At 40.5% G+C, this 136,486-nt stretch overlaps 4 protein-coding genes across 7 annotated transcripts in view; 2 read left to right on the plus strand and 2 right to left on the minus strand.

Annotated features, from left to right (window-relative positions):
- Nucleotides 1-631: 631 nt before the first annotated feature.
- Nucleotides 632-5,602, minus strand: sowahca (sosondowah ankyrin repeat domain family Ca). Its single transcript, XM_028591602.1, has 5 exons — nucleotides 5,406-5,602; nucleotides 4,960-5,312; nucleotides 4,086-4,474; nucleotides 2,731-3,120; nucleotides 632-2,146 (listed from the first exon to the last, which is right to left on the minus strand). Exons 1-5 carry the CDS (start codon nucleotides 5,528-5,530, stop codon nucleotides 1,682-1,684), a joined length of 1,722 nt encoding a protein of 573 aa, XP_028447403.1. The 5' UTR covers nucleotides 5,531-5,602; the 3' UTR covers nucleotides 632-1,681.
- A 565-nt stretch (nucleotides 5,603-6,167) lies between these two features.
- Nucleotides 6,168-19,723, plus strand: septin10 (septin 10). Its single transcript, XM_028590832.1, has 10 exons — nucleotides 6,168-6,539; nucleotides 8,778-8,892; nucleotides 9,876-10,071; nucleotides 10,652-10,838; nucleotides 13,732-13,893; nucleotides 14,365-14,461; nucleotides 14,828-14,996; nucleotides 15,209-15,341; nucleotides 15,908-16,086; nucleotides 18,072-19,723. Exons 1-10 carry the CDS (start codon nucleotides 6,510-6,512, stop codon nucleotides 18,085-18,087), a joined length of 1,284 nt encoding a protein of 427 aa, XP_028446633.1. The 5' UTR covers nucleotides 6,168-6,509; the 3' UTR covers nucleotides 18,088-19,723.
- Nucleotides 19,724-24,907: 5,184 nt separating this feature from the next.
- LOC114564636 (E3 ubiquitin-protein ligase SH3RF3) lies at nucleotides 24,908-113,897 on the minus strand. 4 transcript variants are annotated; one of them, XM_028592098.1, is made up of 10 exons: nucleotides 113,149-113,897; nucleotides 60,712-60,987; nucleotides 56,231-56,326; nucleotides 48,264-48,572; nucleotides 47,225-47,340; nucleotides 43,901-44,071; nucleotides 37,450-37,724; nucleotides 35,043-35,368; nucleotides 27,709-28,079; nucleotides 24,908-27,381 (listed from the first exon to the last, which is right to left on the minus strand). In XM_028592098.1, exons 1-10 carry the CDS (start codon nucleotides 113,554-113,556, stop codon nucleotides 27,213-27,215), a joined length of 2,517 nt encoding a protein of 838 aa, XP_028447899.1. In that variant the 5' UTR covers nucleotides 113,557-113,897; the 3' UTR covers nucleotides 24,908-27,212. The 4 variants fall into 4 exon arrangements, with proteins under 4 accessions (XP_028447899.1, XP_028447898.1, XP_028447900.1 ...); XM_028592097.1 differs by having other exon boundaries at nucleotides 27,709-28,082; XM_028592099.1 differs by lacking the exon at nucleotides 56,231-56,326 and having other exon boundaries at nucleotides 27,709-28,082.
- A 7,229-nt stretch (nucleotides 113,898-121,126) lies between these two features.
- The window catches only part of edar (ectodysplasin A receptor), a 38,843-nt gene continuing 23,483 nt past the window's right edge, over nucleotides 121,127-136,486 (plus strand). Inside the window, exons 1-2 of the mRNA XM_028591746.1 lie at nucleotides 121,127-121,390; nucleotides 135,401-135,470. Coding sequence (XP_028447547.1) covers nucleotides 135,420-135,470 — 51 coding nt within the window. The 5' untranslated portion in view covers nucleotides 121,127-121,390; nucleotides 135,401-135,419. The remainder of the gene's footprint in view (nucleotides 121,391-135,400; nucleotides 135,471-136,486) is intronic.

Raw genomic sequence — 136,486 nt, forward strand, 5'->3', positions numbered from 1 at the left:
ACTCTTTATCCACAGATGACGCAGACATGATTAATGAACAAATGATTGAGTACATGCAAGGTTAGAGCAATACAGGCAATGTATTAAATAGAAAGAGGCCCATACTGCTTAAACTCCCTCACAAAGAAGCAATGTAACAACAAGTGACCAGACTCAGAGGATTTGAGGTACATTATAGTCAGTAGTTCTTCCTGTGCTTTCACCCTGTGGAACAGTCCTACTGTGTCACTGATAAGTAAAGGATCTAACTAAAGCCATGGCAGCCTTTGTTGTTTTGACTATTGATCAACTGAAAGGGAAGGTATAGGGACAAATTAATGGCGCTTTTCCATTACATGGTACCTGCTCGCCTTTTTTGGTTTTCCATTATGAAAAAAGTACCTGGTACCTGCCAACAGGTACTTTTTTTTAGTACCACCTCAGTCGAGGTTCCAAGCGAGCTGAGGCGATACCAAAAGGTGACGTGAAAGCGACAGAGGGTGGTGTCCTGAACAAATCCGCCATTTTTAAATAGTTTAGCCAGCTGTGTGTTTGTTTTTGCTGCCTCCAGCTTCATTTGAAACAAAATGTGTCTTCTGGCTGTGGCAACAACAACACACCTTCGACGTTCTGTGTGTGTGTCGCGTTAGGTCACAGCAGTGATGACCAGCCACGCTGAGGCGGTACTAAAATCTGCAATGGAAAACGGACGCACAGTGCGTCGAGTCAAGGAGAGTAGAGACGAGGCGAGTCAAGCAGGTACCATGTAATGGAAAAGCGCCATTATAAAGACTGTGAAAATGTGTAACAATTTGATCACCTTCTTATGTTGTGTATACAATATGAACTTACTGTCTATGTATGACATGGGACCAATAACAGCTGTCATGGTTTTAGTTAGAGCAGTTTCCTCCCATAATCAAACTATCTTCAAAGTGACAAGTGCAAACATGACATAACTGTACGTGGTTCTACATACAAGAATCTTTGAATACTAAAATCTGGTACTTAAAAATAATAATTCACATTACAGAAATGTATTTTTAAAAAACAGCACCACCCAGTCAAAGGAGGTTGAAATATATAAAATTAGTTCTATGAATATATTACTTTACTCTGCAAAACAAAAACAAGATTTTGGAGAACTGTGTGGAATCAAACCTAAGTGCTGTTCTCAAATCCCTCACCACTGTGAGTCAAATCTAAAGTGAAAACCAGACAAAAATCCAGCCTGTTGTTTTTGCATTTGTGTGACCATTGTTCTAGTGTGGAGAATCTAATAAAAAATAAAAAACCTGTGTAATGTTTCCTACCTGCTCTAAAAACAGAGCCTAAGAACATTATAGAAAAACCCACTAAAACAAAAAAGTTCAAAATCAATTCACAGAGCAGTAGTTCAGTTTTAACTCAATGAAGTGTTGTAGCAAATAATATGCTACATGAACTGTGACCCGCCCTCAGTGATAAGCCTAATAACTGCAATTGGAACAAAAATAAATTTGATTTTTAGAGAAACTTTTAGAGAAAATTGGTGGTTATCAAATCCTATAATAATAAAACCTCAAAATCAGTGTGACACTATATATTAGACTGTGTGCTGTTAATTTTGGTCATAAAAATGTCTGACCTGTCAGCTTATAAAAGGCGAGTAAACTGCATTTTGTAAATCAACACATGGTTTATACCTCAGAGTTGGGTTACTTTATCCAAAGAGGTTGGACAGTGGTCGGGTTCGGAGAGGGCTCATGGGGAGCTCCTCTCCTCTTCCCACCTCGCCAGCGTCCCTAAAGGAGGCGCTGTGGATGATCTGGGCTCGGTGGCGTCCTCGGTGCAGCCGGGCGTTCAGCCGGCTCAGAGACGACTTCCTCTGCAAGCCCCCCTTGGTCCTCCCGGTCACGACCCCGTCCTCTGCTGCCTCGGCGGGTGGGTTCAGGAGTCGCAGTGGGTTCAGATTGCCCTGGAGGACTCTGGGAAATCGCCAGCCGCGCCCTCCGCTACTGCCGCTGTTTATGTTTTCGTTGTCTGTCTCAGGACCGGGTGAGGTGACCACTCCCTCCTCCTGCAGGTCAGCAGCCAGCGGTGGCGACAGGTACTGGATGGCTCGCCTCCCGCTGTAGTCTCGAGCCTCAGGGTCTGCCTCCCAGTCAGACAGCAGCACACGGACCACCTGTCAATCACAGCACATTTAATACACACAGTGGAGGGGAAATATCAAGATACTGAAATCGTGTTACTTGTCATATATGTCCTGGTGCCTTATTGGTAAGATTTCTGATAGCAATACTGTACATCTGTAAATTACATCATATGAAAGTGTGTCTCATCAATTATCAAGCATGTCAACATTATGATACTAGTTGTCCGCTCTGCTGCCATCTTGTCTGTCTTGATTTATTTTATTATTATAAATTATTATTATTATTATTATTATTTATTTATTATGTTGTGTATATGAATTTTAAAAGATTACATATTACTTTAACCTATTTTTAGACTACCTTTTTATTGTTTGTCATCCCACGCTTAACTAACGAATAAATGAAAACACACATCTTATCAACTCATTCTGTGTAAAACAGTGGATACAAATGAAGTTAATATTTTTTCTAGATCATTCACTCTGTTTTGAAGAGGAACTTTAATGACTCTAGCTGGGGCAGGCAGAGCACATACAATCATCTGCTGCTTTACTGAGCACAAGTTAATACATTACACCCCACTACCACCACCACCACCAGCTACACAACCCACCTGTGTGTGTCCATGCATAGCTGCCAGGTGTAGCGGTGTGTATCCAGCACTTGATCTCACATTTACATTCACAGGTATAGTGTTCTCCTTGGCGAAGGCCAGCAGCTGGGAGAGCAGCTCAGCTTTGCCTTGCTTAGCCGCCCAGTGGAGGCAGGTAAAACCAGTCACAAAGTCTCTCTTGGCTACCAGGCTAGGTTCGACAGCGAGCAAGGGCTGCAGGCTTTCCCACAGGCCATCTGAGGCGCACAGCATCCACTCATGTTCCAGCGGGTCCAGGGTCACTGAGGCACAGTCCTCATCAGTGGCTGACGAGAGGAGCGATGCCGAATCTCCATCGCTCCTCACTGAGTCCCAGAGGCGTGAACCACGGTTGATCAGAGACCTCCGAACCTGCAAAGGGAAGAACATAGGAATGAAAGAGGTGCATACACTTTTTTGTTTTCTATTACCTTTAAAATACAGTATTTGTTTAGCTTTGTACCACTGCAGAATGCTTTATGGTGATATAAAGATGCCAATACCCTGCTAAAATGGTTCTTCAAAAGGACCTCAACGGCAATGTAAAAAACAGTTTCACAAAGCTTAAAATGTTCCACATTTAAAGAACCACATGCAAACATTATTGTTATTTGTGGAAGACCAGCTAAACAAAAGTAGACCAGATACCAGGGTACTGACTGAGCACCACTGTTCATCACAGTAAAGTATCAAACTGATGTTAACTGACATCTTTGACAGTAAATATTCAGTCAATTTTGTTGGTTAATGCCTTATAATGATTACTAAAAGGAGGTCATAGGTCAACCTGAGAGAGTTAAGGCAAGCTAGATTACATCACTGTGTCTCTTAGTTACATACAACACAAAAAACTGCTGCTGTGTAGTCACACTTCATGAATATTGCATTTCTGGTTACACCCCAAATGGTGTTTTCTGCCAGCTGTAAAAGGCTTAGCTCTTAGTCATGATGCAAGTTACACAGCAGCAAAGGCGGGGGAGCCTGCTTAATTTCATCTATGGACAACTGTGTGCCATACAGGTTTTGGAGCACACCCAAAGGTGAAACACCTGATGCTACAGTACTGCTTTACGTGTGGCCAAACATGTAACATGGTCCAAACTTTGAAACAATCAGAAGCAGTGCAGCAGAATTTTTCTATTATATCTGAATCAGTGTTTTTTACAGGTTGAAACCCATTTTTGTAAAAAACACTTTCTCACACGCTTAAATTGTTACTTGTTTTAACGGTTATGCCCTGTAGAGAACTTTGTAAAGCTGTCATAGATATAAAAGTATGACCTATAATAATAATCTACGTGGAAGCCTTTTCATGCCAGAGAAACATAGTATCCTACCTGAGGAGAACTACTCATCATCAGCTCTATGAAGTTCCTGCGACTTCCCTTGGGTGTGTTGATATCTCCAAGATGTTCCAGTCCTTCAAATGCGCTGTCTTCAGATAGACAGCTGGTCAGCAAGGCCCGCTGGGACCCTTTGGACACCCTGCGGGCCCCTCTCACCTGCTGGTTGTGGGACCCTGCAGGGTGAGCCTTGTCCAAATCTGCCATCCCAATGACTGGGGCCGACTCCCGCCTTCTCCTCTCCCTCAGCTTCACCTCCCCTCCTCCACCAGAGGTAGGAGTCACTGTACTGGTCTTATTATTCTGGAAGGAGGCTGCAGGTTGCTCATTGCCATTCGATGGTGTGTCATTGTCCATGCTGGCGGCCAAAAAGCTGGATGGTCCTGTGGAACCATTGGACATGTTTTGTTGTTATTGTCATCCAGCTCTGACATTGTATGGAGTGGTACAATCTTAACCTGAATAGACTCTAAAACAACCTTTCCATTGTAATCCCCACAGGTATGCCTAAGGCTAGTCTAGTCATTACCCTTATTTATTATTATTATTATTTTTATTATTATTATTATTATTATTATTATTGTAGACTTGTTGTGATTTTTTGGCAAGATAGCGGTCAAAATTAAAGATCCTGATCATTGGATTATGACAACTTCAGTCTAAGCTACATAACCTATGTATTGGCCTTCAAACACAATGGAGAGCCAATGCTTTGGGACAATACAAGTCACGTAAATAAATAAACAAGTACAACGTTATTGTTTTAGCCAAATATTGGCTGCATACAGGTTATATAGAGAAACAGGATTTTGCGTTGAACATTACAAATAAATCACTGGCATCAGCACAAAGTGCGTATAACCCTCACCTGTTTGGTCTCCGTTGTCAGGGTTGCCGTTTACATAGTTGTTGTCCAGTGTCTCCTGGATATTACCGTTGCACTCCACGTGATCGTGGCCGCCTGTGTCCGTACGCATCACCGACTCCGCGCTGCCTTCAGCGTTTAAACAAACAAATTTCACGCCGTTTTCCACCTTTACAAAACCCACGTTGTCCACGATGCATTTTAGCGCCTCGCGATCCACCCCTTCCTTTGACTGGTCATTTTGCCCCGAAACTGATAGGAAATGATCGATCAGCTCCATCTGTTGGACCCTCCCTCCTCTCTCCATCAGGAACTCCTGCACGGCTTGCTCCGTGCACTGGGACGCCATCGCCATCCTGAAGGACCCAAACAGAGCGCAACGATAGCTGTGGATAAGTTACACAGGGACGTTTCAAAATGACTGCATGTTCACGCAACTGTCAAAATACTTAGGTCGGTGACGAGGTGTGACAGCATCTTCTTCTTCTCCTCTCCTCCATGGGGAGTGTCGAGCTATGGCAGATAGGGGTCGCACCAGTCTGTGGGTCGCACGCAACTGAAGCAGAAACACCATGCAATCGTTTAGCTACCGCTGCAAAAAATCGTGGTGCGTTCCCGTGCTCCTTGTAAACGTAACTGCTAGTACAATCTACCATGTAGTACAAGCTATTTTATACAGTCTGTGAGTAAAAGCAGTCAGATTATTTAAGAATGTGGTTTTATTTTAAGGGTCGACTGAGCAGTGATGGTGTGAGAAAGAAGTGGTAGTATAATTCGAACCTGTATTGGATGACTAGCTAGCTATGACTGTTGATAGTCCACATCAACACCATAGACTTTAACACACGTGAACACATACGAGACCAATTCGCCAAAGTCCATGGCAACCAAAATGTAGGCTAAACAAAGTGAAAATGTAGGTTACAGAATGTTTAGCTAACACAGAATGCGAAGTTATTATAGCAATCAGCAAATTCTACTCTAAAAGACAGCATGTTCTTCAAATGTTACTCATCAGGCCTACCAATTTACTTTAAAAAAAATGTTAAAATGATCATAGTTCCTTTTGAATTATCTGACATCAAATCTCATATCCATCTAAAAAATCCAGCTGTTGGATGTAGATGTTAGGCTGCATTTGGCTTTACGATTTTTCTGACAGTCTGCAACATGCCATGAGAGCGACTTCAAAAAGTTGCGCTGTACCATTATACATAGAAGGGGTGGATGGGTGTATTGCTGCAGTAAATCATCATTGTTTGGCCACATTTTCTGATAATTGTCGTGTATTTTACTCCTCAACAGAGTTTAATGTTTGAATTTTCGTGACAGTTTGCCTTTATTTGTAGAATATAGTTTTAAAGCAAATTTACAAACTATAGGTCTAACCTCATTCTTATCTTGTATTGAGTAGTCTAGTCTGCCTAGTTGTCGACAGTAAACGCAGTGAGGCGGTCCTGATCAGAGTTCTTAAAAAAAAAAAGAAAAAAGAAGTCGGTCTTTAGTTAGTTTTGTCCAATTATTTCAGAATTTATTAACTTCTGGCTAAGCTCATGGCTTCTACGGATGTTGCTCGGCAGCCGGTTAGTATTTTTTTTATATGTGGTTGACAAGTTACAGTGTTCCTGGCAGTTGAGCAGGGAGTGTCCGGGGCTATCATTAAGTTAGCCACCGCTAGCCCGATAACGTTACCTACTTTCTGTTAAAGTTATTGAAAACATGGCTGTTCAAAGTAACTTACACACAGTGTAGAAAACAAAAACAACATCTGCCCCTCACGTCGACATACATCCAGAACCCAAAGTGTAACTTTTCGACTTTAATATTCAACTTTTCAACAGGGATTCCGTGTTTCATCTTCACCAAAATACTCGGCGGGGTGAGCTATCCTGGCTAACACTGCGCAGTCAAAAGTTTACAAAAATAGAGTGTTTGCCTCACGGTTAAAGGGCAAGTCCATTACCTTGTGTATTGTTTTTGAGGCATTTATATCAGTATTGTTCCGTATGTGTTCAAATCCAAGCATGAATGTGCTACAGCTACTAGCACAAAATTACAAAAGTGTTACTGGTAAGCTTTGTAACGTTAGCTCGATGAGCGCCACTAAATCGCTACATTTTTGAATGAAAGTTGGCGTTCACGTAGTTATTCTAACCAAGACCTCTAAAATAAACACGTTGTCGACACCTGTGTGAACGTGTTGGTGTTCTCACATAGACAACATAGTTTAAATTGATCAAACGATTCAGGTTAATCATGAGGAATTTCCCTACGTCATCAAATTGTACCTGATCATAACCAGGCAGGGCTCGAGAGTGCGACCAAAATTTATAAGGGTGCGACTAAGATTTTTCCTAGGTCGCACCGGTGCACCTAACGTCTTCGCATCCGCTGCCTCTCCACTAACGAAGTGATGTCGTTTCTATCGATATGGTTTAATGTTGCGGTAAATGACCAATTCCTTCTGGAAAGCCGTGCCTGTGTTTGGATCTCTCCTCCGCGCAGCCCGGCCCCCATTCACTCACACACGGCAACATGGAGAGACACAGCGCCGCCCGTCCAAACTCCCGACATTTGTCTACAGTTTTAATTGTTATTAACACAGCTGTATATTGTTAAGTATGAGAGGGAAACCTGTATTAGTACCAGTGTTTCCGCTGGTAATACTGTGTTACTGCGGCCGCCACGGCGAAACACACATTAGAAGTTATTAAATGCAACTAACTTCAATTGGTTGAGTAATAGCGTGTAAGACGGAGCCTGCTGGATCATAGTTCATAAAAATGCAGCACAGTGACGATACATACATTTCATAGCCTACACAAGACGGGTGTAACGCTGCTAATGAGTCAGCCGTCACTCTCTGAGTAGCCTAGCATATGCGTCAGTCCATCGCACTCCCTCGGTCTTTCGGTCGTTCTTTTTTTTTTTTTCTTTTCTAAAGATTTCGGCCTTTATTTTGATAGGAAAGCTGAAGACATGAAAGGGGAGAGGGAGGGGGGTGACATGTAGGAAAGGGCCGCAGGTCGGAGTCAAACTTCTATATTTACCAACTGAGCTATCCGGGCGTCCTCTTTCTCTTTTAATCAGTCTGTTATTGTTGTTGAAAGCTTATGAAGGAGCTTTCTCAGATATATATTTTTTATATATATCCTAGGCTATTTATTTTAGATAACTTTCATTTACATGTGTTGCAGCTGTATATTTTCAAACTGGTAAAGGAAACCCTGTCTTTGATTTTTATTTTAATAACTGTTTTAATAAAAGAGCTTGTGAAAAGTAGCTTTGACTTAAAACTGAACATTTAGCCCACTTTGTAAAAAAAAAAATACAGAGCTATATATCGTGTATTGCCATTCAGCGTTACGGCGATGCAAGGAAAAATTTGGGTGCACCTAAATTTTGTGCTGGTGCACCTAAATAAAAAAAGTTAGGCGCACCAGTGCAACCAAGGCAAAAAGTTAGTGTGGAGCCCTGCCAGGTGAATTCTAAAAGGCGCAGACCTCTCCAATCGCATTCCATCAGCTCCGCAAAACTTTTACAACTTTTATTTTACAAATACTAGTTCTGCTATCGCCTATGATACGGTATCGATTGGTTAACAAATCATGCCAAAATCTTCATTATTGTGCATCCTTACAACAACATTTAAATGTGTGAAGCTGGAGGGTCTTGGCTTGCGAGTGAAAAATGCCTAATAGTTGATATTTTATCTATCCTGCCGTAATAATCACACTTTTCCGGGCCATAATTTTTCTCACTTGAGGAGAAAATGGCTCAAGCATCTTGAGAATGATCTGTCTGTGCAATTTCTTCCTCAGGGTCAAGGAGTCCGGCCCCTGTCCCTGGCAGGCCATGTGGGCTTTGACAGCCTCCCAGATCAGCTTGTCAACAAGTCCATCTGCCAGGGCTTCTGTTTTAATATTCTCTGCATTGGTACGTTGTCATACACGCACATACACATACATAAACACTACACACTTACGCACCCTTACCGAAACACTGACACACACGGGATGCTACTACTTGAATACATTCTTTACTCACTCATGCAAACATACACATTATTTTACTTGATCACCTCAATTCACTGCCATTGCCATAGGCGTAGATTTTGGTGGGGACGGTGGGTACGCGTCCCCACCACATTTCGTCATGAGTAATTTGTGCCCACCACTTTTTTTTTAAAACCTCGAGCTCAATTTAGTTAAAAAAAATAAAGTTCATAACACATAGGCCTATAATTCGTGAGCGACAGATAACCAACAAATCCACAAAAAGCTCGATCCCCACAGGACAGGACAGACACAGCCGCTCTGCTGCGGACCTTACAGGACATATGAGAACCGTGGGGAGTCAACCCACAGCCGCTCCGCTGCCCTGCTGAAAATGTGAAGCAGAAACGCTTAATGTCAGATAACATCCATAATAATAGGACTTTCGGTTAGATTTTTTGACAGTTATCAGTGGTTATTTTTGAATACATTTTTATTAATTTACAAGTTATCTGATACATTAGACAGCGTCTTTCAAAACATGACCTGCGCAAAAGACAAACAAAAAAACTGAATATCATTGTACCCAGCACTTCTGGAAATGCACTTCCAAATGCGTCTCTGTCCCCAGCACATCCAAACCAAACTGACGCCCATGGCCATTGCTTAGGTCTGGCTGATATTCTAGCTCCTTTCCTCATACTCCTTAGCTACAGTGCCTTTTGATTAGGGGTGGACAACATGGCCCTAAAGTAATGTCATGATATTTCACGGTATTTCCCGCGATATTGATATTCTTGTTCATATGACAAAATACTGAAAAAAAAAAATATATATTATTGATTCCAAGAACATATAATTGTTTGTGGTTGATTCTATTTTGTTGTACTATTATAATTGTGTCACATCTTTTTCTGGCTCTAGGTGAGACTGGTATCGGAAAGTCTACCCTGATGGACACTCTGTTCAATACGAACTTTGAGAATTTAGAGTCATCCCACTTTGAGCCTCAAGTGAAGCTGCATGCTCAAACCTATGACCTACAGGAGAGCAACGTCCGACTACGCCTTACCGTGGTCAACACCGTAGGCTTCGGAGACCAAATGAACAAACAAGAGAGGTGGGAGGAGGAGTGTGTGTGCGAGTGTGTTATTGGCAGTGAAGAAGAGTTACAGGCTCAAAGTTTTCAAGTGGGTTTGAGTGATGATGAGGTAGGGCTGGGCAATATATCGATATTATATCGATATCGTGACATGAGACTAGATATCGTCTTAGATTTTGGATATTGTAATATCGTGATATGACATAAGTGTTGTCTTTTACTGGTTTTAAAGGCTGCATTACAGTAAAGTGATGTACTTTTCTCAACTTACCAGACTGTCCTAGCTGTTCTATTATTTTCCTTTTCCCCACTTAGACATTATGTCCACATTACTGATGATTATTTATCTAAAATCTAATATTTTGTGAAAGCACCAATTGTCAACCCTAGAATATCGCTGCAATATTGATATTGAGGTATTTGGTCAAGAATATCGTGATATCAGATTTTCTCCCTATCGCCCAGCCCTATGATGAGGTAGTGAATGTAATTAAAAACAAGTTTCTATTTTAAATGTACTGTCATTGTGAACTAATCTGTGTTAACCACTCATGAAACTCAAATGTCTAATCGCCCCTTTCTTGTGTCTTTCTTGTAGCTATCAGCCAGTGGTGGACTATATCGACAGGCAGTTTGAGAGTTATCTACAGGAGGAGCTAAAAATCAAACGCTCTCTTCACAACTACCATGACTCGCGAGTCCACGCTTGCCTTTACTTCATCTCTCCCTCAGGTCATTCACTTAAATCCCTGGACCTGGTCACGATGAAAAAGCTAGACAGCAAGGTAGTGTGAATTATTGAAGGTACTCCATATACCAGACAATGTTTGGAATTTCTAGGGGAATATCAGGCAATTTTATTTTAAAAAGTTGTTAATTTTACTGAAATTGTACAGGTTGTTTCACATAGTAATTGTAGTACCGGTAGATTGTGACGGTTACCATAAAGGTATCCTGAAGATGGTTGTCTTCAGTGTGGTTCAGACTGTTAAATGTCCCATGGGATGAAAATTTCACTTTATGAGTTTTTTTAACATTAATATGAGTTCCCCCAGCCTGCCTATGGTCCCCCAGTGGCTAGAAATGGTGATAGGTGTAAACCGAGCCCTGGGTATCCTGCTCTGCCTTTGAGAAAATGAAAGCTCAGATGGGCCAATCTGGAATCTTGCTCCTTATGAGGTCATAAGGAGCAAGGTTACCTCCCCTTTCTCTGCTTTGGCCACCCAGAGAATTGAGAGAGAGAGAGAGAGAGAGAGAGAGAGAGAGAGAGAGAGAGAGAGAGAGAGAGAGAGAGAGAGAGAGAGAGAGAGAGAGAGAGAGAGAGAGAGAGAGAGAGAGAGAGAGAGAGAGAGAGAGAGAGAGAGAGAGAGAGAGAGAGAGAGAGAGAGAGAGAGAGATTCAAATGAGCAAAGTGGCAGTTGGTCAAGGCCTCACCCGAACAGTCCACCTTCCCCCTCTCTCTCCTCCTCAATAGCTACAGACAATGGCACATCCTAAGGAAAGGTCATTGTGGGACTGGCTCTAGTGGCTGTAATTCTGCACCAAGGCTAAATTCCGGGAAAGAGACTTCAGATACAGTATTAGGGGACCACTAAGGTCTATATAAAAGCATCCAAAGAGCACCATGTCATGGGACCTTTAACCTTTTTAGGATAACTTTTTATTCGACAAAGCTCAAAATGGCAGCTGAATTAACTCGCTATAACCCATCGCACTAGGTGGAAAAAAAAAGATGTTAAACGCAGAAATACGTTTAACTCCAGGGAGATGCTGCTACAATGATCTTGGACTGACTTCTGTTGACGTCGATATTTTAAAATGGACCTGTCAATTCTTTTGGTTGCCATAGAACCCTGGCTTGTATATTGTGAAGAAGACATTATATGTCATTATACAACAAGCTTTTTTTTAGGTTTCTTTTTGTCAATGGGAACATTCAAATGCAAAGTATTATAGTCAGTAAGTACTGTATTAGAGACTGTGCTGTGGTTGTTTCTAGACTTTTCCCTCTCAGTATTTCAATGTCTGACTGTTGGGAGAGGTTCACTATCCAACTGACTAAACCCCTCCCTTCACTCTTGAAGTGGTCAGAAACTTTCCCATGCTCTCTGTGTGTAGTGACTTTGTGTTTTTTGTGCGATTTCACTGCTCCGGAGTGTCAGTAACCCTGGATTTGCGTGTGAATGGAGGAGAAAAAGCAGTGGAATGCTGTAATCACCTCACGCATACACACTCGAGTTGTCCTTTTGTGTCACTGTACAGATACACACAGAGACATTTGTTGAATCTGCAGCACAGACAGACAGACAGACAGTTAGTCAGTCACTCAGACAGCTGTTGGAACAGATCTCCTAACATTGTTTTGTTTTCTCTGCTGGGATCAGTGTGTATTCTGTTTATGCGTATGGGTGTGTGGTCTGGCCCAGAAGCTTGTCTAGTGACAACAACTCATTCCAAGCCTCTCTTTTGTACGACACGGCGACGGACAGACGGGCAGGAGTGGAATGTGGGATGACAGAGTGGGCTGCTGGGCCAGAAATAACCTCACTAAACCTGCTTTATCTAACACTTATCTAAAAGCAGTTTGAAAAGTATTTTAGATGAAGTAATAAAAACAAAGACTGTTGGAATAGTTCACGTTTTTGTTGACTTGCACTCTGCCAGAGACAGACTAATGTAGGCCTTTTCAGTGTGTCTACATGTAGTTTCCTGCTTCGTCAGTGAGATTAGCTTGTTGTTTTAGCTCTATTACTAACTGTCTATGGCCTCGGGAGAAGCTCTTCACAAAGTTCGCAGAAGTTACTGTTACTAAGTTGGTATTAACAAACTTTTTTTTTTGTAGAAAACTACAGAAAAATGAACGATTAATATAATTACCACCACACCATACTACTGGCAAAGTGCGTTAGACCTTGATATATCTATATTTTTGGTATTGGTGATATTAGTGATATCATGATATTCTTGACCAAATACCTTGATATCGATATTGCGGCGATATTCTAGGTTTGACAATTGGTGCTCTAACAAAATATCTTCACACTTAGATTTTAGACAAATAATCATCAGTAATGTGGATGTAATGTCTAAGTGGGGAGAAAGCAAATAATAGAACAGCTAGTTCAGTCTGGTAAGTTCAGAAAAGTACATCACTTTACTGTAATGCAGCCTTTAAAACCAGTAAAAGACAACACTTATGTCATATCACGATATTACAATATCCAAAATCTAAGACCCTAGTCTCATATCATGATATCGATATAATATCAATATATTGCCCAGCCCTAACTATGACCTATCATAAGCTGCAGAAATGATGCTGTTAACTGTGATAAGACCTAAGTTGTAATAAACTTTAACTGCTGAGTAGGAAACCCAGTGGTCTCCTCGTCTTGTCCCTTGCTGCTCTAGAAGCATTTTTAAAGCAGATTGAGTCACTTAAAGCTACTACCTGTAGAATTTGAAATGCAGTTATCTTGGTGCCCTCTGTGGGAACATTTATTTTCCTGCCATATTTCTTTTTATCTCATGCCTCATTTGTATTTTTAAGAAGTTATACATATAAAAGTAGGTGTATGTTCTTCTTACAGATTGCATGCTGAAGGTCTAGTTCTGAAATATTTAATAATGATTGCTAAGGAAGAAGTTATCTTGTACATGTTTCCCATCTGACTGTAGGTTAACATCATCCCTGTGATCGCCAAAGCCGACACCATCAGTAAGAGCGAGCTACATAAATTCAAGATTAAAATCATGAGTGAGCTGGTCAGCAATGGCGTCCAAATCTATCAGTTCCCCCTGGATGACGAGACCGTCGCTAAGGTCAACACTACTATGAATGTAAGAAAACGCACACATTACACCTTCAACTAGAGTGCTATCTTAGGGCCAGAACTTTTCACGACAAATGTACATAGTTACTGTTAAGTAGCTGTGTATTTTACGTTGAAAACTCTGTTTTTGAGGTTTGTTTGTCTGGATTTTTTACTTCAGTTATCACAGTCTGACAGACCTAGAGTATATTCCCATAGGGTTGCAGTTTTATTTTCAGAATTGAACATGCATTTTTTTTTGTAGCATCGGCAAGGTTTTAAAAAATATAATTTAAACTGTGTGTGTGTGTTGAAGGAGTTGGCGTAGACCGATGTTGAGACTTAATAAGTAATAGAATGTACTTAAACTATGTACTTTTTTAAACTTAATTTGTGTAACAGGTTCAAGCTTTATTAGTAGTAGTATTGTGGATCCAGCCATGTTATATCTTTGGTTGCGGTTAGTTCAAATGTATAACAAAATAAACTCTTTTCGTAGGGTCATTTGCCTTTTGCTGTAGTAGGCAGCACAGAGGAAGTCTCCGTTGGCAATAAGATGGTGAAGGCTCGTCAGTATCCCTGGGGTGTAGTACAAGGTAAGATGGATCATTGTTTGTTTGTGTGTGTTTTCCTACACAGCTGTGCTTGTATTGCCAAATATCTTGCTGTTAATTGCCGGATCGCAGTTGTCTTTCAGACCTACATGTCACCCCCTCACAATCATGTTCACACTTGTCCCAAGTAGAAATGAGTAATTTGAAATTAGCACTTTGCTGCCAGTCAAACATACAGTAAAGAAATATCAGTTGGTTTCAGTGTGTCTTCTCATGGTCTAAAGGCTTTCTAACCTGATATAAAAAAAACATCTGGAGGACATTTATAACAATTGAAATGTACAGTATTTTAATATCAGCTGGATGGCTAACCCTTGTATATGTCTCGTATCTATCGATGTGTTTCAGTGGAGAACGAGAGTCACTGTGACTTTGTGAAGCTGAGGGAGATGCTGATCTGTGTAAACATGGAGGACCTGAGAGAGCAGACACACACGCGCCACTATGAGCTGTACCGGCGCTGCAAGCTGGAAGAAATGGGATTTAAAGACACCGACCCAGAATGCAAACCCGTCAGGTGTGTGTGTGTGTGTGTGTGTGTGTGTGTGTGTGTGTGTGTGTGTGTGTGTGTGTGTGTGTGTGTGTGTGTGTGTGTGTGTGTGTGTGTGTGTGTGTGTGTGTGTGTGTGTGTGTGTGTGTGTGTGTGTGTGTGTGTGTGTGTGTGTGTGTGTGTACATGATGCAAAATGTATATCTGACATGACTGACAACTTGATGTGTGTGTGCGTAGCTTGCAGCAGACTTATGAGGCCAAGCGCCAGGAGTTCCTGGTGGAGCTGCAGAAGAGAGAGGACGAGATGAGGCAGATGTTTGTGCAGAGGGTGAAGGAGAAGGAGTCTGAGCTGAAGGAGGCTGAGAGAGATGTAAGTTATTCACATGGAGCTCTTCACTAGCAGCATATTCATTAACCTTAACAGCACAGATGTTGAACGGTGGCGACTTTGTTTAAATTAGTCCATGACAGTCAGACAGTTGAAAAACAAAGTACTGTCTTTTGTAAACCTCTGCAACATCTATAACATTTTACACACTAGTACACTGTTGGGTACTGCCTGTATTTTTACCCTCGGAAGTTGTAATTTGTTTGCATATTTATTACTTTTTTTGAATGAATAAATACATTAGTTTTTCGCTCCTATGAATCACGAATAAACCAAATATAATTAACGTTTCTTCTTTTTCTGGATAAAATCGAAGCAAGAGCATTTGTTTGGTCCAGGGAAAGTCAATCTTGTAACAATTTCACATCTAATTTGGTTTTAGTGTGACAGAGAAAAGCCTCATTATGAGGAAACTAATTTCTCGCATAATTCATTTTATTTTGCTACATAGGCAGATCTCTCTTATTTTTGCTCGTTCTTCTTGACACTATCAACAATGCAGGCGTCCCTGTAACTCGGCTCTGTTCTCTCTCTCTGTGTGTTTTTAGCTGCAAGGTCGTTTTGAGCAGCTGAAGCGTCTCCACGCGGACGAGAAAGCAGCTCTGGAGGAGAAGAAGAGACTCCTGGACGAGGACCAGAGTTCCTTCGGCAAGAGACGAGCTGCCGCCCAGCTCCTGCAGGCCCAGAGCCTCACCGCCAACGGCAAGAAGGACAAGGACCGCAAGAAGTAAGAGGCTAATGTTTCATGGAGATATTCCAGATCCATAGCTTTACACATCTGTAGGCAGCGAGGGTCAAATTACATACAATTTTTAGGCATTGGTGACTGGTTGGTGACGATGGCTTCAGTACTCAGAGTTTAATATAATACAGGACACGTTGCCACCTGCTGGTAATATTTATTTGGGGCAACAAATTTTGATGACTAATGAGTGCATTTCAGATTTGTCTACATGAGTGCACTGACTGACTCTGATGCATATTGTGGAGGATTTTGTGCCCCTAGATAGTAAATTGAGTTTGACACCTCTCCCTGCCCCCCCCCCCTTGAGTTAAAGGACAAATCAAGCGCAAAATGAACCTAGGGGTTAATAACACGTGTACCGAGTCGACCCTCATTATGCTACATTGGAAGGGTAGTGCTATTTTGAGCCTTGTAAGTGGTATAGAAATAGCGATTTCTTTTTACTTTACCTGTGCCCCAACAACTAGCTTTATAAGCTAATTAGCGGTTAGCGCTAAAACTGGTCACATTCGATTAGCATGAAAACAGATCCCAGAGAACGGTCGACTCGGTACACACGTTATTAACCCCTAGGTTCATTTTACGCCAGAATTGTTCTTTTAACTACTCCCATTTGTTCATTAAATCAGTCTTTTTGCAATATTTCAATCTTAATAAAATATTGAAATATGAGCGTGAATATTTTGGAGTCATTAACACAAAGACGGAAGAACAACTTCAATCTAGAAAACGAATGCATGAAGTGGAAAACAGGCCACCACTATTTAAGGTGGTGAACACGGGCCTGTACATGTTTCTTATTGAGCAGGGGGAATTTAGATTTCATTCACCGTTAACCCCCAGAGTTAGACAAGTCCATACATACCCTTCTCATCTCGCATCTGTATGGAGGCCCAGACCGAGGGAGGTTGGCGGTTGTGTGGTGCTTCTTCCATTTCCTGATAACTGCACCCGACAGTTGATCTTTTCTCTCCAAGTTGTCATCCCAGCCTTGTGCAGGATGTCCAGAAAGCTCTTTGGTCTTGCCCATGGTAGTGATGTTGGATGCTGGTTGTTTGGGTGTTCACAGGTGCTTTTATACAGGCACAGAACATGCAGGTGAATGGTTTAAAGTAATCCTAACTGCTTGTCCAGAATATAAGTTTGACAAATACTTGTTTTCCTCAACATGTTTCAATTTTAATAAATGTATGATGTGATTTTCTGGAATTTTTTTGGGATTCTGTCTTTCACTGTTAGAATGTACATATGATTAAAAAAATTTTTATTCTTTGTAAGTGGGCAAAACATGAGACAGGGGCAAATCTTTTTAACTGTAAACAAACCGGGAACTATATTCTCAGGCCGGAAGAATATAGCACTTGGGTGGAGTGATATGGCATTCGATTAGCAAAAACAGATCCCCTGAGAATATAGTTTCGGTTTGTTCATTTGTTCATTAAAGTCTTTTGCAATATTTGTGTCTAAAATGTTACATTGAATATTTTTGTAACACGCGGAAGAACAACTTCAATCTAGAAAACAAATCACAACATGAAAACTTAGGAACATGTTGGTGTTATTTTGTCACTGTTTTGTCACAATTTGGAGCAGTAGGCTAGTTGGAACCAGTTACCTGCAGGATCTGTGATTTAGGCTAAGATAATGCTGGAACCGTAACAGAGACACAGCCGTCTTCTAACTGTAAACAAACGGGAACGCACGAAGAGATGAGAAGGGTATGAGAATATAGTTCGGTTTGTTTACTTTAGGAACACGGGTGGAACCAGTTACCTGCAGGATCTGGTGAATAAGCTGGAAATCAGACCCAATAAGTTGGCGGGTTACGGTGTTCCTTTAAGTCACTTACAGACAAATTATGTAATAAAGCCAGTATAGTCAATTCAGTAATATGGTGTGAGATATGTTCCTATATTGAATTAGCTGTAAAATTGGATTCTCAACTCCCGTCTTGTTCTCTCTTCCAGTTCTGGCTTCATGTGAAGACGTTTGGGGATCTGAAGTACACTCCAGTATGACCAGTACAACCAGTGACCTTCTGGCCACATCCTTCCAGCCCTTTGTGGCCAGTCTCAAACACTAACCAGGAAAACCGCACACAGACCAGCAGTGTGTGCGAGTGTGAGTTTGTGCCAAAGTTTAATGACTATGTATCCATGAATCCTGTGTAAACTTTCCTCAATGGCATATTTTTTACCTTCTTAGTAGGTTTTATACCTCTCTGTAATCTTTTATATTTATCCTTTCATTTTTATATAATACCCTTTTTATTTTTCATATACCTCCCCCTTTACAGTAAATAAAAGAATTGGATACATACCAAGTAACACTATATTAAAATGGACCTCCTCACTTACATCTAATCTGCCTGCCATCTTTAATGTTTTGTAATGCAGTCTTATGGCTTCGCTAATGAGAAAAACATCTGTAACATGCTTGTAATTTATTACAAAGCCCTTTTCAGACACGCACCTCATGAGGAGCTTTACGTTTTGGTCTCAATGTCCAAATAAATGCCACATTAGAGGCGAGCGTGTCTAATAAAGCCTCAGAGATAAACAATCACTTTATTATTATTATTATTTCCACTCGCAGCTGTTCTCCAGCAGTGAGGATGAATATATTGTGAGCATTGCAGCTCTCTGTGTAATCGTCCTGTCATGTTTAAATAGAGCCCTAACAGAATAATTACTCCACTGAGACCTTTTTGATGTTTAACAGATATGTATTTAAATCCAGCAATGCAACAGAATCCACGTCTGAAAAGGGCTTAAGTGATCATTTCTGAAAGCTGATGTAGTGCATTCATCATCAAGAGTTGTCAAAATCCCGATCACAGGGCATTATAATTCTTTATCCTTATTATGTCAGATTTATTTTTCTTGAACTATGAGCACACCAGCATTACAAAAATCTGCACGACCCCAATGACTCCTATTGCTGTTCCAAAGGGACTTCTGTTGTCCAATCCCAGTTTTACAGTTTCCGAGGAGGCTGAGGCTTAGTTGTGGAACTAGGTACATGTAACAGCATATATTTATATATACAGTATAAATATACACACACACACACACACAGTGTTTTACTTGCTCCCTTATTTTTCTTACTGTCACAAAGCGTTAATGTGCAATGCAGTCTGTCTGAAAAGCGCTGACTCGTGGAAAAAAATGCATCATGTCGAGTCAGTGTTTGTTGAGGAAGTACGGGAAGAGAGGGAAGATGCATTTGTGATTTTTTTTTTATTTTATTTTTTTTAATATAAATCATTTCTTTATTCACTTCTGTCTGGAGTCCCGATGAGACAGGGTTTCACACCTCGGAGCATTTTACAGAATAGAGTAAACCACAACAATAAAGTGTGATTTCTAAAAACCAACATTTACTCACAAACACTGCCACTTTAGAGTTTACACTAGTGCTTAATATGTTAGTGCCTTATCTGTGTGAAGCTTAATTAGAAATCCACTTAAGTTATACATCCAGGGTAACCCACCGATGTCTGATGGAGTAAAGCTTGTAAGACACATTTGTACTACACACTATTTAAGGAATAAACAGTGTTATTTGGGAGCTTTTCTTCTTTCTAAATAAATCTTTGTATTTTTGTCATGATACACTATGCTTGTCTGTTTTTCATCTCACAATATGGCATCTTGTGACGGCTACATTGTCTTTTATTAATAGGAAAAAAGCTCATGTTCCACTTTATTTAATAAAAAAAAAAGACATTTCAATCCATTGTCATGTTGGACAGTTGGAGTGCAGTGCATTGCTTCAGGTTCTATTTAAAAATAAATAGAAAATAAATGAAAAATGTTCAATCACATGACCAGCTCGTACTCAGAGGTCAAGGACTAAGGGGTCGGACCCATAGACAGTATATAATGGACCAATAGACCCCGTTGCTCTGGACGGAGACCAGTGAAGACTATTAGAAGCACTTTTCCGGTGATGGCCAGCTTTACTGCGCAGCCTCCAACTGACAGAGACAACGTAAATGTGACGTGAGCAACGTGTCTGAAAGTTGTAAGTCTTCTGGTAGCTGTGCCAAGAGAAATCTCAATCATTCCCAATCTTACAGAGACGGAGAGTGTAGATATATGTAAGGAGATAACATGGGCACAGGCTAATTATTGCTAACTAACATGCTAGTTAACATTAGTAATTAAAACTAAACAGCTAATGTAAGTCGAAACTGCCTGCGAGCTTCTCCTGTACTATACGGTAATTCCTCTACTGTGCGACAGTAAGTCACTTGGTTATGACACAATCGTTAGCCTATTTTTACAAAAACGTCTGCTACGGAGCTATAACGTGAGGTACAAGGTAATGGAGCCTTTTATACATTGTCGTGTTTCTTTAGAAATAATGGACAAATAGAGTCTTTAAACGCTTTAGATGTAAAGTTATTCGCAGTCAAGTGACGTAAAAAAAAAAAATGGCGGTCAGTGTAATGCTAACAAGAGGTGATCGTTTCGTAGCAACAAAATGGCGCCATCGGAGGTTCGCGTTCTGAAGCGAAGCTTACCCCCTTGGTCGGACCAGAAGAATTTTAGAATGGTTTCAATTTTAGTGTTTGTCATCTACTCTCCAATCTGGACCTTTTGGTTTCCAATAATGCAGAAAACCAAAGGAGAACATTTGTCCATTACGTTACTGGAAAGTCCGCCATATATTTTCGCCAGCCAACGTTGGCTAGTAACGTTAATAGTAACTAGCAAGAGTGTACTAGCTAGTTAGCTAGATGTTGAATCACAACATCAGCTTAACATCAACAAGTCTAACGTTAGACAGAAAATATAATTATCCTCCTGAACAAAATTATTACCAACTCACATTTCCTTTCTTTCTTTTTTTCCCCATGAGAAAGAAATCACTTAAACTAAGCTGCTGCTGTCTTTTCATCTTAACGTCGACGACCTGTCGCCAGACTCCCGCTTCCCAAACAGTCTGAGCCGTTGCCGACTATGGCCGCGCCAAGACCCGCCCTTCAATAGCATTCACACACTACTATTGGCCAGGCGTCCATGCTTACATGTACAGGTCCTATGCTCCGACCAATCCCCTAACCCTAACCCCAACCAATCGAGCTGCTTGAGGGGGCGGGCCGGTGAAAAGACGCTGTGTTGCGCTTTCAAAATAAAAGCATGCGAGTTAAAGATTTCAAAATAATTTTTTTTTACATTTTTTCCTCATTGGTCAAATTTTTGGGTGGGACAAATGCGACTGTCTCCAATATTGGAGGGGACACGTCCCCCCCGTCCCCCCCGGTTCCTACGCCCTTGGAGAACAAGTAACTGAGGCATTTTCAGACTGACATGAGACCCACAGACCTCCTGTCTTATTCTCTCCACCCCTGTGGTTCATCATAAAAGAAATGTCTACTGTAGAGACGTCTACATCCCCCCTGTTTTTCAGAAGGTAAGAGGATAGAGGAGTGTCTAACTCTGGCTCTTTTGCCCTTCATGTGACTCACAGCTGGCACACAGACAGGTAGACAGACAGGTCTGGCGTAAAGCAGAGGAATGCTGATCAATTCCCTGCAGGGGCCTGCAGCACCTAGGGTTGGGAAGAGGACGCCCCAAAGAGATTTGACCAGGGCAAGTGTGTGTGTGTGTGTGCGCATGCGCGCATGTGTGCAGTCACCTTTAGTTACTCTGGGTGGGAAAACCTGCCAGAGGTGAAAACTATCTCTGTTCTGCAGAAGTCTGTAAAAATGTAAATTTGTGGCTGGCCTTAAATATAGCACTTTGAGTTGATGTGTTAGCGTGCAAGTTTCTCTATGTGCACTTACACCCAAGATAGCTGTCGTAGCCCTGCGCTCGCTCACGTACACGTACCCTTGTCACCTTTTGCTAGTCACTCTAAATGCAAATGGAGGTGATCATTGTAGACAGGCCCGGCTGCCGGAGAGATGAGGTTGTCATTTAAGGGGAGTGCCGGCGACGCTCCGAAATTACCAATTACACACCTCGTCCATGCCACTGTTGGCTTGAGAACACAAGAGAGAAAGAAGGGAGAAGATGGAGGGAATTATGCAAAGACAGAAAGAGTATCGGCTTTATTTTTTGAAATATCCTTTACTAGCATGTCTGTAATGATACGGAGAGTAATACACTCTGTCAGACGGCTGTACCTGGAGTGTTGCTCATGAGGCTTTAGAAGTGCATAATGAGCACATTGTGAGAGCAGATCATTCTAATTAGAGCAGGATATAATATGATTCTCAGGATGAATCCTCCAAAGGGCAACTGTAAAATCCTAATGGATAGTAGGCCTACAGGTCATGTTTTTGTCATGCTAGAGTACACAAGCGTGTATATTGCTTCCTATCTGCCTGTGTTTTCTGTATTCTAAAGCTGCAGGCATTCTAAAGAAGACACTGGAAATCAAGTTTTAAAACAAAAGGCATTTATTGCGAAAAATGCACTTGACATGAAAAACAATCAAATCAACCACGGGTCATCGGTACAAGACGATGTATAATGATCACATGGTAGAGAGCGCTGCATGGCCAGCGCAGAGCATGACTTCAATGGCACAAAAGGCCTATAAATATTCTGCACAATATAGAATAATATATATACTTTCTTTTTTTTCCCCCTAGCTGTAGCGCTGTTTTTCAACCCCAGTCAGTCCTGATGAGGCGTGAGCGTCCACGCCGCACCAAACCTTTTCATAATATTCCTTTTTTTATGTAAAGAGCTACATACAGAGGCCCCGTTCCCTCGCACGCACACACACACACACACACACACACACACACACTTAAACACACAAGTATCCATAGGAACAAATATGGCCGACATCTAATTCAAGATGGCAGAGTGAGTTCTCAGGCTTCCTGGGGAGTGGACAGTCATTTGTTATCAAGTCCAATAAAAAAAATGGTAGGCCCATGTGCAATGTTTTGTTCTGTGTTCATGTCCAATGGAAAATTAAATGACCACTGCTGTTGATGGCTTGTTCACAATTTTCCAAGTCGTCACCATGAGTTCTCAAGTGGTATTTACAACCAGGTCAAAAGACAAGCTTACATCACGTAAATCAGACACAAACGACAAGAAAACATTTGTGAAACCAGCAGTTTCAGGTGTTCTCTGTAAAGTGACCACTTTTTTTTTTTTTTTTTTTTTTATTCCTGATGTTTTGACTGTTGTAAACTCTTCTCCTCCTCACAGCATCAATCTCGTGAAAACAAAATAAGACCGTCGAGATCATTGGATCCCAGACATAAATGAGGACTTGTGCTTAAGTTTGACTCAGTAGAAATTAGAGTCCTCGTAGAAACAGATGAGGGGAACCTCGCTCGGGGTCTGTGCACAGCTGTTGTGGAATCTGCTGGTTTTTTTGTCATCGAGTCAAACGAAGCAGAGCTGCGAGAAAAACAACTGGCAGGCTCATCGTACTCGTAACAAAGTAAGGAAGAGACCAAAATACGGATTGGTCTGCCTGATGTAACTACTTTGTGTGTGTGTGTGTGTGCGTGTGGGCTTGTTTAACTATATTCGTGGGGTCCAAAAACCAGGAGTCCAGTATACTTGTGGGGTCCTGACAGCTTTGTGGGACCAAAATGCTGGAGCCCACATGTTTAAAAGGCTGTTAGGTTAGGCATTCAGTTGTGATAGTTAAGGTTAGGGTAAGGGGCTAGGGAATGCATTATGTCAATGACGGGTCCCCACAAAGATAGTGCCACAAACCTGTGTGCGTGTGTGTGCATTTGTAGGCACTAGGATTTGACTGACAGGTTTTGAAGGCCAATGCAGATACTTTTGGACTGAAGCTTCCAATAACAAATTCTTCTGCTGAAATTTGACATTTAGTTTTCATGGCAAAAAAAAACTGGCATTTTTACTTGGCTGAACCAAAAAGCCTCACAAAAAGCCTAGCTGCGTACACTCGCGTGGAACAGGATTAGATAAACAGACAAAAATGATCATTTAAACAGTAAAAACGGAAAGAATCAAAGCGACTGCTTCATATCCGTGATTCTAAGTAGAAAACCGATATTTGTCAGACTAGCCCTAGTCTTTTACTGTGTGTGTGTGTGTGTGTGTGTGTTTGAGTATGTGACCAAGACAAATCTTAATCTAAATCGCAGAGGGTTTTTGGTTTCATCTGTTGCTCCAGACGCACAGGATTACCCATGCTGCACTGCCAGCAGCCAGGAGAGGATCACAGACCATGCTCTAATCACTTTGTAAAGTGTATTTCCGTTTCATGGTTTTGCTCACTTTCCTTCACAGGTTAAGGGATCGGGGTCGAGTTCTAACACAACCTTTACAGGTACAAACTGCCAAACTCAATGACAGGCCACCTCCACTTCAAATAAAAGAAAAACATAAAAACATTCAGTTTAGAGTGCTCACATTATGCTCATTTTCAGGTTCATAATTGTATTTAGAGGTTGTGGCAGAATAGGTTTATGTGGTTTAATTTTCAGAAAATACTATATATTTGTTGTACTGCAGCTCCTCTTTTCACCCTGTGTGCTGAGCTCTCTGTTTTAGCTACAGAGTGAGACATCTCACTTCTGTTCCATCTTAGTTGGGAGTCGCACATGCTCAGTAAGCACTGCTAGCTAGTCAGTTGCAGAGTATGAGGGATTGCCACGCTAGCAGCTAGGCGAGCATTATAACGTGTGTTACAAAGTGACGCACGTTTGTCACGGAAGTAAAGGCTGGACTACAACAGAGCTGTTTGGATCAGTTTGTGAACAGTGTTTTCTGTTGGAGATGGTAAGTCCCTTTGGGGTGGACTTTGGGCTTTTTCACTTTGTAAACCTATAACATGCACAAAAAAAGATATATAACACAATAAAGGAAAGGGGAAAAAGCGTAATATGAGCACTTTAACATTTTTTTTTTTGCAATATAAAATTGCTAACCCTCTTTTTCTGTTTCACTAAGAAGTATTACACGTAAAAGATTTACATTGGCCAAAATAATGTAACAACATTTTCAGACCATTAAACTTGTGAGAGAAAACCTGTGGCATTGAACTGCATTTTTGAGTCAGATTCCGTGTTGTTTTCTGTAAGTCTGTGGAGAGCTTGTAGCAAAGTTTCATGTCTGGGTTTTTAATTCTGCACTCACATCATATGGGCATAAAACATTTCAAAAAGTAGAATTTTGTATTTGTAGTGTTTTCCGTATGACAAAATGCAGTTCACCACCCAGAAGATTCAAGTGTGCTTAGCCAATTACAGACTCTCACCTGGTTGTGACCCAATTAAAGCCAATTAGACATCTGTGTGCTCAGCCAATGAGTGAGCTTCGCCGGTGTGCACATGGCTAGTTGTTTGTGCTTCACTCTGGCCTAGTTAAAAAAAAACAACAACAAAAAAAAGACAGCAGGAAAACCATTTAGTTAACTCTGTTCTTTCACTAATACATGGCCAGTATTACTCTCTTACACACACACACACACACACACACACACACACACACACACACACACACAGTTAGCGAGTCAAGCTCTGAGTTTCGCTGTGCTTCTATCTCCAGAAACAGGGAAACAAGGTAGATGGTTGTGGCTGGATGTAAACTATACAAGCCCGGATTTCACACACTCAGGACGTAGAAATTCACAAAGCAGACTGACTGTACACTCACTGAAGCCGTACAAAAATACTTGTTAAGTGTCAATAAGATCAGAGGAAAAGTTGTTGTCAAAGGTTGGCAGTTGTGTGACGAGACTCTTGCGTCCCTGCCTTCTGACTTCAGGTGTTCTGCCCTCCCCCCCGGTACATTCTCCCGTGAGCATCGAATCCACACACACATTTGGTTTCACAATATTGCTGCAGTCAGACAAAAACTCTCAACAGTAGCTCAGAAAAGGCTGAGGAAGAGGGATTATTGTTAGCAAGAATATATATTTCTTTCTGATCTCTGCATTACTGACTATATATTCTTTCATGGTTAAAAGGATGTGACAAGTAGCAACGGAAATCCCGTTTGTCAAATAAATAATAACTGAGTGTAAAATACTGTATATGTAGATATATTGGCAGATTGTGTAGAACATTACCAAGTGCATTCTTTGTCTCTATAATCCCACTTAAAAGATCCCAAAACAAATGAGCTGAAATAGTTTAAAGAGTTTTGGTGTAACTTTTTTGTTTCTTCCTACATTCAGCAAGCCACTTTATTCACTTTAACCCAGTTGTGTGTGTGTGTGTGTGTGTGTGTGTGTGTGTGTGTGAAAAACAAATGGCTGTATAAATGTATGTAAGATGTATAAATAGAAGAATGATTAACCTTAGTCGTGTTTTACTTTTTGCACCTTTAGTTTTGTGACAGATCATCACAGCATGACTAGTTTGGGACAACACCAAACGTCTATTTCAACATATATAGAAAAACATAATAATGCTACATGCACTGTTATAAACATATATTGGGTTGGTAAGAAACATATGTGCTTGTTGTCACAAACTAGACACGGAGATGTGTTTACAATGATCCTGGACTGGACACGCACTTCCCTCATCACCTGGCGATAAATCTGCACTTTTCAAACGAGGAAAGCACCCAAATTTAAGTTCTGAGGTCTCAGAGGAAAGCAAAGTTAATGCTTTTTGTGCCTGGGTTTGCTGGTGGATGGTGCCGAGGAGGAGAACTGGGAAGCAGGGCTTGTCCTTCTGTGCTCTTTGAGTCTGTGTGCCTTCAGTAGTCAACATCACGGGTCCAGACAACCGATGTCTGATCCAACAGTTGCCCTGATTCCTGTGTGGCTGGTCAAAGTGGGGGCTAGCTTTCCTCTGTGTGTGTGTGTGTGTGTGTGTGTGTGTGTGTGTGTGTGTGTGTGTGTGTGAATTAGTTGGACTGATATGGGTTTCTGAAGACATATATTATTGATGTTTTGTGCCAGGATTTATTAAGTTTTAATTTCATTAAATCAATGTTTCTTGACAGATTCCACTTCTAGAGAAAGCATTCTGACTATCATCAAAGCAACTTTCTTTTTGCAGTGTCCGTCTTCAATCCAAAAGTATAATTCTTAGAAACCAATTTCAGTCCATTCTTCATATGTATGTAAGCTTGTGTGTGTGTGTGTGTGTGTGTGTTTTGTAACTCAGAAAGAGGAACAGTGTTTTGTTCTTCATTTCAGAAGCTCTCGACGAAGCTGCTGGGAAATAGGCCGGTCTGTCCCGTCCTCTGCAGGGTGCCTTTGTACCAGCCGTCCTCCCTCTTCTTGTGCACAAACACCACGTCGCCTTCCCGCAGCTCGATCTCCGCCTCGCTCTGGGGCGGGTAGGGCACCACCACACGATACCTGCCACACACAGAGACAGTTTTAACACACATAACCCTGTGGGCGACATCACATGCTGATTTAATCAGTGCAGGTACAGAGTGGGAGTATCAATATGTTCCCTAATATAGACAGCAGTGTGATTTTTCTTTTTTGGAAAAACGAAAATATCAACCCTGGGATTCTCTGGGATCCTGACCCATCAATATGTTCCCTACCTCGCTAATACCTGGCTTATAGGCTTCCAGCTGAAAACTGTCACCTTGATTAAGGTTATTAACAATATTAGGAACAGGATTATTATAACAATGTACGTGTGCGGGTGTGTGTGTGTGTGTGTGTGCACACCTCTCTCTGGACAGGGGTTTGGGTTCAGGCCGGAGGACCATCAGAGCGTTGCTAGCGCGCGTCGCGGGGGGCGACAGGGGGAAGTTGGTGTCCAGGGAGCCGGACTTCCTGTGCAGAGGCTCCAGTCCAATGGCCCCCGCCATCTCACTCTCGATCGGACAGGAGCCGGCTCGCCCCTGCGACGCCATCGGACAGGAACCTGAGCGGGCGTGGTGGTGATGGTGGTGAGGATGGTGGGCAGGGTCGGTGGCCACGGCGCCGTGGCCAGATAGCGAGGGGTCATGGGTGGGCGGGGACGAGGGAGGCGAGCAAGGTTTCTTTTTGGCTGCCACACCCGACAAGAGCTTTAATAAACCTCCTGCTTTCCTCTCCTTCTGAGGGATGGCCGGAGTGAAGAGCAGGAGGGAGATAAAAAGAAGAGATGGAGAGAAAGGGAGGAACAAACAAACACAGAGGCCGGTAAGATGCACAGGAATAAAGCCTTGAACAGTCACTTTGGAAAGTGACAAGATGGTAATGAAAACGGTGTCTGTGTAAACAATACCTTTTCTCGTCTCTACATGAAGAGACCACAGACCACAAATGTACACACTACACAAAAAAAATCAAAAAAATATTTCCTTATGTCAGGGCTTATTTTTTGGTAATAAAAGCATCAGAGGGCAGACCAGGTGAGCTGTTCTCCTTTCAATATTCATATGGACAAAGTCTCATGAATTCTGATTGACCGAGACATTAAAATGTCTTTTATATCTTCTGCTTTGGTGCCGTTTATGTTGAAAGGACACAGCATACATTGCAACCCCCCCTGATTTTTGTGCAGCGTCTGACTGTGATTACATGGTACCTTCCTGTAAAACCACAAATTGTTGTCAAAGAAATGTTTCTTTGTGTCTGTATTCATAAAAGAAACAAGATACAAACAAGCATACGTTGTCCATCCAGTCAGACTCTGTGATACCAGAACAACCAAACAGCTTTGTTTCGTCTGCTGCTTGTCCTGATTTTACCGTCTTAGTGATGACAACATGGATCAATACTGAGCATGCCTGAGCATAATTACATTGTTCTTTGTAGATGCATGAAGCCTCCGTATCAGCTCTGTCTCCGCCTTTTAGCCATCTGTTTCTTTTATACATGGGCTGCTGGATCAAGCAACATTTTTTTCTTTTTTTTACATTCAAAAAACGCTGTCTATTCAAGGCTGTGATGGACAGTTGGCATGGCAACGGTATGGAATGGATTTACAAAAAAAGCAAAAGGAAAACTCACACAAATTGAGACAAATTTGTGATATTGGGCTATAGAAATAAAATTGACTTGAAAACAGAGGTGTTGATGGTCCAAATGTATAGCTGAAATCATGTGTAACTTAATCCAAACCAGAGCAATAGTGACAAAAATGATCGCTTCTCAGTAGCAGTATGGGAAAACATCTGCAAACACGCTATATGCAGAATTTTTACTGCGTTACCACAGCGCACACCTTGCCAGAGTCAATGGGACAGAGACCAAAATACTAGAGATGTGACCAACAGCTAAGTCCGTATGCTGCATGAATGGCTGCTCAGTAATTTGCACGTGATTGAAACTGAACAGTACATTCAATTGACTCCACACTCCAAAGTGTCATTACAGAAACGGCGGCAGCAATAGCAGAGGATGCAAATGGCACTGGAACAAACGTGTTAGTGTGAACCTGTGCTGCAAAGTCTGGAACACACAAATAGCTAGTTCAGGCAGTCAACTTGAGCTGCACTGCTGTACACACACATGACATGCCCCACTCCCTGTATCATTTACCAAACACACCCCCTTAATTTGGCGGTCTATTTACGCTGCACAATTCAGCATCTCTGCCTTGTCAATGCTGTTGCTGCCCTGCACCTGTATCGCTGCCTGCTTTCAGCCCCAGCATCCATCTGCAGGCTCTGGCCAGAAGCTACTGTATCATCACTAGAGATGGTCCGATACCATTTTTTGCTTCCCGATACCGATTCCGATACCTGAACTTGCGTATCGGCCGATACCGAGTACCGATCCGATACCAGCGTGTCATATATTTTAACAACTAGATACTACTATCCCTGTATGGATGTGATATGATTTCTATCTTTGTTGTCGGTCTGGCTCAGGTTAAACTCTTTGTGAAACATGAACACAACGCAAAACAAGGAATGCCCCAGAACGTTCTTTTATAGATATAACGAAAAAGAACAGAAATAAACTAACGTAGATTTTCTTTAGGACTTTATTATGCGTATCGGATCGGTGCATAACCTCCAGTACTTCCCGATACCGATACCAGCATTTTAGGCGGTATGGGAGCCGATATCGATATCGTCTCTAATCCAAGACCATCTCTAATCATCACTTCCCAATATCTCATGGAAACCCAAACTGCGGAGAGTGATGAATCTGGCCGCCAAACACGATGTTCTGCTTTTATATTTCCATTTCAAACGTGAGCTGTCTGACTGAACCAAATTATGATGAACTAAAAACTTAATAATTACCAGTTTCAGTCTAACTTATGACATCTGTGTTAAGTGTTTAACATCAGATACCTCCAGAGCATGTCTTAGTGTGAATCACAGTTTCTCACATTGTGAGTGCAATCCTTGTTACCTTGATCATTAATGATTTCTCTCTCGTTACAAAGAACACTTCTTTAATATATTTGAAATTTTTGATATATAGCTATCACTTATTTTGTCGCTCATCTGTCACATCATATCTGTAAGCCTTTGCAGATGGCTCCGTAATACAGTCAACTACTGAAGCAGGCTTAAAGCAAACCTGTGACTGCTGTAAAAAGAAGTTGTCAGAAGACATGGAGAGGATCAAAGTGATAATCTGTCAGAGAAAAAGCCAGACCTCAGGAAAACGGAAAACACAACACTTCAGGAAGTTTTCTGAAAGAAATGACCCAGCCAGTACACCTACTTTGCTTTTGGGTTGCAACTAACAATTGATTAATCCATTTATTATTATTTTTTTCAATCAATTAATTGCAAAAAATAGTGGCAAATGCCCACCATAAGTTCTGAAAGCTTAAGTTAGCATTGTAAAATGGCTTGTGTTGTCTGACTAACAGTCCAAAAATATAATCAATAATATAAAAGAGAGAAGAGCAGCATATACTCATGTTTGAGGCTTAAAGCTGCAAATATTTGGTATTTTTACTCAATAAAGATAAACAATTACTCGATTTTTCTGTGGATCAATTTATTGATTAAGGTCTCTAAAGGTTTGCAAAATCGGGGCCTGCTTCATAATCTAAAAGTTCTTGTAATACATCCATAAATCTAAACTATAAAAAATAGGGCCAAACAGGAGAACCTTTGACTTTGACAATTTGGTAGAAATATTACAACCCACAGAGTGATATACTAAACAGACTGAATATCAGAACTAAATTCAATCATTGAACCTCTAACAATGAAACTCATACATTTACACTGACAAAGTACACAGTCACCAAATCTTTGGTATAAGTGACAAAAACGTCACAATATCTGATCAAAGAATTCAATAACAATTCATAGTCGTAATGACCAGTCTTAAAGAGATGGGACAGAGCATAACAAAGTGCTTACAAAGCGAGACAGGCTGTATAAACGCTTTGACTCAGCAGACCCACTATAGAAAACAAACAGCAATCCTGGCTCTTGCACTCCAAATACCGATCCTTTCCCTAAATACCAACAACTGATTCCTTCTCACAGGATTAGGAATGTGAAGCCTTTTTGTTTAACTATTCCCCCCAAAACATACATTACTTTTACATAAATCTAATGATGCTCACTGTCTGCAGTGTAAATATAAAATGTCCCACTGCTTTGGCAACATAGATTTCCTTCCTGTCATGCAAATAAAGCTTGTTTGAATTTTACTCTGGGAGAGGGAGGAGAAGGTGGAGAGAAAAATAAAGATGAATAGAAGGGGAGAAAACGGTGAGATACAGAGGAAGAAAGGAATGGAAGAGGGTGGACTCAGAGAGGGAAAGAGGTAGAGGGGAGGACAGAAAGAAGGAGAGGAAAGAAAAAAAGTGGAAAGACAGAACAGAGGGATGTACAGAGAGAGAGGAAAGGAAGGAGGGAGGGAGGTGGGACTGAAAGCTGCAGAAAAAAAGTGAATAATTACTCCCTCTCCTCTTTCATCTGCAGGCTTAAAGGCTTAATCTGCCTGTGAGTGTGTGTGTGTGTGTGTGTGTTTGTGTGTGTGTGTGTTGTGTGTGTGTGTGTGTGTGTGTGTGCGCTCATTTATGTGTGTGTCTGTGTACACAAGGGAGTCAAACTGCTGCTGTTGTTCCAAAATCAACCACCAGATGACAGCATACACTCACACTTTAAGTCTAATTTAGTTTTGGAGGAGTGCCTTACGCTACAGCACACTGGCAGGATGCTGGAACTGAACGGAGCCTGTAGTGTTTTCTTTCTTCCTCTCTTGTTCCTTTTACATGCCGGTACTTAAATAAACAGTATTTACATTATGCCGGTGTGTGTTTTTGTGTAAAGTTTGTGTGTGAGAAATGGCACACACTAACATAGATACATTTAAAAACCAGTCACATCTAGGAAGAATAAGGTGCTGATGTTGAGTTCATTGTCAAAAGCAGGTTATGAACTAAAGCTTTCAGAGTAGACGCAGGGGTGTTAAGATTGCTCTGGGTTTCTGTCCACCCCCCCAAAGCTAATTACTTATCATTTACTCACCCACGCTCAACGCTCTCTAAATGCGTTTGAGGTAAATATGTGAAATAAAAAAAATGGATCATGGGATCTCCATATTGCTTGGTGTAATTGTTCTAATCTAAGCTCAAAGCCTTAGATACTGTTGAATATACAGTTAAACATAGTTTTTCAAGACATTTTTAGACTTTTTCTGGACCTTCTGAAATCCTGCAGGCACTTCCTACAGCCTTTTCAGTTGGCAGCTGCCCTGTGGGCGCAGACTTTTTGGAAACGGTCTACTAACACATCTCAATGTCCAACATGATATGTGTCTGTAACGCTGGCTGCGCTCTAGACAGTGTGTCGAACAGAGATTATCCTAACTGTGTCTGCCAGACAGTTATCATAGCTGCTTTATCAGTTCCTCTGTGACAAAGACAGACTCTGTGCGACCTGATCGCCACACTGACTTCAAACCTGATGTTTCGGCTCTGCCAAGCACAAAACGTTAGAGTAAGCGCTGTGAACGAGGGGTTAGGCTGAACATCTTTATCAAGGGATACTATGATGATATAATATTTTGGCGTGAGACTAAAACAGTATCTTTAAATGTGATCTATTGAGTTATCCTGCTTAAAAACTGAGATGCAAACAGCATTTATATCATAACTGGATTCTACAAATAAAGCAAATCCATATTGAGAGGTTGTTTTGGTAGCATCGCAGCTCATTTAGGCTGGGTGAGGCAGTTCATCACTTAGGATTCATAGACAGCATTCCAAAACAAACTAGAATGATTTTTTAGGCTGACATTTCATTTAGGAATAACAAAAAAAACTACATATTTTGTACTTTTGATAAGATGGGGGGGGGGCATTTTTTTATATCAGAATGACAGATACAACTATCTTGTTCCAACTTTATTAGATATATTCAGCATATCAGTAATAATCCTGAATCCATTTCAAGCTATCTTTGAGTGTGACGATGTAAACAAGGCCGCTGCCTGCTGTTCCATAGTCAATGAGCTGTTTGTCAGCTAGCCATAGATTAGCTGTCCCAGACAGAGGAGCCAACAGTTAAACAAATGGAGCTGAGACAGAAGCAAGCATTCGGTGCCATCCTTCACTGTCAGTGTAGCCCGATTTAACATCCACAGCTTTAACACCGCAGATTTCACAACATATAGGATGGCATTCAGCATTTGTGCCAGCTGCCTGGGGGAATGACAATTACTGCGGTATATACAGACACGCTAACCCTAACCCAATACACAAAGCCATGTGAAATCTGGAAGACAAAACACTTTTTTTTTTTCACCTGATGTGGTGTTAAAGGTAATTAAAACGTGTGGAGAGTTTTAGCTATAGGATGACAAAATGTCTGCAATTAAAGAAAGTGGCACCATGTATTTTTTCTTCTCACAGTAATTATATGTGTACTAGTATAGCTGAGTGGTTTGAAGCAAGAGAGATTGTGTTCTCTTAATGTAGACTCACACTGACTCAATATTTGTTTTTGCCATATTGAATTCCAGTTACCTGACTCTGGATATTTCATTTAATAATGACTGTAGATTTAGAGCTGAAAAAATTAACTTGATTACCGTAATCAATCAGTTCGATTGACAAAAAATGTACCTGTGACTATTATGACAATCGATCAATCACTTATATCCTTATATCATTTTCTAAGTAACAATACGAAATGTTCGATAGTTTTAGCTTCTAAGTTACGAGGAGCTGCTGTTTTATGTGGTAGTCAATCAATACTTTCTGGGTTTTGGAGTGTTCATCAGACAAAATAAGCTATTTGAAGACATCAGGTTGGGCTTTAAAGAACTGTAATTGGCATTTTCTCACATTCTATAGACTAAATGATTAATCCATTCATCAAGAAAATTATGTATTTTATAATGCCTGTGTATTTATATACACTATTTTATCTCACAAGGCATTTCTGTTGTATGTAATTTACTACTGTGTCTTGTTGTACCACTGTACTGTCTTCTTGGCTATTTTTAAAGTGTGTGAAGCACTATTGCCCAAACAAAACTTTCTCTTGGAGACAATAAAGTATCTATCTTATCTTATAATAAGACTAAACGATGATGAAAATCATCATTAGCTGCAGACCTAGTCAGAAGGCGTTGCTCTTATTTCATTGAAATGAAAAATGAATTGCATGCAAAAAATGTTGAACCAATCAGTATTCAAAGACTTATTTCATGATCAAGAGTTGTGATTTTCGTTTTTGAGGAACCCGTTTTCACATAATCTGTCCTGTCTTGATGTACTTAGGCAAGTGATTTCTTTAAATTCCTTCTGGGAGACAAGTGTGAAGTTACTGCATTCAGCTCTTAATTATGGATGAGGTGGAAATAATAGAAGTTGCATTGTAGAAGCAAGACATCCAATTATTCTATTAGAGAAAAAGTGCTTGTTGCTCTCGTTTCTCAAAACACAATAAATCTTTTGTATGGAAATCTGGTTAATTAAGGCAACTAATGGTTGAGTATCAGTATCTATTTCCACAGAGGATTTTTCACAGTATGACGCTTAAAGATTGGTACAAAAAGACACATCTTAAAACAAGCCAATGAAAATTGACTCTAAGCTAAAATGTGCTTTTGGAGTTGTTCTTGAGGATGAGCCTCACCTTCTCTGCTTTGGGTGCGAGGACGCCCTGGGTGGGGCTGTGGGAGGGGCCCGACGATGATGGCTGCAAGGGACTGGCTGGGTCCCCGTTGAGAAGCACCGCTGACACGTTGGGAGGCGTGAGGCAGGAGAGAGGGGAGGAGAGGGGGAGGAGGGGCCTCGAGGCAGGGGAAGAGAGGGGTGAGGGCCCTAAGCTGGGTCCTGGAGACACCATGGAGAGAGGACGACCCGATTGGCCAGGGCAGCGTGAGGGGGAGGAACTCTGAGGACGAAGGGGGGAGAGGGCCACTGTGGAGCGCTCTGGGCTTCCAGCAGGAGGACTGTGGACTAAAACAGACAAAAACACATGTGTGTTATTATAATTGTGAGAAACTTTCAATGAGTGCAGTCATCACTAATCCTGAGAGGGAGCATGCCAATTTTTTGGGAAAGATATGGTATCAAAATAATCTGTGTCTTTGGTATCCCAAAGGATCCCTGGTTCTTGCAAGATATAGCCGCAATATTGCGTGATTTTGTGCCAATGTTGGATTACAGTAACGTCTAAAAGGTATACTGGGTAATGCAAAATGCAATTACATGCTTAGGAGGTTTAAGCATAACAGCAAAGGCTGCTGTAGTCTATCCCCACATGCATTGGGTGGAATGCAGAGAAACCACCTTTCTAGAAATGTGAATGTATACTGTGAATAATTTAAGATTTAGTTGAGGCCCTAATTCTGAACGTGCCCCTTGTAGAAATAGAAGAACTGGCTGAGATGTTCTGAGTTTTGGAGCACTTTTCTCCAGCCTTTGACTTGTATGAGGTCATTTTGTGCTACACACACACACACACACACACACACACACACACACACACACACACACACACACACACACACAGCCACCTGCTCTTCTCTCTGCAGTACTCAGGCAGAAATCCATAGAGAGGCGTGCTGGTCATGTGATGAAACCACTAAACGCCAGAACTATGCACATACTTTATTGTGTAATGGAGACCAGATGTGTGTACGTGTGTCTGTTTGTGTGTATGTGAGAGGGAGAGAAAAACAGAGGGAGAAAAGGAAAGAGGTGGACGGAGAGAGACATGAAGTTCTGTCATTACGCCTCCATAAAACAAAATGCACAGTGATGTCATTCAGCTGTGTTTAGGAGTCCGTGTTCACTTGCGTGTGTATGTATGTGGGAGTGCACATGTCTCTGTGTGTGTGTGTGTGTGTGTGTGTGTGTGTGTGTGTGTGTGTTATTCTTGGCAGTGTTCTCACAGTGTGTACTCTTGAGCCTCCCAAAAGAAACGGTCACCATTATTTTCTCAGAGGGAGAAAGAAAACACACAAAGAGAAAGAGAGAAAGGGGTTCTGGAGAGATGAATAGACAGAACAAGAGAGAACAAGACTGATATGATCTAGACCTTAGTAATGTCTTTGTGTTGTGTGCAGACTATATGTGCACAGCACATACAGTATGTTCTTGTAACTGTTCTGCAATAGTGGCTTATGTTCAGTGATGATTCAGTGGGTTCATATAGTGCAGAGGAAAGTAAGAGTGAGAGATGTGTGCATGACGTTTGCTTCCAACAACAGTATCATAGGGGTTCACATATATCTTTTCAATGCAAAGTTGTTCTCAGCAAGATGGTTCTGAACTGTGATTTCTGCTGTCATCTCAACGCAAGAATACACCAGCCCACTGAGTTCTCTCTGTGTGGAGTTTCTTCTCTATTCTGTGTGTTTTTTTCCCAACAGTCAATGACTAACAACATTGGAGGAACTAGAGGTTAAAGAGGCTGCTGATAGCATATGTCAGCAACTTTTTATATGGTGCAGAGGCTACTTGAATTAATGACTGATCAATATTCTATTATTCTGTAATCAGGGGATAAAATGCTCTGCTCCTTTAAGCCTGTAGGCTGGTAAGCAGTCTTAGTATTGCACTGCGGGATATTGCAGAGCATGACATACCAGAGACAGACACATCTTCATGTGAGTAAATACGTTCTTTTCACTTGCTTCACATTTCTCTGGAGGATACAAGATTTGCCTCTCCTTTCACATGGTGTCATATTGGGAGGCTTTAATGTGGCTGCTTCTGTTGCAGAATAGCAGGCTGTTTGTTTTTACAAGTGTAGCTCAACTTGTTTAACAAGTTCTCAATTATTTCTATCTTGAGTGCCACTTTGAACGAGAAGATTATGAATCGTTTATTTACTATGGTGGGGCTGTGTTATTTTGTTAATTCATGATAATCAGTGAACGTGTGATTGGGATAGATTAATAAACAGGAACAAAACTGAAAACAGATGCTTCTGAATGATTAATGAATCCAGTGCTATACGATTAAAACCCATTATGTGTATTTCTAACATTGTGTGTGTGTGTGTATATGTGTGTGTGTTTGTTACTGCTTACCCAGCTGCATTGAGGTGCGTGCCTGGTTAACCGTATGCTGATTGGAGCGCAGGCAGTTCTTCAGCTGGGCGGCGGCAGTTTGCGGAGAGGAGGCGGGACTTGCAGCGTTAACAGAGTTTGCTAGTGGGGTGGAGGGACGGGACGAAGAGGGCCCCGGGGACCCTGGGGACCCTGGAGACGAAGGGGCGGAGATTTTACTACACCCACTTCCTCCTCCTCCACCTACTGGACTGGACAAAGACGAGCCCCGAGAAGCACCAACTCCAAACGGGGCCCTGCAGAGGAGAGAGGGGTGAGGGGTGAGGGAGAGCATCTCATTGAATGTTTCAGTTGTTTAAAGTGACTATATGTAACTTTTAAATGGTTCTGTTAAATGTTAAATTTTCCATCCAGCAAACGAGACTAACAGTGAAAAGAACGCTATTTTTATATAGTTTTTATTAATGCCTCTGCCCGGGTCCGATTTTTCCCGCAAAGTTACAAAATGATTTACAGCAGGTAGAGGTCGCTACAGAGCACACATTCTGAAGGGTCACAGATTTCGGCATAAAACTGGAAAAGCCTGTGTTATTATATCCAGCCAGGTAAAGGGTAGCAGGCGATTTCTTTATATAGGCCTAATTGTATTTTCGAAATGATCTGCTGTAGTTATGGCTGATACTGGGGCAGGACCATCACAGAAAAGAAGGAAATTAAATGAAGAACAACTAAAAGCTAGGAAAAGTGAAAGACAACGGGTGAAATCGAGTCACACTTGGTTGGGCTTTCAACAGATGGAGACAATTACGGGATTGTAAATGATTCAAAACCGACCCTGAATAGGCCCTCAGCTATGTAATGTCTTTGAGCAATGTGATTACGTCAGTAGCCAACATTAAATTACGCTCCCCTTCCATTTAGCACGGACGTTTTATTCCTTCTAGTCCGTGTTTGTGTTGGCCTACTATTTTATTTTCCCTTGTCCCCCAGTACTTGTGTAAAGTGTCCTTGGGTTGCGCTATAATCTAAGTTATTACTACGCTGGTTGCTACCACAAACTCTTAATGCTTTGGCTTGTGACACAGTGACAGTGATAACGTCACCAGGTTTAGCTCACTATACATTCAAAGTAGGATAACTTACCGTATGCAACACTCGAAATGCAACGATGCATCTGTAACGTATTCTTTTATTGTAAATTAATGATTTTCTGTCCGAGCAAAACATTCATCGCAACTATAGGACCTCCCCGTAACGCTAACTCCTAGACCTTTACGACAGCAAGTGTGATAAAAACACTACCGCTTTTGTCCATAGGGCCCGATGAAATCAACACAAAATGAAAGTTACAAATAGCCACTTTAAAGTACAAGTTATATGTTAACAAAAAGGATATTGCTTTAGAAACAGGGGTCTTTCTGTGATACCAAGTCATGCTTTTTTGTTTAGCCATGCTACCACTGTCACTCTATGGATGGCAATGTCTGTTTGTCTTCTCCACCACTTTGGTCCAGAGTGAACTATTAGATGTATTGCCATGAAATTTGGTGCTGACACTCATGTGCAAATAAGGGTAAATTGTAATAACTTTGTTGAACTTCTGACCTTTCATCTAGTGTAATCAAGAGTTCAAATTTTGAAACTTTCCTAAACTAAATTCCTGCAACACTAATGACATTTTCATCAGCCTCAGCTGCACTTTGTGTTAAGTGCTAATTAGCAAATGCTAGCATGACAAGCTAGATTATACTTAAATTACATTTGTGAACACTGTAACGACTATACTCACTTGTGGTTTTAGCATGCTAATGTTAGCATTCAGCTTAAAGCAAAGCTGTGCCTGAGTACAGCCTCACAGAGCCGCTAGCATGGCTTTTGTTTAGTACAAATTTTAATAGCCAGAGTTCTGTCCATAATAGCAGAGCAGGAGGGGCAAACAGCACTATTATCCTCTGTCAAAGTGAGTGATTTCAGTGCTACTATCTAATGATCAGACCGACTTAATGTCCTATTGTAACATATATGGAGCTGCAGAGTGTCTCTCTGCAGAGTACTGAATGGCAGAACAGTGAGCTGAACATTATTGACTCGGCGGTATTCACACTCTTATGGCCGCCTATCGACTTCCCGTCACACACATACAGAATTATGGCTTTCTGTATGTGTGTACTGCATGTGTGTGTGTGTGTGTGTACCAATAGAAACAGCAAAGTTATTCACAGATTCTTTGATTTGAGATGCTCTATGGACAACACATGTACTGCTTATTGTGTGTGTTGGGTTTAACACACAGGCTTGTAAAAGCCCATAGAGATGAGAGATCAATAACCTTTAGGACTTTAAACAATTTTTTAAGAGGAGACCATCGTCCTTTACACCAAAACTGCATTTGTGCCAGAGTGGAAAATCCTCATGAAGCAGCATGTATGCTGTTGTGACACATTCAAAATCTCAAATGAATCCAGGATAAATATAATCCAAACACATTCATGAATTATTACATGGAATCAGATTAAATCAAATACTGTATGTTTAGCAATGATTATAAATCCCACAACAAATATGTTAATATTCAAACTGCATTTCAAAAAGAATGGCAAGCCTTTGTGCAGCCTGTATTGGTCTAACTCTACAATGTACTGTACTGTACATGTGTGTGTGTGTGTGTGTGTGTGTGTGTGTGTGTGTGTGCCAAGCATGAGGCCCACAAAGCTCTCCTGTCCTGCCCTGGATCTCCCACCCTTAAAACCACCTTTACTGTTGCAAGAACCGAAACCCAGCGAGCCTTCCGGACTATGGAGGACACCTGGTGGGTGCAAAAGGCGCAGGAATCCAGAACCTGGCAGACTGCAATAACACTCAAGGCTTTTACGATGCCATAAAAGCATTGTACGGCCCCAGGAAGCAGGCCATTGCCCCAGTTCGATCAGCTGACGGGTCCATGCTCTTTAAGGCCCGCCACGAGATTCTTGCCCGTTGGGCCAATCATTTCGAGAGTCTCTTCAACCACACCAACCCTGTCGACCCACATATTCTGGATTATCTCCCAGACCTGCCACCAATCACATGCTTGGACACTCCTCCACTTTACTCAGAACTCCGGCAAGCTATTGCTGGGATGAAGAACAACAAAAGCGTTGGACCCTATGGAATCCCTGCAGAGGTTTTCAAACATGGAGGATACACCCTCATGCGTCGCCTGCACCTCCTGATCCAAAACTTCTGGGAACATGGGACCCTCCCACAGGACTGGAAGGACGCAATCATCGTGGTCATTTACAAACAGAAAGGAGACAGAGCAGTCTGCGGCAACAGCCGTGGGATATCTCTCCTCTCCGTCGCAGGGAAAGTACTGGCCAAGGTCATGCTTAGCAGACTGGTTGAGCACATCTCGGAAGCTGTGCTTCCGGAAACACAGTGTGGCTTCCGGAAGACCAGATCCACGACAGACATGGTTTTTGTCTTGAGGCAGTTGCAGGAGAAGAGCCGAGAACATTACAAAGACCTCTACGTAGCCTTCATCGACCTCAGCAAAGCTTTCGACTCCATCAACCGTGAACTGCTCTGGAAACACCTCTCCAAACTTGGGGTACCACCTAAGTTTCTCCACATCTTACAGCACTTCCATGACGGGATGCAAGCCAGAGTGCTCACGGGAGAACTCCAGTCAGAGTTTTTTGAAGTAAACGTTGGGGTGAAGCAAGGTTGTGTCTTGGCTCTGGTGCTCTTTAACATCCTCCTCTCTGCCATCACCTGCCTCTTCCACGGTGTCATGGGACATGACGACGGCGTCCACGTGGAATACCGACTTGACGGAAGTCTTTTCAACATCCGTTGGCTCCAGGCCCACACAAAGACAAAGACTCGCCAAATCTGTGAGCTTCAGTATGCTGATGACTGTGCCGTCTTAGCTCACAGCCCGGACTCTATGCAGCACGCTCTTAACACAATATCCAGTCTGTACCAATCCTTTGGCCTACAGGTAAACACTCAAAAAACCGAGGTCATGTCCCATCTCACTATCCCCGCCCCCACACCCCCCAGTTTTCACATAAATGGTGTTCCACTTAAAACAGTGGACCACTTTACTTACCTCGGCTCCACTTTGTCCTCATGTTGCTCCCTTGGCTCAGAAGTACACACCCGGATAAATAAAGCCTCATCATCTTTCGGTCGCCTACGCAGCAGGGTTTTTGGAAACCGTAACCTGAAGATCAGTACCAAGGTGGCTGTTTACAACGCGTTATGTCTCTCCACTCTGCTTTATGGGGAAGAGTCTTGGACCCCAAACCGCCAGCACATTACCAACCTAGAGGCCTTCCATATCCGCTGCCTACAGAAGATCCTCAGCTTGTCCTGGGAAGATCGAATCCCCCATACAGACATTCTCAGCAACACTGACTCAATTTGTATGGAAGCAGCAGTGGCCAAAAAACATCTGCGCTGGATAGGGCACACCATACGCATGCCCGAACACCGCCTGCCCCGTCAAGTCCTCTACAGTCAATTAATGGGCGCTAAACGCTCCACCGGAGGGCAAAAGCAGCCTTTTACGGACTACACCAGGGACCTCCTAAAGCGAGCGAACATCCCTCTCACGCAGCTTGAATCTCTGGCACTTGATAGATCAGCCTATCAGGTTACCTGTGCTAAAGTAGTCTCTCAGATACACCAAATTAGCCAAGACCGCCGAACCGAGAGGCGCATCCAGAGACACCAGCGGGGGCGGCTGGTGCCCCCCTGGCATCTGGTTTCCCCTGCTCCATCTGCGGACGAGTGTGCGGCTCAAGGATCGGACTCTACGCCCACGAGAAGTGGCACCAGCGAACACAATGTCGCTGAACACACCCCCCACCCCTGGAGCAAGCGTCATCATCGAACACGATTGACAGCTAAGAGAGTGTGTGTGCACGTGCGTGTGTGTGTGTATATGTGTGGGCATCTTTGACAGCCTCTCATTATCATATTGAAAAATTTCTGAGCTGCACTGCAGACAAACAAGGGGGGAAAGGTAAGATGGGGGGGAGGAGAAAGAAGGAGAGAGTACGCTTGCATAAAAATAACAAATTGCCTCTCATTTGATTACTCGCCTGTCCTGTCTTCTCTCTCTCTCTCTCTCTCTCTCTCTCTCTCTCTCTCTCTCAGATTGCATAACTGCAGAATGTGAAGCAGCCATTCATATCCAGTGTAGAGGGACACCTGCTGTTTTTTTCGCAGCCATTTCATCTCTTTGTATCATGTTCTCTTTCTCGGTCCTCATTCTGTTGCTTTCTATTACTATCTTCTATTTCAATTTCTTCCAAGCTTTCTTCCTCACCTTTTCTTTCTCCACCCTATTCTAGTCTTTTTCCCTTTCCCTGTAGCTACCCATCCTTTCTGTCTATCCTACAGTACAATATGTTTCTTTTCATCTTATCATTGCCGTGCTTTCCCTCATTTATTCCTTTCTATTTTCTTTCTCTTTCTATTATTCTAATTCTCCCTTGCTTTCATTTTCTTTCTCTCTCTTTCTTTCTTTGACTGGATCATGGAGCAGAATACAGATTTACAGATAGATTTTCACACACACACAAAAAAAAAACATTTTCCAAAAGGAATAGATTGGTGTAAACTGATTTTCACAGTTGGTTTTGTTTCCTGCTGAACAAGTACAGTGTTCACAGCAGTTCACAGTCCCTTCCTGGTAAGTATTTCTCAGAATATGCTTTAGCTGGTGTGGTAATCATTTTGGCAGTTTTGGTGACAAGAGGTGAAAGCAGAATCCTGACTGACCTGGCTGAAACAGGAAGTATAATTTTTTAGCACAAGGAATACAGTATCCATAGAGTATGCCTCCACCAACTCAAACCCCAAAACATTGTTTTGTGACAAAAGGCAGTGCAATTACATACAGTAACAAGTAGCAAAATTGCACTGCTCAGCCTGATCTGCAATCGGGTTCAGTTGGAGCCAGGAAATTACCGTCAAAAATTACAATGCAAATTACGACTGTGCTACCACTGTCTTTGTGTGAGGACACAATTAGGGGCCGTAGTCTTATTGTACTACACTGCTGACCAAACCAAATGCACTGAATAATAAATGGAGCAAAGGTTTGAAATACCAGCTGTTTAAAAAGGCATGTGAAAATGACATGAATGCTTAAGACATCACTTCAATGCAAAAAGAGAAGACGGTCCCTGACCACCGCTACCAACCCATCAGCCCTCTATCACCTGAATGAGGTAGCTAAAGTCACATTCTAGTTACATTACAATTGCGACATGTTTGGATTGGTTATGTTGCAGAGGAAATAGCATGTGGTTGTTGTCCCTTTAACATCTTAGGCAAAATAAGTTATATACTTTGCTATAACTGCACACCACCAATATGACTTGCTTATATCTGGATGCTGCAATGACGTAGTTGCTTGGGAAGCTGTAGGACCACAACACCTTCCACCCACCCCATGCCTACGCCTGAGCTTACTGACCTGGACACAGGAGTGACGTAGTTTCCTGGGAAGACACCAGAGGCAGCAGTTCTCAGCGAGGTGCCTTTGAACCACCCGTCTTGACACTTCTCTGTCACCCGATACATCTCCCCTTTCCTAAGTTCAAGTTCATCAGCCTTCTGGGGCTTGTAGGCGTATAAAGCCAGATATCTGTAGAGCAAAGGCAACAGACACAAAGGAAAAGAAAATGGGTCAAATAATAAAATTATTATAAGTCAGCAGGACATTTCGAGAAACTGTTCACTAAAGACCGATTATCTCCCTTGTGGATTACCCCTCACATGTCATACTGTAAAAACAGCTATTACAAATGCAAATAAATAAATAAATGAACAAATTAATGAACATTAGCAAATTAATTAATCCCAAAAAAAAAAAAGTAGAAATGTGTGTCAGTGTGTTACAAAGGGAAGAGAGCATACCACATTTCAATGCTTTTTTTTACTTTTGTAAGAGGCAAAATAACTGCTCTGGTATTGAGACTAAGTGTGTGTTATCAGAACAAGTTAACATTTTCTCATGGGATTTCAAGATTCTTCCACCATTTTTTGTTGAGTTTGTTAAGTGTATATTTTACACATCTTACTTTTACTTGTTTAACTGAGATGTACAGTGCAGAGGACCAAAGGATAAGAGCCTGCAAACTGTTAATGCTCCACTATGAAACCACATTTTGATCTATAATAGGAGCTTTGTCAGCTCAAAGAGAGGATCTGTGGAGGTGTGTCCTCCCACCATTTACCATCCATTTCCCCAGAGTGGGAAAGCAACTGTTACTGTAGGTGGCAACTGTAAATATGAGTGCTTGTCAGATATCAGTAATTGGTCTCCTTTAGCATCTAAAATAAATTCCATTCAAACAGCAAAAACAGAATGTAATTTTGATGTTTTCTTTAAGTGAGCTAAGACTACCAGTTTAGTATAATTAAAGTAAACCAGTATTGCTTTCTATAACAGTAGACAATAAACCATACATATGTAGAGTTTTTGCCTTTATTAATATTAATATATTTACAGTATCAACTGTTAATCAAATCTTGACTTACCAATTTCTAAAACAATGTAAACAAATTCATACTGTACTAGCATGTTAACCAGAATCAAATGTTTCTTAGGCTATAATAACAATAAACGGTGAACTATAACACATGGACTATTACAGAATCAGAAGAGGCTGACTAATATCAAATCCAAGATGTATGACCGTGTAGCCTGGGATTTATTAAATTCTGAAGGAGAAATCAAATAATTTCTTTCAGAGGTAGTAATCTGACCACAAGAGGCTGACTGAATGAATTTTCCCTCCCAAATAGTAAACTATCCTGTGAATGGGTAAATAATATGTCCTTGTTTACCTGCCTACTGACAGGTATGCTGATGAATGTAGTACTTATCTTATACACTATATGTGACTATATTTATGTGTTAAGCATTCTGTATTGCAACTGCGTTAACATATAAATAAGTTTCTGGTCGTGACGCTGAGTGACATTCGTAGTATGTAGTGCCAGACTCCGCCAGAAGACGATAAGACCACAGAGTAAACAAGCCCTATATGCGCTGCCTCCCCGTTGCCATGGTAACAGATGTAGGAATTGTCTTCCGTCTCCCCATGGCAACAGGAATAATTGCCAGGTCAAGATGGAATCATCTGACCTCATCAGTAGAACAAACCTACTCAGGTGTGTGTGTGTGTGTGTGTGTGTGTGTGTGTGTGTGTGTGTGTGTGTGTGTGTGTGTGTGTGTGTGTGTGTGTGGCGCTACTTTGAAGGCGATATCATTAAATCTGACAATGCTGCATTTGACTCACAGGACACCAGTTACTATTAAACAACAACAACAACAACAACAACAACACAACACACATACACACACACTTCTATTCTTGTGCGGACCCTCATGGGCCCCTTACCTAAACCATAAACCTAATTCTATCCTTGGAAGAAGCAATTACTGGCCAAACGTTCTCACTTTCTAAAAATATCCAAAAATGCCCTCTCAAGGTCTAAAACTCAAATTGGTCCGCACAAAAGTAGTACTAGATCACAAACCCGCCCTCACCTTGACATACCCGTATCTTTTTGGCAGTTACCTGGTAGATTAATTACGAGGTAAATTATAGAACAGTCTTGCTCAGCATTGGTGTCAGCCATCTGGATGTGACTAGTGTGATTACATTTCCAAAATAATTTAATTGTGTTTGTAAGTGTGTCAGTTTGTTTTCCGCTCTTTATCTATCAGCGAAATAATCAACCTGTGAAGTAACTTAAGTCAATTAATAGTGAATAGCAATGTACGCCTACTATCTATTGTCATATTTATATGTGTTGGAAAAATTAGACAGATAAGGTAAAAATAAAAATGCTTTCTGCCGGAGTACCTCGAGCAGTGGTTCCTTACCTTTTTCACGTCAAGGACCCCTAAACTGACAAAAATTAGACCAAGGATCCCCATTTGGTCCCCAATCTGATAGGATTTTTGCTTTTAGATTTTTAATTACAGAAAGTGTAAGAAATCCATGACCAATATATACATACATTCTGTCAGTGTGTTACTTATGGATGGAATTTTTGTGAAAATAAATGAGTTACCTTTTTGACGGACCCTGTAAAACCCCTTCAAGTACCCCTGGGTTCCCAGACCTCGCTTTGGGAACCAATGGTTGATCATCAATAACTTGTGGATAATCACAACATCCACAAGTTTTTTCCACACCATCCCCATCTCTCTCTCCCCTCAGCGCATGTCGACTGTCACTACTTATATCCACTATCAAATAAAGCACAAATTCCCAAAAATCCCTAAAAAGCTGAAACATATTCTGAACTATATATATCCACTCCTGCATTAGTTAGTAAAGACTAAGCACCTTACTGTGCGTTGTTCATTTTTTAAGAAAATAGTAATAACAATAGGTGATGAACATTCATCTCTATGAAAGCAGATAACATGCTGTACAATATAATGCATAGTGTAAGCTATGGCTGTTGAAAGCCTTGTTATGAAACACTGATGTAAACATCACAACAATGGTGTGTGTGACTGTATTTATCCTTTCTGAGGGGGATTTGATCCTTAACCAGTGGAGGAGTAAATGTGGTTGCAGAGGTGGTGGAACATAGCCAATAACTCTGGGCACAAAAGAGGAAATATTTGTAAGGTTGCCAGGACGCGGGTTCTAAAAAACCTGCTTGGATATCAGGCACATACTGTATCTACTCTGTTGTAAAACATAGAAGGAAGGAGGGACTAAAAAACTCGGACGCAGGTGGGTGAGCTGACAGCACCCTGAGGTGTACTCACATGTTGAGTGGCAGCTGCACCTTGGCATGGGCCAACAGCTCAGAGGTTATGGATGCCACTTTGGGGGGAACCAGAACCCCTGCTGAGGAAGGAGAGGGACCCGGGTGAGATGCATCCTGCAGACACAGAGAGAGATACACACATACAAATCGAGGGCTTTCCATTTAAAGTAAAAGATTACTTGCAATATGTGCCAGCAGTATTTCAGCTGCTGCTGTGTCCTGGATATTATTCAAAAACACATTTAGCCCAGGTGTGAATGCCACCAGAGGCAATACATGTAAAAGCATTGTGTCTCCAGTCTCCAGCTATCAAAAAGAGGAATGATGTTAGTCTCATAGAACTGTCAGAGTAGGTGTTTGGGGGATAAGTTAATAAAATCTCTAGTGGAGAGAAGTGACCAAAGTGAACACAGGCATGAGTGTACTGCATATATATATATGCATATATATATATATATATATATATATATATATATATATATATATATATATATATATATATATATATATATATATATATATGCTTAGTAAGTAAGTAAGTAAGTAAGTAAGTAAAGTTTATTTATAGAGCGCATTTCACAGATAAAAATCACAAAGCGCTTTACAAGTTACAAACACAGAACCTGAACCTGACCAACCATAGAACCTGACCAAGTAAGCTGGGCTGATATATTGGCCAATATTAGTTTTTTAAGTGTATATTGGTTGGCTGGTATGCAACAAGAAATTGCAGCACAAAATGTCTAAGACATGTTTAAGGTTGCTTCGAAACAGTGACACAATTGCATTCGTTACACTACATTCTCTACACTCTAACATATTGATATTGGCATTTGCCTTAAAAATACAATATTGGTCGGGGCTATTATTGGTTGGGCAACAATAATCAAATATTGTAATAACAAAAGGAGTCTCCCTTCATAACAAGTACGGTAAAAGTTTGAATCTCTATTTTTTACTCAACTGAAGAATCTGATTATCACCACTGCTACATACTACACTAATGACAGTGTGTACGTATGGGTTTGTGGGTGTACCTGGATGCGTGCAGCAGCTCTGGGGTCAGAGGAGCTGATGAGGACCGGGTGGGAGATCTCCATACTGTGCCTGTTGTTGAGCTGGGCGGCCCTCTGGCTGACAGACAGTGCAGAGAATGAATGCCTCTTCTTGGCGTTTTTCTTCCCTTCGCCTCTTCTATGACCAGAGCCATTTCCATTGGACGGGGAGGCGCTGGGGGAGGGACCAGGAGAGCAGGGGCCCAACGGGGTTGGCTCGGAGCTCGGACCTGGAACATTAGTTGGCGTGGGCTTGTCGATCTCCATCAACTGCTTGGCTGTTTCATTTAACTGAGAGGAGATGAGGAGGAGGAGAAGCAGGTGGTTGACAGATCAAAAGAAGGAAAGAGAGGGGAGGACAAGAGGGAAGAGAGGAGAAATTCAAGTGTTAGATTTCAGTTCTCAGTGGTTCACATCCATAACAAGAAGTGTGTTTGTGAAGCCTTTCCTCACTTGTTCTTGTTGGCAGCTTTTCAAAAACCAGCAGCATAACAATCATCACTTACAACAGCTGGTCCAGTGAGACTCTTTTTGTGTAACACACACTCTCACTGTACTGTATGTCTTGGTCAAATACACACATACTCCCACACATATAACAACTTAGCATCCCTTTTGTTTGCCAGGATTGTTCTTTCTCTCCATACGTTGGTTTCATTTTACTTCATTCTTGGATCAAATCTGATATATTAAAGGTTTCCGTTATTTATAAAAGCTATAAAACAATTCCTAGTAAACTTCATCAGGAAAGAGCAGTATTTGAGGCTACTCCATGTTAGTTTACCTGTAAGAATTTAAGGATGTGTAAGTACTTAACACCCTTAAAATCAACTAAATGTTTTGCTAAATGTAATCACCACCATCAAGCATTCTTTTTTCCAGTTCCATGATTCTTTTAGGAATAATTATAGCAAACTAAATGTCTTTGCACTTTTATTTTGTTGATTACAATGTTTCAGATGTAATATTCTATAACCTTTGTATATAGATAGATTTGTGAATGACTGCACCTACATCTACGTGCAGACTATGATGCACAATTTAAAACAAAATGACTGAGAGCTTGAGGAGCCAGCAACATGAGGGTTTGTGCAACACACTGCACATCCCACAAAAGTAATGGGCTGGTGACTTGAAGATATGTCTTTAAAAAACTTTTTTTTAATGAGGACCACAATAGAAATAAGCTTTTAGCTTGCATTTCTATCCTCAACAATTGTAATTGCGTGCCAGGACTAGGTGACTGCTCAAGCAGTTTACTTTTAGTATTACCAAATAAATGCAAGAAGTAAACATTCCTTCAATCGCAGATACATAATACGCCGTATCTATCAAGTGGTCTGCTCCCAGCTCTGGATTTTAATAATGTGGTGGATGTTTTTTTTTTTATCCGCAACTGCTGAGGAATAAACACCTGGTTTAAGGTACCACTGCATATTTTTGGTTGTTTTTAATGAGAAGTTTTTTGGACTCTATAACAAAGTTTTGCTGAACAGTATAAGTGTATATCTTGCCATTTAGAGTTTCAGTCTGAAATCAGTTGAAGAGATGGCAGAAAAGGCATCAGCTCCTTATGATTGTGAGTTATGAGTAAAAAAGAAAAATCAAGGGGGCGTCCGGATAGCTCAGTTGGTTTACTCCTCAACGCAGCGGGCCCAGGTTTGACTCCGACCTGCGGCCCTTTGCTGCATGTCATTCCCCCTCTCTCTCCCCTTTCATGTCTTCAGCTGTCCTGTCAAAATAAAGGCCTAAACATGCACCAAAAAAAGAAAAATCTAAACAAAAGAAAAGAAAGCTAGTCATTTAGTCTCTTACCATGTTCCCCCAGCATCAGATCCATCATTTAAATTAATCAAATCCAGTAGTGACACAGTTTCATATGAGGGAGTCTTCTAATTTTTTGATCATCTAAAATTTGTCTGGCATATTGTATTGAGGGTGAGGGGACCTCTGTGTTCTTAATCGGCACTGCTCATTTGTGGTCTGCAATGCTGCTCATTTCTCACCACCTGCAACAAGAAATGCATTGCCAGTGTAGGCCAGGTCAGTTCTATCACTGCTTAGCTGCCATTTCACACTGTAGTGTCATATAAGCTTGCTAGAGCTGACACTTGTTTATCAGAGTGACATAAAATAAGTCGTGCAAATGTGATGATGGGTGTTCCACACACATTTAGTTAAGCAGCATGTTGCAATATTTTATCAGTACTGAAAAAGCTCATACATGATATATCATTGCCCTGTGGCTGTGAGCACATCTTGGTTGTAAATGGAAAAACAGTTGGTGTGTTTGACAATTATGGAGCGTCACTGTGGTTTAGGTAGGCACAGAAGCAGGTTGGCTGATTAAATTTGCTCACTCCAACACTGCTTCCTAATGTTCCCAAACTACCTGTTGCTTGGAATTTAACTCCTCATTCAGCAGTACCATTTGGTGTGGTGTCAAGACATTTCTTTCTTTTATATGCTCATGTTAATCCATGTTGTGTATCTCAGTCTCTGGGGATAGGGTTTGTGAGCTCAAGAAAAGTCCGTAAAGCTTGCTCAGATTTGTTCTAGAGCATCATTTGGGCAGAGTGACACTGCCAAATTGAAATTGATTGTTAAACGAAACAGTTAAAAACTTGACAGAACTATTTGGAATTAAATTGTATAATGGCTGAGGCCAACCTTTACAATACATAGTGGTAAAATGCTGCAACATGTTACATAGATGCTATAATGCACACAACATGAACATCAGAGGGAAAGATATTTCTCAGAAACTCCTCAGTGAAAGTCTATGTAATGCTATCAATCATTACCTCTGCACAGTCTTCAACACTTCTCTCTACAGAGTAGAAGCAAACATGTAAAGCAAATATTACACACAGTACACTTACAGTACATGTGTTTAATGACTATAATTCTTGGTTCTTGGATCATAAAGGGCATGGTCTCTAAGATATAGAGGACACACACACACACACACACACACACACACACACACACACACACACACACACACACACACACACACACAGAGGCCAATGTGAAACAGGGACAAATAAACTAACATTAACATCTTCAGCTTCAGCCCAATAACATACTTACATTGCAATCATGTCTGCTTAGTATAACCTCAAACTACTATACTATCCCTGGAGATAAAGTCAAGCATTTATTTATCTGTGTGTGTGTGTGTGTGTGTGTGTGTGTGTGTGTTCGAAAGAGAGAGACAGCGAGAGAGCAAGCGTGTACAGGACCGACCCGTCTGGGCTCCGTGTTGGTGATGTTCCATATTAATAGATATGCTAATCAAAGCCAAATCATATGCAAATATGCATGATGGATTGATGCTGCAGATACAACTCAGTTTGCCCTCATGAATAAACATGCACGCGCACGCACAAACACACACACACACACACACACACACACACACACACACACACACACACACACGCACACACAACTGCTTTGTCAGTTTCTCTTGTAACTACCCGTTATGGTGCCCAGTCATGCTGCAGTATGAGTAGGAGATAAAGGAGTGGAGTATGTGTGTGTATGTGTTAGAGACAGAGAGAGAGAGAGAGAGAGAGAGAGAGAGAGAGAGAGAGAGAGAGAGGTGTTGTTGATAGAGACAATTCTTCACTGGTGATTTTGGCTGAATGAAATCTCCAAGGTCATCTATTATGTGTCAAGCTAAGTGTACTCTCTGTACTCTGTGTCTTTTGGAGGATGGGTGCTCTCTCCAGGCAATACTGAGACTCAAGCTGATGAGCTGGTACCTGCACTGCGAAAAGGTTAAGCCAGCAAGATACATGCATGATCATGCACACACACACAGAGTTGCAGGTGTGTGCAATCTCCCTCCTGCTGCACAGACAGGAGGATGCATAAAGTGAAACAGGGACAAAGAAAGAAAAAGAAAGAGACAGAGGTGAAATTATCAAACTCATGCCAAACCTGTCCACCTGTTCTCACATTTGCATGAATCCACCTCAGATCAGCCCAAACCCATCCACACTCAATTCAAACTTATTTAAGATAACATCACATCTACCTGAACCTACAACAGTGTTCCTAATACTTATACAACACAATCCAACCCACTCAGCACACCCACACAAAGTCAAGTCTGGTATAGTATATTTATAACAACCTAAATCCACTCCAGGTGCATATAAACTCAACAAACCACCCAGACCTTTTCCTCATCAAAATACAAATACACCCACCAGAGCCCAAAGGAAACCAACACTAAATTAGCTACTGGAATGGATTACTGACAGTGTAATGGTTTTCCCCTAATATGTAAAATAAAGATAACCACCAAAAAACAGGAGACATGCTGATGCAAAACTCTTGCCTCAGTTAGCTATATAAGTATAGAGTATGGACTATTAACAACTGTATATCTGTTGCGTTAATTAAAGTCATTCATACTGCGTTTGCGATTTTTTGGGGGGGGATTTTGAAAATATATATTATTGTTTGGCTTACCGGATGTACAGTGTGGATATAAAACCTGCCATCCGGAACGTGAGATGATAGGTATTCTCTTTCACTTGCAGTATATGCACTATCTATTGTGCAAGGGCACCGTCGCCGCAGTGCATACAGGGTGTAGTGCTGCCCAAGACAATTGTGATTGGTGTAAAGAAATACAAACTAACCAGAGCATTTTTTTCCACCTATACCAGAATGGTAACTCGTACAGCGAGACTAGTATTCATTTAAAGAAGTTATCTAATTAATTCATTATTTTGGCAATTGGTATCAGAATACAGATATTGTATCTGTATCATAAGGTTAGACCAATACCCAGCTCTGCAGGTTTTGTGTGTTTGTTTTTTTAAAGATTATTTTTTGGGGCTTCTCCCTTTATTACATAGAGACAGTGAATAGGCATGAAAGGGGGAGAGAGATGGGGAATGATACGCAGCAAAGGGCAGCGGGTCGGACCGGAACCCGCGCCGCAGCAGGACTCAACCAACATGGGGCGAACGCTCCCACTGGGTGAGCCAGAGGCCGCGGTTTTGTGTGTTTTTATCACACTTTAATAGCATGGAAATGTTGCAGCCTTTCACTTCAATGAGACCACTGTGTTGACACAGCAGGGGGCCCGATGCGGAAGGCTCGAACAAAATAATGCAGGGTTGTCTGCCAAAAACGTTGACACAACCTTTGCCACAACCAGCAATTCAAGGTGTTGGCCAATCAAATTGTGTACAATTTCTGGAAGATGACTTTGTAATGTTAACTGCAAAATAGTACTTTTTACTTCCTGATCACCAACACAGAAGTTAAAGGGATGTCAGTGTAATAACGTCTGAGAGTTGGACATTTTTTCTCATAGTATTATAAACCTCTGTGCAGTGTTTTGGACTCTGATAAGACTTCAAACTTTCAGATGCATTAATCAAACAGGACTTGCTGGTTTATATTAATTTAACCCGGCACTATTTTCGGTACGGTATACGGTGAAACAAAACAGCACCCGCTTCAAATGTAGTGAATGCCAACAACTTCAGACTCTTCTCATGCAATTTTAACTATTTCAGTGGCATCCCTATCATCAGCAAACCCCTCATCACCAATCTATGTATCCAGCCAAATTTTAACACAAGCAGTCTGCATTCAACAGACAAAAGCTACAAGAGGTACTTTATATCCAGTAAGACACCCACCCACACACACACACCACACACAGATCAGCAGAAGTCCAGCTGGGCACTCCTCATTAAGCTCCCACTGCACACACACACACACACACACACACACACACACACACACACACACACACACACACACACACACACACACACACACGACATGCCCCTGTACCCCTGCTGTGTCAGGTTGATGGAGAGCTCTAAATTATTGATGCATCTCTATCTAATAGCAACCACTATGTGTATGTGTGTATGTGTGTGTGTGTGTCTGTGTGTGTGTTTGTCCCAGCTTCATCATTATCACCTAAGAGAGTCGTTTGGTCAAATAGCTAATTTCAGGGACATGATTGGGTAACCAAGAGTCCAATCCCGTGCAGGCAAAACGCAGAGTGAGAGAGAGTGTGTTTTGAGAGGGCAGTATGATTAAAGGATGGCAAAACAAAAAAGAAACCCTTTATAGATGAGCAGAACAGTGATTTTCTATATATGTTTGTACGGATGTGGATATCAAAACAATATAATGTTTGCAGCATGAAGGAGGAGTCATCCTAATAGTCTCGAATCTCTACTATAATGAATTTCTCTAAGCTACAGTACATGAATACACAATGCACTACACATGTACACTGGATCCATATGAGAGTCTTATTGTCTTGACAACCATGCACACGTATCAGTACTTCCCTGTTTGACTGAACCTCCTGTCGCTTTTGAAGGTTTCATCTTTTGTTTTTTTCAACAGGGCCATGAGAGAATCTGTGTGTTCACAAATTGGTGGTGATGAAAAGAGAAGAGAAGCCTTCACAACAGCAAGAAAGAAGGAAAAAAACATCCTTGCAGTTTCTACCAATGGCTTTTTACCAGTGTTTAAAAGCCTTAAATGTGATGCAGAGCAAATTGGGCATGCTTTTTTTCAGTTGCACAAGGATTAAAGTAAACTATATTTCACTCTTGACAGGCATGGAGGTATGAAAGATGGTGAAGTATTTCAGGGGGTTTATCCTTTTACTGAGAGGAAATCCCTTAAAGAAAACACCACCTCTGCCGAGTGTGAAACAGCATTGATAATGCAATTTATATTTCTGGGGCAATTTGAATGTTTTGGTTGTGCATTCCTGCAGATAAGTGGTCAAACATAGCCATTATATAAAATCCAAATACGGAAACATTATGTGGAACCTCAACGCAAATTAACACACGAGCGGCATGTTTGACGGAGACACAATATACTTTCTATTTGAGTGCAATTACAATGTCTAACATTAAATGTGGGTTCAGCCTTTCATACAGAAGTTAGCCAGTGTCCAACCTCTGCTAAACCCAGGTCAGTACAAGGGTTTAAAAGCAGTTTGGAGAGTCCTCAACGGTGTGGTTGGTCTTACATACAGTACTTCTGCTGACATTGAATACAGACTTAAACACACGTTACTACCATCTAAAATTATAACCATCTGCTGCATTACATCCTGATCTCAGAATGAGGCTCAATGTGTCCTTCTCAGCACAGGTGGCAGGTGGAGGCTATTACCAGCAAAACATAAATGATACATATCACTAGTTACCACTACCATTGAATTTAGACAAGCTATATTTTCACCATGTATCAAGACAAAGGTTATGGAATATAGCAGGAGCAGTACCTTCGGTAACAACATAACATGTAAAACTGGTTCAGAATACCATTTAGTAGAACTGCAAAGATTAATTGATTAATCAATTAACTGTCAACTGTTAAATCCGCAACTATTTTGATAATCGATTGATCATTTGAGTCATTTTTCATATTCTTAGATGTGAATATTTTCTGATGTGTTTACTCCTCTAAGACAGTAAACTTCGAGGACGCTATCTTAGACCTTGGGAAACACTGATCGACATTTTTCACCATTTTCTGACATTTTATAAACCAAATAACTAATCGTTTAATCAAGAAAATAATCGACAGATTAATCGACAATAAAAAATAAAAAACATTATTTGTAGCCCTACCATACATTTCAAATATATATGAAACCAGGGAGCTGGATGCTTATTTGGCCATACTGTTGATAAGATATTACTTTTTTGATTCATCCGATCTGAAAAATAAAAACCGGCAGCCTCCACTCGTGAATGACGAGAATGCACAGATATCTAAGTTTTTTTTTATTTGTGTTTTTTTTTTTTTGGTAAATGAAAATACTGCAATACAAGTGTTCTGCTGCAACATCACTGTTGCTTTAACAACTACTTGTGTAATAACCTGATATGTGATGTTTTGTGTGTGTATCTGGGTAATGTTTGTGGGTTTACCTCCACATAGAGAATGGGGAAGATGCCAATCTTGTCTCCCAGCATGCCTTCTGCCCAGTTCTCGTCCACTCGCCTGATTACTGTCAGTACCTCATCCTGGAGAGAGAGGAAATGAGTGAGACTACACACATTGTAGGTACACCACATGTGTCCAAATAAGAGCTATTTTGTAATTTTTCTATCACTGTGTGATTTTTAAAAACAAAAAAAACAAAGGAAAGCTTTAAACTATTGATCAGAAACTGGCCAAAACAAAGCATCTCAAACGCTTTGCGAGTGGATGTTTGTACCTGGATACATAGATCTCTTCTGAAATTGTCAACTGAATCCTAACAAAGTGTGGCTAACACTTACTTCATCATTTCTATGCACGTCTGTTTGAATTGCTTAACCCAGAATGTATGCCAAATGTAAAAAAATAAATAAAAAATTGCATTGTGGAGCACATTACACTACAAATCGTTTGTACAGTTTTTTTGATTGATAGGCAGCTACTGGTTTCACTTCATTTCAGTTGCCTTCATTTTTATCATATAATATTGGCAGCGATATTATATCCGACACACATGGGAACACATTCCTCGTTCACACACGCACGCAGGCACGCACGCACCCACGCACGCACGCACGCACGCACGCACACACACACACACACACACACACACACACACACACACACAGACGTCATCATGAGAGTGTTTTTTTCCTCTGTTGCTCCTCTCCTCACATGAATATGAAGGTCTTGGTTAGACCGTTAGGGACGACAGTGATAATACTGGTAAATGACTGCACGCAAACAGCACACCACAGGGGCACGCGTCTCTGCATGAGTTGTGTAATCTTCAATCATTTAACCCGTTGATCAGTTTAACCCTAAAATGTGAACTTTGAGTGTGTCGTCATTATCTGTTAATAGAGCGCAGTGTGTTTGAGACAAGGTATCTACTGTATGACTATGCTTTGCATTGCTGTGATCAGTCCTAAAACACCTACAGTGAAGTGTACAGTACAGTACACTGTAATTTAATAATCTTTCTCTCTCCACAGACACACAATTACAGTGCAGAGACAGAGCGGATGTGTCGAGCATTCAGTCCTCGCACAAATGAGTCTGTGTAACAGCAGGAACAAAATGATAAGCTGTGAGGAACAGAACAAGACGCGGAATTCAAATTACTGTTTACCGCAAACCCAACCTGGATTCACACTTCTGAAGGACTGACAGAGTCTTCTTTCATCTTGTTCATCCATTTCAAAGTATAATTTTAGTGATACTTTGACAAATGGGGATGATTTTGGTCTCACTTTGAAACAACCCATACCTATCCAAAATCTTTTTAAAAGCAGAAAGAGACCCAAGACCTGAAGACAGTCAGACCTGAGAATAGTTTGTCCAAATCCTAAATGCCATCGACTTAAGCAGATCCAAAAAAAGAGAGAGCCCTGTACTGGCAGGAGCATGAGGATCTAATTAACAAGCAGCTTTGGTCAGAAAGAGCAGAAATACATGACATCCATCTTGCACTTTCCAGTCTACACTTTACATCTCCTGTCAAAACCCACATTTGTCTCCTGTTGGGATGATGACACACTACACTTCGCTCAGACCTGAGACCCCCAACCCTACAAGACCCTACCCTACATGATTAGAGTGAATATAATTAAATATAACTCATAAAACTTGAGTTCTGGGTTCAGGTCTTGAATGTGCCATAATAATATTTTTTATTTAAAATGGTATTGTGCAATTGTGTATTTGGGCATTGTGCAATACATAAGTTATTGATCACAGCATGATTTAAGGGGAAATGTGCAATCTGGGTAGAATTAAGTGCAATATGAGGGGGGGGATGTTCTGTGGGTTCTCAAACTCTTTGTTCTGTGAGTATGGGGGAAGGTATGGGGGTCTTGTGTGAGGTTTACCGATGTTTATTGAATGCATTTGGATGAGATAATGTATGCTTATGTTTAATGCATGTTTACTGTATGTTTATTGTGTTATGTGCAATGAGCAGTGTTGGTCAATACTTAGTAATTAGTCGCAGTTACAAATTACTTCTCCCAAAAAGTAATTGAGTTAGTCACTCAGTTACCACACTGTAAAAGTAATTAGTTACTCAGCAAAGTAACTGTGACATTATTTTTTATGTTCTATAACGCTATTATGTTCTATAACATCTTTAACGTCAAAGATGTTTATATTAACTGATTGAAGGATAAAAACACTATACACAGTATCACCTGTTGCTGACCCGAAAAATCGAGCGTTGCTTGTTTTAACAGAGTGGCTCCTTCGCTGGAGCTCACGCTAGCTGTTAGCAAGAGCAACAAGTGTCGTGTTAGCATGTGCTGATGTGAGGTGCTTCATAAGATTTGAGTTGCTTGACACAGAAGTGGATAAAGTCTTTTTTCCTGGGCATAGCGTGCATGTTACATAAACGTTCTTGCCTTTAATTTCAATGAGGGAGAAGTAGTGCCGGTACTTCCAGTTGGAGAACGCTACCTTTGAATTTCCCTGGATCGTCGCTATTGTCGCTCTCTAGCATTTAGTGGTAGTCAGAGCGTGCAGTGAGACAGCGTGAGCAGGGCATCTGCCCACCCAGCCAATCATCATCGCATTTGCAACGGTGTCATCATCCCCACCCCTGCTCTCTCCAGGCAGCTGGTGTGTAGCCAAAGCCTGACGACTCGCGCTTCATTCAACCAAATTGTAGTAACGCGCCACTTTACATTCTCAGTAACGATAACGGCGTTGCAACGATGGGAAAAGTAATTAATTAGATTACTCCGTTACTAAAAAAATAACGCCATTAGTAACGCCGTTATACTTAAACGCCGTTACTCCCAACACTGGCAATGAGTCACCATTTTTTGTTCTCTCGCCTGCCCAAGACGAATTTCTCCTATTATGAGACGATAAAGGCTTTGGTCGCTGCCGGCGGCGTGGACACCGAAGCCAGCAGCCATCTTTCAACCATGAATTGAAACAGCGGCTGGGTGAGTCAGCTTAACACAGCACAATCCCTCTTAGGTAGGAAAAATATACACTGATCCAGGCCAGCTTAGGTCTCACTCTCACATTAAACGTAACACATAGGGAAGAGGAGACAATATAATTAATGTTACGGGCTTAGCCTTTCAACAAAACTTATTATTATTACTTTGCTATCAGATGTCCCACCAGAAAAATCATCACATCACTTTGCTCCCGCAACTGGAGTTAGTGGAATTTGTTTTCTGTACAGCATGTAAACAGCTCAGTGCACAGCGTCAGCAGCACAACATATACACAAAATCATAATGTATTACACAATAATTAATAATCACAATATGCCTTGATGGACAACAGTGAGCTGCATGTATCCTTCCAGTGTGAGAAAGCATCATAGTGGTATGGGACAGTACAATGGTGTAGTTTCAAGGTGGTGTAAATGCTGTTTTAGGGACATCTAAAAAGTTTCTTCTTTTTTTTTCTTTTTCTTGGCAAAAACGGACGGATTGGAATATGAGCACAAATTATCAGTTGCCAGCATCTTCGTTCCAAAAATATTGGTGTCAGTTTTTAAAAATGACTTCAGTTAAATCCTCATGGTCAGAGTAGACTGCAGGCAGCAGCTTCTACTGTATGATAACCCCATCCTTAAAATTCCTCATATCAGACCCACTGACTGACAGAGCTGATGAACATTTTACCAATACACATAGTGTATATATTATATGTGTATAAATTGTGTTGTGTTTTAAAATCAAAAGCAGTGGCAATTGTTCAAACGAGGCACAATAAATTACCAACTCATTTCATGTCAAGAGATGTCTAAGCCTCTGTGACTTGCCACAAAAGACATGCCTGTTCAGATTTTAGCCACTTATTTCCGCTGACCACAGCACTGTCTGGCGAAGCTCATGTTCATGCAACAATACAGAACTACTAGTCAATAACACATACATTGCCACCTAATGTCAAACAACCACACACATGACTTGCCAGTGAAACTGTTTATGCAAACAGATTTGATCTGTTTCAGCTGTAAACTCTCGTTGCTTTTGATGTGAAAGCTGATCACATGTATTCACAAAATAGAAGAATGGAGTACAAGCAAGAAGAAGTAAATGGTGAAAACTGCAGTTGCTTTGGGAAGGCACCATGCAGAGCATGTACTTTTCATCCTGTTTGAAGTGTCTCTGGTTTACATTCTGAGAACCAATCTGAAAAGTTGAGTCAGCAGTGATAAATTATTAGTGTCCTACAAACAACCACACTGGTTTAACACCACCGATAAGTGTTTTCTTCTACTACGGTATTTATCCTTTTGTAAATTCAGCCATCCCTCTTTCCACTGATTCATCTATGCAGCCTGTCCATTTTACACATTATTGTATTTGTTCTGTGTCTGTTATAAAACAGTGTCTTCGGGTTGAGTGTGTGTGTGTGTGTGTGTGTGTGTGTGCAGCATGTGTCTGTGGGTGTGTATGTGTGTTACCTTGCTGAATGCCAGACAGTCTTTATCCTGGTCCTTATCTTTGACCTCAAAGTCGTACAGTGCTTTGCCCTGGGGTGGAGTTTGGCTCAGGGGACGCAGCAACTGGATGTAACTAGCAGGCAAGAAACCATGGCAACCGTTGAGCTCGCCGTGGTACCAGTTGTCATCCACTTTGCGTCGCAGGATGATGATGTCACCCTTGGCAAATTGGAGATCGCCGGGTTCTTTTCCTTCGTATGAGTAGAGGGCTTTACCGCAAGGCAGCGCTGGGATATTCTGAAAAACACACGTTACAAACATACACTTACTGCACGAATAAAGCACTTACATGCAGCTAAACAAAGCAGGAAATATGTCCTTAGGTTCCTTGCTCCTGAGGAGCAACATGTTGTTCCATATAGTGCTGCTAAGTCAAACCTTTTCGCGTCAGTGTTTTGGTCTGACCTGAATTGACAGTGAGATTCAGGCCTGAATTTGGATCAATTTTGATCTATCTGATCTATCTAAAATCCTATGAGTGATTTCTTTAATTCTGGTGTCTGGTCAGTGTTAATGTGGTAAAGTTTTTTTTTTTATGTTTTTTTTTTTTCTTGTGAAATATACTGGATGGTTGTATCTTTTCAGGCCTCTGAAAATCCCAAAAATAAAATCATCTCAGAGGGAAAATTTAAAATCATTCTCAAATCTCCATTAAGATCGTAACCTGTATGATTAGTGGTCACAACACAATCCCAAAAAAGTTAGGACACTTTTGTATATATAAGGGCAGAGCAGATGAACAGATTACCTGCCAGTTATCTTACTCTACACCAGAAAACACAGTCTCAGTGAGAAGAGTACTGTAGGATGTTCTTCTGTAGTGCACTCCCACGCAGCCATTAACATAAAAGGTTAGATGACAGGTGTTTTTTTTGCATAAAGATCTTGCACAGAGTAGCATAAAGTGCATTTTGAGGCCTCTGCAGATTATTAAAAGCATTGCTGTCAAGTAATAGTGCCACTGTGTTGAAATGATACCAGATAACTACACCTCCCAAACCTTGGGGTTGACAATTTGCTGAATTTACAGTGAACTGATGTTTCATTATATATTCTGCCTAAGGAGCTGGAAAGTGTGGCTTTTGTGTCATGTTTGGAACAAATCAGTTTCAAGTCTGTTATATAAAATGTTGTATTGTTCTCAATTTCTTTTCATTTTTATGTTTGTGGCGCCTCATATTTGAAGGAAGGTACAAATGAGGCAGTGGCCCCTGCTGTGATCAGTAAATTAATTTGGAGAAGAAGAGAAAAAGAAGCCTGGGGGGCAAACTGGTTTTAAAGCAACTCAAAAATGTGGAAAATCCAATATGTTGCAAACAGTTGGCCCTGGAGAAAAATCTGTACAGCACGGATAGTTGGGTATGTGCTCCAAGTTTCATTTTATTCCCCCCAGCAGCATATGAGATATGACTGGTTATTAAAATGTTTGCCAGGTAATTGCTGCTCCCACCTTGGGCCAAACGCAGTAATTTTGAAAATGCCAGAGCAGCGTGATGCATCACTCCCTGGAACTTCATCAAAATCAGGTCTGTGGTGTCTCGCTTATCACATGTCAAGGAAAAACACACACTGACCCATTTACCCTGCACAAAGTGATGTTTAACGTGATGCCTTCCTTGCGTATAAATATGGCCGGGTTAGCTAAGTTGGTAAAGCGGGCGCACATATGTAGAGGTTTATTCATCGACGCAGAAGGTCCAGGGTCCGAGTCTGACCTGTGACGGTTTGCTGTATGTCCCCTCTCTCTCCCCTTTCATATATCAGCTTTCCTATCCATTATAGACAGAAATGCCCAAAAAAAAAAGATCAAAATGTTGCATTGAACTTACAGTTTTTTTTGATTGCTTTGATGCAGCAGTCAACTCAAACTCCACATTTTTCAAAACAGTTAACACACAGTGGCACTCATGGCCAAATGACACATTTGGTTTGCAAAAGGCTCTGACCGTGCCAAAACATTTAAAATATGCAACAAAAGCAAATTTTGCCGTCAAACAACACAACTTGCAAACAAGTGTATGACCTCGTCCTATCAACCATTAGACAGTGGACAACAAAATACAAAATACAGCACTCAAATCAGTGCACCATTGCTTGTCATGTTTTGCTAGCTTGCATATATGGTCAATACACCATGCTGTCCTTTTGTTCTGTATGGACCGTTTTCAACTTTACGTAACTTAAACTTTTCTTCTAGTCTTTTACTAGTGTCTATGTATAGTTAAGTAATGATTATTCTATTTTTGATATATTGTGTCTCATGTTGTACTGAATAGATATAGAATTTTCACTGACGCTATCTTGCACTATGATACCATTGCACCTTTCTGCATTCTTTTGACACCACTCCTTTACTGTTTTTCTTGATTGCTTTGATGCAGCAGTAAACTCAAACTCCACATTTTCAAAACAGTTAATACACAGGCCGAAACAGTGGCACTCATGGTCTAAATATGACATTTTTTAATTTGCAAAAGGCTCTAACCGTGCCAAAACATTTAAAATATGTAACAAAAGCAAATTTTGCCTTCAAACAACACAACTTACAAACAAGTGTATGACCTCTTCCAATCAACCATTAGACAGTGGACAAAAAAATACAAAATACAGCACTCAGTGTGAATCAGAGCACCATTGCTTGTCATTGTAGCTTATTACTGTACGTAGCTTTCATGCCAGTGCCATTTGTTGTCAAATTTGCCTTCTTGCAAAGAATTGGATCCAGCATCAGAAATGCTTTGATGCAAATTTTATTGATTCCATTGATTCTTATTTTCAAACTGTGGCTGAAAACTGAAATACTGTAAATATTACACAAAATACATGTAAACCAAAATAAAATCTATTAGAGTATAAGAAAATAAAATCTATTACAATAAATTATAAACATCTATTACTGTAGAGTATAAGAAATAGGCACTATTGATACTCAGTCTCTTCTGTCTTAGACCTCTTCCATCCATGTTCGCAAAGAACAACACAGAAACTGCACGTTTAAGGCCTGCAGACTGACTGCTAATTGAAGATTTGTGTGAAGGAGTGTCAAACAGGTGCTTCAGTGATTTCATACTGATGAAGGTAGTTTCTAATAGTTAGGAACAGATGGTTTCTGTTTGGTTACCATAGCTAAAACAATGGAGTTTGGACTGCTTGAATGACATCTGTGTTCTGCCAAAGGGTGGGGAAAATGTGTCAATCCAATGAGAAAGGGTTAACACATTTGCAAGAGGTGTCTTCTGCTGCTGAGACAGTGATGATGAAAACCGAGTGAATCCCAGTTTCTTTAAGCAGGTCAAAGCAATCAAGAAAAACTGTAAACATGCTACAACCAAACTTTACTGTAAGGGCACACTATTGATATCTTTCTTTGTATTTATGTAGTATGTGTGCTTGGATGTCATATGTCATATGTCTGTGTGCCTATGTGGATGTATGTTGTAGGGCTGTGCTCGATTGAAGAAATCCTTAGTTGACTAAAACTCATTCAACTGTATCGACTAATCGATTAGTTGATTTAATCGACAGATCTGTAAATCTGAGTTTCTCTGCAAAGAGTCATGCTAAAAGCACCACTTTAATTCTTGTGTTTACCAGAGATGTGCTCATACGTTTCTTTGAAATAAGTCATTCAGCATGAAAAAAGCATAAAGTATAAAACGTGACTAATCGACTAAAGAAATCTAAGTTGACTAAGACCGAAACGACTGATTAGTTCAGTGGTTCCCAACCTTTTTTCCTTGGCGCCCCCCCTACTCATGTCTAAGAAAAGCTGAGCCCCCCCAAAACCGAAGTTGAGGTAACTCTCAAGATAGAGCCTTACTTTCTTTTTTGATACAGAGGAGTTATCAGCACGGTTACGTTTCTCCTCCATGTTTCATTTATAAAATAGTGATGCCGTGGCGGCAGGAAAAACGAGGATACAACAAAATACTTTTGTATACATTATATATTCTAGTGTATTATCATAATTTGTTTAACATGTGCAAATATATATATATTTTTTTCCTCAACCTCAAACCAGATAAAGACTTGCGCCCCCCCTGTGATCTTCGCCGCCCCCCCTGGGGGTGCCCGGACCCCAGGTTGGGAACCACTGGATTAGTTGATTAATTGACTAAGAGGGAACAGCCCTAGTATGTTGTGTATAAGCTATTGGACACCTTAATTTCCTTCGGGATAAATAAATATAATATCTCTATCTATCTATCTCTATTGTAGCCTATTACTGTACCTAGCTTTCATGCCAGTGCCATTTGTTGTCAAATTTGCCTTCTTGCAAAGAATTAGATCCAGATTAAGAAATGCTTTGATGCAAATGTTATTGATTCCATTGATTCTTATTTTCAAACTCTGGCTGAAAACCGAAATACTGTAAATATTACAAAAAATACATGTAAACCAAAATTAAATCTATTAGAGTATAAGAAATTAAGAAAATAAAAATAAAATCTATTACAGTAAAGTATAAACATCTATTACTATAAGAAATAGCCACTATTGGTACTCAGTCTCTTTTATCTTGATGATGGGGCCACATGGTCTAACCCTGCAGACTGACTGCTAATTGAAGATTTGTGTGAAGGAGTGTCAAACAGGTGCTTCATTGATTTCATACTGATGTAGGTAGTTTCTAATAGTTAGGAACAGATGGTTTCCGTTTGGTCACCATAGCTAAAACAACAGAGTTTGGACTGCTTGAATGACATCCATGTTAACTGTTCTGCAAAAGGGTGGGGAAAATGTGTCAATCCAATGAGAAAGGGTTAATACATTTGCAAGAGGTGTCTTCTGCTCTGCTGAGACAGTGATGAAGAAAACCGAGTGAATCCCAGTTTCTTTAAGCAGGTCAAAGCAATCAAGAAAAACTGTAACAAAAAAGCAACTGTATCATCATGGCTTAGCAACCGTAATAGGCACAGCAGGCCTTTTAACCTTTTTGAACTATAATGTCCACATGCAGGGGAGTAGCACAAAATTCTGGACCCTGTACATAGGCATGCTCTATGGGCATTAATCGATTAATCGATTACAAAATTACTTGTCAACTATTAAATTGATTGCAAACTATTTCGATAATCAATTAATCGTTTGGAGTCATTTTTTTCTTTCTTCACTCCTCACTGACAGTACACTGAATATCTTGAAATGGGTACTAAATTAGACATTTGAGGATATCATCTTGGGTTTTGAAAAACACTTTTCCCATTTTCTGACATTTTATAAACCAAACAATCAATTAATCGAGAAAATAATCAACAGATTAACCGACAATGAAAATAATCGTTTATTGCAGCCCTACCTGAACCTATGCTAAACATTAAAACTAGATGACCAAAAGCCTGTATATGCCCTAATTTTATGCTCATAGGTGATTGGCCCTATTTACACTTGTCATTTTAAGTGTCTCACATCCGGATAGGATCTAGATGCAATTTAATACACAAAGTTTCTGGTATGTGTTTGCAATGGCCAGAACACAAATGTAATTGTAATCCATCTTTGTTTTTTTGCATGTAAATCAGCCTTCCACCAGTCCGGCAGGTGGTGTTAATGTACCTGGAGCTGTTCGGTAGCTGCCAAAAATGCCAGAGAATAACTTGTGCCATTTAGCAGTATAGTGACAACAATTAACAGTTAACAATACAAGTGAATAAGTGAACAACTATCAATAACACAAACACATTAAAGACTCCGATAGCTTGACTATGAGCGAGACAAAGGTTGTGACCTAATCTCCAGCTCTAACTTACACCCCTCCCTCACCCATGCGCTCTCTCACCAGTACGCTCCTTCCACAGACTACTTCCTGACGTTGTTACACTTGGGAGAAATCAAGCTTACGTATGTGTCTTGGACAGATGGATGCATTTCCACACTCTCAACATCTGTCTAGAATAAGTCTCAAACCACCTCAAAACCACCTCCCAAAGTAGGTTGAGCAAATGGATTTCAATATGTCTTGGCTGAATTTACACTTTTTCAGGGTTTCGACACAATTTTGACACTGGACTGCAGGGATCACTGCCTGACCTCAAGAGTGAGGTCAGGCAGTGATGTTGGGCCATAAGGCCGTAGTCATTGTTCCAATTCATCCCAAAGGTGTTGGGGTAGAAATCAGGGCTCGGTGCAATCAAATTCTTCCACACCAAACTCGGAAAACTGTTTCTTTCTGGACCTGACTTTGTGCACGGGGTCATTGTTGTGATGAAACAAAGGGCTTTCCACAAACTCTTGCCACAAAGTTGAAAGCACTCTATTGTTTAACATTAAGACTAAACAGGAATACTAAAGGGGCCTAGCTTCGGCACCTGGGTAGCTCACCTGGTAGAGCGTGCGACCCATGTACACAGGCTCAGTCCTCGCCGCAGCGGCCGCAGGTTCAATTCCAACCTGTGCCCCTTTGCTGCATGTCATTCCCCCTCTCTCGCCCCTTTCATATCTAAGCTGTCCTATCAAATAAAGGCCTAAAATGCCACCAAAAAAAATATGAGAAACAGCCTTGTGCCAAAAATACACAAAAATATATAAACAGGTATGTCTGGATACTTATGGCTATATAATAAATAGTGTATACTTATATTTGTAAGTATAACTATTCAGTGTATAAAACTCTGTCATGTTAACACATGTATATGAAAGGTTTTTGGAAGCTAAGTGAGCAGTACAAAGTCTGTGCTACGCATTTGTTATACAGATACTGCACGTGCAAAGTTGTAATGGTCTATAGACATGTAAACATCTGAATGTACATACATAGTACAAATCATAAAATTACACAATTATATATACTGTATACATATAGTTGAGTATCTTGTGCCACCTTCTTCAGACAGTAACACATTTTAATCATCGTTTATATGCACAGGGAAGTAAATCCATTAAATAAGCCCTTCTATAAATGAAATACTGGGGATAAACCATTTCCAGTTGCAATTTTGGAGAAGAGATATATTTTAATCTGTCTTATCCTTGAATATTTTCTTTTTGTCGTAGAGCAGGGTAAAAAAAAACCTCCTTGGAAATCCGCCTAAGGAAATTGCATTCTACATACACAACACAGTCAAAGTTTTTTAGCTTTAATCTAACTTTGTACAGCATGACAATCAAGGAAAACCACCTTCAGAACCAACAGCATGTGAGTATATTAGGAATTACAATGAAAGCCAACACATATCTGTCTTGTTAATTATTACCTCTGCCGAGGTTTTCGGCTCGGTTTGTTTGGTGGTTTGTCTTTCAACAGGATTACAGAAAAGCTATGTCGGATTTTCATGAAACTTGGAGAAAAGGTGTAGCATGGGCATGTGATTTTTTTGCCGCATCCGTTATGTTTGCAGCTGTAACCCGGGACAGACACTTAGCGGAGACGTTAAATGGTGAGTTTACATTTGTGTGATTGATTATCGTGTTATAGTATTAGCTTACACAGCGTTTAATAGTGGTCCTGAGTCGACTACTGGTTCTCATAGTTTTGGAAATACATAGACATATATAGCTGTTGCTGTTGCAGATTTGCATTCCATAGAAGAATGGACTGTTGGCCTTGGCCCTTTTAGTTTTAACTTCGGTGCTGTCTGTCCGGCTGTGTCAAATAGGCAACATAAGACTATCATAAATGAATTATGAAATTGAGGAGTCATTTGATCGCTACATTGTGTAGACAGATTTTATATCTAGTTGGGGTGCTGCTGAGGCAATAATGAGCCATTTCCCTGCAAGTTTTAAATCCATCACTAAAGCAGGCTGCGAGACTCTTTGTTGGTGTCATTACTTTCAAACTCTCCAATGTCTTCCTGCTGTGCTGCCACCATAGAGAGATGAATCCATTCAGAACAGTCATTTCATGTGTGAAAAAAGTGTTATTGACCAAAATCAAGCTAGGATCATTGTATCATTCATGTGTGAAAAGGTTTTTTTAATGTTGTACCTGTCAGTGGCACACTATCATCACCAGCCACACACACACACACACACACACACACACACACACACACACACACACACACACACACACACACACACACACACACACACACACACACACACACACACACACACACACACACACACACACACACACACACACACACACACACACACACACACACTTCTTATTCAGAGTGCTCTCTCACTCCTGTGGTGCAGTAATTAGTGTTTGTGGATGTCTGTAATGGACAGAAGGAGTGTGTGTGTCCCATGCCCTTAGGGATATACACACAAACACACGAGTGCCTCTATCATCCACTACTGAGACTCCCATCTGTTCAAGTGTGTGGTTGTGTGTGTGTGTGTGCTGTAGCCATAAGGTACAGGGAGGTGACTTGTCCAACATGGGACTGACTGCTCCATTCAACAAGGCCCCTATGACACACACACACACACACACACACACAGGGCTGACCATGTGTGGTTGATGGATCCACAAGTTTCAGTACTGATACCAAAACGGATGTTTTAAAAAAAAGGCTTTGTTTTGACTAAATAAAATTGTCAAAATTATGATTTAAATCAGGAGATATCTGACTAAATAAGTAAAATATAACCAACATTCAGTACATGACAAGTTTTAATACTCTGACTACCAATGCATTTATTTCGGTACTAAAAATGTGTTCAGGTATGATACCCAGCCCTATACTGTATATTGGTATTTTTCCTTCTTGGTACTGTGTGGCTGCGTCGGTCGGTCACTACCCTGCTAAAACTAGATTAATACATTCATTCTTAATATATGTTTAATTTCACACCAAGCTTGCCCACTGTCATGACTAAACCATCAATTATCAAGAAACTTTGTCTATAATCAGCCCAAAGCAGGGTTGGGCATCGTTTGGATTTTACAGTTTTTTCGATTGCTAAACGACAGTGGGCACAACTGGAGTCACATGTGCAAAACTCTAACTACAGTCTGCACAGCAGCAGTTCATGTGGACCAAACTCTAGTTTGTTTCTCATTGCTTGAACACAGTTTTCAAAACTCTACACACTTATCCCATGACTTTAACCACAACGTGCACAACACTGTAGATTTACAGCACTTTGTTCAAATGCTAACACACTGCTGTCAAAACTGTTAACCACTCAAAACAGAATAGATTTCAGTCTGGTGCCTATCAAACACTGCTGATTGGAATTTTAGCTGAAAGCCTAAGTAGGTGTCTTGTTTTAGACTAGTTAGTGAACATATATGGTATTTATATAGAGAAAGCTCAGAAAGCCTTTTTTTGTATACAAACACCAAATAAGAATGAAACAATTATACACTGTACCGTTTGAGAGAAACAGGTAAAAGAGCAAAGATACCAATATGTCCAGGTAAGATGGCTGAGGTTATGTACACAGCTATAAAAAAAAGTGAAAAACACTATATCTTTACAATAGTAAAACTGCGTTCTTACTGTTTTTCAGAAAGTAATGGCGGTGAAAGCAATAGAAACACCACGTTCATTAGTATTTAGAGATGATGCAGACATCCCATGTGATGAAGAAAACTTGCCACATGATGCTGGAGAGAGGCAGAATTAATCACACTATTCTTTGGTACTGTTACGTATGTACCTTTAGTTTTTTTTTCCCAGTAATTCCATAAATTACTAGAGACAAAATACTTTATTGAAGAAAACTGCTGATTTTCATTCCTTATTGTTTACCTTATGTAAAAATTGGTATGCTATACAATCTATATTTTTTCCTTAAATAAACTATTGAGTAGTGTCAATTCACTCAAATTGTTCAAACTGTAAAGATGAGAAAGTTTGTAATTTGTGTATTGGTGTTTGATGCTAGTGTTTTTACTCTCAGTGTGTTCTGAGTGACAGTGTGTGTTATCTCAGTGAGGATTGTGCATAGTGTTTGGCTGCACTGAGCCTGTTTTGCAGGTGATGTGAACTGTTTAGCTCAGGTGACTGTTGGTAGTGCAGACTGTAGTTTGAGTTTTGCACGTGACTCCAGTTGTGCCCACTGTTGTTTAGCAATCGGAAAAAACTGTAATGATTCTGATTCCAATTCCGATTCTTCCTTTTGATTCCGGTTCGATTCTCGATTCCAATTCTTTGAGGGGCGGAGTTGAAACGGGTCACATGCTTATTTCACAAATAAGAGGAAAGTTTTATTTTGATTCAATGGTGGGTTGCAGTTTTACCAGGCTTGCTGAATTTGGAACCCATGATCAGATTTAAAACCAAATCCTTCAAATGATTCCAATAAAGAAACGATTCCACTGGAATCGTAATTTTTGAAACAATTCCAAGTAGGAATTGGTTCTTGATGCCCAACCCTAGCCCAAAGTAAAAATGACAGTATGTTCTCACCTTCCATCATATATTGAGCTATAATAAACTGTATAGTCCAGCATACTGTATAGCACAGGTGTCTGATGCTTGGGAAAAGGTGTTATAGACATGAAAGACATGGGGCATCACAGTAAACTAAGAGAGGAGAAAACATAGAGACAACATTTCACATCAACAACACACACACACACACACACACACACACACACACACACACACACACACACACACACACACACACACTCTTATAATAGGATTTGAGTCGGTATGCCACACACTCACACCCATGCTGAGTTTATTAAATCAATAATTAACATCCACCTTCAGCTCTGAGTACGTGAGAGTCAACACAAAGCAGTTTCTTCCGCTGGAACAATACGCTGCAACATCCACCATTCTTATCTTTGTCGAATGTACTGTGACACGCCTCTGATACACAAAGTTCAGACTTAGGCTGTTCAGAACTGAAGCCCTTTCTGAAGTAGTTACATATTTATAGCATGCTGATAGCAACTGTAAAAGTGAAATAGTGTTAGGTCAAAGACATGTAAGACTAAATAGCCTATCTATTTATGAAAGAAAAAAAAGGGAGATTTGTTTTCCCCTTAAATGTAAAAACACTCACAACTAGATACGTCTGCAGGAATGTAAAATATGATGCAAAAAGTTTGCTTTGCTGCTGCAACATCTACCCCATATAGTATCACTACAGTCAGACAAATTCCACTTTAAGATACTGAATAAATAAAGTGGAACTGAACTGAAAATCCCAAACTGAACTGAATACTTGTTAGAAACTCAAGCATTATATTTAATAACACATTGGGTTTAATAGGAACATTAAGTTAAGTTAACTTGACAACACCATCCTTAGATGAGTCATTTGCTAGTGTTGTACTGCACTTTGGGAAGAGTTACTAACAAGCCACAAGCTGTATGCAGCTAGTGCATATCCCCTGTGGATTTTATTGACCTTATATTACTTGGAGACAGTAATTCAAAGCCATACACCACAAATTGTTAATATGAGCCTAACAAAGGAAGGACTAATTACAGTCCAACACAACCAAGTTAAAAAAAACATAGATGCTTGAAAAATGCCAGTCCATTCACTTATCTTAGTGTTGTTTTCAAATATAGGCTACAATGATACTATATGTTGTTGTGCCTGCATTTTGTTATCTGGCAACAAAAGCCAACAAGCTGATATTTTTAGCCATCTAGCAGTCGGACTGAAATATCTCAACATCCTATGTTGTGCACTGTAGCACAAGGCAAGTCCCAAATACCAAACTAGCAGGTGAAGAAAGAACCTCAGTGATTCTTAGGAAAACGCTACTCTGCATAAAATTAGAGCCCCGTGTGTTATCTGTTACAAGAGCTGCATATATGTCCCTGAGGAACCCCTTGTGTGTCTATGGTGTTCACACATTAAGAAATTCATTAATATGTACTGTAAAATGTAGATATTCTTTTTCAATACTACACGTATTACCACACACCTGTATAGTGGTGCAAAGGGGATTTTGTTAACTTCTTGACATAAAACAAAACAGAATTAAATACACAGTTGAATACTATTTAAATACAACATAAAACAGCAGATCCATGTTCATTTTAATTCCAATACACTACATGGGTATTTGTGTGTCCTTTTGGTTGAGAACTAAGACTCAATTTTTGAGGTTTTAGTTCAAAGGCAACATTTGCATACTGTGTAGAGGATGTGGAGGAGCTTCAGGTTAAGTGAGCTTTGAAGGAAATTGAAGGAATTAAAGTTAAAGGGACTAAATGGTCTGGTTTGGAGTACTGGACCTATTCCGTATCCTGGATTCACTCATCTGTCAACTCTATTGCTCAGCAACACTAACATTCCCACGGCAAGCCAGTGCATGCGTGTGTGTGTGTGTGTGTGTGTGTGTGTGTGTGTGTGTGTGTGTGTGTGTGTGTGTGTGTGTGTGTGTGTGAAGGATGGTTGATGGGACAGGATGTTCCACTCCCTTCATATCCCCATCCATTTTTCCAGCACCAAACCATTTTCTGTCCCCTGTAGTCCATCTATTCACCTCCCCACAGACACACACTCTCTCTCTTTAACTGTGATTACTCTGCTCGCTCTTCTCGTCCTTGGAGGGGCACTGGGCCATTACAACTTTTTTCCTCAAGGAGTGTGTGCGAGAGAGAGTTTGTGTGTGTGTGTGGTAATAGTATAGTAAATCTGCAGAGGTCTTTTTCCACTCTGCTGTGAGAGAGGCATTCTATCTTGCTGTGCTGTTTTATTGGAGCAGACACTCAACTACAACACACACACACACATTCCTGCACAGATAGAAAGCTATTACCTGTGTGTTAAGATAATGTTAATGTGCCAAGTTTTAAGTAAAAATGGAAGAAAGAGATCATACACGCACGCATGCACGTGTGCGCGCACACGCACACACACACACACACACACACACACACTCCACACACACACACTCCACACACACACACACACACACACACTTCCCAGTTGTGGGGAGAATCAGTAAACAATAGCTTACTATGCTGTTTTCATTTGAACATACAACATGTAAAACAACAAATTATGTCAACATGCAACCACACTCATGCAAACATCAGCGCATTCAAACATGGACGCAGGCCCCTACGCATGCACACACAGACTGTCTGACAGTAATTCAGTGCACTATTGATTCACTTTCCATTTATAATTCATGATATAACACACACCTCAGGTGAAGTGGACACACACACACACACAGTTTCTGAGAAGTAGGAAGACGAGAAACACAACACCACGCACTGTGTATAAACACACACACACACACACACACACACACACACACACACACACACACACACACACGTCTAGCTGGCAGCTACCAGGAGTTCATTCATCTCAACCTTGTCTTCACCTCTCCATCACTCCCTCATTCTTCCTCCTCCATGTCTCGTCTCTTTCTTCACTCTCTCAGCACATCACTTTAACTTACCTAAGGTGCCACACTTCCCTTCTCTTCCCTCACTCAATCTCCTCTCTTCTCTCCCTTCCTCTTTCTTTATCTAAAGGAAAGCTTATGCTCCAAAACAAAAGACAAAAGGCTCATCCTCTTGGAAATTCTGCCTTTTAGATGTTGATTTTTAAAGAAATAATGAATTGTCCTCTGGAGATTATAGCAGATTGTTTTGCCATTTGTCAAGTAGTTATTGAGATACCTCTCAATAAGCAAACAGACAGACTGCAGGCTGGCAGACGTAAACCTACTTTGGCTTTGCCACCAACAAGCAAATAATATCGCAGTACGTAGAGACAAAATGAAAGTAAGACAATTAATATAGAACTGACCAATATACTGTGTAAAGTAACATAACATACATAAATACATAACGGTTAAATTCTCCTGATGAAACAATGTGAAACACGCAGGGATTACTACCTATTTTAGAGCCACAGTCAACAACAGCATAATAACTGCTATTCATTAAAAAAAAATCACTCAGTTTGACATATCGACACACTAACACATGCACACATTTTCTCTTTTAGTACCATATGGCGAAAGCCACTTCACAGAGCGAGTTTGTTTTCATTGAAATCACTGGGTCAGTGAGCGTGAACACTGAACTCAGCATTCAGTGTATATCATGTGTGTGTTGTTGTTCTTGCTGACAGTTGGAAAGTTTTAGTGAGGGTCAGCCAGATGTTGTGTTTTTTCACGTGTGTGTGAGTATGTTATATACACTGTGTGAGACACATGAACATGGCAATCTATTGTGATACTTCCTCTTGTAATACCTCACCGATAGATCAGGCTGGGAGTCAACCCTAATCAAACTGTATCCAGAGCACAAAGTATTACAGTAAAACCTGAGTAGTGGAAGACAGTCTTCTTTACTTATTCAAATAAAGATTGACAGATGCACAAAGATCTGCCATCACAACACCAGTTTTTTTTACTTGAGAGGTCCAACTCTCTCCAATTCTATGAATTTGAACATACAAGTCTGATATGATTATTACAGGTAATACATACTATACTAATTATACCCCTTGTGCCTTGGTAAGAAAGTTTTCCACCTGGACTTCCATAGGAATAATGACATACAAAATATATTATTTATATTGGTGATATCAAATAATTATTACATTCCCCAAAAATCATTGAGCTAATTTTTTTTTTCCTGCATGCCTTTACTTTGACAACATCACTATAATAGGTTTAGCTGTGTTAGGCTGTCATTTGCAGCCCACTATACTATTCAGGGACATTCCTATACTTCCTATACCTATTCTGCTGTGTGCATCTGATTCTATTCTACTGGACAAAAATCCCTTTACAGATACACACGTAAAATATATATGTATTACACAGTACAGATTGACTCATATACGCGTTACATAATAGTGTATGTTTTTGAATTATAACAAACGTGCTTATAATACTACAAAGAACCATGAAGGAACAGAATAACTGCTGCACTCTCCAAGAGATGAGACAACCTGTCAAACCGAATAATAATTACACACACACACACACACACACACACACACACACACACACACACACACACACACACACACACATTTGTACAATGTCATATAAACTTTCATCTTCACATTGAATATTCTTTGTGAATATCATTCACCATGTACTTTCATGACTTCACGTCAGGCTCCCTGCATTGAGGGTATTTGACTGAGTGAATGAAAGAGAAAGAGGCAATGACAGAAAAAGAGAAACAGAGTGCAAGATGGGAAGCAGTAACGACAGCAAGCCTTAGTACAGAAAGCTTGGGGATCGCATACATATTCATAAGACTCATTTCCATCTGAGCTGTGAGAGAATGTGTGGCTATGTAAAAAAAATTAAATAACACACATATACACATACAGCAGAGCTTGATAAATGTGCAAGCTGCTCAGAGCCAGTGGGGTTGTGCAAAGGATGGATGTCTTACCTGAGTGAGTATCCAAAGTGTCAAAGCAGGAGGTATTAAGGAAGGCAGGGAGGGAGTACAGAAGAGGAGAGGGAAATTGATATAAGTATTTACAGACAAAATTAATCCTTAATAAGAAACCTGAAATTAAATGTTTCTGATTCTTACAACTACATAACTGCACATATTTGCAACGACTACACTTAATGTGGTAACTGCATGCATTTATATGATAACTTCCTTGTTACGCCCCAGTCTAGGGGTGCCTAGGACGCAACATGGAAAGGCCCAATCTTCCCCATCTCCCAAGTAGCCACAAATAGTTACGTGGTTAGATCAACAAAGGAATTTATTTTACATAGAAAAAGATATACAGTATAACATAGATATCAGATGTATAAAGCTTCAGGGTGGCCTACCATAAAAGTAACAAACAAAACAATCCTAACTGAGAGTTTAGAAACTAACCTAACAAACAAATGGGCAAAACAAAAGACAAAAGACTTACCTCCCTAACTAACAAAAACATGAGAAAACAAGATCAACACATCTGGAGGTCCACCCTTACTTAACAAACGAAAAACAATATCTAATCTAAACCAAAGGTACAAAAAGAGTGGCCGGTTGGGAGATTAGGAGGATGAGGAAATGCCTGATTCTTTTCACGTATGTTTAAAGCACATTGTCTGTTCACATCTGAATAATTTATTCACATTCAGTTACATCGATGCTTTCGGGACATCAGAGGCTTCATAGATTTGTCGTTTCCATAAATATGTTATTTTATGAGGCTTTGCTCTAAAGTACTCAGGTATTGTGTTGTTTGAGGCACCTCTCTGAAATGTTATTCTTTTCATGGTGATCTCTGTGCTGATATCGAGACTGTTGGTGTGATTTGAATTAGTAAATGTTGTGGTTTATAAAAATGTTAAATCTGCATCTGGATGTCACTTTTGGATGTCCTCTCACATCCAAAAGTTGCTGTGTCTTCTAAAGCTCTAATGTGAGAAGACACTCTGTACTGCTGTTATGTGGTGTGTGGTCTTATGACAAGCAGTGCTCAGAATATGCTTCATGTAAGAGAAAGTGAAGAGAAAAATGGGGCACGGGTTGAAAGTAGCTGCTGATTATGTCCGCAAATCCCTCAATGTAACAATAATATTTAAAAACAAAAAAAAAGCACTTGGGGAAGTGGCAAAATCAGACCTGTCTTTCTCTTCTCATTTCATTTATTAATTTTTCAATCTCCAACCACCTCTTGTCCCTGACATGTCACCTCGTCATCTCCGTTGCTGGCAAACTCTGACCTTTAACACAACAGAGATCAGTCCTCGGAGTCACAGGTGTGGCAGGAAGTGGTGGTAAACCTTGTTAGTCTCCTCTATCATTAGCCCCCAGGGCTCCCACTGTGCCTTCATAGTGAAGCTGCTCTTTTCTGAAGCCTCTCGCTGTGATTTAAGTAACTGCCCGCTTACTGACAATGCTCAGAAACTGACTCAATCATTTACAGCTAGAGCGTTCAAAATGGTGTGTGTTTCTGAAGGCCAATATTGCAGAAGATTTGCAAAAAAAAAATCTTGTGAAAGAGTAATGGAGGAAAATTAGCTATAAGGGGAGAAAGAGATGCAGGGGTCAGGTGAGGTTGCTAGGGCTGACAGGTTGTCAAGGATGTGCCCTTTCTATTTGGTCCACTCCCCTCTCTAGACCTTGTTACTGTGGCGACAGGGGGCCTTGAGTGACAGATGGTACTCAATGTGTCAATCACAGTCACAGACATAAAGAGCTTAAAGGATATACGCAGGGCCAGAAGAAACGAACCACAGTGAGTTTAAGGGTAGAATATGGCAGTGATGGCGCAGTGGATATGACACATGCCTTTGGTTTGGGAGACCTGGGTTTGATTCCTACTGCGATACATCAACCAATGTGTCCTTGAGCAAGACACTTAACCCCTAGTTGCTCCAGAGGCGTGCAACCTCTGACATATATAGGAATTGTAAGTCGCTTTGGATAAAAGCGTCAGCTAAATGACATGTAATGTAAAAAGGACCTTAATACAATTGCTAAGTTCTCAAGGCTTTGAGTAACTTAAAGGGTAACTACCTTTTCTTTTTAACCCAATTCCCCACTGATTTGTGTCTAATAGACTGATGTGACCAAGAATCTTTGAAATTGGTCCAGTATTGAGCGAGATCGCAGTGACGAGCTGGCGCAAACTGAGCTGCCATGTAACCTAACAGGCAATTGTGCAGCCTTGATTTTTGTCCACTAAAAGTGATTTTATTTTTTTCTCCTGACAGGCTAATTGTTACTAAAATGGTACGGCAACATTATCGATCTCAGGACGTGACTTTTTGTCCGAAGACAGCGGTGTGGAGAGTGAAACTCGACCTGAGAAAAAGGTGTTCTGGGAGTCTGTTGTTTTGGAGTAGGCTACAGAAATCATAGGTTTGTGTTATCTAAAGGATTTTAAATGCCATGGCTCAATGTTTAAATGATTTCGATAAGGTGGATGAGGTCGTTATAATTGGATGGCCGCCCGTATTCATTTGAGCCAGATTTCAAGTTCTGCAGAAGGGGATTCATTAAAAAGGTATTTATGTTGGGTGCCGAGATAGCTCAGTTGGTAGAGCGGGCGCCCATGTTTACATGTTTACTCCTTGAAGCAGCGGGCCCGGGTTTTACTCTGACCTTTGCTGCATGTCATTCCTCCCCCCCTCTCTCTCTCCATTTTCATTTCTTTAGCTGTCCTGTCAATAAAGGCCTACAAATGCCCACAAAATAAGAGTTATGCAGAGTTATGTTATTTAATGCAAGAGTTACATTAAATAACCTGTTTCAAATGTGAAATTTATCACCCTGTGCATGCTGGGATATGCTCCAGCACCCTGCACATGATAAGTAGTTCACTAAATGGGTAGATGGATGGATGTGCATAAATAATGAATGATAAATTCACAATTACACTTTTCTTTGACTCTTCCTGTTAAGAGGCAAACCCTCCATTATAAAGCAACATATGAGGACTTGCATATGGGTAGCTTGTTCTTCGATATTCTGAAATAAATTTGCTTTGTAACCTTTTCTTTATTTCTTTTGCTTTTAAAAGATGCTGTCAAATGTTTGTTTTTTTTAAACTGAAAGTAAACACATATACTAAAAGTCTGATTCATTATAAAGGTTGGTTGTGCACTGGGATGTGGATAGTGATGTGTATTTAATGTTGCCCTTCTTTGAGTTCTCTCTTTCTGTTACTACTTTTACCAAGAACCCGTAGCTAGGCCAGAGACATAAGTGACATATCCGACCATTCAGATAAGGTTAACATGGATTGAACTTTCTATCCATTGTCTGGACATCTGACAGAGATGGTTTAAAATGAAAATGCACAGACAGACATAAGAAATGAGGGTGGCCTGATCATGAACTAAGCACCTAGAGTGCTACATCCTAATGTAAAGAGCTACACCACCTAGTCTGATCAGCACAGTATTGCAGAGCGAAAGATGTTAACTAAGAGTCTGCAGTGTCTCACACACACACACACACACACACACACACACACACACACACACACACACACACACACACACAACACACACACACACACACACACACAAACCACTCAAAAGCCTGCACACACATGCATGAGCCCTGTAGTCAAAGGGAACACAAACTGATATTCTTCCCTGAGGCTCTCCACAGAGTACTTGTTGAAAAAGAGATTCCTCCACCATGATGTCAGTTCTTTACACAGTGGTACACCAACAGACACACACACACACACACACACACACACACACACACACACACTGACAACAAAGATGAAAGGAGGGGAAGCTGTTGGCAATGACCAATCAGCTTACAGTAACATGCAATGACGGTGGTGTCTATCTCTTCTATCTTCCTTAATCTTCCCAACACCTCCTCCTCCTCCCTGTATGGCTCTATCATTACATCCACCACCTCCTTCCAACTCCATCTGGCATGTTTCCCTCTCTATCACCTGTCACATCTCTCCCTCTTCTTGTCTTTTTCTGTCTCCCTATCTTCCTTCCTTCCTGCTCTGTCTAATCCTGTTGCTGCAGGGTTTTTTTTTTTAGTTTCACTTCACTTTGAATCTTTTTTTATTGACAACACAAACAAAGAAAGTGAATATAACAAATACAGCACAATTTAACAACTATGACACTGTGATGTTGGGTCAAATATGAATCATACAGTAAAGAATGATACGTATATTGCTTGGTAGATCTGGTCATCTTGGTGCGTTTCACCTCTAATATGATTGATATAAAGTTACTCTAGAACGAATCCCTGCTACACTGTCTGGCCACGGAAAAGCCCTCAGGCTGCACCTTTTCATCAAAGTGCAAACAAGTACAAATTTTTATTTTACTTGACTTCATCCTGCCTTTCAAATGTGTTTTGTCTGCTTCCTCTTATTGACAGATATAAGAAAACAGATGCACAAACATAGACGATCAATTAGTGAAACTGAAGCTTTTTTTTCCTCTCTCTCTCTCTCTACTCTCCCTAACATGCCTGATTAGTTGTAGTGAAGTGCTTTAAGATTGCCTAGGTTATTATATGGACTGAAAGGCCATGCAGGGGGGGGTGTAAATTTACCCCAGCAGCACAGAGACATTTACTGAGATTTAACTGTAGACTTGGGAGTCTTACATCACCTGGAAAACGGCAAAGAGAGAGAGAGAGAGAGAGAGAGAGAGAGAGAGAGAGAGACACTGAAAATACTCTTGACACTGAGTAACAGTTTACTGTACACACTCTTCCTCTACAGTACTATCACCTTGGTTTCTTCACATTTGCTTTCCAGACCTCATTAAACTTACTAACTTCAGTAATCGCTTGATGTGGTTAGGGAAAGCCACATGTATGTAATCATATCCACTCAGGGAGAGTTTGTTCATGTAAATGTATGCTACAGTGCAACCTCACTCAGCGCCGCTTCACACAAATCACGTACCTCTGATAAACCACTTTTGATTGACAAGCACACAGACAGCCTAAAGGTATGAGCCACACAGAATCGAATAATCCAATAGTGTTAAAACAAAGTGTGAAAACAGGTAAATGGGGCTGGCAATCAAAATCGCACTTCATGCATCACTTATTCTTAAATCTAGAAATTAGAGAGAACTCTCAGCAACACCCAAAAGCTAACCACTGATTTCGTAACCAGACCATTCTGTAGCACAGGTTGTACAACACATCAAAATTCACATTGCACCGCGCAACATCATTTCTGCCTCGCTTACTGGTAAAATACTACCTCTGAAAATTCAACATATTTGATCTGTCAAAATCTACATTTTCATACACAACCATTAAGATCCTCACAAATGCTAAAGCCGTTTAGTGAAGATACAGTTCAGCACATCCGGTGTTTAATGTTCGGTCAAAGAAAATTGGTCTGGCTGTTTGATTTTGAAGACAATGCAGATAAGTAGACCTCTTTGTGTGTGTAGCTACTCATCTTCTACCACTGTGTCAGCTTTGGCTTCGGTTGTATGCTGCCAAGCTATGTTACCGAGCTAATGTAGCCCGATTTGTTCAGTATTTGTGAAGAAGACAATCTTCATTAAATGATGAAGGGCCCAACTGATTTTCTTCATCACCACCAGAGATGTTAAATATCAGATGTGCCCCATGCTATTAAACCATGCTGGCTTGTATATGTATTCTTCCAGCAGAATAGATGCTGCAGGACACATCACTGCTTCCCAAGTCAATACTAGAAATTACATTTTCAATGGAACTCTAGGACATGTATTATAAAAAACCACGAGTTTCCAACGCAGATTTACCAAATGCATAAAAAACAAACAAAATAATCGTCAGGATGGAACGCTTGTTACTGAGTAAATGAGCCATGTCTGATTCTGTGAAGTGTAGCATACTACACAGACACATGCTCCCCAAAAAACTACTGCCATCATAGACTGCTATACACTTTCATACAAAGAAAGGTATCAGGTATTTGATTTAGGTGCCAACAGGCAGAATAATAACATTGATAATGTTATTAGTAACACCTGTGCTTTTTCTACGATGACAAGTTAATAAAAGGCTTCAGGTTTCAGGGTCCTACTGTGCATGTCGGCATATGGGGCACCTACATGAAACAGAGCCGTTACTAATATAATTTCCCTGTGTTGTTCTCGCAAGTTGAAATACCTGCTGTAAGAAAGGTTTTATATTCTCTGCATATCTCACATAAAGACACACCTCCCATGTAATGTATGTGTGATTAATTGATAGCTTGTACTTCTGTATAGGTTGCCGGCAGTCGTTAATTTAACACTTCATTACAGCTCGTTAGAACTACAGGGAAAAACTCTCAGCTGAGAGAATCTCGTAATTAATGCAGCCAATGGGAACGCTATATCTCCATATTTTTTCTATGGAGACATATATATATATATATATATATATATATATATATACACACACACACACACACACACACATACATACATATGGAGATACTGTGATATTGTTCTTTGGAAAAAATAATAATAGAGCAGCGAGACAGACCACTGGCTGAGGTGCTTAGGCACGCTAATGCCACTCACATTCAATGGCTTACTGATGTGCTGTCATTATACCTAATCTCTTTTTGTAATGGGAACATCTTGTTGATTTTATTGAAGTCTATACCTCTTGAATTTCCCCTCTATCTATCTATCTATCTATCTACCCTCTGAAAGATTGCCTTACCCTGTACATCTTTTTCTCTTACAATCAGTGGATGCATTTATGCTAGATCCTTTGTTACGCAATACAGAAGAGAACTCATTGAAGGTTTCTCCATCCATAGCTTTCTAATCTAGTTTCTACTCATCTTTTTCAGATTACTGTAAAAAGGAGAATACACTGTCATTGAGATAAACTACTTTTGCCAAATAAGAGTAAGCCAAATTAGTGTAACTTTTTTTCTGGTTCTCAAAACCTGGTCTGACACTCAATGGTGTCAGAATATTCTCACAGTTGCTGGAAGAAAAGTGAAGGCCAAGGCTGTGACAGAGATGAGAAAAAGAAGTTCACTGACAAAACTTATATTAAAATGTACTTTTTTCTTTTTTTTGTTTTAATATATATATATATATATATTTATATATATATATATATATATATATATATATATATATATATATATATATATATATATGTGTGTGTGTGTGTGTGTGTGTGTGTGTGTGTGTGTGTGTGTACTCTTTTACTACTATCTCTAAGTTATGGCTAGGGTAAGGATTGGCTTTGTATTTCTGAACAGGATGACAATTAGCCCAAATATAAGCAGTTGTCTCAGTTTTGTCCGAGGGGGGTCCCACAGTGTGTCAGACTTTGAAAACCCCTGATGTAGTGAATTGAAAACACGTATAAAAACAACTGAAATAAAGTTTAAATAAGTTTGTCTCCCTACAGAGAGCACTCTGAGCCGGACAACTTCCACCAACACTGAGCAATTCTCCAAAATACACAACTGCAGCCCCAGCAACGATTTGATTGTTTGTTTTCCTGGCTTGATTTCTGTCAAAGTAGCATGTGAGTGTGACACTGTTTTGCAGCTGCCTTGGAAGTCCTGGGTGTTAGGCAATTCCAACAACAATGAATGCAGCATGAGTTATGGCTAAAAATAAAAATGATCAAGCAGCAAACTTGGATCACCACCAACACTGAATCTGTCCCTTATATTACAGCCCAAACGCTTTGTTACTTTTTTTTTTCCAGGGTTTTTTTTTCTTTCTTCTCAAGCGTCTCTTTTGACTTAATAGACACTTGACAGTCAAGAATCGTACAAAATATTGGAAGACAGTTATTGAGCAGGGGCAATTGCAGTTACATGGTGTATGCTTAGACCAATACTTTAGAAGTCAACAAAGAAAACAGATGGAACGGCCTCTTTCCAATTTTGCTGCCGAGGTAAAAAGCAGTGAGCATTTGTAAGTGTAAAGCCACGTGTAAAACGGTTGTATATGAGCAGACTACTATCATGTGACGTTGTCAGTGTGTGAATGAGTGAGTGAGTGAGTAAGTGAGTAAGGCAGGAAGTGAGTGTGTGTGTGTGTATGTAGGCATTGACGATAAAGTGGAAATGATAGAGACCATTTCAAATCCTCTCTCTTGTGGAAAAGTAAACAGTATTTTTCCAGTCTTTAAGCAAATCTCCATTTCAAAGTGCACAAAATGCATAATTTTGTGGCTCCTTGCACCTTGTTACTTTGAAATGCTAATGATCGCTGTGGTTCATGCTTTCTACGGTGTGTGTGTGCGTGTGTGCGTGTGCATGTGTGTGTGTGTGTGTGTGTGTGTGTGAGAGTGTGACTGGTTTGTATTGCTTTGCTGTTGACTGGTTGACATCTTCAGCTCTCATTTGTCCCATTTTCTCTAACACACACGCACACAGACACACACACACACACACAAAACACATACATACACAAAACACACACACACACACACACACACAGTAATGCAATGCTTCATATCTATCTTGATGTACTAGGAAGGAGAGCGCTCTACTAGCCATTATTCTTCATATATCAAGTCAGGCACTCTGCCGCCTCCCTGGCTATTACACCTATACGTCTCACACACACAAACACACACACACACACACACACACACACACACACACACACACACACACACGCCTATGCTGCTTTTATCTCTGCAGTTACTTAGGAAAAGGTCATGGCCTATGTAGGGTCTATTAATCATGCCGCACAAACTGCTCTGATTGGTGCTTTCACATTTAACAAGGGGCGGGGATTGACCTTTGAAAAGCGACAGGGTAGTGATTGGGGGACCAGTTGTTAGGACCTGCAATAAAAGTTGCTGATAAGCGTGATGACTCACTCTCGATGGGAGACTTCATAAAAAGAAAGGATGGAAAAAAGACTGGTTCCTCTCCTCTATGGCCACGTTACTCTTTAGGTTTGTCCTAGAGTAGTTGGTCAGATGGTTTATCGTCTCGCTTACTGTGTCTTGTATTCTTCCGTCACTAGGTTAAGAATGTCTCCTTTTAATTAACATTCATACTATTCATGACTGTGTGTGGGTGTGTGTTAGAGATCTCTCTTGGCAGCTGGATGAAGGGAGAGCTCTACATGAGATGACGGTCAATAGTAAAAGAAGGGAAGAAGGATAGATGTACTATAGCAGTTGGGAAGACATGGTGGTTTATCTGGGAAGAAATAAGAATGCAAAAACTGAAATTTGATTGCCAAGTGCTATCCGGGAAATGTAATGCAACAGCAGTGAAGTAATGATTCTAAATGTATGCACAAAACAATGAGAATTGCCACATTATACATCTGGGAGCTCATTTAGAAAACACTTCATGTGCACAAGGAAGGGGGTTTGAAAGATGTATACGCCCCTTCCTATGCAGAAGTTGGGATTTAAACAGATTTGACAGGAGCATGTGTGCAGCTATGAACAATAGGTTACACAAACAGTGAAGAAGAGAAATAATGTCTTAATGAGCCTTCTGAAACAGTTATGTCCAAACCAAATAAAATTCCTCTAATAATTATACCCTTTCATAGACATCCAAGGCTAGTCAGTGTTTGTTTCAGAAACTAGATATGAAACAGCAGCTAATGAAGTGTGATGTGCTTTTATGCACAAGAAAGGAATGGTGTCTTAACTTGATCTTTTTTTATATCATACCTCGAGATTATTGAAACCTACAAAGACTAGAAACCTCGCACAAAATGATTATTGCCGCAAACATACACGGAATGGTTTAGTCTTGTTTAAATAATCTTTACGAGAAAAATGCGCAGATACTGTAATGGATTTATATCCTGCTGACTGTCCGCACCAATGTGCCCAGACTGGAATGCACTTGGTCCAACTTGGTCCACAAATCATACTATAACTACATACTAATCATTATCAGAAAGCCTCAAAAATCAAAGGGATTGACCCCGCGACACACTGCGGGGGTCAAACAAAGCTACAGTAGTTAAGCTCAGTTTGGACAAGGTTACTGAAACTCAGTTAAGCAGCAACATTTCAAGTTACAGTAACCAAAAAACTGTTTCATTACAAACATCAGATCAAGCAGGTTCCTGCCTCACAATGTGTCCAGATGGAGCACGAACTCCCTCAATTACAGAGCTCTTCAGATCTATTTTTCATTCGAAACAGCAAATTCCGCACAGGCAACGAGTTGGCAGCTATGGAACATACAGTAGATCAAACACAAATATTTACAGAAATAATAAATAAACCACCACACCATTACTAATGAAGCTCAGTGCAAATTCTTTCAGGAAGACTTCTAATCACTGCAATCACCACTATCTCTCCCTAAATCTTTTCAGCTGTTAAGGTGTTCACTCTTCAGTAAACCAATCAGAATTGGCCACAAATTCATGATCCAATCAAAGCATGACATCCTGCTTTACATGTCTCTCTCCTTGCTATCAGCTGTCTTCTCAGGCAAACGTGAAACCCTGCTCCTCCCCTTCCGCCTCCAGGCGTCATCATCCACTGCAACCGGAATCCCTTTCCGGCGGATGGGTCCTTCGTTCGGCCTCCTGGTTCCCTCTCCGCCATCACCAGTGTCTAGGCTCCATTGATGCTAAAGAAATGTTTCTCTACCCCTTTAAATATTTTAATGATGGAGTCTAATCTCCAAAGACTTTGTACATTTCATATTATAAATATTTGCATATCTGCAACAAAGTCTCTCCTGATTGAAATACTCTTACCATACTGGTACTTGAGCTAATTGATGCTAAAGAAACACCTGACGTGTGTCTGTCTGTGTGTGTGTGTACCCAATCCCACCTGATCCATCTCCCTCTCAGCCCCTAAAGTCATTGGGACTCAGACCCAATCCCTCAACATCTCCCAGTCAGCTCCCTTGGGACTCAGACACATGTGAGACACACACACACACACACACACACACACACACACACACACACACACACACACACAGGAATAGGCAATATTAACAGATATACAATATGCACCGACTGACAGACGCAGGAAGACACGCAGCCATGCAAGTCATTCAAGCACACAAACACACACTCTGCCTGTTCAGATAAAAGTGTGGTTTCCTCCCTGACATTCTCCTGACTCATCTTGACCTGGCGATAACCCCCACCCATTAGCAGACTGTACGTGTGTTCGTGAGTGTTCACACTCGTATTCTCAGCTGTTCAGCTCATTCAATCCTCCCCAGTGTTCAGCTGCTTGACCTAGCAGACTTCTCTACAGTGTCTTCACAGCTCTATCCGAGCCTCTGCCTCTTCAAATGTCTACAGGGCATTTTGTTACTTTCTGCCATTGCATTTTACTTACTGTTAATCAACCAGTCCCATTGCATGTCACATGAAAAAGCACAAAGCATCATGGCAAATGCAAACTGTAGTAGGACAACAACAAGACTTTGATTTTGATTTCCTGATTGATTTTAGAAGATTAAATAAAAAAAGCTGGTTTTGATAAACATCTACTTATGATTTATATTTAATGTGTACGCAGTAGTGTACAAATTGCTGCTCTAGGGAGTCATACATACTTTTGAAACGAGTACTGAGTTCATAAACTCACGTATTCTGTCTGTATCTGATGTTTTTTTTATCATTCCCCTTCACATACACACTTACAGGACGTCGCTCAGTGGCTGAAGATGGGAGACATGCACTATCAGTAACAAAGACAAATATTCATCAAATCCCACCAGACAATGCATAATTCATCACACAGGGATTTGAATTATATATATCGATCATCAAATATTTACAGTATTTGCGTTTTTCAGGAACGGGTTCTAGATGTTCTCTTTCTCTGAATTGGCTCAATGTGACAGAGGGGGGAAAAGCAGGAAATAACATGGGATTTTAGTTTCACAGGGATACAGTACAAGATGGTGAAAGATAAAGATCAAGTTTCATCTTGTTTTTTCTCTTCCTCTCCTGAATTCATTTTTAAATTACATTCCTGCATGTAGTTCTTTATGAATTTTTTTCATGTTATTGGGCATTTTGTTGAGATGAATTAGTCAGGTGGTTTGGCTGTGTGATTATTAAGCATTGTATTCTATCTTAAAGCTAAACATGTTGCTTTTATTGTCTTACATATATATATATATAAATTCATGATATTTACAGCTTTAAACTACTGAGTAGACTGATGGCAAATTAAAATCCAGTGGAAAGAGGATGAGGGAGCTTCCGACTAGGGTTCCACTGTTGTAAGCTGTTATTTACACGCAGACCCACATACGCACACACTTGTCATCACAGCCCACCTCGTGTCAGACAAACCGATCTGCTTGATCTCTTTGTATTTCCAGCCAAGAAACACAGGTGGGCGAAATAATTGGAACCTATGTACAGTATTTAAAATATATTTCAATCCAATCCAACAGATCTATTTTTGTTAGTGAAGAATAACAATGTACTATAAGATGTTCATGTTGTTTTGTCCACCCCTGTTGAAATTGCCCCAATGAGTAGTGGATTTATTCTTCCCAAAATAGATGGATTTGGTGAAGCAGATTAACTGTATACACTTGTGTTTGTCTGTGTGTGTGTGTGTGTGTGTGTGTGTGTGTGTGTGTGTGTGTGTGTGTGTGTGTGTGTGTGCGCAGTGTGCATAGGTTATAATTCTCTTTAAAAGGAGATTAAACCTTTGTTTTGGCAAACATCTTACTCAGAAATGATCCTTCTCACACACACACACACACACACACACACACACACACACACACACACACACACACACACACACACACACACACACACACACACACACACACACTCATGCGCTGTAGGGGAGTGGGATTGGGACATGGTCCAGATCAGAGGGATGAAGGGAAGTCGCCTACTGGGGAAAAGAGAGAGAAAATTAAACAGAGCGAGAGAAAGGGAGACACTGAACATAGATAGAAAGATAGGGAAGAAGGTTGGACAGATGTAACAGGTCACAGTGGGTCAGATAACGCTTCACTGATGGAGAGACAGAAAGAAATCTGATACTTTTTCTCTCTCTCTGTTTATCTGTATGTGTAAATCTCGCTCTCTCTCTCATGGAGCCACTGAGTCTTGTACTCAAGCCTGCAGCTGTCAGCAGCTCTTCCTCCGTCTGTCTATGGCAGCTCAGCAATACATCCCCCCCCCATAGCATTGTCTATTAAGACAGCGTATTGCATTTAACAGCGTATTGCATTTAATTTATATTGATATGTAAAGCCAGCAATGCAGTTCAAGCTTTTCATATTCAGTTCAACATGTTCATTCTCAGTCAAGACTCACTCTATTTTCACATTTGACACAGTTAAGTAGCTCTCTGTAGCCCTGGAGGTCCGACTATCAGTGGTAAGAGTGCCGGTGCAGTGGATAATTCCTGGTCAACTGCAGCCTATGCTCTTTTATACAGGGCAGGTACAAGAGACTGACTGATGCACACAGGAAGGAACATTAAAGCAGGGCTCGAGGGCTGAAGGCTGCAGATCTGTGATCGTTCAATTTTCTTGGAAGCACTCCACTAGACTAGAAACTTGATACGAGTCATGGTTAATGAAAAAAACGTGATAAGAGTTTGTAATAAAGGAACATGATTAGTTAAAAAGAACAAAACATGATTTTTTTACAATTTAAAAAGGAGCCAGATAAGAGGCATTCATGAATGATAAATGAACAAGAGGATTAAAGTGGTGATATTACGATAATATGCTACAGAGGGCATCTGTCATACGTGCATGAACACCAAAGCAAACTAAAACATCCGGCAATTTAATATTGCTTTGTTTATTGGCAAATGTTTTCACATTATGGAGAATGAAGTTAACACTTTTTTGAATTGTTGTCCACTGGCAATGTTTGCATTAAATGATCCACTCAATAACTAATATTTTGCACACAAAAACAAGATTTTGCTTCTATTTTGCATGCTATACATCCCTCCCTCCCTCATGCTATAACCCTCATGTGACTTTGTTTCACAATTTTCTGATATGGGAAAGAACAATTGGAAAAAAAGTCAAATCATGCTGTATATTTTTCTTTTCTTTACATTAAAAACTAAATAAGCATATTTTGGAGCTTATAGCCAGGTCTAATGTAGAAAACAAATCCAAAAGTTTATATTTTATAAAGGTACATGCTACTTGGAGGGTAACTTGCATACTGAAGAAGAAGACATACTTTAATGATGCCCCAAAGGGAAAATTGCATTTGAATTTACCAATGGATTCAGTGGTTTATGAAAAAATCTTAATCTTATCTATTAACATGCTTTATTAACAGACAAAAAAAACCACATTAGAGCAACAGCAACTTAGATGTAGGGTAAGGAGTTTATATGCTGAACTATTTCAGACAAGGGAATGCACTGGGGTTCACGACCTCTTTCATTCTCCATTGCCTCAGTAATGGTCAAAAATGCGCTAATCAGAAAATGATGTTCTTGCCTTCCGTGGGAAACCAAGCATATGCTCATCTGGGATGGAATGACAATTAGACACCACCCTGTATGTCAATTGCAGGGAAATGTGCAGGCCTCCTATAGAGAACACTGCAGGAGCTATAGAGGAGGAAGATTTCCTGATGAAAGGGTGAGTGGGAGAGTGAAATACACAAGTGAGGAATAAAGTGTATAAAAAAGGAAAGGGAAAGGAAGGAGCGGGCTGGGGTGTCAGATGGAGCAGGCAGATGGTTGGAGGATGCGTTTCCAATCAGCCTGGTGATAGGGGTGAATCCTCAAACACTAAATCCAGAGAAATCCTTACAATTATAACACACATATCCTCATTGCAGGCCGGCCTAAAGGTTACAGTACCCCCTCCTCTAACAATAAACCATCATGGTAACTCCCACTAACAGCTTAAATAATCTTGAGCACAACAGTGTTTCTTTCCACTCACTACACGTTAGACGCTGTGGGTAATTTTAGTTTCAAGCTCGTTTGTTTGGTTTTATATTCATATTATCAAAACTGTCGTTAGGTTTCTGTCTTTTATATGTTATCAAATTATTTTTAACCATGTAATTGAATAAAATGTTTAAAAAAAAGATAACTTAATTTGAGGCTGAAGAGCAGTGTCTCTTTACCCTCTTTGGTTGAAATAGTTCAGTCTGTTACACCATACTCACCAGTGATAGTGGGTGTGGTCCTGTGTTGGAAATACAGTACTCTGCCTCAAATACCAAGCATAATAATTAGAAAAATAAATAAAAATAACTCACCCCTTAGTGAGAAATGTGGGCTTGTTTCTATATAATGCGATGGGATGGCATTGTCTACATCCACTCTAATCTGTAATTTCGAGAAACCTGCTTCACAAAAGGTGTGTGATCGGGAAAGGCAGTTAAATCTTCACTGCATGTTGATGGACAGAGGAGATAGTCGGCTTTTATGCAGGGCAGAAATTACAAGAGTCTGCTGAACTTAATGCGCTGTCAGAAGGTGTGCTCCAGTTGCCAAAACTTCATAGACAGGCCTTTGATAATTGTTGATCTGACACTGGAACCACACACAATAATTATGCATAGGTGTACAAAATAATAGGACACAAAGTCCTGTCTCCAGATGCTTGTGACAGGACTTTGTGTGTTGAGTTAATTTACAGCACACAGAACCAGTCGGAAGTTGTTGCTGAGGTTGACGTGGGGGTCAACCAGTCCGCTGCAGATGTCGTGGATGACCCTCTGCCTGGAGGATCCAGGAAGAGGGCACGCGAGGACAACAACGATAAGGAGGACAGCGTAAGGTTCAAATGTAAATAAAAGAGATGTTGAAAGTGAATACACTGATTATGGGTGATGAAGTGATGTTTATATACAGTTAACATATATTCTTCACAGAGCCATCTAACACCTCATGGGTGCATCACATCCATGAGGTGTTGACAAGCAACTCTGACAAATCACACCTTCCCTGTACACCAAGTCACTTCTTACTCTGTAGGCAGCCAACTGAATCCCTCATCCAGTGTTGACTTCCATTATACAACAGCAGAGACAATCAGCCGCCAGCCCACTCTCGGAACCCATCAACAGATCGTCCTTGAGGGGGATCTCACTTTGAGTATGCCCTACCAAGGTTTCTCTTCTATCTTCTATTTTGTTTTGAAATAGATGGAGCTGCGTGGAAACAAGTGCAATTGCCTAATGTTCAATTATTGAAATCGAGAGAGCTGACAAGTAAACATCAGTGCATGTGAGTGGATATGGGTGTTTCTGTTGGGTGGGTTGTCGATGTCATCACTAGGCTGCAGCTGCTTGTTGACATCATTACCGTAGGACAGCTTGGAGCAGCTGCAAGACCCCAGAGAGAGAGAGAGAGAGAGAGAGAGAGAGAGAGAGAGAGAGAGAGAGAGAGAGAGAGGGAGCTTAGGTCACTGAACCAAACCTTTAAGTCTCTCTACCTTTCTCTGTTTATTTCTCGTTTTTTGCCCTGTGTGTCTCTTTATAGCACCTACAACCTTTTCCTGAACAAACAGACAGTAACACAACTTTGAAAAGTTTATCTTTGAGGCCACATGTAGGCCTGCACGATTCGGGCTAAAATATGAATCACGATTTTTTAGCTTAGAATTGATATCACTATTTTCTGCCACGATTTTTTTCTCACGAAGTGTAATGTTTATTGCACACATGAACCATGACAAAACAAAAGAAATTGGCGGTACCAAACATAGATTCTTTTTGGCACCTATAGCACATTGCACATCCCCACAAGCCTGTAAACATAGAGGCTTCAATGACTAAAGAAAGTAAAAAAGTACATACTGGCCATTTAAGTACAGTAGGCTACCGAAAATAGTGACATATAACACACTGACCTAAATATGGCCCTGATACAGGCTCTATCTGAACTCCTTGAACATGTCTTTACATAATTAAAACATGTTAATGTCAATGTCAAATGCTTTCAATAAATTAATTGAAGGAGAGAAGAAAAAAAATCGAAGTCATTTAAAAATTAAATCGCGAACAGGGGTGAATCGAGATTGCGATGTTATGACGATTTATCATGCAAGCCTACTCACATGCTGCAAATAATACAGCGTGGGGAGTAGGTTGTAGCCATAATCGTGATCCAGTTAGTCTGAGGTGCACTCAACCAACAATGATTATTTTTTACTGTCTCACATACACACATTATACATTAGCTGTATGTTTACAATGCACACGTGCAAAGATCTTTGACAGACTGTGGCCAGACATCTAAGTAGTGTAGCAAATACAACTCTGTGTGTGTGTGTGTGTGTGTGTGTGTGTGTGTGTGTGTGTGTGTGTGTGTGTGTGTGTGTGTGTGACAGAGTAGTCTGGCCAAAACCACAAAGCCAGGGGGTGCTACTGCTGGTACAGACGGACACATGCAGACACACACACACCTTCCTCCATCTGTCTACTTAGCGGGGTCAATCATAACCTCGTTCACGCAGAGAGAGAGAGAGAGATAGAGAGAGAGAGGGACTGAGAGCATTTGTCTCCCCGCTGGGACCAAAAACACATTCACATCCTCACAATGTGAACTGAACTGGTCTGAACCAGATTATACGGGACTGAAATGGGATTGTATTGAACTGAACTGGATCATGCGGTTCTAAAACTGATAATACTGAATTAGTGGATTATACGGAATATCATATCAAGACTATAGTGGAGTGAGGAGGACTAGATGGCAGTGAATTAAAGTAGACTGAATCAGATTACACTGACTTAAACCCATTTGTACTCCACAGCATTATTTTAGTGGAATTACTGGTGACTGCATTTGAATGGGTTGAAATAAATTAGTATAAGAGAGGCACATTAGCTCAAGTATACGTCTTTTCTGTTTGTTCCATTTCACACCGGCCAACTATAGTCTCAACTGTAGTGTAGTGAAGAAGTGACGTGAGGAGAGGTGAGGTGAAGTGATTTTATTTTTACACAAATTGATTTTAGTCCAGATTAATGCTGAAACTATTAATCAAATAATGGATTAGTCGACTATCAGAAAATGAAAAGCCAACTATTTTAATAATCGATAAGTGGTTTAAGTAATTTACCAAGAATCTAAAGGATTTGTGGAAATATTATTGTAAACTGCATATAAGGGTTCTATTCTTAGAATCTCCATTTTTCTCATTATCAGTGAACCCCATGAAAATACCAAAACCAGCAATTAATTAATTCTAGCAAGTATCAAAGCCTGTTAGATTCTTCTATGCTGTAGAGTTAAAAACAACACAATGGTGTCCTGAAACAGGACATAACATCCCTGCTCAGTTCCCAACGTTCAGAAAACCCCACAGGTATCAATAGAGGAGCTTATCATTATCAATATTAACTTGGTTTAGTTCATCATATTGCACTGTGCTTTTTCTGGGACGGTGCTGTCAAATACCTCATTCAGATGGCAGGTCAAACAGAAGTGGCCAAGGAGACACACACAAACACTCTCGCACACACACACACACACACACACACACACACACACACATTGGCAGCTCATATACCACATACAGTGAAGCCTCAGCCCTGCGAACAGACACCAGACTGGCTCTAAATGTCACACACACACACACACACACACACACACACACACACACACACACACACACACACACACACAAACACACACGGATGTCTGTAGACCACCAGTGGGATACCAGATTACCACACCTGTCTACTTATGGACCACCAGTAGCTAATCGATCAGTGTCCATTGGTGTGAAAGAAGAAGAAAATGCTATTGGAAAACCAATCAAAACCAAATCAATCTTTTTCTGTGTGTGTGTGTGTGTGTGTGTGTGTGTGTGTGTGTGTGTGTGTGTGTGTGTGTGTGTTTGTGCCTCATGAGCAACACGCCAGTCATAAGACTCAATTATGGAAAACAAGTACTCTTTATTCACAATTGACAACAGCAACACACACAAACATCTGCAGGGTTCAGAGCCATCTGTTGTTACAGACTGCTCAATCAGTCCGGTGAGTGTGAGTGTTTTGCAAATGCCACAAATCTTCCTGTTAGACATAAACCATTGTCCTCTGAATGTGTGTGTGTGTGTGTGTGTGTGTGTGTGTGTGTGTGTGTGTGTGTGTGTGTGTGTGAGAGAGAGAGAGAGGGAGGGAGAGGGAGGGAGAGAGAGAGTGTGTGGTTTCTTAGAGCATGTGCAGCTTGTGGCTGGGAATGTAGCCTGTCTGCGAATAGGAATGTCAGTCAGCAGAAATTCTTTACTTTATCGTATAGTGAGAATACAAAGAACTATACTTATACACACAATCAAGCTGATTACTGTCTCCCCCATATGGAAATAAAACATATGACTGTTGTAGAAAGAGGGAAACATTTAACCATAAGAAATGCACTGTGACAGTTATGCAAGGATTCCTGTTTGATGAATGTGAAGGCCATGTTAACACACTACTGTCTGTCAATATTATGAAATAACTTTATGCTCAATGCTAGAGACGCCACAAAGCCACAGTGTACTACAGTTTGCACCAGTCGCAGTGATTCCTCATTATACTGTATGTCAGACAGTAGTGAAACAATACCGTTATAATTTCCCAGAAAATGAAGTTAAAAACATTACTATTTTCAATTTACTAATATATTTGACAAAGAAAAGCATCGCATCTGCATATTGGAACTTGAGAACCGGAGAACGTTTGACATTTTTGCTTGACAAATGACTGAGGTAGTTTATCAATCCAGAAAATAGTTTCTCTTGATTGACTGATCAATTAACTGAGTAATTCTTTCAGCGCTGCTGACTATTTTTCAAATTGGTTGATTCATCGTTTTGTCGTTCAAAATAGTGAAAAATCAATCAATCACAATTTACTAGAGCCCAAAGTGATGTTTTCAATTTGCTTATTTTGTCTAACAGTCCAAAACCTAAAGATATTCAAAAACAGAGAAAAAATTGTTGTTTATTACTATCTGTTTGAATCAACTAGTTTGTAAAGGAAGACGTGCATGTGAATCAAACTTGAATTTGTTGAACTGAATGTAAACTAGGAGGACCTTGGTGTCCTAGGGGTTTGAGGTGCTGACCATGTAATAGCAATGTCTCCTGTTGGAATGTGGCTGGCAACCTTGGTTGCATCTCTCTCTCTCTCTCTCTCTCTCTCTCTCTCTCTCTCTCCCTTCATTTCCTGTCTGTTTCTCCTGTCTAACGTTCAATAAGATCATAAATGCCATAAAGAAATGTCGGAACTTGAATCTTTTTAGGTATTATATTAAGTATTTGTGAGGGTAGGACTGGTGGTAATATCTTGGATTTGAGTTTCAGTGTCTTATGCCCTAAATCTAATTCTGTATTCAAATGGTTTTCAAAGCTGACAAGAATACAAATCTGAGAGAAGACTAACTATTTTTTTGGCATGGAAACAGACAATCTGGAAGTCATTAAATATGAGCAGAAATACCAGCTACAGCATTAGCAATTGTCAACAAAACAAAAGTGTTGGCCTACTATTGTGTGCATGTGTGTAAATGAGTATGTGTGTATATGCATGCATAGAGGGACATGAGTGACTTATCTGGGACAGGGACATCACAGGGAACAACAGCGGTAGAAATTCAATTTTCTGGTGGCGATAGAAGAGGGAACGAGAGCGTGACTGAATAGGTGTGACTGCAAAGTGTTTCCTTTAATATAGCCAAGATCATACAATGCACAGAAGAACAGGCCGCCAGGAAAAGCCTTCCTGCTGACATGGTTTTATGTCTTAAAAAGTGTGAGAATGTGTGTGAGTGTGTGTGTCTAAAGCTGCAGCAGCTGAATTCAGCAGATATAAAGAAGCACTGTAGTGTCACTCAAAAACCAGAGGGAGAGAAAGAAAGTGCAGAGAACAAAGAGTAAGTATTACAACAGGGCAACAGCAGAACTGGAGCATGGCCATTAGTTAATTGAAGAGGGTAGCGGCTACTGTACAATGTTTTATCACTTATAGAGTATATTTTGTATTTAGTTTTCTCCTAGTAGTCATATTAAAGTGTACCCTAGCTACTGCACTAGTGCACTGAATCATAAAAGGCATCAACACTGCTGCTGGACTGCTTTGTTATTAGCGGAAATGCATGTTGCACCTCTGACCACACCCCAACCAGTGATGTCACAGCAGGTGTTGTCCATCAGCTATCAAAAAAAACACCTGTTGTAGCATCACTGTTTGGGACGCAGCCCAAAATGCTACATGTAGGGGGAGCCTTTCCCATCATGCCTTGGACAATGGGCAGGGGGGAAGACCCAGGACACTGACATTCAAAACCAATTTACAGTTTCCGGTCAGGATGGGTCATCATCAGCATGGGTCACTGGCTACTTACTGGTAAATTCTGTGAGTGGTATTGAGGATGATAACCCTATTAGCCACTGTGGGCGGTAAGAATATTTTGAATGTATACTGGAGCACAGCTTAAATTTACACCACCACAGCAAAACTGTAATCAAAATAAAAAAGCAAGCCTCGGAGAGACAAAGCCGTGTCTCCTCCCTTGAGTGTGAGACACTAAAGAATCGCCAGCTTCACAACGATATGTAAACACACAGTGAGAGTAGCGAGAATCCAAGAAAATCCTCTAAAATATTGCTATTTTTCTTTGCCCCAGTAGTCACTCTTCAAAGTGTACACTGAGAATATCTATTAGGGGTGTTTGGAAAAGGCAGGAAAATAAATGCTGACTTTCTGCCCAGAAGTTTGTGTAGACACACTATTTCATGATTTTACAGGACCTTGCAGCATCACTTGGGTTACAGTTTCAAAGCAAAACCATGCATTACAGACAATTAAGTAGGCATCATGTCTGGGTTTATTTTTGTCAAAGTTAAGTTATGATGTAGCTGAAACAGAGGACTGCTTTGAGAAGTTTGCTCGTGTGCTAGTCATTTTGGAAAGAAGCTTTGACATCTGAGAGGGCATGGTGGGGATGTCGGACTACTTTTGGTATCATCATGGCTGCAGGTGTGCAGGGTGACAAGAACAGGGTGGAATTATCACACATTCTCAGTGTGTGTGTGTGTGTGTGTGTGTGTGTTAGGGGCTGGTGTTAGGTAATCGTGGTAACAACTACATGGGCTCTTCTCATTCCCTGTAGGAGCAGCGCTCTCCCACCACAACACACTGACAGATAGGTAATGGAGAGTGGAGAGCAGCTTCTCTTGAGAGGAAACTTGTCCGGGAAGTGCAGTGAAATATAGAGTAGGGCAAATGTGCAGCCAAGGATAAAGGATGTCTCTTTTGGTTAACAGTTCTAGACTCATTAAAAGTCCAGAGGTCACTATAATGTCCATAAGTATTGATTAGAAATTTTATTTGGAATTACAACAATACATACAATAACGCAGGGTTCAACAATAAGGGCGGCCCGATGGCCCGGGGCAAGTAAAACGCCACGTCGGGCAAGTAAATATAACAATGCACTTGCCCGTTGGGGCATCATCGTATCATAATCATTTGATTTAAATGTGCTGTTGGACAATAAAGAATTGAGTTGGCGTTTGATGCTTTTTTTTTTTTTTTTACGTTTTTGTTTACATTTTTGACAGGTGTTTTTTTTTGTTTTTTTTACTCTTTGACAGGGTTTTTTCTCCGGACGTTGACATGTTTTTTATATTGTTTGATGTTTTTTTCCAAAGCTTTTTTTGACGGGGTATTTGTTTTTACAAACAACACTGTGGTACAATAACTACAATCAACCTAAAAGCACATATTTGCTTATATGATTTGATTTTGATGATATGATGATTTATCTATGTGAAACAATAGTCTCTTTATATGTTTGCATGTTTGCATAAACTGACAATTCCTGTAACGATCATGAGTTTTTCCTAAAATAATAATGGATTTTCATTTTTAGAAATGATTGTTTCCAGTCTACAGATAAATCTCTATAATCTCTATACATGCAGTGCTTCAGGCATTCTTGTCAGACCTGGTGGAAAGAAACAAACACACACAGCTGTTGCTCCAATGAACTGATGGTGCTGGGTGAAAACAAAAAGAGGTATATTGTGTGACTCCAGTGGTCCTGATGAGTTTTTATGCTGGCAAAAAACAAGCTATGACCAACTAGTTTCATTTGCACAAGAACACGGATGTCTGTTTGGTTATTTAGTAACTGCACGATTTGATCAAAGGAGCCACAGTGGATCTGGCTTGCATAACTATGACAATGTAAACCACTCAAATTAGTAAACTGTGTGTGTGACAATCGCTGGGAAGTATTAAACACTGCCATAATACAACTGTGATAAAACTGTATTATTTTTTTGTGCAATTACACGTTTCAACTGGGTGCTTCTGCCGCTACTCAGGCCATGGTTACACTTGTCTTTTATTTATCTTTTTAAAGACACATTTTTGGGCTTTACAGCCTTTATTTGACAGGACAGCTAGGTTAGAAAGGGGAGAGAGGAAGACATGCAGGAAATTGTCACAGGTTGGATTCAAACCCTGGACCTCTGCGTTGAGGCATAAACCTCTCAGTATACGTATGCCTGCTCTACCACTGAGCCAACCCGGCCAGGCACTTGTCTTTTTAATGACTTTTGTGATCAGATGCGCCAGATTAAGTGTAACCACGGCCTTAGTTAAGTGAGTCAGAAATACTGAACAGTCACAGGTGATGACATATGTAACCTTTTTTTCACAGTTTGTCAGCCCTGTAAAGCTACAAATAAAGAGGATTTATATCGTTACAAGAAAAAAAGTTACATTCCTCACATTAAACTTTCAACACAATAGCGTAACAGTTCACTGTGAAACAGTTGTATCAGAAATCTGTTTTGTATTTGATTTTAAAAATATATGTCTTAATTATTTTTTGTAAGACACTGTCAGCTTTATTAAAAACTCTATTTTTCCAGATACGCTTATTGTTGTGACAGTATCTTCCATTGGGTGAACCGGTTTCAAAAGCACCCTCTGCCGTCGTAGGTTTCCTTCCTATTATGGCACTGACATGCATATTACCTGTAATTATATGTCAACAATAGACAATTACCATTTGAGTTTATCTTTTCATTACCAAGAAGAATAATGGAACTGAACGGAGCTGGGATACTGGGAAGACAAAAGAGAGAGAGGACGCATGGAGGAGGGCTAGATAGAAAGGCGGAGTGTGTTGATGAAGAGAGAAATGGGGTTAATGTATAAAAGAATGTGTTTTTTCAGGGAGGAAACGGGAAAGCCATGGCTGCAGGGTCTGACACTGTCCCAGTTTTACTACTGTGCCAGTATCTCCTGTGGCTCTCCAGCACATTTCCACCCAGTTGATTAATGCTGCCATCACAACCATTGCCAGCCTCTTTGAAGACTGAAAAAAAAAAAAAATACTATGATGATCCACATAAGACTTTTGTTCAATGCTGCGTTCAGTTTTAGCCTAGTTTTAGTCTTGATTGCCTAAGACAAAAGTTCTAGGACATGATGGCATGACGGTGGAACTAGGCCATGACAGGACACTGCTGTTCAGGTTGCTCTGTGACAAATTACATTCATGGTGGGACAAATAGTTTGTGTCACTTCTTTAAAAGTTTAAAAGAAGTTATCAAATTATGGTTATGGTATCAAAAGTATCAACTTGTAGTTGACTTTAACTTCAATTTTCATGAGCAGAAATGATTTCCTCCCAAACCTATATAATCTCTTTTTTTTTTTTTTTGTCTGGATGGAAGAGGTTTCTCTTGTGCAGCTTTTTGTGCTTCAGAATGATAAGGCACTGGCAGATAACTATTATTTAGCAGCTTTAATAAGAGCCAATAATGCTGGGCCAGTATCTTTGATTTTAAGGCTGCGATTTACTATTTGAAACATTCCATACTCACTTCAATAGTAACAATACATACTTTCTTTATTGATTACTCTGTACCAGCAGCATTTTTTTAAACTTTTTGTTTAACCCCTTAACGTCTAGATAACTCAACTTGAAACATGTATTTAAAAAACAAAACAAGATTCCTTCCGACACTGTGGCTATGAGGCTGGAAACCGCGTATTGCACTTTCATTCCCTGTGTATGAAAATACTAAATGCTAAATGCAAATGACCATGGCACGCACACACACACACACACACACACACACACACACACACACACACAATGTTATAATAATAATATGACTATACTGGAGAATAACCTGAGAATAACTTTGGTTTGTATGCAGACTTTACATGATACAGATTTTAACATGAACACGATACTGCCATATTTGCAGTAGCAGGGAGGTTCTAACAAAGCACTCCTAGTATTAATTTAAAAGCCTCATTAACAAACTACAAGACTGCGTTAAACCACAGGACAAACTGTGCACAGGCAGAGGAGGAAGCAAAAACATATCTTATGAAAGCGAGACAGAAAAGTGAAACGTCAAAAGAAAATGCTTCAAAAAGAAGAACAAAACTGAGTACACAATGAGCCAGGAGACACAATCGTGGTTATCATCATGGTGACAATGAGGAAATAAACATATTTAATTCCAGTTCTGACAAGAATTTCTGACATTGTTTGATTTAAAGATGATGATGGCAGTAGATACAGTGTAAACAATGTTTTGCCAATGATGCTAATGGCAAGACAACAAATAAATACTACTCATTAACTGAAGGAGTCTCTGTGTGAAAGACATAACCCTTAAAATAGATATGGTCAAGCTGCAAGGCTGTTTTTCCCAGTTTCAACAAAAGACTGTTATTGGGCATGTTATGAGGGTTCCTGATGGCAGCGATATGCAGCTTGTGCCAGACAACAGCATGATGACCAATGGTGTTTTAATAGAGCTGGCAGGACTGGGCAAAGGGAGCTGGAGATGAGTTTGGACCTCGGCCAGCTGTCTGAGGACTGATGAAGAGAATGAATGGAGAGCTGAATGGAGAAGTGGCTGCAATCATTCCCAAGAAGTCTCTCTCCAAGAGGACAAACATCACTCAAAGACAGAGATGCGAGTATTGAAAAAGAGGGAGCGAAGGAAGGAGAAAACGAAAGATGAAAGAGATGACAGTGATGCACAGCGGCAGAGCAAGACACTGAGGGCTTTAGTATTCCAAGAGAACTAACTTTTTGTGCCAGTTAAATAAGATGATACAATATTGAAACACATCTTCTATTATTAGATGTCCGCCTGTGTTTGATTAATGTGTGATTATAGATTTTACATTGTAATTTGCTATGTTTTAAAGTAATGCTAGTTTGGATTTTCTGCTAAAGAGTCAATCCACTAATTTTACTATTCACTTGACGTTCAGTTTACTTAACTACTGAGCCTGTGAGAATAGTTCAGCAGTGTCTTTTGTGGCAATAACCCTGATAATGTAATTGCTTGGGCTTAGACACTACATTCTTTTAGTAGAAATCCTGTGTTATGCATTGGGGTTGAGGAGTGAGAAGACCTGAGGTTGTACTAGGCAAGAAAGGGGCTATTAAGTTGCATTATGGGAAACGTATCCGGTGTTTTAGGGGCTTGACTCATACTTGAGACTAGTTAAAAAGCTGCGATTTCGACCATTCTTTTTTTATTCTGACTCTCGCAAGTCCATCAACTTAAAGAAAGTGCATATTAAATTGCTGTAATGCCCCATTAAACTTAGCTTGGAAAAATTAATGAGAGTTGCTATGTGCATTCTTCCTTTCTTAAATGTAGCCTAGTAATTTTGAACAGTTTTGCCTTTTTTCCAGTGCAGTGTTTTGCTGGTTTAGGGTAGTTTGACATTTAAATGACGGTTGATGCTGTAACTATGCTTTTTCACTGTCATGCTTTCTTCTCTAGTTACACAGATGTTATGGTGTATCATAGATCACTATTGTGGGTTCTGAGGAGCCCCATAAATCTTTAAGGGGGTTCCAGGAGGTCCCCAGCAAAAAGGGGAATCATTTATTTATATATCTATATATTTTGAATAATTCCATCCATTAGTAACACAATTACAGAATGTATGACTATTTTGGTCATGGGTTTTATACACTTTCTGTAATAAAACATCCATAAGCATAACTCCTGTCAGATGAGGGTCCCTGTGAATAAAATCTTATTAAATGGGGGTCCGTGGTCCCATTTGTGTCAATGTCCTTAATGTGAAAAATCTTGGGAACCACTGGTGTATTGTACTGGCATATGTAACGCAGTGTAACAGTGTTATCAGCAAGTGCTTGTGATAAGCACCTTACACTAAGAGCTAGCAAAACACACACTTTATCCTCACACTGGGCTGCTCTTTAGAGTTCCCTATTGAGAAGCTCACACGTACTCTCTCGCATACTGGTACAGGCTCCCTGAGGAAGTAAGTGGCAAGCTGTCTCTGAACATGAATGGCACTGGAATACATAGGAAAAGGGCTCAAACTAGTTGCTTACATAGCAAGACTGGATATGTTCTTTAAGAGAAAAATTCACAAAGTCTACCCAAAAGATAGATGTTTGGCCTTTTTGCCTTTTGGAATGTTCTGCGTATTACCATACTACTGACTTGTAATTCAAATGTTCAAGATTACAGTCATCTCTAACTACTGTAATCTTGTGACTACAAATCATTACCACATTAGGCGTGACATTTGATTCATTGCAATAACAGTAAACAAACTAGACCATTGCCAAGGACACTGGCAGCCTGTACTAGCCTTTACAATATATTTTATACTAGTGACCCATTTGTAAATGTTTCTGAAATTCCTATATACATTAAACAAATTCCATGCATTTTGTTATCTGGAACACAGGATGTCAGGAAAACTTCACTTTTACAAGCACAAACATTTTGCTAAACATCAACCCCTTCCTCTTTTGTCAAGAGTAGAATTATTTAATACTGATGAGCTCCAGACTGCTCTGTGCATGTTACCATGACAACATGTCTCTGTTGATATGTCTCATCATCATCATCTTCTCCCCATCACTCACTCTCTCTGTCTCGGTTTCTTAAGGTGACACTTAATAGCAAGAATAAACAGGTCTGAGGTCAGAGATTTAGTGGCTGTACAATATCAAGTACCTGAAAGAATGGCAGTCAGCTTAGTGTCTCTGGAAAGAGTAGGCTAAAGCTTTTCACATTTAAGAGCAGAGGAGTTTGAGTGTCCCAGTGTTTCCATTGTTCCCAGTTTATACAGAACACAGCCGGACGGAGGGTGGTATTTGCCCTCGCTTCGCACTGCTTACATAATCCCTGAACTGGAGGGAGAAAACTGCCAGATCCCTCCTATACACACACATACATATGCCAGACCCCAAGCCAAAAATGCACTACATAACTGTCTCAAGGCTTTTGCGTTTTCCTTCCAACATTCCCTGCAAACTACCTTTCCTTCCAACATACTACCATGACCCGCTACACACCCCTTCACACACAAACAAACACACACACACACACACACACCAACCTCAATGTAAAACCTCAAGTCCAGCATCATAAAAGTTGAGAAATTCTTCTGTAACACATAAAACAGCCAAACAACACACACATGCACATGATGATTTATTTGCATAGTACATAACACATAGCACATTCATTTCTAAGTCCACATACAAACCACCATCACCACATACTAAGCCTACATGCATGTGCCAATTCAAATAAGCACATATAGTACACACACACACACACACACACACACACACACACACACACACACACACACACACACACACACACACACACACACACACACACACACACACAGCCAGGAGTGGATGTTTGGACACAGACGTCAGAGTGGAAAGCTGATCACAGTTGTCCTGCAGCCATGAATACTGTGGATCAGAGTGTGTCCCTAAATAACCTGAAAAGTTCTTATCTGACCCCAAAAATTCATATACGTGCATACATTTCAGACAAATGTCACATTTATCCTCAGTGGAAATACAACATTACAATATTCCTGTAGTCACAATTTGTTATGAGTCATACTCATTAGTGAGTTTATGGTGGCCATATGGTAGTCCACTAGCACTGCAATAACATTTCTATAATGTTCATGTTCCTGCTCCTATTATAGGAGGTATGTTTTTGTTGATATCCAATTAAGGATATTTTAACTATTATGTGATTAAAAACTAATCTTCTAATTATTTCAATGAGTTTCAATGATTTAATACCTCATACAGTATGTGAGAAAAATGTTTGGAGTCTCTATTGCCTATCTCTCTCTAGTGCATCCTATAGTCCCTTTTCTATACTTTATAAGTGTAGTAAGAGTCCAAGACAAACTGCTGAAAAGTCCAGTTAACACACTTCAGAGAGCAAATTATTGTTAGGTTTACAGAAAGAAATCCTCTAGGAGGGACTGAACTACTTCAGAAAGTTCATTCAGTCCTACGGGCAAAGTAAAAAAGAGGGGAAAGGAATGACTTTACAAAGATCCAGAAACACTGCTGGTGATGAATTGAAGTTGAGTGCTGTGAGAATGAACAGCAGGTCCGTGAAGAGGAAGACCTGTATTTGCTGCCATGTTTCCAAATTCTCTTCAGATGTGTGTGTATCCGTGTATGTGTCTGTGACTGTGTGTATGCACACTGATCTCTGTTCTCGACTCTCGCCAAGACTCTGTTTCCTGCCAAGTCTAAAGTGGGTGGTGGGTGCATTTCAACATCTCTCCATTACGGAGAAAGATGAGGAGGAGGTGGAGGAGGCATTTCTGCAGCAAGACAGGAAGGGACTGTAGCGTATTAACGCACAAGCATACACACACCTGCACAGCCTGACACCTGGAGTAACCACAGTGTATTTCCATGAATCTCTTCCCCCAAGAGAACCGTTCCACTTCTTCAAGCACATCACCGGTGGAACCTCATCTGTTATTACAACAGACACACACATTATGTCGCATGCTGCTGGAGGAGTCAGCAGACTCTCAACACCAACGTAAAACTATCTGGAGTCACAAGCTATGACTCAAACACTTTTCCTACATTGCAGAAAACTGTTTAAAGCAGCCTGGGGTAATTTTACACACTGACAGTCCCAGATGGTAGCAGGGGGTAAACTCTGGTTTGGTCTGAATGTTTGCTGGTTACATTTAGCCAGAAAACATGTAATGGGATGCCAGTGCAGAAGCTGTGACTTTCCCACCAGGAAGTGGCACATGAATGCCCACCCACATCGGACAGGATTCTAGATGGCACACTAATTATAAAGTTGCTTCACACAACATGGCACGCGTCATTGCTTCCTCTGTTGTCCAAGAAACTGCTTATTTAAAAAAAACATTGATTTTAGTTGGCAACATTGGTGACATACAACATGAAGCTAATTCCACAGTTGCCCGTCATCCAGTCGCTCTTAACGAGGAGTGTAGAAATGTAAAATCTCTTTCACTCACTTGCGATTGAGCGTGAATTTGAATTATCCTCTCTTTTTGTGTTTGGAAATGTACACTTGATGACTCTCTGTGGTGCGCTACCGACTGGAGTACGTCATAGCCCTGTATATATGAATATTGACACAAGATGTTTTTTCGCCTTTTTCAACAAGTCCACATAGCGTTGCATATCTACCATTAGAGACATTTGAGAAGACCTATTGTGCTGTTTGTATTCCACACTAAATTCAAAAAAATAATAACACTTATATTCCTTCCTTTTCCTAATTATAATGTATACCAAATAAGAACACAAGTCAAAACAAACACCAAGGATATATATAGGATGAATTTTAATTTCAACCTCAAAATACGCCACCATTCCTCTGTCTGAAATGTATTGGCTCTACTAGTGGCCAGTGACATCTCACCCTCATCTCCATAGTAACAATAGGACGTTGAGTGACTTTGACGAGTGAGGGGGTTAACCCTTAACCTAATGTGTATGTGTGTGCCCATTTGTGTATTAGTGCAACTGGGGGATGGGATTGATGGGATTCCACCCATACACCCGTGGGAATGGCAGTCAAGCTCCAAAGCTTGTTTAGGCTTTAACACCCATTACACATCGACCCCCCCAAACTAAACAATACACACACACACACACACACACACACACACACACACACACACACACACACACACACACTCTATCTCATTACACCATCACCCGAGCTATAAGCTGCCCTCGACCACCATCCTGCCTACATCCATCAATCCACCATCTGACCCAGCTCCTTCCATCTCCATATCTGAGCAGGTTGATAAAGGGCCAAGGATGAGACTGATTCGAGATGACATCACCCAGCTTCAGGGCAACATGGATACAAGTAGTGGGGGAACACTGATATATGAAAAAAGAAGACATACTAGGAACATATTAGCTGGTCAGATGACGGCACGATTTCGAGTGGACAGGATTGATCACCTTTTGCAAAAGAGAAGGAGTAGAAGGAGGCTTGCTCATTTTGGCATTGCTGCATTATCACATATTCCACTAAGTCTACAACTTGCAATACACAGATCCAGTTTTACCTCAAGCTGATATTACCAGGCCTTTAAATCAGTAAAATAAACAAAATTACCATAATCATATTTGGCCTAGCTGTTGCCGTTATCCTCTGTTGTCTACATAAAATACACCAGTTGCCAGAATCTACTGGCAATTTGATTGAATACTTCCTGTTTATACAATATCTTTAGTACCACCCTGTATTTCAATGGAGAAAAATAAATGCACTTTCAGATGCTTTTCAAGGCACATAAGAGAACAATTCAGAGGAAACATTAACACAACAACAGTGAATTTTGGCAATCAAAACAGTTTAAACTACAAAATGTTGAATGCTGGCCATGGGCAGCTTCACTGCAAACCATTCATAATCCAATTGTGCTCTGTGTCTTCTAGGGAAAGTATAACTGGTAAACAAAAATACAAGGATGGAAAAAGATGAATGTGTATTATTTGTCTGCATACACAAACTCGTGCACACACACAAAACAGCATATTTCCCAAGAGATCCGAGGGCCACAGAGAGTAGTCGGCTAGTTTTAACTACTCCTTAAATGGCAAGGCTTGCACGTGTGTGCGTTTGTTTCTGGAGGGAAGCTTCTTTATGTGGTAACACTGAAATTAATTAAGTTCTTTTCACACGAACATCAGAGAAAAAGCAAGAAGAAGATGAGAAAGAATGAGTAAAAGAGTGACAGAGGAAAAGGATGTTTGTGCATTGTGTGTTCGTTTAACAATCTGGGCTGAAAAAGTTTGAGAAGGCAGAGAGAGAAACATGCACGCACACACACACACACACACACACACACACACACACACACACACACACACACACACACACACACACACACACACACAAAGAGAGGGAGAAATGAGTCCAGAGAGATATTCTCAGACTTGAGAAGATGAACTGTGTGTGTGTGTGTGTGTGTGTGTGTGTGTGTGTGTGTGTGTGTGTGTGTGTGTGTGTGTGTATGTATGCATGTACAGTGTCAGGCCTTCGTTTAGTATTTATGAAGTGAGAGGGTAATGTCTAGGTAATGACTGAGAGCTTGTTGTTTACTGCCACAGATCGGCGGTTTATAACACTAATGAATGTGAATGAATGTGCATGCACGTCTGTGCACCAGCGTGTGTGTTTGTGTGTAAGAAGAAACAGTAAAATGAGGCTTTCTCACACTGTGTTATTGTAAAGGTGTGGGAGATATCAAGATAAACTATTAATGGAGATGTAGAGCATGCAGGAAGAGACAGAGAGAGAGAGAGAGAGAGAGAGAGAGAGTGAGTGAGTGAGTGAGTGTGTGTGTGTGTGTGTGTGTGTGTGTGTGTGTGTGTGTGTGTGTGCCCTTATTACAATATAACACAAAGGACACAGGTTCAAAGGATCATTACAGGGATTGGTAGCAGACTATTTCTTTTTTGGAACCCCCACCTAATACTTACACGCACACACACACGTACACATGTAGGAATGACAGGGCACAGCAACGTCTCACTCTAGAGATGAAAGCAGATGGCGTCGTTGCTGCTGTAGTTGCCGTGGTAACCTCGGGCGTCACCACAGAATAACCCAGGTAAATACAGGTAGGCGAGAGGATCAAGGGTTGGGATCATTATGACACACTTCTTTGATGGGAACTGGACAGGTGGAGTAAGAAACACCAAATTGCAATAAGTTTCTCATGGTCATCCACAAGTGGCGTTGCTGGGTATGGATTTCATAAAAATTTTAATGCCTAAGTTATAGGCAATCTTAAATATTTGCCTGTTTAAAACTTTGCAGTTTACTGACAACTGATCCAATCAAAGCAAATCACAGTGAAAGACTCATGCTGTACTATGGAAAATTAGACAATAACGGTGTAAACTGTTTCTATGAAGATTTGTTCTAATTGATTAAGGCTGTGACTTGGCAAGAAATGTGCAGGACGACAGAGCCGCAATTAAAACAGCAAGAACACTCACTTTGAAGAGTACATACCTCCACCAAGGCTGCATAATTCTCCAAATTTGTTATGTCAATAATGGAAATGTTTTAAATGTGTGTTGATTGAATCAATGGATGCAGTCAAATACACAAAATAGACAATCACGGCATAATGGGCCAGCTTTCTGTCTTACAAGGCACAAGTACTTGATGACAAAGTAGAAAATATGTTTAAAAATGCCTTATCTCACAAGGATGATAAATACTTTTACAACTACTAACTTTGTCCATGGACCAAGGCCTAACATTTCACAAACATAAATTGAAATCTGATGACACATTTTTGGGATATCCAGCTAACGGACAGACAGACCAACAGGACTGAACACATAACTCTCCTGCACCATGACAAATGACTTGCAGGCAAATAAGGTTTTTGCAATCAACATTCTGCATTTTGGTTTATTTTCATGCTCATATGCCATGAATCAGAATGAGGATTGGATAAAAACCACAATTCAACAGGAGCACTGCAATCAGAATCAGAATTGATAGTAATATAATAATACCAAAAAGTGCCATGACAGAGACTCAGCATGAGTTCAAGTAGCATAATTTTGTCTAAACTGAGACTGGTGCCTGATAAACATATTGTCCTAATCTGAATTTTAAAAAAACACTACATTTCTCACAAATGTATTGCAGGCCCATTATTTAGTTTACATGACACTGTCACATTGTTAAAACATCTCTTTTGTTTGCATACAGTGTGTCTTCACACTACTGTCTGTAAACGGGGGAGCATGTGGCGAGTCATCTCTGACATCATCCCAACACTGCAGCTGATATGAGGGACCAGTTAAGGGGTTAACAAAGCCCTTAGCTGCAAACAGGTGAACCAGCAAATTGTCTGTTTGTCAGAAGCTAGGCAAAAAAAAGTAACTTGTTTTGGTTGAAAGTAGAAGGTAGGCAACAAAGGCTCAAAGAGCGCAAACAGCAAGGGTTTTCATCATGTCTGCCACTTTTATTTCAATAGCAACACATTCATGTTCATTTACAACCCTTAACAAATGACGTAGAGTGTTGTGTTTGACCCGTGTGACTCCTCCAATAACTGTGTGTGTGTGTGTGTGTGTGTGGTACTGCATTAGTGTGTCACTCAAAGTCAGATTTATCTCCCTTTGCAAGAACCCTGCTCTTTGTGTGCAGGGGAATATACACGCACCCCACTGTTAGAAGAGATCAATTCACACTTTCATCACCAAGTCTTGGTCCCAAGGGAGCCTCGAGGAGACTTGGGCAAAGTGACTGCAGGGGATTGGAGAGGGTAATGGGTTATACAGTAGGTGTGTGTGAGGGTGTTTGTGTGTGAGTGGTGTGTGTTTGAGTGGTGTGTGTGTGTGTGTGTGTGTGTGTGTGTGTGTGTGTGTGTGTGTGTGTGTGTGTGCGTTCACTGGCAATAAAGGCTACAGTACACAGTGAAGTGCTCTCCACATGGGCTCTTAAAACAAACAGACTGGACACCACTAAGACGTAAGTGTGCACTGCGTATATTTTTGTGTGTGTGACTGTGCATGTGATCACATGCATGCATTCCCTCCACACTAGTCACACAACATCTGTCATTTTTTTCTAATAGTCCATTATGTCATATACAATTCAAATTTTTAATATTTTTTCAGCTTTTCCTGTGGGAAGACTAGCTGCTTTTCTCTGTTTCAAGACACTGTAAAGTGAGTGAATCCCTTGGGATTGTAAACTGCCAAATTAAGACAATCCTTAGGCTCTATAGAAAGTTATAATAAGATAATTTCTACAAATTAAAACCCCATATTGTCTTTTTTGTATGTGTTTTTTTTTCATGTACCAGGCATTAAAATTGCTCTGTAGGGACCGGTAGAGTTTATTGAGTGAATTTAAATGTATTGTTAAGTGTTAGTGGAAATGTCACAGAGGGTTTGGATTCCTGTTCATCGCCATGAATGACTGACGGCTCACTGCTGCTGCACCTCATCACACCAAAGTGCTCCACTGCTTCAATCAATGGCTAGCTTGCCTGTTAAGTCTTGTTGTACTGAGTAGGGGGGGTAGATGAGTTTGGGTTTGGGGGGGTGAGAAAGCTGATGGCAATGCTTTTATTTGCCTGATTGTTCATTGCATCCCTCTTATTGGTCACATCGCTAAACTCAGAGGAAAAGCTGCTGAGGGCAAACATGAACACACCTACCTACGACCACCCTCATGCACGCTGAGAAATCCCAATGCATTTATGAGTAAGCACACAACACAAGCTCACCTCAGACAAATACAGTACATCCGTCTTAACAAGTTACAACATGAAGTACTGAGGCTGGAAATCATGTCTTTCTTTAAATAAAAGCTGGCAGTGAGGTGAGGTCATGGACATGGTCATTTTTTTCAAATGAATCAAGTGTTTCTTTATGATCTATACTGACACCTCCTCAAATGTGAGGAGCTGCTTGCATTTCTCTGTTTGACATGATTGTGTATGTAATATGTAGCTGCTATCATTTCATAGCATAGGCTTTGCTTATATGTCCATGATCATCTGTCTGTGCACCGGTCTAGGTGTGAATTTAACAACACTTTAAAAATTGAATTAATGGACTTGGGAAAAAAAACATTTGAAAGGTATCTTATAATTAATTAAAAATAAAAGTTGTAAATTGCAGTCCTAGATTTTGCACGTCATAATACCAACAATTTTAGGAAATGAAACTGCAATAGAACTAGGCCTTTCTATCTCACCACAACTGCCTGACATTTTTGCAAGATTTGTGTGAAAGATCCTAGATTCCAATTGGAGGCAAAGTGACAACCAACATTTCTTGCAGCACACTGCTGACGCTATCACATTTCTTGTCTAATTGCCACATTACAGGCAAATTCTTCAACACATCTCACATCACAGCCACGAGACAAGGCATAGGATGCACTGCATAGCAAGTAAACATGGCTCTGCATTTCTCTCCCATTGAGCTTGGGTTATGAAACGCCCCACTGCTGCAGCCTGTGGGCAATGGGCGTCACCAGGACTATGGCAACGACAGTATCACAGACAGGTGACCTTCTCCCTGTCTCTCTTCCTCTCTCTCCATCAGTCAGTTCAGTTTAATTATATCTCAGTGGTATCACAGGAAAGACACCCTCCTTATGATACCAAAGTAGTGTCACATCAGGGAATATCACAGGCACAACTGGTGATAATAAAGCAATCAATAGACCACATGCATCAGTCAGTGGACATCTGTGTCATCAGCTATGACAAAGCCACAGAAGTTCACCTCTGATGTTTTCTATTTCTCTGTTTCCATGTTCCATAACTTGGTCTCTGCTACCAAGTTTGTTCCTCTCCCTTGTTAGCAAACAATCTATGCTGCAATCAGTACCACTGCGTGAATATTCAGAGCATATAGTCTATCAATTTACATCTATATAACCACACAGCAGCTGGATATCTGTGTAGGCAGCATGCTGAACACACTGTTCCCAATTTCCAGCAAACATCAGAGATAAACAATGAGGAATTGGTCTGAACAATTGTCATCAAAATCTTCTTCCACCAAATTCAACTGCTGAACTGGGCAGCAGCGTGCAGTGAGAACCAATCTTAAAGTTGTTACTGTTTTATGGATGCCGAATTGAACAGGGGCTCTTGACTTTTTTGCTATATGTTATGGAAGTGTGTGTTTTATGAATAAACATCCATCCATCCATCCATCCATCTTCGTCCGCTTATCCGGTGTCGGGTCGCGGGGGGAGCAGCTCCAGCAGTGTGTGTTTTATGAATAAACAAGGATTCATAAAAGGGTGAAACATTTAAACATTGTTTGGGCACATATGGATGGTGGGAAAGTAACCAACCTTCACAGGGGAGCTCCTGACGGCTACGGGCAGCTCTCTGGTCGCACTGCCCGGGGGAGAAGCGGATATCCCGGCTGCGTAGCCCTGCAGCGAGCCCCCGGCCAGGGACTGCCTGCCGCCTACTCCTCCTCCGCTCCCTCGCTGGGGCCGCTGCTTAATACCGTCCAGGAGGCGAACCAGAAGGATGTTAGCCGGTAGGTCGTCCACCCCGCAGTCCACCAGGATACGGCACTCCGGGCAGCGGAGCTCGTTCCGGGAGCTGACAATGTTTTCCAGGCAGCGGCGGCAGAAGGTATGCTGGCACGGCAGCACCTTGGCCGTGGTGTCCAGGCGCTCCAGGCACACCGAGCACTCCAGTAGATCCAGCAGAGACGAAGACTCGTCCATGTCGGCGGAGAGGGTGAGCATCTGGGCTTCAGTGTCCGTGGGGAAGCCGCGGCGACTGGTTCGTGTACCGTAGAAATGAACCGGGGGCACAGAACATTCTGGGAGGCGGACCAGCGGGAAGCGGCCAACGGACGACCCGCGACAGAGTCCCCCGCGCGCTCAGCGTAGCTACCCCGGTGTTGTGAATGTTCTCCCCACTGTACCTCTCTCTGTGTCTCCCTCAACGTGTTTATGTTGCTCGCTTTCTCTCTGTGTGTCTCCCCCCTCTCTCCAGCAGCTGTGCAGAAAGCGGTGAGGTCACGCTCTCATCATCATCATCTTCCGCGCGCCGATCAGAACTGCGGCGCGCGCTCACGCACTAGAGACAGATTGATACAGACTGGGAGGAAGAGAGCGAGAGACCCAAACACAGAGACAGGTCAAAAAAGAAACACCATTTCTAACGAACCCGAGAGGTTCCTGAAAGGTTTTCTGTCATCTCACTTACTCACAAAGACAAACTAATACAGGTAGCCTACCAGTCGTAAACTTAATACATTCGTCTCGTGCGTCAATTAAGCCTCAGCTATATGGCGTAGTCTACAGTATTTTCAATGGCATTATGAAGACGCCGTGACCCAAGTTTGTGCTTCAGAACAGATTTCCGGTTGTCTTGCTTGGTTTTGTTTTGCTTTCTATTCATATGCATCAAACTTAAACTGACTTTGTATCAATTTATTATGGTGTCTGTCTCACCGCGTGACACGCAGCTGACAGGCGTAGACATCATTTGCATTACCTCAGTAACTAGATCCAGCTGAAAAACTGGGCTTTTGGGAAAATACATTGTTTTTTGGCGACGCCTGGTGGACATCAGCTAATCTTTTGTTTCTCCTGGGTTGAACAATTGAGATCTCCAAAAAGTTATCACACATTTTAACTTAAAATGTTCTGTAATATCCCATCCCGATAGACTATAAAGACTACAAGACACAAGACCATTCCTAGAATTATTAGTATTATTTAAAAAAAACAATACTTATTATTGTACGTGAAGGGATTATATAGGATTATTGTAGTCAAGTGAGACCATATTAAACAAAATATACCATTATAAAATATTATCAGGTAGAATGTAATGTGTGGTAGGGATAATATTGGATAATTACTTTAAGTGGGGGTTGCATAGACTCTGAGCCTCGTGTTGTAATTCACAGATACAACATTAGCAGCCATAGATAATATGTTAATAGATCACATGCAGGACGTTTTTTCAATTAAATGGGACATTGTTGGATACAATTAAAAACCTTAGCGTAAATACTGTCATGTAATGTAATGAACACAACATACCTAAAGGACAAGGAAGTGTGTGTGTGTGTGTGTGTGTGTGTGTGTGTGTGTGTGTGTGTGTGTGTGTGTGTGTGTGTGTGTGTGTGTGTGTGTGTTGTTTCTCAGCCGTGACTGCAGGGTTGCTTTGCCTGCCCACCTGTTCAGACCTGCTCTACTCTTACATTCAGCCCTAGAGCGGTAGGGAGTGATTGAGCCAAATGTGTGTGTACGTTTGTGCCTGTGTGTGTGTGTGTGAGTGTATATGTGTGACACACTGTGACGCCTTCCTGGGTGAGAGGTGAGCCTACTATTTACCACCCACGACGAAAAGAAGAGGGTAGACTGCTGAGACATACAATGAAAAAAAGGGAGGGCGTGTGTGTGTGTGTGTGTGTGTGTGTGTGTGTGTGTGTGTGTGTGTGTGTGTGTGTGTGTGTGTGTGTGTGGTGTGGTGTGTGCAACCCACAGCATTTACACTGATAAGTCAGATACTGAAAATGTTGTAAGCTGTATTTCATTTCACAACAAAGACCTAAGTCACAGTATTGCAAAGGTTTTGTTATTTTATTCTATGACAATATTGTGCTATTACCACATACACATACACATTGTGTACGTAAATACCTATCGAGACTGAGCGATGGTTCAGATGACAGTTAATAAATGTAAATGTAAAATAATGAAATCAGGCCAAGTCATTAAACCGAATTTAGACTGAATCGCTTACTAATTTACTCCTGCGGTCCTTGTATAGGCTCATATGTGGTATAAAGCTACATAAATCAAAGCAGCTCATATTTAAATTTTTCTAGTTGCTTGAAATGCAAAATGACAGGTCACAGTAGGCCCCCAAATCCAAAGAAAACAAGACGTAGAAGGAGCTTACGTACTCACAACTGGAAGAAAGAAATCTACTACAATCAAATGAAGGTCAAGTCTTTTGCCGCAGAAATGACTAGAAGACTTTTTGCGCTTCTCAGCTCAGCTGTGAGACAAAAGTTCCCTTACACTTCATTTACAGAGACCTGCCATTTCTTATAGGTATCCCCATGACTGCAGAACATCGCAATGCTACAGCAATTCAGCCACTAAAAACGTGTGTGTTGTTGTTGTCAAGCCCCGATTTTGAATGCCAAGCCCAAATTCATGGCTATGTCTCGCTCTCTTTATTATACCCACTCATGTCTCATGGCCAGCGTGTTTCATCTGCTTAATAAAATTCTCCACAGCCAATGATTCAGAATTAGAGGGGTACTACAGGGAGAGGCGAACAAAAATGATTATTGGATGAAAATCCCCTCAATCCATTTAAGCAGCATAGTCTGTGCTCCCAGTAGGACACAGTGCTGTCAATAACACACAACAGGTGGATGCTGTTTAAACAGTAGATGGGTCAATTAGGGATGGTAACTAGCAGTTTGGAGATACACAGGTTTAACAGCTCTTTTAGACGTCACTAAGATTGACAATAATGATGCATTCACATCACGTGCTGTAATGTTGCAAATGTAAAGGCTGTCATGATTCAGTGTCATAATGATTCACTCACAGATCATGCAATTGCCAGTTTTATTATAGTCCTTTTAAAAACAGCATGTCCAGGTTATGTGGATGCGAGCACCAACTGGCACATTATGGCATGCTAAGCAGTCCTTGTAAAGGCAGTTTTCCCCCATAAAATTTCAACGCATTCTCATAGCTATTTGAACGGATGGTTCATGAGAACAGGCTGAAATTTATTTAGATAGAGGGTCAGTGAGTGGTGCCCAGTTTGCTTAAGGCTTGGCAAGGTAAGTTAGTTAGGCCTCTTATGTGTTTCCAAAGGGCCTTCAGTGCTTTATGCTCTGTATTTTATTTTGCTGCATACTGAACTGCATTATTTGCAATAAACAATGTCATTATTTTGTAATTAAATGTTGTCCCTTGGGAAATTCTTGTGATGATGAGCTATGAAAATAAACTTGAGTTGACCTGACACTGCATTCATAATATATATTTTTTCGTCTATTTTCTTCTGCATCAACCTAATTTACCTATAGGGTTCACCAAAGTTTCATATATTCCTATAGTATCCTCATCTTTAAATAATAATTCTCCATCTTTTCATTCTTTCTCTGCAAACACAAGCGTTCTCCCATGGACTGCTCTGGAGAGATGAGATTCAATCTTGTTTGCCTGAGACGATCAAATATAATGAATATGTAGTATGTGCGTGCGTGTGTGTGTGTGTGTGTGTGTGTGTATATGTGGATCTTCTCTATACCTATACCATGCACTTCTCTCCTATCGACCAATGTCCTTCGTTCGTGCAAAAGTAGGTTAGCTGACACGGCAGTTACCATGGCAACCGGCTCTTTGCTTCCTTGTTGAAGAGTATGTGAGTGTGTTCTCACAGACAATGTGCATGGTGGGGATACTAACAGTGGTGCTAACAAGGTCACAGAGTCTGTGGTAGGTCCATTTGTACAGCATTAGTGTGTCCTTCCATAAACAAAAGGTTACAGCAAATATTTCTGCGATATAAAATTGTGTGTTTTATGTGGTTCAAATGTACACTTTTTCGTGGATGATGGAATCAGCTATGGAACTTTTTCTTTTTTCTGTATCGCATTGATTTCATCGTTGAAAAGTTAGACCATATTTTCTTTCAGAGTTCAAGCTTCCTTGGGGCACATAAAAAAGCATGGGGAAGTTTTCTTTTAATGATTTTTGGCTGCAAATTGAAGTTACCCTAACTTCATTATACCAAGCAGCAAATTAGGCCTCCACTGACTGCTATCTTCTGTGAGCTACAGTACTTTGATGTGGTGCTGAGGGGGGGCTGTGACAGCTGCTGCTGTACTATACTGAATCTTTAAAAATCTGATCTCCAGCATTAATGCATGTTGACTTTAAGACTTTGTAGAAACTATATATACTATATATATGTGTGTGTGTGTACATATCCGTATATATGTGTGTGTGTCTTTGCTGCATCCTATTTATTGCTGCAAGAACAAAATTTTCCCACAGGGATCATGCAGTATGTAAAGGATATGTAATCCTATACCATTTTATTTTATGTTCCCTTATCAAATAATCCCTTGCATTGCATCTGATCATATCTGATCTTGTTAAATCTTTTTTGTCACATTATGCCTAATATCTCTCAGCTTGTCTCATTGTATGGTTTCATCTATTAGATTTCCCCCATTATCTCAACATAGCCTATCTTGTTATATCCCATTGCAACTTATGCAGAGTCAGTTGCATATGTTTTTTGTAACACCATCCATCATCGTAAATACAGGTTTTGCTTAATATGTGTTTTTGTCCGGCCTGTGACAGAGAAGACATCATTCTCTCAGCAGAACTCATCAGTCATCTTGTTATCCTTTCCTCATCCTCTCTTTATCCTCTCTTCTCATCTAATCTCTTCTCCTCTCATCCTCCTTTTCAGTCAGGAAGCCCCTGGATCGACATCAATGAGCTTTTCAAAGGAGGGAGACATAGAGACAGAGAGAAGAAAGAAAAGAGAGAAGAGGATGAAGGAAAAGGAAAACAGACTGAGAGAGGGACTGATAAAGTAGAAGAAAAAAGAGCAAGTGACCAAGAAGGAGAAAGACATTGGAGATAGAGAAAAAGAAAAACAGGGACAGAGGGGTAAGACAGAGACAGAGAGGGAGAGTGAGTAATTACAGGACTCCCAGTGTTTTCAAAGCCCCTCTTTTATCTCACCCTTCCTGTGGCTGAGAAAAAGAGAAGCGGCGGAAAAGGGGAGGAGAAGAGGAAGACTTAAGTCCAAGCTTTAGTCCAACTCAGACAACAGGCACCAGTCATCCACATCACACAACCACAGACACTAACACACACTCTCAACTAATTTATAGCTTCTGTTTCAAAGACATTTTATCATCTGAAACACCGTGTTTGTGTGTGTGGGTTGACTCTACGTAAACTACTCTAATAGCAATAGTAGAAAAATTCAACTTTTTCTCTGTCCACCTATGATTTTTGTGGTTATTATTTATAGATGTTATATGTTGATCTGCTGATATGGAGCCTGCATGCTGTACCAGAACAAATGGCACCAATTTTTGTTGTGTGGCCATTCAATTTAAGTGAAGTGAAATTGTAGTAGTATTAACAGTAGAAGTTGAAATCATTAGCGGTAGTGGTGGTAATAAGTATGTAAATGAATGTGTACGAAAATTGATGGCTAATTGCAAATTTTATCCGACTGTGTGTCGGAATTCAGCGGCCGGTGCTGCCTGGGTTACTGCCTCGTCGCCCGGCCTGTTCTCCTACACAGACCCCAGCCTGATGTGAGCTAGATGGAGCTCCGTCACGGCCGGCAGCCCGCGGTGCTCGATACCCGCGTAAAGTCACCGTTTCTGGGTTACTGGACTACCAAACGCCGCTGCCCTGACAGAGCTCCAGGGCCTGCAGCTCCCCTCTTGTCCACGAGTCTCATCGATAGAGCCCATGACTGGATGGAGCTCTTATCAATGAGCTAGCTAGCCTCCTCCTAGACCTCTGAAATTCACAAAAATAAATTAAATTAAAAACAGACACAACTGTTAGCTTTGTAAGACCTTGGGGTAGCTGTAATATAAGTGATGTGACGAAATTCTAACTGTAAATATACTCTAGTTATGCTGAAAGTGTAGCTAACTAGCAGCGAGCTTTACCCATAAGATTGAAGGGACACTAGCAGCTAACGAAAGCCCTCATATTCACAAAAATGCATTGGATTGAAATCGGACATCACTGTTAGCTTTATAAGACCTTGGGGTAGCTGTAATATAAGTGGCTTGATGAAATTCAAACTGTAAATATACTATAGTTATGCCGGCAGCCGGCCAGCTCCGCAGAGCCCCGAGCCTGGGTATGGATCCAAGCAGGCTCGAGCTTTCTCGTCAGACTGTCTGCAGCTTATGAAGTCCAAAACGTCTTACCAAATTTGCAATTAGCCATCAATTTTCGTAAAACGGCCCATATTTGAGCTTTATATAGTTGATTTCTCGCATAAAAAAGTCTCAGAAGTGAATTTAATAACAAAATAGCAGACAAACAATGTATAACATTGCACTGTCTTGTCTCCAATGTATGTGTGAGTGGTTGCTCAACCTATATAATCATTCTATCACCCCTTTAAAGTGTGTTATTATAATATGCATTGCAAACACTACATTCATCATGTATAAAATTAACTGGTTTCAATGATTCTTTGAGGTTTTTGTTACTTTTTTTGTCTTATGTGACAGCATAATTGATATCTTTGGATTTTAACTAATTTGATTGTTTGACTAAACGAATGAGCAATTTTGAAGATGTCAATTTGACCCTAGAAACTTGTGACAAACTATTAATCAATTCATTGAGAACACATTTGCAAAAAAAAAAAAAAAATCAATAATGAAAATATGAGTTAGTTGCAGCCCTAATATGTAAGGCTGCATCTAGCCTATATAAACACACACATATATTCAGAGAGAATACCATATACAAAATTATATTAGTTTCAGTGTATACATGTCCTAGAAATACTGCTTTTGTGAGCTAATACACCTTTAACACGTAACCTTGGTGATATAGATCAGTGCACATATGTTCAATAACATTTATTTTGCACATATTATTATAGAGGTATACAGTAAGTGCAAAGTAAAACTGATTTGTGTTAATCTTGGTTGTTGTTTTCCTTATGATGATCACTGACTTTATATTGCCACTTTACCTTTCTACTTTTACACCTGTTTACATCTCCGTATATATATGCACTATTTAATGTCTTTGATTCTCTTTCTCTTTTAAAACCTTGAAACTTAATGAGCTGGTCTTATTGGTCGCTTTGAAGAGGATGCTAAATGACTTGGAGTACAGACACATCTGGCTGTAGATGTTTGATGTATTTATGACTTTAGGAAATAGTTTTATGTTTTAACTGTTTTTGTGTACTTTGTGTTCGTGTGACTGTACTGCTGCCAGGACACTCTTGAAAAAGATTTTTTTTTTTTTTTAATCTCAATGAGGTTGTTTCCTGGTCAGATAAAGGTTAAATTAAATAAATAAAAATACATTAATAAATTTGACTTAATTTTTAAAAAAACATTTTTTTTTTTACATATTTAATGAGCATTGTTGGAGACAGCCTAAGATCCTAGATTTTCATTGCCAACGAATTGTAATTATTGTGCATACGACAATAAATACTTTGAAACTTGACTTGAAACACTAGGTGGCGGAGTTGAGTCGTAGCCTGCAGCACGTTAATTGCCAAGAGTCTACCTGGGACATGTTAATCTGTCTCTCATTCAGGGCGGAGAAAAACCTCTCACTTTTTTCTCATCAAGGAGGAGCCTTCAGACACACCGACATGCACCAAAGTGGAGGCTGAGACACAACTTGGACTGAGTGGAGTAAAAACTCGCAGACAGCCAGTCCCTTGGCGATGCTTATCTAGATATTGATCACCGACCACCAAGGACTGATCGCCCCGCCAGCAGAGCTCGCAGTGCCGCTGAGGAACCAGAGCAGCGTGCCCCCCCTCTCTGAGCTTCAGGTAAGACTCTCAGGAATGCAAGGACGGATTGCTGCAAGACTTGGGGGAAATTCCTGAGCAACTCTTATTATGGCAAACAAACATGTGCTTTACTGTAATTTTACATAAAAAAATAGGCTACGTATGAATTGTTATTCTTTTTGTGATAGGAAATGTAAGGGTTGAACAGAAACACTGCTGATGCATGTCATAACAAAAGATGTGACATCTTATTTATTTGACAGACTGATTCAGACTGGTCAAAGTATACATCTCTTAGGCTAAAGACATGTTTGTTGTCAAGTGCATCAGTTATGTATGAATATATTTCCAATAGTATTATTTGCATGAATTTCATCTACATGAAATTCATGTTTAAATACAGTCTGGGTGAAACAGGCATATCCCCCAATACATTGTGAAAGGTACTGTGCGTGTTGGTGCAAAGGTTGTAGCCCAAGGTGGAAGAGAAACGAGATTGTTTCTCACATCACCAGCTTCACACTTTAGGCCTGGACTGCTTTTTGACAAGGTTGTGATTTTTGAATTCCAAACATGCTGCAGATATAAACTTTATTCTCTAGTGATGATTTTGATTAGTGTGAAAAGAGTAGAAGAACATTCAGTTGCAAAAGCGTTTGGGTTTTTATATTATCTGGATGATAAATCATTTCAATGCTGATAAGCCAAATCAGTCCTGTATGAGTATGTGTATGCATTGGGGAAGTTTGCCTATGACACTGTCTATTTGTGGCTGTGTGTTTGAGCAAGTGTGTGACCTTGCACACTTTTCTTCTCTGTCTGCATAATTGTTTTCTTGGTGCCGCCTGACTGTCCCGGGCCCCGGGGCCCCTGGGGGAAGTCCTGCCCGCAGACAGGCAGCTCGGCCCGGCTGGGGACATGCCGGGTCCTGCCGAGCCTCTGAAGTCTGCTGGCTGGCTTTGAACTGTAGCTGCTGGAGGTGGAAATCAATCCGTCTCTACCCCCTCTTCTCTTTCTCTCCCTCTTTCTATCTCTCTATCTGTGTCTCTCTCTCTCCCCCTGCAGTCCCCAGCACAGCGCGTCTCCGCTGCCACTGAATCTTTCATGTTCACAGGTAGAAAGGCAAAGGAGACACCGAGAAGAAACAGGGGAGGGAGTGTAACTCATCTTCAAAAGAAGTTAATATGGTTTCTGAGGATTAAAGGGATGAAGGCAGAAAAAGTAACAAAGCCAGCGCCTGTAGTCATGATCATCCCATTCTAGAATGAAGTGAATAGATAATGTGTTGATTTACTCGCCGCTCTGTCGCTTAATACTGCTCAGTACTAGAATTCACACAATGACCCTATTTATTTTGGAGTGATGTCATAGAAAGGGAAGGGATTCTTGTATTTCTTTTCTCTGTGAAAGTTATTGTTGAGATTTATGTCACAGCTGATTCCAATCCATACAGCATAATTATTCCCCCGTCAAGAAATTTATAGAGCTCAGGAGGCCTGTTAGGGTTGAATGTTTCATAATGCTAACAACATCTAAAAGATAATTCTACTAAACACATCAGAAAGAGTTTACGTTTGGAAGTGAAGTTTTTTCAGCTCATTAGGTTACTAATTTGAATTTATGGCAGGACTGTTTGGTGGAGGCTTTTATCCAAACTGCCTCAGCAGAACCACGAACATGTGCAAGAATCCTTTACATTTTGTATAATGTATAGGATTGTAATAATGATCTATGTGAATGTAACACATGTAGATGTATAGTGATAATCTAACAATCCAGTAGGAGATACATCTAAATAAACAAAAATGTCAGTGTCAACTTCCTCCCCACAGGGATAATGACATTTATTTTTATGGTTTATTTTATTTTATGACTTCTGGAAAAAGTACAAAGAGACTTCACTGAAATACTTCTTTCTCAGTTTTAGAGTACTCAAGTGAAAAGATAGTGTTGCACTTAAAGGAACGCGCCGACTTTTGGGGAATTTAGCTTATTCACCATATCCCCCAGAGTTAGATAAATCCATACCCTTCTCATCTCCGTGCGTGTCGTAACTCTGTCTGACGGCTCCACCGCTAGCTTCGCTTAGCCTAGATCATGAAGGTAACCGGCTCCAACTAGCCTACTGCTCCCAATAAGTGAAAAAATAATGCCAACATTTTCACATTACATTTTGTGATTTGTATTGTCACAGTGTGTACAAATAACAAGGTCACATGAGACACAGCCGTCTTCTAACCGTATATAAACTGGGAACTATATTCTCAGAAAGGCAAAGAACTGCAACTTCTGCTACTTGGGCGGAGTGATTTGCTCACGGCACACAAGAAGCCTTGTGTTGAGGAGCAGAGAGCAACGGTGCTTTTCAGGTGTTGCGCTAATCACTCCGCCCAAGTAGCAGTGCTTTGCCTTCTGAGAATATAGTTCCCAGTTTGTATACGGTTAGAAGATGGCTGTGTCTCATGTGACCTTGTTTTTTGTACACGCTGCGACTATACAAATCACAACATGTAAATAGGAACATGTTGGCGTTATTTTGTCACTTGTTGGGAGCAGTAGGCTAGATGGAGCCGGTTACCTTCAGGATCTGTGCTAAGCTCTGTGTCTAACTCTGGGGGATACGGTGAATAAGCTAAAGTCCCAATAAGTCGGTGTGTTCCTTTTAATTGTATTCATAATGTCTGAGATTACTAAAAGCACTGGACAAGAAGTGTTGATGTACAGTACAGTATATTCAGAAGGCTTTTTACCTCTATCAGTTGTATTTTACCCTGACAGCTGTTCAGAAATGAGCAAAGAAACAATCCACTGATAAAATACAACTATCAGTATGCTGAGGTTCTGCATGCACGCTGATAGTGTGTGCAGCTAAAAGTGATGTTCTTAAAAGAGCAAAGAAAAGGCTTAATCTGACAATATACACTAATTACTGCTGCATACCTCACAGTCACCAGGACAGACAACAAAACAAGTAATATAGACTTCAGGACTCCCCGAAGGGCCTCCAGGAGGTCCCTGGTAAAACGAGGAGGTAGCTGCATTTCATTATATTTTAATTTACATGCAATAATCTCAGCAAAGCAACATACAAGGAAGAAGAACAAAACTTTTCCAATCATGGGTTTAACTCTCACCATTATTATATCCCCCATGCACAGCGCAGACAGTTTTAACAAACCGATACTAAATCAACAGTTGAAACCTCTCCATGCAGGCCCAAGGGAGCAGGTTTAATGCAATTGGGGTTTGTGGTCTAATTTGTGTCTACAAAAGAGTCCTCTGTATTGGGAACCTACTTCAGTCAGTGTCTTCTATACAGAGTCATTGAGTCAAAACTTCATTTCTTACATTGTGGAAAAACAGAAATATTGAGTGAGGTCTTGAAAATCAGAGTTAATATGATGCACAAAAATACACGAGAGCTTTGAAGCTAAAACAAATTGGTGTGTGCTGGCTGGTGCTTAAAAGGAACAGCTCTTGTACACCAAACTGTGTTGTTTCTGGCTTGGTTGGCGAGATAATTAATTGGCAGGTGGGAAGCCGGTGAGGGATTGTGTTGTCGGTCGGGGCACCTGTGCAGATGGGTGTAGTATCTGGGGTGTGATGTGTATGACGAATGAAAATACACATTATCAGAAGCAGGCGTGAATGCTTTTGTTGGTCTGCAACTTTCATCCCTTGAAATAACTGCTTAAATTCTTGAGTCTTTACTTATCCAACGGATTGACGAGGATTTGCGCTTTGAAGATTCCTGCATCCATCATGACTATAGCTGCTGCTCAGACGACTAGAATTATCCCCCCCGCAAGAAAGACTCCAAGAGCCCTCCGATTTGTTTTAAGAACTCCCCACAAAGGGTGAAAACGCACACCTACGGTTTATTGTTGCAAAGCTTAGTGAGCAAAGTGAGTTCCAGACAACTGGAAACAAACAGAAATGAACAATGCGGATCCAATGCTGATTTATTTGACTGAAAAATCAATGTTTTAACTTTGACTTAAGGTCATTTATATTAGAGCTGTGGCAGTATTCTTGTTTGGTAACCACACAAGGTTCCCAAAAGGCTTGTCCACTGTTGATTTCAAGGGTTTTGTACATTCTTTAATGGTCTGTTACGGTTCTGTATTGTCCAGAAACATATTCATCCTATTGACTTAGGAAACATATAAATCCTAACTTTTTAGTTGATAGGATTGCATGGTTCTGCTATCCTATTATTGCAGGTTAGAGGGCAGCAATAAGACGCATGCAGACAGATTCCTGGTTTCAGATTAGGCTTCCCACCTACAGCCACTGTAAAATAAACAGAGACAGAGACAGAGAGATGTTCTGCCCCAGCAGAGCTAAAGAGGGGAACAAGGGATCAGGGAGAGGAGACGATGAAAGACGGATCACCGGCAGGCAGAGAATCAAAGAACCTACTGACTGACTGGAGCTGGGATAGGTGTGTGTTTACAAGAGTGTGTGTGTGTGTGTGTGTGTGACTTCTTTTCATGTGCCCTAAGAGTTAGTTTTTCCTGCACGCAGAGTGGGAAGCTGACAGTAAGTCTGTAATTAAAGCAATCAAATGATGAAGAGAGATGAAGAAACATCATACACAGATGTGCACGCACACAAACACACATTTCATGTAGTGCTCTGCTCATGTATGTAACTCAACATTGATATTATTGGATATGTGATTTTCTGCTTTTTAGAAAACGTCTGCACATTATTTAAGGAATTAAGTATTTTACATGAAGTTTTTCCATGAGCGAATCGCAGTCTTTCAACTGTAGGTGACATGTGAGCCATCAACTCTTTGTGTGGCCCAGTTATTGTAGTAACTACTCTGATTTGTCAGTGGAAATTCAAGTTGCTGCCAAGCATGTTTTGACACTCCTGCGAAAATACAGTTTACACTGATAAACCACGATGCTGCAGTTGGATGGAGTCGGACTAAATGGATATTTAGTCGGCAGACGAGGGCCAGCTGTCGTCTGAGGTTTGTGCCTGTCTCCAAAGTTGGAAATCACTTTAATCATGGGTGTATTTTCACATCAAACTAAGACGGTCATCAGGTTGCAAATTAGACTTATCTTTTTCTGGCTCATTTAGTTCCTGAAAGCTGAGCCTTGATGGCCCCTTTGTTTAGTGAGTTTGACTTCCTTTAGCACTGACAAGACATGCAAGGAGAATGGAAATGAACATTTGCAAGCATGTCAGCAGGGCAGTGTGTGATTATTTGATAATAATGATTAATGTGCACTGCAAACATAGTGTTGTCTTTTTGTTTTTAGATATTTTCCCATGATGAGATTTTTTGAGATACAGTCACAGTCTGATTCAGCAGAAGGTGAAAGCGGTTGGTCTAATTTGACTGACAGCGCTGCCGCCACCCCTCTATTTACTCTCCAGCTGCCTCCAAATCATAGAAAGGAGACAAAATGCCAGCAGCACATTCCTCCTTTGTAATTCACTTCTTGAAAAAAGACAGTAGGGCACTTATAATGACTTAAAAGTGGATTGGCCAAATTCTTGAACACACACTTGGAATGATTATTCAAAGTCAGAGCAGAAAATTCAGGTGAGGTGTGCGCTTCTCAGATTATTAGAAGCAAAGGCAGATGATTATGGACACTGTACAGTTAATGACATAGTATTATACTGAATGAAAATGTTTTTTTTGGAATGATTATAGACTATTGTAAGAAGAGTTTCTCTGATTATAATATCCTCATAACTCACAATTCACAATTATGTTCACTTTGCGATGGGTGTTTTGGTGAGGTCTTTATCGTGGACCTACTTGAGTGAAAAACCTGACATGAAACATAACAAAGTAGATAGAATCAGAGGCACAACCATGCAGTGTTTAAATTAAAAATACATGGTAAAATGAACCTTGTTGGAGAGACCTGTTAGGGGCGATTCCAGGATTTTTTAATTGGGGTGGCACAGGGGGGGACCAATAATTAGTCGGGGGGGCAGTGGATTTAATCAGAGTACAGCATAGAAAATCAGCTTAGAAATAAAGGAAATATTGTATAGGACAGAACAACACAATGAAATTTTGCTAAATAAAACACATCACATTCATTATTAATTTAACTTGTGTTTTTTTTTTTTCTCAACAAATTGGAATTATATTTCAGGGGAAGGGGGGCGGGTGGCACCCTGGGCCGCCCCTCTAGACCTGCCCTCTGGACCTGTTTACCAAGAGGTTTAAATGAGAGACTGCAGAGACTTGATAGCGGGGAAATCCACGTTAGTGGTTTTCTGCTCTGTTTTTTATCTACAAACCCACAGGGTTGAAATGTTATTACTTTATTAATTCATCATTTATTTTAGTCATAATCATAATATCCCAGCATTTATTTAATTATTATTGTGGCACCTTTTGCCAGTTAACTTCATTATGTATCTTGCGTCTATAGATAGCAAGGTACATTTATATTTGCTACTGTTAGTTTTTGATTGATTTAGTTAGCGTGAAGGTGTACACTTAGTATTGACATGTGCAGTCCTGATGCAGTGGGAAGTTGTTACAAATACACAGTACTTTAGTTTACAGAAAATGATCTACATTCTGTAATAGTTGGAGAATCAGCGGCTCTAAGCTGGTGAGTTTGATATACTTGCTGCTTGGTTGGCTGGAAAACAGCAGGATTTGAGGTGTTGTGCACACACACACACACGCAAACAGGCAGGCGGCCAGAGTGAGTAACATGTGTTTAAGATCTTGCTTGGATTTGGCAAGTTGAGCCAAGGATAAAGTAATTGGCTATTTTAGGAATAAAGCAGTGTATTGATCAACTTTGGAAATAGTTTATGGCCTGGAAGCGGAAGGATTATATGTGTTTATGACAGGATTAGAGCAATAGCTTGGTTAGCTGTTGTATGGGGCCAAAATTATATTTTATTCAGAGTGAGACATTAATACTGCAGTATAAATGGCTATAGCTATCAAATATTGGTAAAAATCATCATCTATCAGCAAATCAAGTCAAATAATATCAGCATTAACGATCCAGTACTAACATGTACAATTTCATTTGTATAGCAAGCATTTGGAGCATATGTTGTTTTTGAATCATAAGATTGAATATATATTTAATACAAAGACAGGATAGGAGATTGAGAAAGATTGCAATGGAAAACAGACTTTCCTTTTAGAATTACCAAAACCAGGATGACAGAGACCCTTGGATCCACATGCTGCTGATTTAATTGTCATCAGAAATTAAGTAAAGAGGAAGAGCCCACAAACCACCCTCTAACCTCATTCATCTTCTTCACTGGTTTGCTTCCTGGCCGAGAAGCCTTGCCACTGATTAGCCCATTACTTAATCGGGCAGGAAGTTATTATCAACCGGTGTAATGAATAGACATTACAGTGTTAAACACTGATGGCGAAAAGCCATTTCCCATACAATCCATGGGAAATTATACTGAATTACATGACGGAAAGACACAGAACCATGCAGAGAAAGAGACTTATTAGGCTCTATATTTCATAATGAAAATAATGAATGGGATCAAATCAATGAAATGGTGAAAAAAAAGAGACATAAAGAGCAATGTTTAACACTGGTTAACAGTGTCCATTAAACAGTGTCCATTTAATGGTACAGTAAAACTTAACAACAACAAAAGTGCTAAAAGTTGGCATTTGTTTAGTCCTTTCAGTGCACTAACCTGGTTTAGTGTTGCCCCAGTTTGTGGCTCTCATGTGTAACCCTTACATTTAAGTCACTAAGGATCCGGTTTTCCAAAATCCAAACAAAGATGGTAGCCGGAAGGTTTAGCATACATACATGTACATAAAGAATATCGAAAATATAGGGTAGTTTCTTTATATTGGGATTTGACACCTAAATATGTGGGTCATTCACATGGTGTCCACTAAAGTTAAAATCAAAGGTTGGATTTATCCCAAGCATTAGCTGACATTCAATAACAATAATTTACACACTGTTAGATCATATTTACGTAGTGTTTTTAATCTTGAAACCGGGTGGGTCTACAGTAACTACATAGATTGTAGGGATCATCTCCCGGTAGCGGTCCCTTTGTGGCTCGGCCCGTTGAATTTAGCGACTGCTACTGGTTGGTCCAGGACTCCACATGAAGTGGTTTGGGATCTTGGAGATATTGTGAAGCTTCCAAATGTTACACTGCAGTCCTCCTGAGGCCGACAACAGAATTAGGAATGACAAAGGCTGCAATGCTTGGGAATTGGCCTTCCACTCTAGGTGGAAAAATTGGCCTACCACAGACTAACCATGCAGTAATAATCTACTCCTTACAAAAGACTAAAGCACATTTGTCAGTATGATTGTGCTGCCAGAGACATGACTATTGTTTTTCAAGTAATGACCAATAATGAAAAGCCCATTTCCTATAAGAAACTAATCACCTGAAATGTTCTTAGTCATTAACACACAATGTGCTTACACAGTAAGGTCTAAAGAATACAAACACAAGCATGAATAAAAAGAGACTGACTGGCAGGTATGGGTGGATGCCTGCTGCCACTGGCAAAAAAAATGAGGAACAGTTTAGAGAATTAACTTTAACTGTCTACTTAATGTATATGTGCTTGTATGAGCTGATCTATGGGAATTTCCATATGCCAACCCCTCCTTTCACCTACAGGGTATAAACATCCCCATAATGACTTTTAGCTAAGTCTATCACATTTGGCTGTCATACTGTATTTAGCTGCAGTCCATATCAATACAGATTTAATTCTGCTTTGAAGTTCATTATATTAAGGCATTATGCTTGTTACTGTAGGCCAGGGAACTCTGATGAAGGGTGTGTTCTTTTAGGTCTCATTGAATCGCATTTTATACATTTTTGAGGTCAGTGGGTTTGTTATTGTGCATTTTTTAATGAAGCAGAGTAAATTGTCCTCCGATAGTTATGTGGATTTCATATTGGGTTTCATCTGCTGACAAAAAGAACAATCAAATGCAACCAAATGAAAAACAGAGATGAAGACATAGCTAATGAAGGGAGGGGGTCTAGCAAATGTTGCAAAATAAGGCTTTAAAAAAATAACTGAACTGATTGAACTGTTTTTCCTCAGTGCGTTAAATTGACATGCTCATACTGGGAGCTGCCCAGTATGAGCAGTACAATCTCTGTAAAATCTCTGTGTTCTACTGGTGCCACAAAAAACTGTATATACGCTCACCTGGTAATGACACCGCTAAAGACAGAAGGGTTATTTATCGGAGATTATGTGGTCGTTAGAAGATTAATATCCTCAGGGGGCAAAAGACTTGGGCTGGCTTTCATCTCAGACCTGCCCCGACAGAAAGAGTAAGGCTAAGAGAGACAGAGTGAGGGTGGAAAGAGGTAGAACAGAGTGTCAAAAGACACAGCGGAGTATGTGTGTGTGTGTGTGTGTGTGTGTGTGTGTGTGTGTGCGCACATCACTTTAACCCCATAATGAGTAGCCTTAAGGGGGTCCACAGCCATTTGGCAGTTCTTCATTTCCTGATTTGAAAAATAAAGTGCTGTCTCCCTTTTTATCTCTTCAGCAGCAACACACAACCCAATACACACGTGCATGTACACACACACACACACACACACACACACACACACACACACACACACACACACACACACACACACACACACCCACACACACACACACACACACACACGTACACACACACAAGCACACACCGGTTGTGGTGTTACCACAAGGACTTGTGCAATTAAGCTTATTTTTCCCTCAGAAGCCAGCCCTGTGCGTATTTATAGGATATATATCTATATGTGTGTGTGTGTGTGTGTGTGTGTGTGTGTGTGTGTGTGTGTATATGTGTGTTGAAGCTGTAATTACGCAAATCAAACCCTCGGGGTCTGGGAATTAGCCATCATCAATGATCAAACGGTTTTTCACTCAAGTCTGTGACATGGAAGAGTGACATCAGCGGTTTAGAGCCAGACACACAGATTTTGACCTCAGATAGCAGTTAATGGCGCCTTCATCCCCCCACCTCTCTCTCTCTCTCTCTCACACTCTTTCTCTCTCTCTCTCTCTCTCTCTCTCAAACACACACACACACACACAAAAATCTGTGGACCTCAAATGTTTCAATAAAAATCTGCAACAGTAGCACCATGGTCCAATATGAGTTAAAAGTAATCCCAGTAAAAGGTTGACTGTTTGTCTTCTTGTATCAGTTTGAGTACTATGTGCTCATGTGTTCAGGACTGTTTGAGTGAGCAGATGTGATCCAGGTGTGTTATCAGTAGGATCCAGGGTGTGATGGGTCCCCTATAAAACCAGGAAATCAGACGGAAGCCTTAGATCCAAGAAAAGTATCTATATACACATTTATACATCTACCTGCATCTGTCTTTCATATAATTAACACTCAGAGACTCCATGAGAAATGTACTTAAAAACAGTAATTAAAGGTGTGTGTGTGTGTGTGTGTGTGCGTGCGTGTGTGAGTGTGAGTGAGTGAGTGAGTGAGTGAGTGCGGTCTTCACTGATACCATTGTTTGTCTTCTTTACTAATCCAATGTACATATATATGACTTCCAATTTTATTTAGCTGTGAAAATAAATAGAATCCTTACATATTTTTTTCTTTTATGTTTTTGGTGTGGCGGTTAGTATCCAATTCTAATTCCCATGTCTCATATTAATCATTCCAAAACTGTCTGTAACACTGACTCAAAGTTTTTTTATTTCATCTTAATGGCCAGAAAATTAATTTATCCACACGTTGAGTTGATCACAGGATTGTGCATTTGATTCCCGGTAGTTAAGAATATTGAATGTAATCTGGTAATTACTTGTAGATTAGAAGCAAATTATAATTGGAGAGAGTAATTTAACACCCAGCAGTTCCACAGTGTTTGTGGAATCCTCCGTGTCTCAGGAAGCATACAGAAGCAGCGTTCATTCAGTGTGTACTGCCACCCTGTCAGAAACCATGCGCGCACGCATGCACGCACGCACGCACGCACGCACGCACACGCACACGCACACGCACACGCACACACACACACACACTTTTTCATGCTGCAAGATAGGGAAAACTTATTTGAAAAAAAATATTGGCTTAAAGTGATGGTTAGGAGTAATTTTACCCTAGGGTCCTTTGCACCATGACCTCGAGCCAAACACCCCCCCAGAAGCTTTTTTCAGCTGGGTCGAACATTGGGCGAGTTAGCGTAGAGTAGCGTTATCAGCTGAATAGCTTAGCGCAGGGGCTAATGGACCCAGGTTTGTATCTCGTAAATGACCCCACTAATAATGCCAGAAATGATACCAAACTTTTACACTAGTACAAATAGGTTATGCATTCATAAAACGATGGATTGGAAAGTTTGTAAGTACACCAGAAGTTTATGTAAATAACACTTGCCTGCTGGCTTCTCGTCTCTGCTGCTGCTGCTGCTGCTGTTGCTACTGAGTGCTTAGGGCCGTCTACAAAATACAACACCGAAGAGAGATACAACAAAAATATTTATTAATTTAATGATTAAATAAGGTAATGTCTCCAAACTTACCTCAATTATAACTTGTCTCCTGCTAGTTATACTACAGCACTTACTTTAAAAAAAAGTTAAATTAATAAATATTTTTGTTGTATCTCTTTTCGGTGTTGTAATTTGTAGACGGCCCTAAGCACTCGTCTTACAGCAGCAACAACAACAGCAGAGAGCAGAAGCCAGCAGGCAAGTGTTATTTACATAAACTTCTGGTGTACTTACAAACTTTACAATCCATTGTTTATGAATGCATAACCTATTTGTACTAGTGTAGAAGTTTGGTATCATTTCTGGCATTATTAGTGGGGTCATTTACGAGATACAAACGTGGGTCCATTAGCCCCTGCGCTAAGCTATTCAGCTGATAACGCTACTCTACGCTAACTCTCCCAATGTTCGACCCAGCTGAAAAAAGCTTCTGGTGGGGTTTTTGGCTCGAGGTCATGGTGCAAAGGACCCTAGGGTGAAATTACTCCAAACCATCACTTTAAAATGTGATGTGTAATAAAACATATTCATATATAGTGTGGCCCTTTAAATGAAATGGTGCAGTGTAATCAAGCATGCAAGTTGCTTGTGCTGGGTTGCTTTTTCTTACTATTAAACATCGAACATGTGTCAGTTTCTTCCACTATTTTCCTTCTTGATGACAGTGATTTACACCAGAGCACTCTGTGTTTTCTGATTACATTTTTTTGTATTTGTTTGCAAATCTTTCTGAGCCTTTGTAAGACTGGTTCTGGGCTCATAGTTTGAATTCAAACGCAGCTTAAGGGGTGATTCTTTACCAAAGGACCCCAGCCAACACATATGCTTTCATTACTAACACTCTTGCATGAACACACACACACACACACACACACACACACACACACACACACACACACACACACACACACACACACACACACACACACACACACACACACGCTCCATGCTTAGAGCAAACCAAAGCAGGACAAAAAGTAAATACTATCGCAGGCATGATCTTGCAGATGTACAAAGACATAAACAAACATTTACACATGACCACACACAGGCGCTAGGTGTGTGAATCTTCACTGGTCTCACAATTTAATTTGATTACAATTATCCTGTCTTCGATTCGATATCCCGATGCACCACGATGCGTCACCTCAATATTATTATTTCTTGCTACACATTTTGGTTTTCATCAACAAATTCAAGCAGTCAGATATATATGAACTCCCCTTTTTATTGTATCTCCTCTTAAAAAAGACACTTCCTGAATTTAGCGGAGTCTGAACACAACAGACAACAGACAAAAGGCAAAAAAAAGCAGCAAGTGGAAAATCAACAAGTAACATCAGTAAGCAATAATCGATTTAGGTCTGTCAATGCAATGATTCATTTCAACACTCCTAGCAGGCGCACGGACTCACACAAACATACAAATATATGTTAATTTATGCCTCACTGAGAGAAATACACACAGACTTTATGAAGCATTGCTAGCATTAAATTCATATCCAAACTCCAGCCATCATTTCACAAGTAAGAAAACAAACATACAATCTCATAATGATGGTTTGCCCAACATCCACTTCAGTATTACAGTCACTGTGTGTGGAGGACCTGAAACAGCATCTCAGCCATTCACTAAATGTTTATTTTTATTTTTCACCTTAAAGGTGCTCTAAGCAATGTCACGTGTTTTTTTAGGCTACAACATTTTTTGTCACATACAGCAAACATCTCCTCACTATCCGCTAGCTGTCTGTCCCCTGAATACACTGTAAAAAAAAACGCGGTCTCTGTAGACAGCGCAGGCTCCACAAACGGAAACAAAAACAAACCGCGCCAACCTGCACCACGAAACATAACAAACAGTGTTCCAGCCAATAACCGACAAGAAGGAGTTGGGGGTGGGGGTTGGGGGTGGGGGTTGGGGGGGTTAGTGCGTGGAAGGGAGGGGGAGGGGGAGGGGACGGGATGAGGAGGAGGGAGGGGCGAGCTAGCCTCCGTTTAGTTTGACAATACTTTGAACGTCAACAAGAACGTCACCCAACATTGCTTAGAGCACCTTTAACTTCACCTCATTTTGGTGGAGTTGAAATAGAGTTGCTAGCTGGTGTGAAACCAGACTTGAAAGATGTTTTTACTGGTGTTTCAACTAAGTTTGGGGTTTTGACATAAACGTTTGCCTAGTGCGAAAAAGACATAACTAAGAAATAGGCAGATCATTATTGAGTGATATCACCATTCTTTGTTGAAGCAGAGGTTAGCCAACGGTGATGTGTGCTTGCAGTTATGAGCCAGAGGAATGCCATGGGATGTTCTATTGCTGTTACATGTTTATGGGCAATGATGTGATGGTAATGGGACAGTGAACTCATCTGGGCCACACACACACACACATACACACACACACACACTGTGTGCCCACTGACCGCACTACTGCAGGAGTGCTTACATTCATGACATTGCTATTTTGTAAGTGAGGTTTGGTGCAGAAGGTTGATCGTAGTAAATGTTTACATTGCATGACTATTTCTCTTTGTCTTTCTCTCTGGTCTCCAGTAAGAAGACCAGAGCAAAAATGTCAGAGAGGAGAGGTCAGAAGAAGTCCATCTTTCTGTCATCATTATTGGTAAGTTTTTATTATTTGTTTCCTGTCTAATTCCCCCTGTCCTTTTACTTTAATTCAACATTTATTTTCTTTGTTCAGTTCTAATCCCAAACTAATTAATGTTTCCTTTGACTTTAGTTCCATTCATTTTTCCTTTTCCCCATGGTCCTTTCTCTTTTCTTCTTCCATTTCCCCCACTTTCACTCCACTCCTCCTGTCTTTCTTTTTTCTTGTCCTCCTCTGCTTCACCTCCTCCTTCCAGTAGCAGTAGCATAACTCAAAAACCATCATAATATTTCTGGTATACTCAGAAACTCTTTATTAGTCGATCGGTATGGCGCTCAGTCACGATCGACTCCACATTTGGCACTGGGTCATCCAGACTTTCGCTGTCATGTGCCAGAAACTTGCACAACTTTGCAGCACTTGTACCAATTAGTCAACCTTGGAGCTTTTCACAGAGCAGATATCTTTATAATCTGACTGAGAATCTAGAGATGCTCTGCCTGTTTTGACGTTGAAACTGGCAGAGTTCCCGACAGGCTCCTCCACCTTACCATCCCTCTCTCCTCTGTTTTCTTCTCATCAGTCACTACTAAGTGTACATGCAGGTTGACACTGGAGCTCTTAGTCAAGAAGGTAGAGATATTTGGATTCAGTCAGTGGTGTCAATTTACTACACCACACAGCAGTGGCATTAGAAATCTATTGCTACTGATTCTAAAAGCACTTATATAGACGACATTTCCGGGGTAAAGTGTGAAACAATGACAAAAAGCTGACAGAAAAGTACATTGGTAGTGTCATATTGTGCAATATCACATACAGAGACCACTCCAATAGAGGTATCAATGTGTGAAAATAAATTTTTCTGTACTTTTACTCAGGTACTGTGCTTACGTACAAATGTCATGTACTTGTAGAGTATAGTACTTTAGTATTTTCATGAGAATTTCTACTTCTTCTTTACTACATTTTAGAAGGAAATATTTTACTTTTTACTGCACTATATTTATCTAATAGCTGCAGTTAGTAGT

The sequence above is a fragment of the Perca flavescens genome, chromosome 11 (genome assembly GCF_004354835.1).
Source record: "Perca flavescens isolate YP-PL-M2 chromosome 11, PFLA_1.0, whole genome shotgun sequence".
Taxonomy (NCBI): Eukaryota; Metazoa; Chordata; class Actinopteri; order Perciformes; family Percidae; genus Perca; species Perca flavescens.

Coding starts and splice junctions, on each gene's coding strand:
- sowahca (XM_028591602.1), bottom strand. CDS start 5,530: ATGGTGTTTCTGCTTCAGTTGCGTGCGACCCACAGACTGGTGCGACCC. Junction 4,475..4,959: donor TGACAACGGAGACCAAACAG/GTGAGGGTTATA, acceptor ATGGTTCCACAG/GACCATCCAGCTTTTTGGCC. Junction 3,121..4,085: donor TGATGAGTAGTTCTCCTCAG/GTAGGATACTAT, acceptor TTCCCTTTGCAG/GTTCGGAGGTCTCTGATCAA.
- septin10 (XM_028590832.1), top strand. CDS start 6,510: ATGGCTTCTACGGATGTTGCTCGGCAGCCG. Junction 6,540..8,777: donor CGGATGTTGCTCGGCAGCCG/GTTAGTATTTTT, acceptor TTTCTTCCTCAG/GGTCAAGGAGTCCGGCCCCT. Junction 8,893..9,875: donor TTTTAATATTCTCTGCATTG/GTACGTTGTCAT, acceptor TTCTGGCTCTAG/GTGAGACTGGTATCGGAAAG.
- LOC114564636 (XM_028592097.1), bottom strand. CDS start 113,556: ATGCTCACCCTCTCCGCCGACATGGACGAGTCTTCGTCTCTGCTGGAT. Junction 60,988..113,148: donor TCAGGAGCTCCCCTGTGAAG/GTTGGTTACTTT, acceptor TGTGTTTTTCAG/AATATCCCAGCGCTGCCTTG. Junction 56,327..60,711: donor ACTGTCTGGCATTCAGCAAG/GTAACACACATA, acceptor CTCTCTCTCCAG/GATGAGGTACTGACAGTAAT.